This window comes from Sapajus apella, unplaced genomic scaffold (assembly GCF_009761245.1).
Source record: "Sapajus apella isolate SASKATOON/1434 unplaced genomic scaffold, GSC_monkey_1.0 scaffold76, whole genome shotgun sequence".
Taxonomy (NCBI): domain Eukaryota; kingdom Metazoa; phylum Chordata; class Mammalia; order Primates; family Cebidae; genus Sapajus; species Sapajus apella.
The window spans coordinates 6,509,519-6,653,697 of NW_022437016.1; the positions used below are offsets into that span (position 1 = coordinate 6,509,519).

The 144,179-nt window shown below is 44.5% G+C and overlaps 2 protein-coding genes, 1 long non-coding RNA gene and 1 pseudogene across 10 annotated transcripts; 2 read left to right on the forward strand and 2 right to left on the reverse strand.

Annotated features, from left to right (window-relative positions):
* Positions 1-3,779: 3,779 nt before the first annotated feature.
* On the forward strand, positions 3,780-69,330 carry GSN (gelsolin). Of its 8 annotated transcripts, none has more exons than XM_032251487.1 (19): positions 3,858-3,936; positions 17,686-17,778; positions 36,807-36,877; positions 38,715-38,919; positions 39,671-39,825; positions 47,339-47,500; positions 49,016-49,165; positions 50,600-50,689; positions 53,647-53,779; positions 54,979-55,067; positions 55,238-55,453; positions 57,810-57,943; positions 61,494-61,584; positions 63,398-63,568; positions 64,187-64,361; positions 65,411-65,535; positions 65,757-65,834; positions 67,893-67,953; positions 68,909-69,330. In XM_032251487.1, exons 3-19 carry the CDS (start codon positions 36,854-36,856, stop codon positions 69,076-69,078), a joined length of 2,229 nt encoding a protein of 742 aa, XP_032107378.1. In that variant the 5' UTR covers positions 3,858-3,936; positions 17,686-17,778; positions 36,807-36,853; the 3' UTR covers positions 69,079-69,330. The 8 variants fall into 8 exon arrangements, with proteins under 8 accessions (XP_032107382.1, XP_032107383.1, XP_032107378.1 ...); XM_032251488.1 differs by having other exon boundaries at positions 3,865-3,936; positions 36,816-36,877; XM_032251491.1 differs by lacking the exon at positions 36,807-36,877 and having other exon boundaries at positions 3,780-3,936.
* Positions 17,693-18,262, reverse strand: LOC116532466 (annotated as a pseudogene).
* A 7,969-nt stretch (positions 69,331-77,299) lies between the features above and the next one.
* Positions 77,300-106,908, reverse strand: STOM (stomatin). The gene is made up of 7 exons (XM_032251493.1): positions 106,742-106,908; positions 92,492-92,595; positions 91,155-91,227; positions 89,726-89,808; positions 85,459-85,662; positions 84,360-84,494; positions 77,300-77,767 (listed from the first exon to the last, which is right to left on the reverse strand). Exons 1-7 carry the CDS (start codon positions 106,800-106,802, stop codon positions 77,567-77,569), a joined length of 861 nt encoding a protein of 286 aa, XP_032107384.1. The 5' UTR covers positions 106,803-106,908; the 3' UTR covers positions 77,300-77,566.
* Positions 106,909-107,064: 156 nt separating this feature from the next.
* On the forward strand, positions 107,065-124,543 carry LOC116532384. The gene is made up of 4 exons (XR_004260849.1): positions 107,065-107,420; positions 111,786-111,892; positions 118,621-118,771; positions 123,756-124,543. It is a non-coding gene; the product is annotated as an uncharacterized LOC116532384 (long non-coding RNA).
* The last annotated feature ends 19,636 nt before the right edge of the window (positions 124,544-144,179 follow it).

A 144,179-nucleotide genomic window follows, 5' to 3' on the forward strand; every position in this document is an offset into this window, starting at 1 on the left:
TTGAGCAATCAGTTCTTAAGAGCTGCCTCTAGCACAACACTAAAGGGGACCAAGGCTGGAGAAAACAACAGATTCCTTTCCTTCTTCCAGTTATTTCTCTGACCTCCACACCTTTGCTTATTCTGTGCCCTTAGCAGAAGATGCTGTTCCCTTCCTCACCTCCACTCTTATTCTTTCTATCCTTTCAAGGATAACTGAGTCCAAGCTGTTGTCTCTGCTAGGCTTCCCCTCCCCTTTTCTCTGGGAAGTACACCCCCTCCACCCATAGGTTACAGTGTGATCCTGCTACTCTGGCCAGAGTTAATTAAAGGGTATGCATCTGATCCAACTTAGAAATGTGGATCACAAATAAAGATTCCAGCTTGCTGCTGGTAAAAGCCATTTTCCGTAAAGCAGAAATGCTTCAGTTATGTGAGGCAAAGGAATGGGACAGACAGGCAGAGATGAAAGATGGGGGAGAAAGTACCTTCTGGGTTCCCTTTAGTACTCAGGTCCTGCCTGTGGTCTGATCCTGAGGCCCAGCTGCACCCCTGCCCTAGTGTTCCATGGACTATTTCAGGATCTCCTGAGAGCGCTCCCTCAAGGAATCTCTTGCACGAAATCCCCGTCTCATCCTCTGCTTCTAGGGACCTACTACAAGGCATCCCATGCTCAGCAAATGCTTGTGCTGCTAACTTCTCTTTCTGAAGACAGCTCCAGGAGAGGTCTGTAACCAGATGAGCCTCATGAACTCTGAAGTCTTCCCTGGCTGGCCAGCCCAGCCATCTCCTCTGTGAGTTTCTCCACACCTTTCTAGTCTTTTAATGAGTTTCACTGGCTTTCTCTGTGAATACAATGGAAGATGGCCACCTCAAAATGGTGGCCTTGGCCTTCAGAGATCATCAGTCCTCACAGGCCCAGTTAATTCACTATGATTGTCACATCTCAGGTTCCAGCTCCAAATTCTAATAGTCCAGCTTTGTTCTGCCATCAACTCCTAATGCTGTCAGCTGTGTTGTGGGGGAAGGTTACAGTATAAACCTGGGTGCAAGTGAGGGCCATCCCATTGGGTGGGAAGAGGCGTTCTCAGAGGAGGAAGCAGACACCCCCAAATTGTCTAATGCCTGGCCTGTGTGTGGCCTTCATTTCTCCCCAACCTCACTCTGGGAAGGAGGTGGTCTTCTGGCAAAAGAAGATATCAAAGTTCTTCCATTAGAGGAAATCCTTATCAAGAAGACATTCATTCTGAGGTGAGGATCCGGGCCAGAAAGGCCTCATCGGTGCCTAGATCCAATGTGGGGAGAAGGACAAAGAGGAATCTAGAAAGGTGTGAAGACAGGATACCAAGAGGAATTCTAGGTATCCATGAAAGGCAGACTTGATATATCCTGCCAGCTATAAAATACACATGTTGAGCCATAAAGCAAAGCACCAGGAAATTGCTAGAAGTGTCCCTGGAGGGGCACTCCCATGTAAATATTGGTTATCATCATCACTATCATCATCAATCAATCATCATCTTCATTATCTTTTTTTTCTTGAGGCAGAGTCTTGCTCTGTTGCCAGGCACCGGGCTGGAGTGCAGTGGCTCAATCTTGGCTCACTGCAACCTCCACTTCCTGGGTTCAACCAATTCTCCTACCTCAGCCTCCCAAGTAGCTGGGACTACAGGTGCGCACCACCATGCCCAGCTAATTTTTTGTATTTTTTAGTAGATACAGGGTTTCACCATGTTGGCCAGGATGGTCTCGATCTCTTGACCTCGTGATCCGCCTGCCACAGCCTCCTAAAGTGCTGGAATTACAGGCATGAGCCACTGCACCCGGCCCATTATAATTTTTAATTATTCCTGGTGATGCCCTGTTACCACGTTCCTTTCCAGCCACCAAATGGAACAATCACAGGGTTATGGGCGCAAAGCTTTCTGCTCTCTTGGCCTCAGTTTCCCCATCACTAAAGGGAGGAGTTGAACCAGATATTTTCCAAAGTTTCCTCCATCCTGATGTGGTATTCTCCAGTTCTATGGGGAGACAGATTCAGAGTTCCACCTCCCTTTGTCTGAGAGCAGTTGCTCAGGCTGGAAATGATATGTTAGATAATTCCAGGGCATGTGTATGCCAGGGCTTGTAATCAAAGAGTCTAGAGCCAAATAAGCCTGCGTCTTTGTTTTTCTCCCCAGCAGCATTACATTGAATCACAGGCAGCCTCTGGAGAAAGCAGAGAGTGGCAGAGAGGGTGTGAACCTCCCTGGGGGGTGGATACCTTGCTTCCATTCTCAGAGAAAGTGGAACTGGACAGAATTTCCCAAGCCAGGATGGGTGGCAGAATGTGACATAGGACGTTGAGCAAAGCAGTGGGGGGTGGGGGTGGGGCAAGGACTCAGGCATAGAAGAGCAGACTGCTCAGTATCATTGGTATGACCTCCGGAGAGTACTTAACCCTTTCCGTGGGCTTGGCCTGCTCACCTGAAAAATACACACAGCAGTGCCTCCCTTAGGAGGCCAGGTAGGGAGGTGAGATTGAAAGTCGGTAATATGTGGGAAGCCCAGAGCATGGCATGAGGCATTCGAGAAATGGTTCTTGTATTTACTGGTGTTGAACAAAGAGAGAATGACAGGAGGAAGAGCCAGGGTGAGATTCCCCAGGTCCTGTGGCTTCCCTGGCTGCCATTCAATGGAAAAACCAGGGAGTGAGGGCTGTGCTCTTGGCTTCTGTGCTACTTAAACAACGCCTTTTCGGCTCTGATCACCAGCACCCGCAATTACCGACTCTACTACATTTTACCTTGAGTTAGCCAGAGCTTTACCCTGGCTGAACATGGGGCTGCTGCCCGCACCTAGGCTGGGGATGGTATCTCTGTCAGGTGGTGCAGTCTCCTGTCGAGTGTGTGAATCCTTCCAAACTGGAGTCAGGCAGCAACTGCAAGACCCTGGGAACCCACGTGTGCACCAGGACTGTTGGGAGGCTGTCCTATGCCTTGCTGGATAATAAATGGCTCTCTCTCAAATGCGTATGAGATGCCGTTGAGATCAACAAAGTATTACGTTTGTTGAAAAGTGACCTTGCACTCATCTTTCTGCCTAGTATGGATTTTCTCAGTTTCCTAAAACAGTATCTGCCGTGACACTAAGAACATCCGTTTATGCAGAAGCCACAGTCCCTGTCATCGTGCCGAGAGTCTTTTTCTCACTGAGTCTTCCCAACCGCCCCATGAAGAGGCAGGTCAGGATGCCCATTTGACAGACAAGGATACGGAGACTTAGATATGTGAGCTCGCTTGCCGAAAGTTACAGGACTAGTCAACGTCAGGGGTTCCAAACCAGACCTTCTGACTCCAGGGCGCCTGCTTAATGGTCCACTTTAAGGACCAGAGATGTACTTGGCGTTTCTCATTACTTCATTTGGAATGAGACGGGAATTGCTCTTCCTCTTTATTCCCTTCCGTGGGAAGGAAGCTCCCCGGCTTGGCGGGCAGCCTATGTCACCCTCCGCGGGCTTTGCCTTCAGAGGTCCGTCCTCTCCGGGGCTGAAATCTGCCTCCGCTGGTGCTAGCTGAGCATTGCTCGTTGCCCGCCCCATCTGAGCTCTCTGGCCCCAGCCCAGCTCAGGAGCTGCCCTGGGTCTCCTCCACCACCCTAGGCCTCTTCAGATATCCTGTCCGTGCTCCGGGCCTCAGTTTCCTCCAGGGGAAAGCGGGGAGCTTGGCGCCTTCCTGCCGGGGTGAAGCGAGGGGTCGCCCTGGATGATTGCGAGCCTGGAGCCACCCGCCCCGCAGCCGACGGGAGGGCCTTGCGCTCCTCCCCCACCCGCCGGCCCGGCCGCCCCGCCCCGAGGGCGGCTCCCGCCCGCGCCCTGCCCACCCGGGCCCCGCTCACCGCCGCGCCCCCGCCCCGCCGCCCGGAACCAGCTGAGCACAGCTGGACCCAGCAGCCGCCGTCGCCAGCGCCGCAGCAGCAGGTAGGGGAGGCGGGCGGCCCCGGCCCCGGGCATCTGGGGGTCCCGGGCTGATTTGAGTCCTTCCTCTCCCTTCCCTCCCAGTCCGAGCTCGCCCGCGTCTGGAGCTCGGCCTGGCCGCGGGGGCATCGCTGGAAAGGGGCTTCCTCGCTCACTTTGCGGGTCTTCCAGGGGACAAAGGGTGTGGATGGGAGCGGGGTGTGGGGAGACGCCCCAGCAGGAGAGGAAAGGGGCAGGCCTCCACCCCGTGATTCCGCTGTGCTGCTGGCAGCTGAGCTCCTAACCTCGACCCCGCCCCCGGGATGGGGGAACTGGCCCGGGGGTCACCCTGCACCTGGGGTGTCTGGCCCGGGCATGCAGGGGGCCACCAGCCACGGTCTGGGCGGTGACTCCGCTGGGGAGTCCGCTCAGAGGATCCTTGCCTCCTGGGCGATACCTGTGCCTTGCTCTCCTCTCCGGCTCCTTCCTCTTTCTGGGGCAGGGGTTGTTAGAAAGTTCTTCCTTGTACTGTCTGCAATCTGTGGACGCCCGCTACCTGTAGGTGCTGGCTCCTCCCCGGCCCTGCCCGGTGTTCCCTTCCCTGACTCACATGGAAGCTTCTTGCAGAGTTGAAGACAGTGATTGGAACCCTTTTTCCCTGAGACCCCCTGTCTTCTAGGTCCCAGCCCCCCAAAACCTAAATAACAGCAACTTCTTCTTGTCCAGTGCAGGCTGGATGGTCTGGGTAGTGCCCAGGGAAAAGCCCCAGTCCTTGGATGGCTGGGGACTGGGGGTGTGAGTGAGGAGGAGACATTGGCTTTCTGCCCCTCTTCTGCCCAGACAGCTGCAGCTTTGTCCTGTCCTCACGCCCTCCTCAGAGCGTGGAAGAGATCTTTAAAACACCCAGAACTCATTCTGGGCTGTCCTGAGGGTAATTGGACTTTGTGGAAGGCGGGGCCTCTGGGGAGGTGCCTCCCGCTTTTGTTTGGCCTCTGGGGACTTAATCCTGTGTGTCCTGTTCTCCCAGGACCACATTTCTGAGCAGGGCACCAGGACCTCTCATTGCTTTGCATTTCACAGTGACCACAGCTTGCTAGAGTCTTACCCCATCCCCATTTCACGATTGAGAAAAGTCAAGGACCCAGAGAGTTTATGATGGGCTCATTGTCACACAGTGAGGCAGGGTAGGGCTGGGACCCAATTCCAATCTGCCCTTTGCGGACTCCTTTTGGCGGGGGACTTTAGCCTCCTTGGATGTTCCATTCACTAAAGAGCTAAGCACTCCCATCCATGCATACACACTTGAGAGTGCTGGTTGCTGTTTCTTGGGGCTTTTAAGTGGGAGAGGCTTGGAAGCAGAGGAGGAAGGATGGGGGTGGAAACCATCTGCTTTCAGCTCCTTTGAAACTCCATTTTTCTTTCTGGGGCCTTGCTATTTATAAATGCCAGAGAAATCGTAAACAGCTGGGGGAGCTTGGGTTGGCACTCGTTGAGTTACACATCAGCAAAGAAGGTTTCCATGTGAATCAGGGAAAGGAACTTTACTCCAGAATTTTCCATAGTCTTTTTATTAGGGACTAACACGAGCCGGGAAACAGGCTGCTCCCAAGAGGGGTGGCTGCAGGGTTTGCCTGGCATGGGATTTCCTTCCTCTCCCCCTCCCTCAATTTAGCACTCATTCTGTGCCGTGCCCTGTGAGAGGCCCAAGAGCTTCAGAAGAGCACAGAGCGCACTGTCCTCAAGATGCTTCCCATCTATAGTGGTTGGCACATTCGTGTCATATTTTAAGAGGGACTTCAGCCTGCAAGAAGAGTGACTAATTTTGTCTTGATGAGCCAGACTTCAGAAATGAGTAATCATTTACCAAAAGAAACAGGAATTGGGGGTAAAGATTCTAAGAAGCAGGAACCACTTGTGCAAAGGGACTGAGGTTTTCTGAGCCATCCATGTGGCTAGAATGGAGGATGGGAGAAGGGCAGAGTGGTGGGAGTTGAGACTCTAAATGAAGATGGAACTAGATTATAAGCTAAGGGTTTGGACTTCATCCTGAAGGCAATGAAGAGATGAGAAAGGGTTTTGACAGGGCAGTGATTTTTTAAAAAACTCATTATTCTGAGTGGCTGATGTAGGGGATGCATTGGACGGGGCTAATCTGGAGGCGGGAAGACCCTGAGGAGGCTGTTGCATGAGCCAAGTGAAGTAGAATGAAGGTCTGGACTACAGCAGTGGCCACTGGGATGGGTCAGTGCGGCAGATTCTGGAAGCCCAGCTGAAGGTCTCAGAACCTGCTATAAATTTCATTTAAAAGCAGGCAACAGGCTATACCTACCTGGAGAAGGCTGCTAAGATATTCAGCAATGTAATTTTTTTTTTCTTTTTTATGAGTTTTAAAACAAACAAACAAAAAAGTTAAAGATTCAAACATAAATTGAGCCGGGTACAGTGGCGCATGCCTATAATCCCAGCCCTTTGGGAGGCTGAGAGAGGAGATTCGCTTGAACCCGGGAGGCAGAGTTTGCAGTGAGCCGAGATCTTGCCACTGCACTCCAGCCTGGGTGACAGAGCAAGACTCTGCCTCAAAAAAAAAAAAAAAAGATTCAAACATAAATCCCTCCAAGCCCTCCTCTTTCCCCAGAGGTCGCCACTGTTAACAGTGGTGTGTGCACTTCTGCCAAACGCGTTGATTGATTGCCTTCACTCTTAGCCATCCAGTGACAGTGGATCACTTTCCCCTACACCATGTGAATAGTTTGGGTCTTTTGTGATGTGGGTGATAGAGATGATCTCCGCTTGGTCTGTGGCACTTTGCTGAGGCATTAATCTCTGGTTTTCTTTAAGAAAACTTTTAGAGCTTATGTCTACAGCCTCTGAGTGTGTATATTTGCTTATCAGAGACCACAGGTATGAGAGAAATTAGAAGCACTGACTTGGAAGTGGAGCCCCAGTCTTGGTTCTTTTGGTGATCTTGGGAAAATCTTCTCTCTCTCCGAGCCTCAGTTTCCTCATCTGTACAATGGAGAGATGTTGGTTTGCATGATAATAATAAAAAGCTATCTTTTAACTGGGCCTTGTGGCTCACACCTACAATTCCAGCACTTTGGGAGGCCGAGTTGGGGGCTTAAGCCAGGAGTTTGAGAGCAGCCTGGTCAACATGGTGAAACCTCATTTCTACTAAAAATACAAAAATTAGCCAGACGTGGTGGCATGCGCCTGTAATCCCAGCTACTCAGGAGGCTGAGGTATGAGAATTGCTTAAACCCTGGAGGTGGAGGTTAGAGTGAGTCAAGATCATGCCATTGCCCTCCAGCCTGGTGAGAGAGAGAGACTGTCTCAAAACAAAAAAGAAAATTTTAAACAAGCTATCTTTTAATATACAAAGCACTGGAACATTAATCACTTCATTGACTCCTTGCAACCATTCCTCTGAGGCAGATACTCGTATTCTCTTTTACAGTGGAGGAGACTGAGTCTTGGCTAAGTAACGTGCTCTGGGTTGTGTGGCTATTGGGTGATGGTGCCAGGATTCCAGAGGTCTGACGACAGAGTCGTAGCTCTTAACGATGGCACTAAACATTCTCTTGAAAGTTCTTTCTAGTCCTGGCATTAGGAGAACTGGTAAGGGAATTTGTTATGCGGTTATGAGGGGCGGGAGTTGCTTTGTATAGCTTGGAGAGCTCAGCCCTGCAGCAGGGAGGCCTGGAGGGGCCTCCCAGGGTTGTGTGTAAACTCATACTCCCCTGTACCACCCACAGGACCCTCAAGTGTAGGTCAGTCTCCCCTCCATTTCAGGGAATCAAGGCTCCAAGAGGACACAGGACTTGCCCAGCAAGGTCATGTGGTGATGTGAGAGCCCAGCCAGGCCCGGTCCCTGCTTTTCATCAGTCAAGCCCATGCTCTGGAAATCTATCTGGTGAAGCCAGGAAAAGTGGGCACCCTCCTGCTCCTTGGTTATTCCCTGAGAAAATGCCAGCAGAAGCAGAGAAAGGCACGTCCCAGGGGTTATGCTTTCTTGGGAGGACGGGAAAAAAAGAGACCAGTGTTTAAGCAGCAGGGGGATGTTAAGTAAAAATATCTCCTCGCTTTCAACTGAGTGAGCCTGTGTCATATTTCATCTTGATGTGGTTTGTGAAGTTGGAGACCACAGGCAGGCTCAGTTCCTGCTGCTGGCCAGCGTCCCCTCCCTCTCTCTCCCTCCTCTGCCTGCCTGCTCTCTTCTGCCCTGCCTGGGACCACATCAGCAATTTAAGAATACAGCAGAGAAAAGCAGTGGGTGTTGTGGGCAAGGGTGGGCAGCTGAAAGCCTGGGCCTGGATCCTGGCTTTGCCACTGACAAAGTGCTGGGTGACTTGGGCTAATGCTTGCCTTTCTCTGGGCCCCAGTGTCCACCCTAAACTGTTGCGTGGACAGCATGTCAGCTGTCCCAGCTCTGCTGGCCCCTGAGTTGGAGGGCTTTGTGCTCCCCACATGAACTCGGGTCCACCATGTCTGAGACACAAAGTGAACACACAGTGTTGCAGCTGGTGGCTCAGCTACTGTTCTTCAATATAATCTTTCAGACTGAATTGATTGCCCCATTTTGCAGATAAGGAAGTTGAGGCCTAGGAGTCATTTAGCAATAGTAATGGCCACCGTATGTAACACACTTACTATGTATGTTTACCTTTTACTTTCATTGTCTTAATCTTTTAACAGATCTACAGGGGAGAGATATTGACTCCATTTTACAGATGAGGAAACTGAGACTTAGAACAATGAAAGGACTTACGTTCTCTTCTTTGAGTCTCACAATAGTCCTGGGGTTGTCATTATGTGACCTGTTTACCAGTGAGGAAACTCAGGCCTGGAGGCATGAGCTCCCTTGCCCAGGGGTCCCCAGGGGCCACACAAGGTCTGTCAGTTTCCTTCCCAGGCCCTCCTGTTCCCCGCTGGCCCCTTGCTTGCTCTGCCTCACAGAGAACCTCTGTACCTCTTGCATTCAGTGCCTGGGTTAAGGGAGAGAACAATTTTCTTCCTGGGCTATAAAGTATCCCTGAAATTGACTCTTCCCAAGAGTGATCCAGAAAGGCTCTAAGCCATGGAGCCTTGCAGGGAACTCCAGTGAAGGGGTCACACCAGTGGGAGTGGATTCATTTATTCTACTGAGCTGGCTAAACAAATAGTCCTGTTACTTTCCAACCTTAATAAGAATGTCATCTGGGCCAGAGTTATTTGCCATGCAAAGTATATATATTCTATATACGTGAGCCTTCAGGGTGGGGCTTGGCCCTTAATTTCCCTGCTGCAGATGCTGTGGCTGGGCTGGGTTTTTGGTGGGTACTAAGTAAATACTGGTTAAATTTTTGGGTGTGTGTTGATGGTATGGGTGGCATATGTACTTTTTTCTCCTCACCTCCAAGGACCTCCCCCCCCACCTTATTATTTCAATTACATTTGTGATAGAAAATTTGTATAAAAAAAGTATGTATAAAAAAAGGAGTGTTCATAACTAACTAGAGAACATCGCTGCCAACATCTGGGTGCCTTTCCTTCCTGATATTTTCAGTGCATTTTTTTTACCCCCACACAACCGTGGTCATCCTGTGTTTAAAATTTTCTATTCTGCCTCTCTGTTTTTTCCCAACGTTATATCATAAGTATTTTTCTCATGTTATTAAGGATTCTTTTAAAATTTAATTTTTAAAAGTTTTAAAAGCATACTATACCTAAGTAGATAAATGTTTATTCTAATTTAAATCTTTTATTCCAATAGTCCAGGGGCTTAAAAAAATGAAATAATGCTTTTTAATTATTAAAAAAAAAAAAAGGCCCAGAGAGACAGGATTTACCCAAGATCACCCCAAAGAAACAAGGCTGGGCTCCCCAGGGCTGTAGTTTGCATGCATAGATACAGAGAGAATAATATTTATCATCTAACGTAAAAAAACTTCTGGCAAAAGGATTTAGCAAATGCGAGCTGCATTCCTCCCCCTTCCAATGGCTTCCTACTGAGTCACTCTCTCCTAGAGGACCCTACTTTGCTTCACAGTTAAGCAGCAAAGTATTCAAGGGCTGTTCAGATTCTAGAAACTCATAGCTGTGGATAAAATAGACATCTATGAGTTTCTAGAATCTGAACAGGGCTCTAGGCTGGATTCTGTTACTGTCACTGGCTCTTTAGCCCTGAACGAGGGACTTGCCTGCTACTTTTTTTGTTACGGTCGAAATAAATACCCACCCGAGTTTTTGTCACTTTCTATTATTCTGTCTTTGGTATACATATGCCGTGTTTCCTTAACGATCCTCAATTATTATTTTAGTAGTAGCATTATTATTATTTTGAGACAGAGTCTCGCTCTGTCACCAGGCTGGAGTGCGGTGGCACAGTCTCCGCTCATCACAACCTCCACCTCCCGGGTCCAAGAAATTCTCCTGCCTCAGCCTCCCAAGTAGCTGGGACTACAAGCATGTGCCACCATGCCCGGCTAATTTTTGTATTTTTAGTAGAGATGGGGTTTCACCGTGTTGGCCAGGATGGTCTTGATCTCTTGACCTCGTGATCTGCCAGCCTTGGCCTCCGAAAGTGCTGGGATTACAGATGTGAGCCACTGTGCCTGACCAATGATTCTCAATTATTAAACATTTGGGCTGTTTATAAACAAACTGCAATGAACAACCTAGTGCATAATTTTTTTGTCTGTTCTTTTATTATTTCCTAGAAGAGAACCCTAGAAATAGAGTTCCTGGGTCAAAATCACATTTTATAGCTTTTTCTTGTTAAAAAAAAAATTCAGTGATACTTGTTAAAACACAGTGAGGAAGTCTTTATTCAGGACCATCACCTTGGGCATAGGAACCACTGCAACAGGGGCCTACAGTGAGGGAGAGAGTTTAGGCTCAGCTCCTAAGACAGCATGGGCGAGTGGGAATTGACAGCCATGGAGCAGGGTAGCGGGTCAGCAGATGGAAAATTACTAAGAGGAAACTCAGGAATAAGGGATATTTTTGTTCAACTGACCTAACAAAATTATTGATGAAGACAAACCAGGGTGATTCAAACATCACTGGGGGGATGGTGAAGAATGAGGAGCCTGATCAGATATCAAGGATGAGGAGCTCTGGCTAAACGAACTTAGCAGGGTTCTTTTGCTAAAACTGGATTTTACAAGGAAGTGCACAGTTGGGCAGAGGAGAGGGTTCAGAAGCCTGGCTAAAGTTTGGCTAAGCAAAGAATCTGTGTCATGCTGAATTTTGCCAAATTTCTGCTCATAAAGTTTACAGTAGTTCTTATTCCTACCAGCCATCCGTGAGAGTGTCAGCATTCTTTAGCAGCATCTGAAGTTGGTTATAAACAGCTCAGCTGTCCTGTGATACAGTACAGGGATCATTTTCCTGAAACATCGCATTTCATTCATTCATTTGGCAAATACACTTGCACAATTCTCAGCAATAAAGGATAACAAGTTACACGCCCAGGCCAAAGAAGCAGAGAGAACTTGGTTCTCCTTCCAGGTTTTGTTTTGCACTTGCCATAAGACCTTGAGGACATCACCTTACTGAGCTTCTCAGCTGTGGCTTCAACACCCACTTCACAGAATGCTGCAAAGTACCTAACACCGTGCTTGGCCAGTGTAATCATGTGGGTGCTGGGAATTTGTATAAGCTCATCTGACTCCAAAGAGCCCTGGGAAGGAAGCAGGTAGGGACAGATCATTCCCATTTCATGGACTCAGCAAAGAAATGGCCATATTTCTTGGTGTCCTGAGCTTCAGTTCAGGAAGTGGTAGTCCAATGGAACTATGTCGTTCGGAATAGAGGTAAAACAGGCTTTTGTGGGCTAGCCTGTACCCCTTCTTCTCCCACTGCCCCTCCCACCACAGTGCCTGTTTCTCTTGGAAAGCAAGTTCCTAGTTCCAATGGCAGCCAGAATTCTTTCTATGCTCTTTTGGAAGGGTGCTCCCTGCCTAGCTTGTTCAGTGGTATTAAAAAAAAGACCATAAAATTCATGGCTGCATAAAATATAGTTTTCATGGATGTAAATTGCATTTTAAATGCACCAAGGCTTCATCTTTGAGCTATTCAGAAATGTGGAACTTCAGGCTCCACCTTTAGGGTTGCCTTATTTAGCAAATAAAAAACAGAGTGCCAGTTAAGCATGAGTATGTCCCCTGGAATGTTTGGGGCATAATTATACCAAGACATTTTATCGTCTTTCCGACATTTAGATTTAACTGGGCATCTCGTGTTTTATCTGGCAACCCTACCCACTTTGGGCCTACTGAATCCAAATCTGCATTTTCACAAGATCCCCACTGAATTCTTGTGCAAATTCAAGTGTGAGAAGCACTGCACTGGAAGCCTTGCGGTCAAAGCCCAGAATGAATCCTGTTTGTAATGAATCTGTCCTTAAAACAGAACGCACTATTTATAAAGAGCCTGATTATTTCCAATCAACCATTTGCACACATCTGTGTATTCATACGTTAGCTTTTCTGAATACAGGGTACCCTTGCACCGTTGTCAGCTGAAGGGAAGAATTCTTTGCTTTGGTAAGAAGCCCTAGCCCCTCTCAAGGACCTATTTTCCTCATCTATAAAATGGGCTACATTCTTAGCATCTGTGCCACCCTGTGGTGACCCGGGGGTGCATGGCTTGGACTCACTCCAGGCCCCTCCTCAGCCTCCACACAAATGACTGAAGGACTTGCTGTATGGTCCCATCCCCAGAGACTCTGGTGTGACTGTGGTGACCCTTGGCATAGGGCACGCCTCCGGACTGCCTCCTCATCTCAAAACTTCCCAGGCCATGACTTTGATAGCAAGGCTTTAGGAATCACTGGCTCTACCCCTCACTTCATGGCTACAGATAATTGTGCCCTGAGAGAGCAAGTGAATTTCCCAAAGCAAACAGCAAGCCCTCTGATTGCTACTCTACCAAACCAAAATGATTTCAGTTATCATTAAACCTAAGGCCTAAGGAGGATGAAGAAACCTGGTGGTGGTCATACCCCTGGTTTGTCTTGGCTGTGTGGTCTTGGATAAGTTATTTCCCTCTCTAACCTATTTTCCCTCCCCCTATTCCATGATATGGAGAATAGCACCTTCTCCTGTTTCTCAGGTCTACTTTCCACCTCGTTAAGGTTTTATTTTAAGATCCAGTGGTAGAGCTTGGTCTGTCAATTGGTCCTAGAGTAGAACGCTTTATGGGGTCACTGGTACATGGGTTAGGTCAGAGACTTAATATCATGACATCGTGAAAGATGTCTTTAGACCCTTCTCTCCTCATTGCTAACAAAGATTTTGTGAACTGTGTTTCAGCTGGACAAAAAAGATGTTCTAGAGCATTCTAAGATCACCTGGGGCTTTTGTTAAAATGCAGATTCTGGTTCAGCAAGTCTGGGGTAGGGCCTGAGGCTCTGCACTTCTAGTGATGGTGATGTAGCCGGTCCAGGGATCATACTTTCAGCTGTAAGATTTGAAATCAATCTGTTACTAATGTAGAATTAATACTTACGAGATAAGGGAATTAATTAAGAGGCGAGTCCCTTGTTCAGGGCTAAAGAGCCAGTGACAGTAACAGGGTCCAGCCTAGAGATCACAGATCTTTTTTTTTTTTGAGATAGAGTTTCGCTCTTGTTACCCAGGCTGGAGTGCAATGGCGCAGTCTCGACTCACTGCAACCTCTGCCTCCTGGGTTCAAGCAATTCTCCTGCCTCAGCCTCCCAAGCAGCTGGGACTACAGGCACGCGCCACCATGCCCAGCTAATTTTTGTATTTTTAGTAGAGACGGGGTTTCACCATGTGGGCCAGGATGGTCTTGATCTCTTGACCTCGTGATCCACCCGCCTCGGCCTCCCAAAGTGCTGGGATTATAGGCGTGAGCCACCACACCTGGCCAAGAGCACAGATCTTTTAATGTCTTATCTTTGATATATGACTTATCTGTCTATTTTGTCCACAGCTATGAGTTTCTAGACTCTGAACAGTCCTTGAAATAATTTGCTGCTTAATTGTGAAGCAAAGTAGGGTCCTTCTTTAGGAGAGAATGACTCAGTAGAAAGCCATTGGAAGAGGAAGAAACACAGCTAGCATTTGATAAACTTTTTCACCAGAAGTTTTTATACTTGAGATGATAAACATTATTCTCTCTGTATCTATGGATTCAGACTACAGCCCTGGGGAGGCCCTAGTCTGTTTTTATATGCCTCTGAGCTAGGGATGGTTTTATAGTTTTAAAGATTGTTAAAAAACACCATCACCAAACAAACAAGGAAGAATATGCAACAGAGAGTGTGTGTGGCATATAACACCTAAAATATTTATGGTGTGGTCTTTGACAGAAGAAGTTTGCTGACCTGTGGTCTAGACTACCCAAAGCTTTGTGGTTTTTTGTTGTTTTATTTTTCTTTTTCTGGTGAGCAAGAGGCCTAGCCTTATAACTTTGAAAAATATTGAGGTTAAGACATAGGGCAGGCAGCCTGCATTGGTGGAAACTGCCCAGACATCTTAGCTGTGTGACCCTGAGCACATTGCTTCACCTCTCTGAGCTTGTGTCCCTGTTTCGCAAAATGAGGACAAAGATATCTGCCTGGTAGAGTTATTGTGAGGCTGAGATATGATGCCTGTAGAGTTTAACACTTGGAAGGTGCAGAGAAAATAATGACTATTGTTATTAGGGTTGGCCATTTGAACCCTTATGGCATTAATGGACAGATATCACATTACTCCCATCAAGTCTGAAGGCCCTCCCAACAAACTGGGAGCAGTCCTTTAGGAGAGGAAAATACTCTGCTCCAGCCTCCCCCAATCCCACCCCCAGAGCAGAAAGCTCCTTTTTATCCACCTAGACAGATGGGGTTCTGTGGTGCCTTGCACATTTTCACCGGACGAGCTCTCTCCCCAGAGGCTGGCCTTTCCGCAGCTGAGACTATTAGAAGGCGTCTTCTGTTCCTGTGCTCTAAGATATGATTCAGCAGACAGGCACGGAGTGAGAGCCCCGGGCTGGGACTGTGAGTGCTGGAACGAAACCTTTCTCTTTATGGCTCCGTCTGGACTGCGGGGGCGACGGACTAGAGTCAGGGGTTTGCTGACCTTGTTTTTAAGCTGCCACAGCCTTAAGGTTCGAAATGGAAAACAGACCAACTCGGAGTTAGCTGGGGCTGATTCTAAACACGGCTGAGTTTGAAAACTCTGAGGCTCCTGGGGTGTCTGAGTCTTAGGGAGCGTGTAATGCTTTTCTTACCCATAGATGGCAGCATCGGCACTCTTAGCCGGCCCTGTGAATGTGTGTGCGCACGTGTGCCTATGTGTTACACACGTGTGCATACATGGGCGTCATAGTTTCCTACTTTGGTAAATTTTGAGCTGCGGTGGTCCCAGCCCTAGGCCAGGCTCTGGGATACACGAGAGCAAACCTTCGTCTAACTGGGGAGGCTGACTTGCAAAGGGACAGAGTAGAATGTGACTGGGCAGACTGGCGGGTGTGGAGGTCTGTGCAAACACTACAGGGAGGGCTCATCAACAGAGTGCCGTTGCATGTGGCCGGAGCCAGGAAGCCATGAGGGCCGAGGCTCAAGGAGTTTAAGGGGACAGGTCATGAAGAATGTGGAGAGGTTTGTTAACGATCTTGGACTTTATCTGGGGCCATCGTGGAGCCATGGTAGAGACTGGGCAGTGGAGTGGCATGGTCTGGGTGCGCTGTGAGGAGGACGCATTGTAGGAGGGATAGGACGCAGGAGGACCCGTTAGGTAGGTTCTGCCCATGCAGTCGAGAGGTGATGGGGCTATGGACCAAGATGTTGGCATTGGGGTGTAAAGAAGGGGGGACATTCTGGGGACAGTCAGGGGTTGATCTAGCAAGACATGGTGATACACTGGAGGAGAGAGTGACAGATCAGAAGGGGTGGGGTGGCGTGTTGAGGCGGGTGAGGGCCTGGCGCCTGGACTGGTCCACTGGGTGGACGGTGGGTGGTAGGTGGTGCTGTTTGCCAAGATGAGGTGCACTTGGGAGGAGCAGGTTGCATTTGGGAACAAATGCCGCACCGCCATGTGCATTTGTGGATGAGAGTGCAATTTGGGCTGTGTAGACAGAAGGGGGCCTGGATTCGAAAGGCTCACCCTCACACAGAGTTGACAGAGTGCAGGAGGTCGTTAGTCATTGGCAGGAACAACAAAACCCAACGCTGCTTTGACCTATCCCTTGGAACCAGGAAGTTTCTGCCGTTTCTGCCATAGTCTTTGAGAAAGGCCAACAGAAGTGCCCTTCAGCACCAGGTCCTGCAGCCCAGATACGTGTCTGGCCTCTGACCTCTCTGGTTTTGGGCACTGTGACTCCAGTTCCGTGGCTGTGCTCCGTGTCAGTCACAATGCACAAGTCATCAGGACTGTCTGGACCATTTATTGTTGGCCTGAGAACAGGGCTTGTTTGTGCCTTAATCCCAGGAGCCTGCCTGGCCCTGCTTCCTTTGGGATCTTGGACTCTCCCCTTGGCTGGGGGAAGCTGTTTTCGGCAGAGACATTTTCCTGGTTGGCAGGAGCCAGTTTGCTCAGCTGCCCTCTGAATGGAGATGACTGGAATTCTTGGTGATGAGGAAGGGTGAAGATCCAAGTTGTCCCTGAAAGGCGGGAGGACTGAGCTGTGTACTCCCTGGCAGGCTGGTGTGGGATGGTCCTTCACCCACGCATCTAGCATATGTCCATGAGTCCTGCCGTTTGCGAGGCATGTGACATGCCGAAGCTTCAGAGGTCACGCAGGCAGAATCCTTGCCTCCAAGGAGCTTATAGCCTAGAGGGAGAGAAAGTCCCATCACCAAACACTGATCATGCAGCCTTGCTCAGCAATAGTGCAGGAGAACAGTGAAAGAGCAATGCTGAGGCGTAGAGCTGCGAAAGTGACGTATCAACAGTCATGGGTCCCCACACCACTCATGTGCAGGATGAGAAAGATGCAATTTGTAGGCAAAAGACTTAGAAGTTTAATTATTAATAATCAGAGTAATAATCAGAGTAAACGTAGGCCTTGTGCAAAACCCTGAACGTGTTTTATCTCATTGTAGGGTTCTAATATTATCCCTCTTGAACAGAAAAGGCAACTGAGGCTCAGGGAAGTGATGTAGCTTGCTCAAATTACACAGTTAAGTGAGGGGCCAGTTTATAAAACTCCAGAGTCTTAAAGCTCTGAGGCTGTCAACTGAATTCAGCCACGCAGTAGGGCTGCCTTAAATTCGAATGGGATTTTAGGCTTGATTAATAGAAGCATGATATCTCTAATGAAGGAGGTGATAGTCCTGCTCTGAGTAGAGCTTGTCTGATTGTCTAATTCCGGGTCTTGTGCTGTCCGTAGGGACAGGGTTCATCTGGAGCAGATCAAGGAACAGGGTCAGCAAACTGGAAACCCTGGTCTCAGAAGAGCTGGAGGAAAGGGGGTACACAATTTGTAGAAGACTTGAGGGGCCCAGGATCACTGCCTTCAAATCTCCAAAGAGCCATCAGGAAAGAGGGGGACAGACTTGTTCTGGCTGACTCAGGAGGAGGCAGGGCTAGTGCCAGCAGGTGCAAGGCATCAGAAGAGAGAGATTTGAGTGCCTCCTTCGGACAATTCTTTTACTCAGCCAAACTCCCCAACAGCAAGTCTTGCAGCCTCGGCAGGCAGTGAGTGCCCTGTTGCTGGATGTGTGCAAGTGGTGATTGTGTGACCCCTGGTGGAGGGGAGGAAAGGGGTTGGAACATCCAATGCGGATTTGACCAGATGACCTTGAACTGCCCCTGAGGCTGACATTCTTGTGTCCTTTGTTTACAGGTGGTGCTCATAGCTCCCTTTGTCCCGTGCTTCGGCCTTGGTCCCGGTGCCATCCCACAGAGCAGCCCTCTTCACCTTGCACAGCCGTGTTAGGTAGGTAGAGCAATGCAGACACCGTCCTCTTAAACCCAGCCCTGGCTGCCCAGGGAAGCCTGGAGGGGCCGTCAGTGGTGAAAGCAGCTGCTGTAACGGCAGCGGATTCAGTGGGAGTCCCTGAGGTCTTCCTAATAAGGCTCAGAGTGTGTCTCTGCTCCTCGCCTGCCCTTGAGAGGGAGGCTGGGTGAGGGTGATCTTGTGGGGAGGAGGCAGGGACTGGGCGCGGTGCCGGATGACTGGTTCCCACCCTGGCTGTGCTGCTTGCTTGCTGTGTGACTTTAGGAGAATTGCTTTCCCTCTCAAGGCCTTGGTGGCTCTTCTGTAGAAGGGTAGAGTCCCCATGAAGAGGAGGTGCAGGGATTCTCCCCAGAGGCTTTGGAGAGGTGAGAAAAAGGGAAGTCCCTTTGCCAGGTCTCCAGACTTGTTGACCAGAGGAGGAGCACCTGAGATGTGTGAGTCATGGGGAAGGCGGATGAGTCATGCCCGCGGGCGGCTGGCAGGGTGGGGCCCACCTGACTATCAGATTCACAGGTGACCTGCTGAAGTAGGCAGGGAGGTGAGGGTGGAGTGCAGAGTCCTGGGCTGGAAGCCAGGAGACTGGCTCACCTCCCAGCTTCAGCCTTGGTTTCTCCACCTGTGAGACAGGTGCCTTGGCCTCCCCCTACCCACCTAACAAAGCTGCCATGTGGACCCAACGAGTTCGTAGATGGCAAAGGGCATTGTGTGCAGTGAAACAAGAAGGATCACTACTAGGGGGAATCACCCAGCTTCCAGTACCCAAATAGAAGTGAATTTCTAATTAGCAATTGTGCAAGGACCTAGGAAACACCCCTCCAGCCCACGCCATCCCTTTTCTGCCAAAAGGAGAAGGGGATGAATGCATACAAGACTTTCACGTCTGCTGTGGCCCAGCTGGCTTCCAGGCGGTGACACGAGCCGACCACAGCCTGAGGTGTTCCTCTTTCCCAAAGCTCAGGTGAAAGGCCTTTTCGATATCTTTTATAGTCCCCAGGATGTTGTGCCCCAAAAGCCAGGGATTCCTAAAAGGACTGCTGGGCCCCAAAAGGTACTTGCCTCATCAGCCACTACCCAGAGGTTCTGCAGACAAAGGGGTGGCCCCAATGCTGCCCTAATGGGAGGAACTGAGGGCTGGCTCTTGGCTCTGATGCGCCTGCCTTTGAGACTGAGCCCAGACAACTCCCAAAGCCAATGCCTCAAAGTGATCTATCCCCAAAATAATGTTATGCTGCGTTGGTGCTTTTGGTAACTATCACACAGGCCCTGTCTTCCGCAGACCCTGCAGGGCCAGGCTGGTGCAGGCGCAGCTGAGCACCTGTCGCTTGAGGGCTTTGCTTGTTCACCCCTGTTTGCTCCTCTGCCCCCTGCAGGGTATCAGCCCTGTACCCACTGCCGTGGAACTTTGATTCAATCAGGGAGGCCCCAGTGACCACCTCCATGTCCAGTCCAGGGCTCTTTCCTAGGACTCCATGTACTAGTCTCTAGTGCGTTGCTAGAAATTCCCTCCTTTTGCTTCTGGGAAGCTGAACTGTCTGGTTTATTTATTCCTCTCTGACTTTCTTAGTTAGGGTCCTGTTTTTCTTTTTTTTTCTTTTTTTTTTTAGATGGATTCTTGCTGTAGTTCCCAGGCGGAGTGCAGTGGTACGATCTTGCCTCACTACAACCTCCTCCTCCCAAGTATAAGCGATTCTCCTGCCTCAGCCTCTCGAGTAGCTGGGACTACAGGCATGTGCCACCACACCCAGCTAACTTTTGTGTTTTTAGTAGAGATGGGGTTTTACCATGTTGGTCAGGCTGGTCTTGAACTCCTGACCTCAAGTGATCTGCCAGCCTTGGCCTTCCAAAGTGCTGGGATTATAGGTGTGAGCCACTGTGCCCAGCCCAGGGCCCTATTTTTTCTATTTCAGTATTCCCTAGGATTCTGCCCACCTTCTTGTCTTGATTTATGTATATAGGTTCATTCATTCATTCATATATTCATTCATCTGAGAGGTATTTAGGCTCTGACATGGGTGTCAGAGAATCAGCAAAAACAAGACTTTCCCATTCCTCACGGGTCTTCCTGTAGATCATTGTTTACACCGAAGATTAATTCTTGCTGTGAAGGAAATGATGGGGTTATAGGAGTGTGTGGGATTGTGTGGGAGTGGTGAGGTCTTATCTGGACAGATCAGGGAAACCTCCCCTAAAAAGTGAGACCTGAAGGGGGGAAGAAGGTGGCTGAGTGAGCAGGGAACGAAGGAGCCCCCCAGGCAGAGAGGTGGCCAGGGCAAGGCTTTAGTATAGGGAGTCCTTGAGGAACCGAAAGAAGTGAGGAAGGCTGGCCAGGGAAGGGGTGTGGCAAGAGGAGGGCCTGGGACCAGGTGCACCTAGGTTTTGTGGATTTTATGCTAGACCTCTGGGAAAATCTAGGATTTTATGCTAGACCTCTGGGAAAATCTGGAAGTTTTAAAGCAGGAGGGCAACTTGCCCAGATTTCATTATCAGAACCCTTGAAAGAGACAGACACAAGGACCATCCTGATAAGCCGTGAGGGTGCAATTTTTGATTCTTCCACAGCAGGGTGTCCTGATGCTGTGCCTTGGAACGGGGCTTGTCATTGGGCAGTCCTGGGAAATGTGCACTTTCCCAGGGTTCTCTCGGCTCTTTGCATTTTTTAATTTACCCGGCCAGCCCTTGCTGAGCTTCTGCACTGGAGAGGGAGGTGAGTCAGACACCATCCGGCCCTTGCAGATCCACTCTAATCCAAGACAGAGACAGTGGTGGCTGACGCCCAGAGTGCTCTGTGATACGTGCCAAAGGGCTCAGGGAGCCAGGGAGTGTTTTTCCTACTTAAGAGTCAAACAAGGTTGAGAAGGGGGATTTGGGCATTCCAGGCAAGAAGGCCCCATAGGAGGAGCCCGCTGTGCCCGGGGTCTGGTGAGCAGGAGTGTGGGGGTTGAGGTTGGAAGGTGATGGGAAGAGCTGGTCATAGAGCTTTTGAATGCTAGGTTTCTATCCTCTGGGTACCAGGGAGCCACGGATAGGTCTTCAGCTGAGGAGTGACTTGATCCATGGGATTTCAAAACAATCAGTGCATGGCAGGCAGAGGGAGGGTGGATCAGAGGAGGGCAGCGCTGGGAGCTGGTTGGAGTGAATGAATACCATCGCTGAAGCCTCATCGCGCCCCTCACTGCACACACACAGCAACATCCTCTATGCCCCTTTCTGTTCCATACCCCTGTTGGTCAGCCCTGCGTTGGCCGGCTAGCCTGTGGTGTCCAGAGCCCTTTCACAGCAGCCCTCGGGTGTGTTAAACCCGGAGGCAAACAGGTCTGAGCCTGAAACATCACTCTAGCCCTGACTTGTTCTGTGTCCTTGGATAAGTCCCTTATTCCTCTCAGCCTCAGTTTTTATATCTGTGAAATGGGGGTGATAATAGAGTTGGTGATGATTGAACAATGAGGAAATCAAGTCCTTAGCACGTGTGTGGTGTATAACGATGGCTGTGTTAGCTTTGTGTCCTTGTCGATTATGATGGCCCAGTCCATGTTGTAATCTGCCCCTCGGGAAGTCCTTCTCTTTGGACATAAATCTAAATTCTCAACTAGAAACAAGATGTCCCCAGCAGCCCCAAAGGAAGCCTCTGGGCACACAGAGGGCTGGAGTGGGTTCTCTTTGTCCCTTTATCCCCAGCATCAGCACAAGGCTGGCATAGCATGGCCAGCTGGCTGGGTTCTTACAAAGACTGGACCAAAAAATGAAATTAAGGCTGGGCACAGTGGCTCATGCCTGTAATCCCAGCACTTTGGGAGGCCAAGGTGGGTAGATCACAAGGTCAGGAGATTGCGACCATCCTAGCCAACGCGGTGAAACCCTGTCTCTACTAAAAATACAAAAAATTAGCCGGGTGTGTTAGCACAGGCCTGTAGTCCCAGCTACTTGAGAGGCTGAGGCAGGAGAATTGCTTGAATCTGGGAGGCAGAGGTTGCAATGAGCGGAGATCGCCCCAATGCACTCCAGCCTGGGCGACAGAGTAAGACTCTGTCTAAAAAAAAAAAAATTTTTTTTAAATCGTAGATCTTGGATATCATCCCCCAGCACCTTCATTTTACAGCTGAGGAATCTGGGGCCCAGAGAGGAACAGTGGCCATCCAAGGTCACTGAGCCCTTCAGTGGGAGGCCCTGGACCTGTTCATTTCTCCCTGCTCACATGTTTATTACCATTCTAATTTTTAAAATGCTGATAAGTTAAAGATGGCATCATGTCCCACCTCCCTAGTTTACACTTGGGGAAACTCATGCCCAGAGAGTGGTAGTGGCTCCTCCAGGGTCCTCAGAGGGGGAGAAGCAGGAAAGGGGCCTCCTTTCCACAAGGCACACCCCCACTGATCAGCAGTAGGCAGGCAGTTTCTTCCCCCAAAATCGACTGCCTTGTGCTTAAGGAAGCAAAGCAAAGTGTGAACAGTAGTTTCCTGAGGAAGTGTTGAGTTTTAATTGTGTTGAGGAAAGGAACCGTTTCCGGAACTGTGCGTGCCCGTGATGCCTGTGGAGTTGGCTTGGCACAGCTATTTCAGACTAATCCTGAGTCCTATTTATAGGCTGAGATGATTAGCGTCGGGAGAGGCCCACATTAGCTCCCTGAATCTTAGCAATGGCCGAGGAAGAAGCCCTTGGGGGCAATTCTGACCCGTGGGTGAGTAGCAAGGGATCTGAGGGGGGGGTGTCCCCGAAGCCAGCTCAGAGGAGACCTGAGGGGAAGTCCCATCCTGACTCCCAGTTCAGCCACCAGCCAGGCCCTCTGCAGAGATGAAACGAGTTCCAATCCTATTCTCTCTCTGCTTAAAAATCCTCAGTGCCTCAGATCAGGCCAGGACTCGGTAGCAGTCAGACCCGACCCCTTTTCCCCAGCATATCAACCCCAGCCATGCCTCTCCAAACTGTTTATGCTTCCCTGTGCCGGCCACACCTCCGAGCCTTTGCTTCTGTTGTTCCCACCTCCTCAAAGAGGAATCTCCGTTTCTCCTCCAAGACTCTGCCTCAATGCCGTTCTCTGTGGATCTGTCGGACCTTGGGTGCTCCCTCCTTTGTGATCCCAGGGCACACAGCTGCTTGAATGACTATTGGTGTTCCTGTTTTTGTGCCCACTGGGCCGGGCAGTCCCGGAGCAGGGCCTGACACAGAGAAAGAAAGGAGAAAATTTGTGATTGAATTGCCACTGTGGCCATTCTACTTACCTGTCTGATGAGGACTGATCTTCATGCCACTGTGTACAGTAGGTATTTTTTAAAGGCATGTGGAAGTGAGACTCAGACTTTGGACTTCAGAGTCAGAGAGCCCTTGATTCCTAATGGTATAACCTTGGGCTGAACCTCTCTGAGCCGTCCTTCATCCATCTATAAAAGGAGACAATGCCAGCCATGGGTTTGGGGAGGATTGAACAAGACAATGCTTATAAAGTACTTATCATGTGGCCTCATCACAATGGGCTTCTGTGAGCATAGGAGGTGTTATTTGCAGGTGGGGATGTTCACTGTGGGGACGTCCCTATCTAGGGCCCCACACAAGGGAGTGGCTGAGACTCCAAGTCTTGGGAGTCCTGGCCTCGGACTCCACCCTGTGTTCTCCCTCTCCTCCCTCTCTTAGCCCCATGGGCCTATTCTGTTCCCCAGATCAGGGAAAGCTTTGTTTGGCAATTGTTTTTCCTAAGAAGTTTCCTCTGTGGGGACTCTGGATGACTCAGAGCCCTGAGTCACTGGGAGGCAGAGGACAGGGGGAGGAGTGGGAGGGAGGTGGAGGGAATGGAGAGAGAAGAGGAAAGGGCTCAAATTCTAGCTCTGGTTCTCCCACCATTTGACCAGCTAGGTCTGATCAGGTCTCTCTCCTGCCTAGCCTCAGTTTCCCCAAATGTGAAAGGAAGATGTGGGCCCAGTCCTGGCTGAGCGTCAGAATCACAGGTTCCCAGGGCCCCACCCCAGACCTGCAGACTCAGAGGCTGGGGGTGGGGCCTGGAAATCTATTGTTTCCTGAGCTCCCTGGGTGATCCTGCTGCTCACCTGGTCTGCAGAGGTGTCAGGGAACCGCTGGCTCAAACCTGCTCCCAGCTGGGCCTCAGAGCAGCTTGGCCTCTGGTTGAACTTCACTGACCCACAGGAAGCGCCCTTGTCTTGCAGAATGCTTTGGCACAACAGTGCATGGGAATCACATGGGCTTTTTAAAACACACACACACACGCACACACACACACACACACACACACACAACAGCTTTATTGAAATATCATTTACATGATATATTGATGTAAATTCACATATAATTTACATTCACATAATTCACTCATTCCAATTCAATAATACTCAGTAAATTTACAGAGTTAGGCAACCATCATCACAATCCAGTTGAGAAGATGTTCATCATCCCCAAAGAAATTCCTCCCACTTGCTTGACGTCCGCCTCCACACATGCCCCATAGCTGACCACGCATCTGCTTTCTGTCTCTTGGTTGTTTTATTGTTGTTATGTTGTCCACGCTGGAGTGCAGTGGCGCAATCTCTGCCCACTGCGGCCTCAACTTCCTGGGCTCAAGCGATCCTTTCACTTCAGCCTCCCAAGTAGCTGGGACCACAGGCACACACCATTATGACTGGCTAATTTTTGTAGAGATGGCGACTCAAGGTGATGCCCTGGCTGATCTTGAACTCCTGAACTCAAGGAATCCCCCTGCTTCAGCCTCCCAAAGTGCTGGGATTATAGGCGTGAGCCACCTCGCCTGGCCTGCTTTCTGTCTCTTTGAAGATCCAGACCTGTGTTCATTCCAGCTGGCCACATGACCTCATGCAATTTATTGCCCTTTGATTACTCCCCTGTATGAGAGGGAATAATCCTACCCTCCCTGTAGCGGGTTGTTTGAATTTTACTAATATGCACAACGTCTGATGCACCTGAGGAGCTGGGCACATGGGAGGCTGGTACACAGGGCACAGGAAATAATACAGATGCCCAGGCACGGTTGGCACAGGCCTAGCACACATTTTAAAGCACTCAATCCATGGCAGCCTCTTAGACTAAGCATCTTTTTTTTTGAGATGGAGTTTTGCTCTTGTTGCCCACGCTGGAGTGCAATGGTGCGATCTCGGCTCACCACAACCGCCTCCTGGGTTCAGGCAATTCTCCTGCCTCAGCCTCCAAAGTAGCTGGGATTACAGGCACGCGCCACCATGCCCAGCTAATTTTTTGTATTTTTAGTAGAGACGGGGTTTCACCATGTTGACCAGGATGGCTCGATCTCTTGACCTTGTGATCCACCTGCCTCGGCCTCCCAAAGTGCTGGGATTACAGGCGTGAGCCACCGCGCCTGGCCGGCACATACTTCTAAGGGATAGAACCTGGTATGATGAACACAGCATTCAAAAGGTAGTACATGGTACAGAGTCTGTCACAAAACAGACATGACACTGTGCATGAAGCATGAACCGGGGTGTCAGAGGCATGGGGTGCAACTTCAAGGGAGACACACGGGACAAGAGGAATGCAGGGCCTGGTATGTGGCACTGTCACAGGGTGTGTGACACTGGGCGTGACAAACTCTATGATACGGGGACATGGTACTCAGGTTTGAGACTTGAGCTGTGGCAACTGGGCAGGCTCTCGGCCACAGTGGGACCCTTTGTCATCTGGATCCTCCATTATATTGGTGCCTGGGGCCCCAGCAGCAACAGTAGGAACAAGTTTCTCCTCACAAAGGCCTGTCTGTACTTTTTTCTCCCTCCTCCTCCATCTCTTTGGATGCCAAAGAGTGGGCGTGTCCCAGAGGAGTGGTGGCCAGAGTAACCCCCCACCCCCGCCATCCCACCAGCTCAGACAGGGGTCAAGGCCTGGGGCCAAGTCCACTGCTCAGGAAGGGTTTGCCAGGCCCCAGGTCCCCTCTCTCTGAGATAGCTGTGAGCACCAGCGTTGGCTGAAATGAAAGTCGGGTAATTTTCCTCTAAGCTGTCCTCCCTCCGCTCCCCTCCCTGCCTGCTGGTGCTGGCTGTGAGTGTGTCTGCATTCCGGAGCTTAGGAGAGAGAGTGAGGACCGCTGCTGTTAAGGCTGAGGAAGTAGATTGTTAACAGCTGCTGTAGGAGGGGGTGGATGTGCGGGAGAGGAGGCTGTGGATTGCAGGTTAACATTTCTTGAGCCTCTTGGCACCTGGCACTCACTACTTCATCTTGTCTCATTTGCACAAAGCCCCAGAGGCCTGATGAAAAGACAGGCCCAGAGAGGCAAAGAACTTGCCCAAGGTCACACAGGAAGGCAGAGCCAAGAGCAAGCCTAGACCTTGATGCTCCCAGAGGCAGGCAGGTGAGGTTGTCTAGAGGCCATGGCACAGGGGATGTTGTTGGGGGGTGAGTGGGCAATGAGGCTGCAAGGGCTTGCAGGCCCCAGATCACAGAAGGCAGAGCTCAGGAGTCCTGACTTCTTTCTGTCTATACTGAGGACCCTGGAGGGGGCTTGAGCAGGGAATGATGCATTCCGTATGGGTAACAGGCCCGGTGCAGGGAGAGTTTAGGCAGTGAGGGAGCTGATGTCATGATCCCAGGAAAAAGATGGGGATGCTGAACCAGGACAGTGGCTGGAGTGTAGGGTGAGAAGTGGGTATAAAGTGGGGAGGAGGTAAGGTTGTTCTCTGCTCTGGTCTCAGCCTTTATGTACTGTCCTGGTGGGATGACGGTGATTGAGTCCTTCCTCCAAGAGTATTCTAGAGGGTTCTAGAAGCTCCCACATGGACAGGCTCTTGGAGGATAGTGGTGATGATTGGGCAGGTGCCTGGATGGAGGTGAGGCTAAAGCACAGCCGGGGACAGAAGGCAGCACCCACACGGGGGCCCAACTTTGTGCCAGGGACTGTATTTTAGGTGACAGATCGTTTAAATCTTCCAGCTGACTATGATTATCCTCTAAGCTGGGGAATGAAGAAAAGCATTCCAGTACTATACCTCTGTTTGGGTTAAAGGAGGGAAAGTACTTTAAATAAAACCTATTAGAGTTAAAAGGATTAGTAGCAATAAATCTCTGACGGTTCTATTGTAGTCAAAAGTTTTAGATAAATTGTGAAAAATCTCTCATCATGCTATTTGAAGTTTTTCTTTCTTAAAAAATATATATAGTAAAATATATACAGTAAAAAGATTGCTATAGCGAAGCAAATGAACATATTCATCATCGCAGTTAGCACAAAAGTAATTGTGGTTTTTGCCATTACTTCCAATGACAAAACCGCAATTACTTTTGCATTGACCTAGTAAAATCTACAGATTTAACATGAATCCCAAAATATAGTACGTCTTATTCCCTACAGCCCTCATGTTGCACATTAGTGCTCTTTTTATTTTTATTTATTTTTTTGAGATAGAGTCTCGCTCTGTCGCCAGGCTGGAGTGCAGTGGTGCGATCTCCGCTCACTGCAACCTCCACCTCCCGGGTTCAAGCACCTCCTGCCTTAGCCTCCCAAGTAGCTGGGACTACAGGTGGGGGCCATGATGCCTAGCTTATTTTTGTATTTTTAGTAGAGATGGGGTTTCACCATGTTGGCCAGGATGGTCTCAATCTCTTGATCTTGTGATCCGCCCTCCTCGGCCTTCCAAAATGCTGGGATTACAGGTGTGTGCCACTTTATTTTTAAATTCTTATTTATTTTTATTATTTTTAATATATATATAGACAGGGTCTCACTATGTTGCCCAGGTTGGTCTTAAACTGTGTGGCTCAAGCGAGCCTCCCTCCTCAGCCTCCCAAAGTGCTGGGATTACAGGCATGAGCTGTCTAGGCTCGTTCATTCCACGTCTCCTACCGCGTGCCTGCTGTATCCTCATTCGTGGATTCAACCAACCACGCGTCAGAAATATTTTTTTAAAAAACAATAAAAAATAACAAGCAACAGTAAAAATAATACAAATTTTGAAAACAGTACAGTGTAACAACTATTTATATAGTTTATTGTTCCATAGAAATTTACATTTACATTTCTATGTAGCAACTACAGTATAACAACTATGTAAATAGAATTTATATTGTATTAGGTTTTATAAGTAATCTAGAGAGATTTAAAGTATAATACATGGAGGATATATGTAGGTTGTATGCAGATACTGTACTATGTCATTTTATATATAGGTGTACAGCATCTGTAGATTCCGGTATCTGAGGGAGGTCCTGGAATCAATTCCCTATGGATATGGAGGGACAAGTATGCTCTGACATATCTCCCCACTGGACTTTTTTTTTGAGATGGAGTCTTGCTTTGTCATCCAGGCTGGAGTGCAGTGGCGCGATCTCAGCTCACTGCAACTCCCACCTCCCGGGTTCAAATGATTCTCCTGCCTCAGCCTCCTGAGTAGCTGGGACTACAGGCACACACCACCATGCCCGACTAATTTTTTGTATTTTTAGTAGAGACACGGTTTCACCATGTTGGCCATGCTGGTCTCAAACTCCTGACCTCACGTGATCCACTCACCTCGGTTTCCCAAAGTGCTGGAATTACAGGCGTGAGCCACCACTCCTGGGTCCCACTGTACTTTTTGTCTAATTGATTTGTACTTGTATCAAGTTCTGGTGAGCCTGTGGGATAATATGGCCATTCCATCCCTGTGGACACCAAAGCTCAGAGAGGCTGAGTCCCTTGCTCAGCATGACCCAATTGTAAGTAAGTGGTAGGACTGGGATCCAGAGCCCTCTCTTTTTTTGTTTTTGTTTCTTTGCTTTTCTGAGACAGGATCTCACTCCGTTGCCCAGGCTGGAGTACAGTGGTACAGTCATGGCTTACTGTAGCCCCGACCTCCCAGGCTCAAGTGATCCTCCCACCTCAGCCTCCCCAGTAGCTAGGACTACAGGTGTATGCCATCATACTGGCTAATTTTTAAATTTTTTGTAGAGACAGGGTCTCACTCTGTTTCCCAGGCTGGTCTCAAATTACTGGGTTTAAGCCACCCTCCTGCCTTACCCTTCCAAAGTGCTAGGATTACAGGCATGAGCCACCGTGCCCAGTCAAGAACCCTTGTTCTTTTGGGTAGGGCAGAACAGGCAAATTTCAGACAGGAGGGGAGGAGGCGTCATAAGGAGGCTAATGCAGGGGATTGGGTAGCAAAGCTGGCTCTGCAGATGTAGGCTTGAGGCCGACCCTCTCCTGAGGTGCATCCGCGACCCTGGCTCTAGCTTTGTTTGGAATCCTCCCTCTCTCCCTTGCTTTGGATGCAAAGACACAGAGGTAGAGGGGTGGGTATGGGGTAGGTGTAGGGCAGGTACGGGGACCAGTGAGCTGTGTGTGTGTGTGTGTGTAGGGTCCGGACATGTGCTGGGGGTCCTCTTTGGATGTTAGGCTTGTTCAGCACCTGCTGTGTGCCAAGCACAGTGCCAGGGGCTCCTTTCATCCTACAAGACACCCCACCAGGTTGGAATCTTCACCCCATTTACAGAGGAGGAAATTGAAGTGCCGCAGAAAGTGCCACTGGCGTGAATTCCCTGGTGGTGGGGATTTGGGCTCTGTCCAGATTCGTCCCTGCACATTGCCTCGTATTCCTCAGGTTGGAAGGTCACTTGTCCTCACCCTGTTGGTCATTTTTGATATCTCGAGCTCACAGAGACTGCAGGCACTCCTGAATCCTGCTGTCTCTTCCCTCTTCGCCACACCTGTCCCTTTTTGTCTTTCTCAGGGAGTTCTCCCTGCAGGGTGACTTTGCAAGGCATGGTCCTTGGATCCGTCACGTTATGGTCTCATTGAATCTTCTCAACTAGCCTTCAAGAAATGCACTTTGACCCCGATTTTCCACATCCAGACAATGGGCTCACACTTCCTGCCAGAGCCCAGCAAGAAGGAAATCTTGGCTGTAGTTGTGGGAGACTTGGGGACAGAGAAGGGCTTTGTTTGGAGACAGGAGCAGGAGGGATGTAGCACCATCATCTTATGCCCTGCGTCATTCATTGTCCCCATCTGGAGAGTGGTTGGCTTGGGGAAGCTTCCGCCATTCCTGATAGATCCCAGTGAAGGATGAATCTGATTCCTAGACAGGCAGGGGGGACCCTGGCCAGATGCACACACTTGTTTGCTTTTTGCTTGTGTCTTTTAGCACCCTTGAATCCCAGAGCCTGAAGTGTTCTTAGATATGTAGACATGGGCTGGTTTTCTTGTCTCCTGTGTCCTCTCAACCACATCACCGCTGGGCAGCTCATTATCTCTCTGGAAAAGGGGAAGGAAACCAGCATTTGTCTTTCCTTTTTATTTTTTTTTTGAGACAGAGTCTCCCTCTGTCGCCCAGGCTGAAGTGCAGTGGTACGATCTTGGCTCACTGCAACCGCCACCTCCCAGGTTCACGCGATTCTTCTGCCTCAGCCTCTTGAGTAGCTGAGGCTACAGGCGCATGGCACCACCTGGCAACCATTTTTTCTTAATTGTGGTAACATACACACAACATAAAATTTGTTATTTAATAGACCGGGCGCGGTGGCTCACACCTGTAATCCTAGCACTTTGGGAGGCCAAGGCAGGTGGATCACTTGCGGTTAGGAGTTCAAGACCAGCCTGGCTAACATGGCAAAACCCCATCTCTACTAAAAGTACAAAAATTAGCTGGAAATCTCTTGAACACAGGAGTTGGGGGTTGTAGTGAGCCAAGATCACACCACTGCACTCCAGCCTGGGCGACAGGGCGAGACCCCGTCTCAAAAAAAGAGAAAGGCATTATTAACACTATCTTACACATAAGGAAATAGAGGCTCAAAGAGATAGAAATGTATCCAAGTCTCTTTTAACAATAAAAGCAGCCTCCTTTACCTGTGCTTACTCTGTACCAAGCACCGTGCTAAGCCCCAAATATTCTTTACCTTATTAAGTTCACACAACTACCCTAGGAAAAAAGTATTATAATCCCTGTTTTATAGATGAGGAAACTGAGGCTCAGAGAGCCAGAGTGACCTGCTCAAAGCCACACTGCTAGTAAGTGATAGATCAGGAACTTAAACGCCAGCGTTTCTTGTAGGAGCTCTTTCCACAATCGCACACAGAAGGTTGCTGTATTTGTTTTTCTCCCTCTTGGAAAGTTCTTCCTCTGCAGAGCAGGACGCTGCCTCCTGTGGCTCCTCCTGCTCATTCTGGCTGGGGCTGGGGCATCATAGACCCTGCTTTCCCCTGCAGCTTTGCAGTGCCTGTGTCTCTCCAAAGTCTTCTGCGGATTCCACAGTCCCAGTGTCTGCAGCTGGGCTTCCTTGTCTTGCTGCGGACTTGTGTTCGTGCCTGGGCTTCCCAGGGGTGAGTGGGGGGGTGCTGAAGGGGCTAGGACACAGTTGTTTGCAGCCCTGGCTACTGACCCGCTGCGCCTCTCAGGGCCAGTTCCTCCCCTAGAGAAGCGGAGACAGACTGCTGAAGTGGGCCCTACCAAGAAGGGCCCAGGGCTCATACCCATGGCCAGATCTGGCTACTTCCAGGGCATGGGGTCAGGAAGTGGCAGGGCCAGGCCCCTCCAGATATCCAGCCCTGTGTTGGCTCTGGAAGCTGGGAAAGGGACATGGCTTCTGTCCCTGAGACAGTTGGTCTCCTGGAGGTGGCTTGAGCCAAGCCCTGCTGGCCATCTCCTCAACAGCTGTTCACTCCCAGGATGGACTTGGCCAAAGCCGAAGCCCAGCCAGCCTGGAGCCCTGCCGTGTCATGGAGACCCAGGCCTCAGCTCTGGTCTGGTTGTGGAGAGACCTGAGTTCTAGATCTACTCTGCCAGGCACTTATTTTGCTTTGTGACTTGGAAAAGTTACCTTCTTGTTCTTGGTGTGATCATCTACAAAAGAGAAGACAGACTAATGACCACTGCTGCTAATAATCCTGCTCTGAGCAACATACTCCAACAGTCTCACTCCTGTCCCCCCAAAAGTCCTGCGACTGGGCATCACTGTCCCTGTTTACAGATGAGTGACCTGAAGCTCAGAGAGGAAAAGTAACTTGCTCCACGTTACACAGCCGAGACCTGAACTCTGTCTTACTGTGAGATCTACACCATCACATGCTGAACGAAGGCCTCGGTGCAGAAACTAGGCTGCTCAGAAAGAAGAGTGCTTACTTTTGGGGAGCTCCTGTGCTTCACAATCTGGGCTTCCTCACTGCTCCATGCTCTAGGTACCATTCTCCCCCTTTTGTAGATGAGGAAACTGACGCCTCGATTGCAGGAGCTGAGTAGGCCAGATTTGAAAACCTGTGTTCTTTCAAGTCCACAGGGCTTGCCAGGACTTTTCCAGGCCCTGTCCAGTTTCACTGGGTTTCATAACTGGCTTCTCTGTTTACTGACCATTGTCCCAATTAGCAAAATCCCTGGCCAGAAGGGCGGGGGCTCCCAGGAGGACCCAGAGAATAGCAGTGAGCCAAAAAGGAAATAGACTCCAAGAGAGGGCTTTCCATGAGTGGCTGGCTGCCTGGAGAATCAAAACAACAGTGTTTGGAGTAAAGAGAAAAGAACAGGGTTGTGTCTTCCAGGCCTAGCCAAGGCCTTTTTGCACACTGTGGCAGGGGATGGAAGGGGCAGGGAGGCTACCTCCTTTGGTCTCTCGTAGCTGTCCTGGGGGTCCTGCAGACATACAGAGGCCAAGGTTACAGAGGAAAGGAGGGCCCAGAGCTGGTTGTGTTGTGGGGGTCCTGGGTCAACTACAGGGGCGAGAGGGGTCCGCCAGGGGGACATGGACTGTACAGCCCCCATCCTGTGGCAGACACAGAGAATCTGCCTACTGTGTGCCTGGAGTTGGGCAGGACCCAGAAACAGCCGAGATCAGAGGTCAGAGAGGTCTCCGAGGTGCAGAGAAGCGCAGAGCCCAGAACGTGCTCATGTACTAAGTTGGTAGCAGAAGGGCTTCCTCTAAATCAAAGAAATCATGCCAGACCTAAGTGCCAAGTGGCCCAGAGTGCACGTGCCACAGTCAGTGCTGTGCTAAGTGGCCACAGCCTGGGGATCTTCCAGGTCTTGGGCCTGGGCACTCACATCAGGTGTGTGAAAGGCTAGAGGGCCTTCCCAGTGTCACCTCCTGCCCTGGCCTGAGAGGTATAGTGGGGACAGCTGCCCCAGAGACTCCTGGCTGCCAGGCTTGACCTGGGCTTGATTGATTTAGCCTTTTAGCTGGAAAGAGCACTGTTGCTCGCTGCCCAGGCCAGGTGTGCCAGGAGCTCCTGCTTGGTCTCTGAGACAGAGCCTGGGCCCTGAAGCCAGCCAGACTTGTGTTTGAATCTCAGCAACACCTCTTTCCAGTTGAGTGACTTGAGCCTCCCTGAGTCTCAGTTTCCCAGGAGGCGGAGGTGAGGTGGCGTGCTGCTGTCGGTGACTGCAGTGCCTCCTTCCGCAAGTCAGGGGCCCTGGACTGTCTGATCCAGAAGGGCCTGTAGAGGTGACCTGGTCCAATGCTCCCATTTTACAGATGGGAACCCTGAAGCTCAGAGACTTGTGGGTCCTGGATTTGATCGTACAACCAGTATCTGGGAGTGCTGGGGCTAGGAAAGAGGCTTAGAGTCAGAGCATCAGGCCCTACCCTGTATTTTGCATATGGAGACACTGAAGCCTAGAGAGGTACTGTGACTTGCCCAAAGTCACCCAGGAAGTCAGTGGCAGAGCCAGCCCGGGCAATGGGGCCTCTTCCTTTCTACCGAGGGGTCTTTCTCTTGTACCTGAATTCCCCCATTCCCTTGAACTCATACGTCTTCTTCCAGGCAGGAAGCAGAGTAAGACAATGTTGCCCCGTTATGGTCTCCACTCGTCAGTGCCCTGTAGCAAGAGTTTCCAGGGTCTGTAGTGAGGGCTCCCAGATGGCAAGGGCGGGGTCTGTTCACCAGGTCTCCCATGCCAAGAGCCTGGGCTCCAGAGCCATATGGCAGGCAAAGCTGCAAGGCCTTTGTGATCATTAATGTGGTCCCTGGGCTGATGGTCAGTGGCCCCTGGGACCAAGGTCAAGCCACAGCAGCCCTCTATTAATTACCAACCATGCAGGTCAGAGTCACACTGCTCCAGAAGGGGCCGCTCAGCTGGGCAGTTGCTGGCCCAGGTTCTGTCTTGGGGCTGGGTGGCTAAGGAAATTTCTTCCTACTTGTTTGAATTTTCCAAATTGTCTAATGAACAGGCATCACTATAAGCATATGTTAAAAGTGATTGTTTCTGGATTTGTGTTTTATTAAAAAAAAAAAAACATATTGGATATATACTTAAAAAGTTTCAAACTCTACAGCAATGCTTTTTACAATTTTTTTCAGCTAGTATATTGACATAATTTACACAAAATGATTCACTCACCTAATATACATATAGTTCTATGAATTTTAGTAGATTTAATCAGTTGCACAGTCTTCACTGTAATCCAGTGTTAGAATATTTTTATCACTCCGAAAATTTCCCTCATTTCAACTGCAGTGATCTAGGCACTTCCTCCAGCCTCAGGCAGCCACGGCAATGTGTGAGGATGAAATTCTCCTTCTTCCCTTTCGAGCAAACAGCCTTAAAAGTTCAGTGCTGACCCTCTGATTTTTTTAAGGATGTATGCAAAAACAGGCACCGTTGTAAAAAGAAGAGGAGCTATACTATAGCCATTGTTGTGCAGTTGCCTTCTGCACTTGGAGATCTCCCTGTGCTTATTGTGTGCCTACTATGTGCCAGGCACAATCAGATGTAGCTCATTCTTTTTTCACAGCTGCATAGTGTCCATTGTATGGTGGCTCCATAATTTATTTGGACGTTTGGGTCCTTTCCAATTTTCTTCAAACAATGCTTCAGTGAACATCCTTGCACATATATTTTTGTGTTTGTTGGTAAGTAATTCTGTAGAAAGTGAAGCTGTTGTTGCATTGTGTGTTTTGAGTTGGGACAAATTGCTATCTAGAGAGGTGAAACTGGTTTATGCTTCCATCAAGAGCCTATGGGAGCTGTGGGTTTTTTAGAAATAATATCATCCTCCAAATGGCTAGGGTAAAGGGAGGGCTCTCTGAATTTAGGCCAAGCTGGCCCACTGCAGGCTGGGCAGGCCCAGGCCTGGACTTAACCAGGACATGGAGCCCTGAGAACTCAGACTTTCCTCAGGGGCCCCCACAGACACCAAGATAAAGTTCACACTCTTCAGTGTGGCACACAGGCCTCTGTGACCCCTGCTGTCCTCGGCAGCCTCCTCTGCTCATGCTCCCTGTATTTCAGACTGGACCCCTGGTAAGTCACTGGATATGGCTGATGTTTGCCTGCCCTTTGCCTATGTGTCCCCTTCCGTGGAATGCCTTTTCTTCTTAATCTCCATTCTCCCTGCCCTTCAAGGCCTGGGTCACAAGTCCCTTTCTCCACAACGCCTTCTTATAATCCCTCCAGCCTGAATCATCTTGTCTATGTTCCTTTAGCCTTTGATCTGAACCACATCCCCCCTTAGGTGGGAGCAAATTGTGCATGGGAGAGGGCAAACTTCAGCCTGATCAGATAGAGGCTGGACTTCAGGAGGACCTGGGAAGGGGGCACCATAGTTTGTGGGAGGTTGTGGAGAACTCGAATTTACCAACTGCTGGCCAGCCTGTTTTCATACCCAAAGACCAATCTGATCCTCAACTACTGTAGTCATTTAGTAGATGAGAAAGATGAGACACTGAAAACCCGCACAGCGGAGGTGGGAACGAAAGCCAGCTCTCCAACGCCCCAGTCTTCTATGCTGTCACTGCATCAGGCTGCAGGGTGATGGGAGGTCTGGGATACAGAGAACTTAGAGGTGGGGCCATTGGATTCTGCACAGTGCTGGGAGGGGGGAGAGGGTTTTGGAAGCAGGCCTCCTCAGGTTTGGATAGCACTTTCCCTAACCCAATGACTCTAGTGTGAGGGTGGAAGGATGGGAAAGGAGCTTGGGAATGAGGAGGAAATGCAAACTCTGTCTTCCCCCTGCAGAGTCAATGAATAGTACCTAAAAGGGAAACAAAACAAAACAATTTCAAGAAGTAACAAGGGCTTGTTTAGAGACATGAAGGTAAACCCTGAAACATCAGCTAAAAGAGGTAGATAGCAGTGGTTGCCTCTGGGGAGAGGTAAATGGGATGGAGAGGGAACAACTGTGTACAAATATGTGACTTTACGTTTTGATCAAAGTAAGACTTCTAAAAAACAAAAACTTTTTAAAAAGAAGGAAAGAAAGGCCGTCTTGGGGAAAGTAGGAGGGCGCATCCCAGGAGCTGAGCGTTCTGTCCCGCCCCTCTGAGTCCTGCTGGCTTCACCTGCCCAAGGGAACCGGGTCCCCTGCCCTGCTGTGGTGCATGCTACCTCATGGGGGTTCTACCCAGGCCCGCTATTGCCTGAGTTCAAATCCCGGGACATCACTTTTAGTAGCTGTGTGGAGGTTGCTTCACCACTCTGTGCTGTTCCACCCTCTGTAAAATGGGTTGGCTATTGTACCTCTCTGAAAAGGGTGTGCTGATGCCTCAGTGAAAAGCTTTCAAAAATTGTTAGGTCATGCTATTTTTTTTTCCTGGAGGTGTTAGATGCGGAGAGGAGAGGGGGGCTCGCGTGGGTCACAGGAGGCTCAGCGGTGCTCGCCGTGGTTCGTGCGTGCGCCCATTTAGAGTTCACAGAGCCAGTGCCTGCTGTATGCCAGGCCCTGTGCTGGTGCTGAGTCTCCGCCCCAGAGCTGGGGTGCAGGGGCTGCCGCGCCCTGTCGGGTTGATCCCGGTGGGAAACCAGATGTCTTCAAGATCCGGGACAGATCCCCGCCCCGCGCCCTCCCTGTGGGGCGGTCCCCGGCTTGGGCTGGCTGGGCGGACGGCTACTTAAGGTCGGCGACCCAAGGCCACAGCTGCCGACTGGGTCCTCTGCCGCTGTTGCCACCATGGCTCCACACCGCCCCGCGCCCGCGCTGCTCTGCGCGCTGGTCCTGGCGCTGTGCGCGCTGTCGCCGCAGGTCCGTGCGGCCACTCCGTCGCGGGGGGCGTCCCAGGCGCGGGCGCCCCAGGTTCAGGCGCCCAAGGTGCGGGTGAGTGCCCGGGGGGTCCCGGGGCTCCCGGAGTAATTCTCTATTGTAAGTTCTTGCAGATACAGCGCTAGGAAAAGGGGAGTAATTCAGGTCTAGAATGGAAAAACTGTTTTGTTGCTTTGTAAGTATCTCTTGCTGCTTCCGGGGCTCTGGCTCGCAGATGAGGGTGGGAGCCTCGGGGCTCTGGCTGTTCCCTCCCAGTCGGCTAACCTCACCGTGGCCGGATTTCTTTTCCTCTGTCCCCGTCTGACATCTTACCTCCTGCCTCCTGATTTCTCCTTTTCCTTCTCTGATTTCTTCTGTGTGCCCCACTTCTCTCCTTTCTCTTCCGAGGTCTTCTTCCCTTTCCGATTCCTTGTTCGCATTTGCTCTTTCTCCTTTCCCAGTATTTCCTTCTTTCTTGTATGATCCCACGTCTGTCTGCTGTGGTCATTACTATTATTTCTTCTCTCCTTTCTGCTGTCTTCCCTGTCTCGTCTGGTTTCAACTCCTCTACCCTGTTTCCCTTGTGTTTTTTTCACCCTTCTGCCTGAGTTCTCCCCGCCTGGTTTCTCTGACTTTTCCCTTCTGACTTTTACTCCCACCAGATCTCTTCTCCGGCCAGAGGTGACCTGCACTTGCTGATTTTTGTCCTTGACTCCAGCCTAACCCTCCTGCGTCCGCCCCAGCCCCAGCCCTAGCCCCAGTGCATGTCTAACGGCCTCTCCATCCTTAACCACCTCATCTCCAACAGCCTCCTGCAGATCCCGGTGCATCCTCTTCTCCTCTTCCAAGAAATGAAATTTGCGGGTGGGGTGTTGCGGGGCAGGAGGGAGGAGGCAGACAGCGCAGGAGGCCACTTGGGCTCAGCCATTGGACCCTTCTTGAGGGTATGATAGGGATGGGTGCAGAGAGGAGAGGGGGCTCCCGTAGGCTCCAGGAGGATCAGCTGGGCTTGCTGAGGTTTGCAAATGCACCCATTTAGCGTGCACAGAGTTAGTGCCTGCTGTATGCCAGGCCCCATGCTGGGAATCTTTCCACTTCCAAAGAGCAAAAGCAAACAGGCTGTGTGACCTTGGGTCAGTCCCCTCCCCTCTTTGAGCCTCAGTTTTTCTATCTGCAGATTGGGTTTGGATAATGAGCTCTCAGAGAGCCCGTTAGTTGTAGTAGCCATTGAAGATGCTGGAAGGGACCAAGCTGAGACCCTAAGAACCCCTAGATTTACTATTGCCATCTAAGGGGTCTACCCATATTCCCAGAGCTTGTGATCTTGAAGCCTGGGGCAATCCCTACTACGCTGTTTCCTAGCTGGAGGTCCCTGGCAGAGTCCCTTCACCTCTCTGTGCCTCAATTATCACATCCAATTGGCAATAAGAAAAGAAGGGAGGCTGGGTGTGGTGGCTCACGCCTGTAATCCCAGCACTTTGGGAGGCCGAGATGGGTGGATCACCTGAGGAATTCAAGACCAGCCTGACCAACATGGTGAAACACCATCTCTACTAAAACTACAAAATTAGCCAGGCATAGTGGTGCATGCCTGTAATCCCAGCTACTCGGGAGGCGGAGGCACAAAAATGGTTTAAACCCAGGAGGCGGAGGTTGCAGTGAGCCGAAATATAGCCACTGCACTCCAGCCTGGGTGACACAGTGAGACTCTGTCTCAAAAAATAAAAAAAGAAAAGAAGGGAACAGGGAAATTGAGCCCTCTGTGCCCTCCATCACCAGAAAAAGCCAGTGGCAGGTGGAGTAGGAGAGTAGATGCTAGCTGTGGTACAGGATTTGAAGCATAAAACTCTTGCCCTGTTTGCTGACTCATTGAGACAGGGCACTCAGAAGGGGATAGGCTTGCCTGTGGCATTGGGAGAGCAGGAGGCTCAAGTGAGATGCTCTTGGTGCTAGAAACCACCCTCCCTCGTGCCTGGGGTCCCTCCCTGCTAGGACCCATGCCCCCGCTCAGGCTCTGCCCTGTCTCTTCCCAGCCCAGCAGCATGGTGGTGGAACACCCCGAGTTCCTCAAAGCAGGGAAGGAGCCCGGCCTGCAGATTTGGCGTGTGGAGAAGTTCGATCTGGTGCCTGTGCCCACCAACCTTTACGGAGACTTCTTCACAGGCGATGCGTACGTCATCCTGAAGACAGTGCAGCTGAGGAACGGGAATCTGCAGTACGACCTCCACTACTGGCTGGGTAAGGCTGGCCCCGCCCCAGCCCAGCCCCAGCCCCCATTCTGAACAGTGCAGATCTTTGAGGCGTGGTCCCCAGGAAGGGAACTTATTATCGAGCAACTAGTATGCGCCAGGCTCTTGGCTAGTGGTTCATGCCCCTAGACTCTAGAGCCAGCCTGGTGGAGTTCACACTCCTGCTCTGCTCCAACCCGTGGTCTGTCTCTGCCCTTTGGCAAGTCACTTGATGTCCCTGTGGAGTGGACGTGATGATAGCTCTGCACTACCTCACAGGAATGTTGCGAGGGTTAGACACTTTACTATGGCACTTAGAACTGTGGGTGAATTGGAGACCCTGGACCCCTCCAACAACCTCCCTGGCCCAGCTCCGGGCACTCCCCAGTTTGCCCTTCAGAGTCAGTAGCCCGGAGTCCCCGTCACACCTCTGCCGTGTGATGCTATAAGTCCTACCCCCTTGCTGAGCCTCAGTTTCCTAATCTGTGAATTGAGCTGATGCTCCCAGTCCCAACTTCATGCTCAGGAGGGCACAGAATGAGCGTGGAGGAATGTGACAGAGCTGGGAAGACCCTGAGAGAAAAATGAGGTCCATCATCCCATTATACAGATGAATTAACTGAGGCTCACAGAAAGTAAGGTCTTGCTCAGCTTCTATAGCTAGGCCAGGGCAGTGCTGGGGTTCCTCCTCCTCCTGCTCTTCCCCAGGGGTCTGGGATACTTCTGGGAAGCCAGGCTCATGCTGCTCTGATGTCCCCTAGGCAATGAGTGCAGCCAGGATGAGAGTGGAGCGGCCGCCATCTTTACCGTGCAGCTGGATGACTACCTGAATGGCCGGGCCGTGCAACACCGCGAGGTCCAGGGCTTCGAGTCTGCCACCTTCCTAGGCTACTTCAAGTCTGGCCTGAAGTACAAGGTGGGTTAGGCCCCGCCGTGCTCGAGCAGTATGGACAGATGCACCAGTAACAGGGCTCACTCAGGCCCATCTGTCTTTTGACCTTGTGATGCAACAGGCAGAGCCATCAGAGGTCAGGCTTTGGAGTCAACCACCATTGGGTTTACATCTGGTTTCTTGCTAGCTGTGTGAGCTTGGACAAATCACACTGCTTTCCTGAGCCTCTGGTTCCTTATGTTAAAATGGGGAGAAGAAAATTCCACATAACTTCATAATGTTGTCTTCCTGGCCCCAATAGTGAGGAGTGGGCCAGAGGTGGAAATCCAGTCCTTGCAGGCCCTGGGGGGCTTTGGCCTAGTCCTGTTCCTGTACCCCTTAATTCTTAGGTCCTTGCCAACAGAGGACCCCGTGTTAGGTGTCTGATAGAGCACTGTTAGTCTTATCCCTCTTTCTGTTCACTAGAATCCCCTTTGAACTTGAACTCTTAAGAGTCTGTACCAAGACAGAGCTCTTTTCTCAAGCTCCTAGCCAGGTGGGGCTGAGCAAAGCCAAGCCAGGAGCTCCAAGGGACTGTACCCTAATATGCCAGTGACTTCCTACAAGCCACTTGACCTCCTTGAGCCGCCCTTTCCTCTCTGGTTACCTGAGAGCCAGTCGTACCAGCCCTACAGGGCTGGGAGAGGATTCGGTGCGGGGGTGGCTGGGAAATGCCTTGCATGGGGCTTGGCTGTCTGGAAGGGCTCTGGGAACACTGTAGTTTTACAAAGCTGGGATTTTCTTTGGTCAGGAAATAAAGGGGGATCACAGGCCTTCAGAACCAGGTGGGCCTTAATGTCGGAGTCCAAATCTCTCGTTTTACTGGGGGAGAAAGGGAACTGAGACACAGAAAGGCTTAAGCAATTGGCCCAGAGTCACACAGCAAATTGGTGCCAGACCCAGGACTAGAACCCATATGTCCTGACTCTCAGCATTCTTTCCACTAAACTTACATATCCCTAATGACCAGGGTCCTTGGTCAAGCCTAGGACCAAGGCTTGGGTCCTAGGGTAGGGCTCAAGCCTATCTGTGTTGCTGATGTGCTGTGTGACCTTGGAGAAGTCACTGTTCCTCTCTGGACCTCAGGATCATCTGTGTCAATGGAATGGTGACCCTGTCTGCCCTGGTGAGGCACAAGAGATTGAATGATGGGAAAGTGCCAATGAAACTCAGATAGCAACGGCCAACATGTTGGGAACCACAGTCCAGGGCTGGGCGGGGCTGGGCTGGATTCCCTGGAGTCTGCCCAGCCCTCTGTGTGCCAGTTTCCCCTTGCACTGAGCTCCTCCTGCTGAGCCACCCAGCTCTGCCTTCCTGCCACAGCCCTTTCTGGGGCCTTGATGCCTTGCAGAAGGAGAGGGAAGAAGTTTGGGAGCCAGGCCTCTGAGCTGGAGAAGGACCAGGTCTTTGCAATTTCTGGAGCAAGAAGTGGAAAGAACACTTGCCCAGGAATCAGAGACTGGGATTCAGGTTGCAAGGCCACCTCCTGTAATTGCTGTGAGACTTTGGGCAAGTCACGTATCTTTGGGCAGGTGTTCTCACTCATTCCCCATTCATCATTCATTCAACAAATATTTACTGAACCTCAATAACAGCTGCATCTGCTCATTGTTGCTACATTGTGGCAGACACGTGCTGGGAATGTAGGTTATCTCATTTCAGCCTCATAACTGTCCTGGGAAGTAAGTAATTCCAATTCCATTTTATAGATGAGGCTGGAGGCTCAGAGAGGCCGCTGTATTCAAACGCAGGCTTGTGTTCCCTTAACTCTGTCAGGCCCTGTGCTGGGTGCTGGGATGCCCAGGTGAGGAAGGTGGGTCCCTGCCCTTGAGAGTGTCCTGAGGGGTTGGGGAGACTAGCAGGCTCATGAAGAGCCAATCTATTGCCTCCCAGTGATGGGGTGACAGGTGGGATCCCAGGGAGTGCTTGGCTCTGGGAGGGGTTCAGGGATGAGACAGAGGAGCAGGTGTCTGCTAATCTATCTTGTCTTAGTCACCGTTTCTTAGGGCATAACCCAACAGTCTAACATGGTTACAAATATGAGAGCTCTCATGTACACAGGAAGGGTGATTTTCCAGGTCAAAGAATGTTGCAGAGCAGGTCATTGGCTCCCAGATTATTAGGGGTAAATAAGGATAAGAATCCCTACCATATGTTAAGCCTTGGCTACTCATTTAATTCTCCCTATAGCCTTTAGAGTGGGTAATGTTCCCATTTCATTGATGAGGAGGCTGAGGCTCAGAGGAGTAAACTAACTTGCCTAAGTTCACACAGCTGGTAAAAGGTACTTATCATTGAACACTTATCTATTACTGTCTGTGTGTCAGGGACTCTTCTGGGTGCTTTACTCATTTAACTGATTTTACCCTAATAGGTAGTTACTTGTTAGCACCATTTTATAAATGAGGCTACCAAGACACAGAGATGTCAAGCAACTTGTCCAAGGTCACACAGCTAGTGATTGGACTAGGGTGCAAAACCATGTGTGAAGGGCCTAGCACAGACCTGGCTCACAGCAGACATTTGTGTCCCTGATCTTTGATGCTAGCTCGGATGTGCCCTGTGATCTGCTTGGATGGCCTGGCTCCCTCACCCCCAGATGATTTTCCAGGGTGTCCTTGGATCACACCCAAGGGAAGCTCCAGCTGGGCCCAGATTTGGGGCTTCCGTCCTGAAAGACGCTGGCTCCTGGTGCAAATGGGAGGCCCAGGGCTGGCCCTGTTTACCACCTTCTGCAAGTCCTCAGGCTGCCCCCGCACTTGGCAGGTCCAGCCCAAGGTTCTCGCCCTGGCGCCCTCATCAATTATAGATCCCCGAGGAGCAGGGCTTGTTATGCAAGACTTGTTCCTGTGAAAGCCTCTTCCTCTGAGCCAATTCTGTCCTCGGAGTGTGAGAAGGGGCAGGGAGGGGACAGCGAGCCACTAGAAAGGGCTGACTTGTGGCTTGGTCCTCTTGTTCTGTGACCTCCAGATCCTTAGGTCACCGTACTGCAGGAGAGTTCCGAATCCCTAGATTCCCTGCCCTCCTCCTCCCACTCCCCAGGCCCTCATTTTTGGACTGAACCCTGGAGACTCCCTGGGGTTGGGTTATTTGAAACCCATTGTTCAAATGGAATCTGGCCTGGGCAGAGTCCTGGGAGCCCTTGGACCTGAGAAACGCAATTGGGAACCCACAGAATCACTGGAACCTTTCTGTCCCCCCTCCCTCCAATTTCGTAGATAAGAAGCTCTGAGTTTAGAGGGTGGAGGGGACCAACCCTGATCAATTCATTTTTCTTTGTTTTAGAAACTGTTTAACTTTAGTTTTCACATAAATCTTCATTGCTTTCTTCCCCCTTCTTCTGACTACAAGAGTAATATAAGCTTATTGTAAAATGTCAAACATTACAGAAATATAGGTTCTAGAAAATAAAAGGCCCCCCAAACATGATTCTACCATTGAAGATATATATCATATAGTGGCTAATTTCTTTCTCTCTCTCTGAATGTAGGTAGACAGACACAGATATATGTAATCATTTTAATTTGGAAAGTGGCTTTTAAAACAATTTATCTGTAGGGTCCAGCCCTACAGGGTCCCTTGAGTCCCTCTCTGCAGGTGTGGAGACGAGAAGCTGGAAATAAAAGACACAAGACACCGAGAAAGAGAAAACAGAGTTTGGGCCCAGGGGTCCACTGTTACCCAAAGCACGGAGCCCTGTCCAGTGGCCCCTGGACGCTTTGATTTTTATTGAGTACAAGGCAGGGGCAGGGCAGGTGGGATGAGGTGATGGTGGTCAGCGATAGGGTCAGGTAAATCAAGTGTCTTGGAGATAAGGGGCCCAAAACTTTGTAGAAGCCAAGGCGAGGAGAACCTAAGGCGTCAGCACTTTTTTCATACTTGTTAAGAAGTAGCAAGGTCACTAAGATTTATGTTACTATTACTAATTCTTATCTTCCAAGAAAAAGAGGAACCAGGTGCTGAAGCAGAACTTCAAAGTAGCCGTGGCATGTGACCGCTGAAGCACAGCACCACACAGAGACAATTAAGTCCCCGGATGTCTGTGGGTGTCCCTAACAGCCGTCAGGCCGACCACAAGAGCTTGGAGAGCAGTTTTCTCCTCACTCCCCCGAGGAAGGAGATGTCTCAGCATCTTGTATGTCTCCTTCCCTAGATGGCTAAACGGGGGGAGCTTTCACAGCACTGACACTGTCGCACAGCCGACAGGAGAAAACCTGATATTGAGAGAATATTGACACTGCACCTGCCCCTTATGCGGGCGTGACAAAGGACTTAGAGCATCTTGTCCTAGGGTCACCTGTTTTCCAGTGCCACTTCAGTCCCATAGTTCTTGACCTGAAACTTATTAGTAAGATTAAAGATTATAGGATTATATATGTGTATATATTTATGATTACATATGAATATATGTGATTCCTATGTGATTATATATAGGAATATATGTGATTCCTATGTGATTATATATAGGAATAACTGTGTGACTATATCTCTAATTCTTTTCTAATTCTGTATTTACATGAGAACATGCTGAGGCTTCTGACCCTTGCCTTGGCTCTTGCCAGGTTTCCCACCACATTTATCCTACAGAATTTTGTTCAAATAATTTGATGCCAATCTTGTCCACCTAATGATTAGACCCTAGAAAGCAACAGCCAATGCTGAAGATTAGAGTCCAAAGCAGGAAAAACTTCAAAAAGCTTCTTTCCCCTGCCCTCGTGGATCCACTATTGTCTTCTAAGAGCTTGCTTTAATTTATTTTTGTTAATTAATCTTTCCAATAGTAATTTCCTAGACCAGTAAAATTAGAGGAGTTAATTGATCAGGAAACTCACGGCTGCAATAATTTGACATCAAGAATTATTTTATGGCCGGGCGCGGTGGCTCAAGCCTGTAATCCCAGCACTTTGGGAGGCAGAGGCGGGTGGATCACGAGGTCAAAAGATCGAGACCATCCTGGTCAACATAGTGAAACCCCGTCTCTACTAAAAATACAAAAAATTAGCTGGGCATGGTGGTGCGTGCCTGTAATCCCAACTACTCAGGAGGCTGAGGCAGGAGAATTGCCTGAACCCAGGAGGCGGAGGTTGCGGTGAGCCGAGATCGCGCCATTGCACTCCAGCCTGGGTAACATGAGTGAAACTCCGTCTCAAAAAAAAAAAAAAAAAAAGAATTATTTTATAAGGCTGGGTGCGGTGGCTCATGCCTGTAATCCCAGCACCTTGGGAGGCTGAGATGGGTGGATCATTTGAGGTCAGAAGTTTGAGACCAGCCTGGCCAACATGGTGAAACTTTGTCTCGACAAAAAAATACAAAAATTAGCTGGGCATGGTGGTGCACATCTGTAATCACAGCTACTTGGCAGGCTGAGGCACAAGAATCGCTGGAACCCCGGAGGCGGAGGCTGAAGTGAATTGAGATTACATCACTGCACTCCAGCCTGGGTGACAGAGAGAGACTCTGTCTCAAAAGAAAAAAAAAAAAAGAAGAAAACTTGATATTGAAAGAAGAATGTGGATCTTACAGATTCAGACATGCCTCGTTTGAATTCTAGATCTACCACCTACCATCTGTAAGATTTTGGGCAAGTCCCCTCACCTGTGGGCCCCATTGTCCTCATCTGTGTGATGGGGCAATGAAGCCTCCCTTGCAGGCAGTGCGTGAAGAATGCCTGGCACAGTGGGCATCATCATGTCACAATTAAGGATATTGGTCACTACGGGAAGACATAACAGGACCCAGTGTTGAAGGACTCCTTTTGCCGCTTGCCCTCCTCGAGTCTGCGTGGCTAGAATTAGACTTAGCACAGTGGACTGAGGGGCCCTAGATGGGGCGGCTGCCTGCTGGCCTGAGTGGAAGCACTCTGCTTCCACCCCCATGTGTGGAGCAGGGAGATAAGCGCCCAGTTGGGAGGAGGAAACAAGGTTTCCAGCCTTGGCGTGGCCACACGCTTGCTGAGCGCCCTTGAGTAAGTCACTTCACTTCTCTGGGCTTCAGTTTGCCACGGATAAAGTGGGGTGCTCTAGAAGGACCTTTCCAACTCTGGTTTGAGAACTCCGGCATGGAGCTGGGGACTGTTCACAGGGAAGCCCAGCCGACTTTCCTTGGCTTGCTCCTGAGTGAGGGCGTTTGTGACTGCAGCAGGGAAGCTCTCCCGAACGCCCTGCTCTGGGGTGCAGTAATGATGTCAGAGTGTCAGGAAGCAGGAGCTTTTGTCTCTGCTTCAGAAAGGAGAGGCCTGAAGCTCAGAAAAAGTAAGTGACTTCCCCAAAGCCATCCAGCACTGTTGTGGCAGGGTACCTGTCCCTTACCCACAGCTGCTGTGAAGGCACCACTGGGTGGGAGTTGCTGTGGTACCGTAGGGGGAAGGAGAAGTGTGGTGTGTGCTGGAACAATCTAGGAAGACTGCGCAGAGAGCCTTGAAGGATGAGAAAGATTTGGATTAGCACCTCTCAAAGTGGCTTTTGCAGAACACTCAAGCTGGAGGCAGGATATGGTGGAGAAAAGGGATTCTTGGGCTGGGTTCAGTGACTCACTCCTGTAATCCTAGCATCCAAGGATCGCTTGAGGTCAGGAGTTCAAGACCAGCTTAAGAAGCCTAGTGAGACCCATGTCTAAAATAAAATAAAATTAAATTAAATTAAATAAGCTGGGCGCAGTGGCTCATGCCTGTAGTCCTAGCCACTTGAGAGGCTGAGATGGGAGGATCATGCAAGTCCAGGAGTTTGAGGTTACAGTGAGCTGTGATCATACCCAGACTGGGACAGAGTGAGGCTCTGTTGAAAGAAAGAAAGAGAGTGGAATGAAGGAGAGAAACAAAAAGAGAAAGAGAGAAAATAAGGAAGAAAAGGAAAGAAAGGAGAAGGAAAGAAGGAAAACAAGGAAAGAAAGGGAAAGAAATAAAGACAAGTAGTTCTTGATTCAATAAGGCAGGGAAGTGCTGTGTAAAACAAAAGGCAAGCAGGTGTGTTCACCACAGGATTTGGCAGAGCCTTTGTTATGTACATGTGCATTGTGTAACAGTCAGGGAGGGTGAGTGAGGAGCATTCCCTATGCTTATTTTACCATGGAATTTTTTCCTTGCAGAATGTCTTAGGGAACTAGTGTGTCTTTGGAAAATTCTGGTTTTGAGAAAGGAATTGTTACAGTTTTTTGATCTGGGGAAGTGGCTACAGGTGTCCTTGTTAGTGGAGTATGGGATTCAAAGGGGTGACAGAAAGATGCAGTGGGTAGGGAATCTCTCACTTCTTAGCTGTGTGGCCTTGGGCAAATGTTATTCCTTTCTTGAACCTTAGTTTCCTTCTCTGCAATAGACATAAGAATGTTGCAGTCTCAAACAAGATAATGGATATGAAAGTTCTGAGTTAACTGAGATCACTGTTGCTGGAAAGTCACTGGTCCACAGGCCAGAATTTCCTTCACCTCAATTCTATCCCCTTCTCCCATATTGGCTTCCCCGGGCCCTCTCCGCTGGGCTAATGCTGTCTCTTTGGCCCCACAGAAAGGAGGTGTGGCATCGGGATTCAAGCACGTGGTACCCAACGAGGTGGTAGTGCAGAGACTCTTCCAGGTCAAAGGGCGGCGTGTGGTCCGTGCCACTGAGGTGCCTGTGTCCTGGGACAGCTTCAACAATGGTGACTGCTTCATCCTGGACCTGGGCAACGTGAGTCCTGTTTTCCCCTTTCCCAGGAGCCACTGAGGTGCTCTTGGCCTGGCCAGGCCTGACTCTAGGGATTTGGGTATATCACGTGAACAAATGCATAGACACAGATGTGCAAACCACAGGGACCAGCATTGTGCAAGAATCGGAGAGACCCATGTACAGATACGTGTGTATGCAAAGACTTCCACAAATGTGGACTCAAGCCCAGAACTCTGGTACACACCATGGATGTAGTCTGTACTTGGGCTTTGATTGACATATACACTTCCTGACATCTCCTTATATGGACATCTTGTGTCCTTTTTTACATGCTTATAAATGCATAACGGTCATGAACAAACACTATAGGCTCCTGCCCAGCAGGTGTACACAGATGCACCGTAATGAATGCCCACACATGGGTACTTGGGTATGTTAAGGTCCCGCATGTGTGTGCCATGCATGTAGTTGCACATGCACATGATCTATGACAAGGTGTGTGGGACGCCCTTACCCAGGCCCACCTTACAGATGTGTGATGCTTTGTACACACTCGCCTCACAAATCCCTGTGAGCACAGACCTGCAAAGACATGGCCAGTCTACCCCAAAGCTCATACGCATATACACCTGTGGCTAATGTCTGTGCAAACATGAGCACGCCCTGATTTAGTGTAAGCTTTTTCTTAAAGCATCATAGGCTCACAGAAGAGTGTGTGAATCCTGAGTGTACAGCTTGATGGATTACACAAGTCAAACACACCACATAACACAAATCATGAAGCAGAATCTCCCCAGCCCCCAGAAGGCCCCTGTTGCCCCCTTTCATTGCCCTCACCCCCCAGGGCAGCCATCATCCTGAACTTTCTCGACAGCACAGATGAGCTTTGCTGATTCTGAACTTTGCAGACACGGAACCTTGCTCTTTTATGTCTGACTTCTTTTGCTCCACATTGCATCTCTGAGATGCATCTGTATTGTTGCATTTAGTTGTAGATTGTTCATTCTCCTTGCTGTGGAAGATTCAGTTGTGTGGGTGTACCACAATTTGTGTATCCTTTATGTTGAAGGCGGGTACTTGGGGTGGCTTCCGGTTTGGGCTATTCCAGGCAGTGCTACTCTGAACATTCTTGCACAAGTCTTGGTGGACGTAGAAATGCACTTCTGTCAGGTATATTCCTAGAGGTAGGATTGCGGGGTCGTAGGAGATAGGTATACTCAGCTTTACTGGCTGTGGCCAAATGGTTTTCCAAAATGGGTGTACCAATTTATATTCCTTTCAGCAGGCAAACATCTTTGTACACATTCTGGATGTAGTTGTACCTGTGAAAAAATTCATATCCTCAGACATGCACTCTCATCCCGTGGTGTATGCGGATCACGCCTAATTGCACGTGAATACTGCACGTGTGCAGACTCTGCCAGCCTTCACCTGGGCAAGCACAGAACAAGGTGCACCTGCACAGCACATGCACCTGTCACTGGGCGGGGCTTGTAGGAAGGCGGGGCACTGACTTCCTGGGTCTGTGTCTTCCAGGACATCCACCAGTGGTGCGGTTCCAACAGCAACCGGTATGAAAGACTGAAGGCCACACAGGTGTCCAAGGGCATCCGAGACAACGAGCGGAGTGGCCGGGCCCGAGTGCACGTGTCTGAAGAGGGCACCGAGCCCGAGGCGATGCTCCAGGTGCCTGTGGGGTGCGCGTGGGGTGGGCATGGGGACAGGCTACTCATGACCTTCTTCTGCAGTAGGCAATTTGAGGAAAAAATAACTTCTGTTCTACCCTGCCTTTTTATTTTTAAACTAGTTTATTATTTTTGTTTTTTGGTTTTTGAGATAGCGTCTCACTCACTGTTGCCTGGAGCACAGGGGTGCCATCATAGGTCACTACAGCCTTAACCTCCTGGGCTCAAGTGATCCTCCTGCCTCAGCCTCCCGAGCAGCTAGGACCACAAGCGAGGGACCACGCAAGGCTAATTTTTGAATTTTTTTGAAGGGATGAGGTCTTGCCATGTTGCCCAGGCTGGTCTCCAACTTCTGGGCTCAAGCTATCCACCTGCCTCAGCCTCCCAAAATGCTGGGATTAGAGGCCTCAGTCACCATGCTGGCCCCGACTTGCTTTTGAGGCTGTTTTTCCATCAAACCTGATCACTTTAGGGAGCGAGGGAGATCAGTTCCCTGTGTAACTCCAAGACTCCCCTGAGGGGTGGGACTGGAACTCAAGCCTGTGCTGGGAGTATGAGCCACATTCTCCAGCAGGGAGGGCCAGGTCCTCTGCCGGAGCTAAGGAGGATGGTTTCCTAGCATCCCCTGAGGGCCAGCTTGGTGCTAGAACAAGGTCAGAAAGATACCCCTGAGCCCCAATCCCCTCTTTCCTCTTCTGACTATTCCTGGTAGTTTTTGGCCCATTTAGTCACATGATGGGATTGCCAGCCACTGTGTTTTGAGGATATATCAATAGAGGCAAGATTCACCAGGAAAAGGAGGAAACCATGAGCTCTGCTTCATGCCACTTGGTTCCTGCTTCCCTGGGGGCATCCAATTCCAGTTTTTGGAGTGAGCAGCAGGGTGATTATTATTAAGGGAAGGGACCTGGATACCAACCATAGCTTGGAGGGGTACAGTGGAAGTGAAAATAGGCTCTGAAGCCACAGGGATGGAGGTTCAGATTCTGGCTTAGTCACCTAATAGCTGTGTGGGTAGGTGAATTCATCTCTCTGGATCTCAGATTCCTCTTCTGTAAGGTAAGAGTGATAATCTGTGCCTCTGGGCCTGGATGCGAAGATGCAGTGAGATCTTTTAAAGGCACGTGGCAGAAGGTGCTCAACAGCTGTAGTTATCACAATTAGCCGGTAGACGGAATATCTGAAGGGCTGTCTCGAGGCAGAGGAGCAGGGGTGTTCTCCTGGAGTGTCTGACTCTGGGAGACAAGGTGGAAGGGACCTCTGATGAACGGATCTGTACATGTGAGCAGACGCAGGATGTCTCTGGAGGAGATCAGACCCCACGGAGAGGGTCACGGTGAATGCCTGTGTGGTCCCTGCCTGCCTGCGAGCTATCTCAGGAGCCCAGCCCCTTCCTCACAGCCACCCTTCCTCTCCATCTCTCCATCTCCTACAGGTGCTGGGCCCCAAGCCGAATCTGCCCGCAGGTACCGAGGACACAGCCAAGGAGGATGCCGCCAACCGCAAGCTGGCCAAACTCTACAAGGTGAGCACCAGACGCACTGTCTGCCTGGGCATGGGGTCAGGACAGGGAGGTGGAAGAGCTGGTCTTCCCCACTCCACTGCTGTGGGATCTTGAGCAAAGCGCCCCTTTGGAGGGGGCCTCGGCTTTCTCATGTCTCCAGTGGATGCTCGTGTACTTCCTTCACTTTCCTGCACTAAGAATAAGAGCATACGATCAACTCTGGACACATCTGTGTCATGCTTGTACACAGGGTCTCTCTGAGTCTCCGTTTCCTAGTCTGTAAAGTGGGAAGAAGAGCAGAATGGTCGACTTTGCAGAATTTCTGGGAGTCCACAGAGAAAAAGGACAGGAAAATAGCTTATAAAATACTTGGGGAAACACTACAGAAATGGTGTGTATGTAGGAAGGTTGGGGGTGTGGGTTATGGTTAATGACTTCATTTATAATTTCTTCCTTGTGATTTTCACAACTGAATGGAGGCTTAGCTCCAGCTAAGGAACTCTCTTGGCTGAGCTCTGGGAGGAAGCTCAATCATCTCACGTTGTTCCCCAAGCATTTTCAGTAAAACAGCAACGAAATCGGGATGTCGATTACCACCACTGCCAAGAAACACTACTGTGTTATTGTTTTCTGATTATGAAGTAATATGTGTTTATTGTTTAAAAAAGTACTCAAAAATATAAAAAGAAAATAAAATTCCATGTAATTTTACTAGTTTAAAAAAAAGCATTACTTTTAAAATGTGTTTTAATTTCAAAAATGACAATATCCAGTTAAAAAATCAGCCTCTCTTCCTCACCAGAGAGCACATCTTTGTCCAACCACAGCTTTCTGTGCCTAATTAATTTTCCATATTTTATTGTTTTATTGTGAGACAGTCTTGCTCTGTCACCCAGGCTGCAGTGAAGTGGGGCACAATCACAGCTCACTGCCCACCGGGCTCAAGCGATCTCTCGCCTCAGCCTCCTGAGTGGCTGGGACTGCAGATGTGTGCCACCACGCCCAGCTAACTTTTGTGTTTTTTTGTAAAGACAAGATTTTGCCATATTGCCCAGGCTGGTCTCAATCTCCTGGTCTCACATGATCTGCCTGCCTCAGCTTCCCAAAATGCTGGGATTACAGGCGTGAGCCACTGTGCCCAGCCATTTCTATTTTATATAACTGGATCCCAACTATTCATGCTGTTCTGTTGTCTTTTTTTTGCAGTCAACATGATCAGGAATATCTTTCGATAATAAATCTCAACTTGACCCTTTATAACAGCTGTATAGTATTCAATTTTATGAATGTAAGCATTTACGCAAATCCTAACTGATAAACATTAGGATGTTCTCACCTTCTCCAATTGCAGACAGTCCCTCTTGGTGTGCTAAATACAGCATAGCACTAGGGCAAGTTCCTGGACAAGGCGCTGCTGGTCATAGGCTGAAGAATGAGTCAGCGGTTGAAAATACTGGTCCTGGGCTGGGCATGGTGGCTCACGCCTGTAATCGTAGTACTTTGAGAGGCTGAGGTGGGCAGATTACCTGAGGTTAGGAGTTCGAGACCAGCCTGGCCAACATGATGAAACCCTGTCTCTACTAAAAATACAACATATTAGCCAGACATGGTGGCGGGCACCTGTAATCTCAGGTACTTAGGAGGCCAAGGCAGGAGAATCGCTTGAAATGGGAGGCGGAGGTTAAAGTGAGCCAAGAGTGTGCCACTGCACTCCAGCCTGAGTGACAAGAGTGAGACTCCATCTCAAAAAAAAAAAAAAAAGAAAAAGAAAATACCGGTTCTGGAGTCAGACTGCCTGTGTTTGAATTCCAGGTCTGTTACTTTCTAGCTGTGCAAGCTACTTAACCACTCTGTGCCTCGGTTTCCTTGTGAATGAGATGGGGATAGTAACAGAACTATCATATGCAAGGATTAAATGGGTTCTATAATTATGTGAGTTGTAGAAATTGCTTAGATCAGTGACTGGCACAGAGTAGTAAGTACTCAGTTAATGTGGAACAACTCTCACCGGGGATCTTGAGTCTGTTTACCCAGAGCCTTGCCAACTGGATATTTTAATCTTTGGATTTTATCTTGTAAGACATACTTTTTTTTGAACTTGAATGAACTTTTTATTTTAGAATAATTTTTAAGTTTACAGAAAAATTGTAAAGATAGTCCAAAGAGTTCCCACATACCATTCACTCAGCTCCTCCTTAGCATCTTAGCATAACCAGGTACATCTGTTAAAACTAGGAAATTAACATTGCTTCAATACTATGAACTAAACTATAGGCTTTATCGGATTTCCTAAGTTTTTCATTCCAGGTTCCAATCCAGGATACAAGATTGCATTTAGCTCTTTTTACTTTTATTTTTCTTTTCTTCTATTTACTTATTTATTTTCGAGACAGAGCATGGCTCTGTTACCCAGGTTGGAGTGCAGTGGCTCAGTCACAGTTCACTGCAGCCTCGGCCTCCCAAGCTCAGGCGACCCTCCCACTTCAGCCTCCCAAGTAGCTAGGACTACAGGCAAGCGCCACCATGCCTGGCTGCTTCTTGTATTTTTTGTAGAGATGGGATCTTGCCATATTGCCCAGAATGGTCTCGAACTCCTGGGCTCAAGCCATGCCCCCACCTTAGCCTCCCAAAGTGCTGGGATCAAAGGTGTGCACCGCTGCCCCCGGCCTCTTCTCTTTTTTTAAATGATGAAGTAGAATACATTTTCAGCAAACTGTGCACCCAGTTCCCTAAATGTTCCTGCATTTTATCCAGCCCTCCCTTCCCATGTGCAGTCTGTGTTACCCTTGAAGGTAGGTCAGCAGATGTGGTTCTGGCAAAGGGGAAAAGGAAAGAGAAAGTCTAAATGTGTGTGAGAGAAAGCCCGGGTGTTACTCTGCAGTGCCATTTGGGGCGGGGGGTGGGGCAAGACGGTGGAAGTCCCAGGGCTGGGCAGCCACAGCCACTCACATGCTGCTTCCCTCTGCTTCATCCCTCAGGTCTCCAATGGTGCAGGCACCATGTCCGTCTCCCTTGTAGCTGATGAGAACCCCTTCGCCCAGGGGGCCCTGAGGTCAGAGGACTGCTTCATCTTGGACCATGGGAAGGACGGGAAAATCTTTGTCTGGAAAGGTACTAGGGATAGTGGAAGGGTCCCAACTGGCCTGTAGGACCTCGGGTGGGATATCCTGCAGCTCCCAGGATCTCAGCTCTCGGGGAGCATGGAGTGTGGTAGAGGCGCCAGGTGCAATGGAAATCAGAAGTCTTGGGCTGATGCCTTGGTTTTGCAGTTGACCTACTGTGTGATCTTAGGCACTTTACTTACCCTCTCTGGGCCTCAGATTCCTGATCTGGGCTCAAATGGGTGTTTCCCAAGTGGATTATAATATCAGTTCTCGGAGAGGTTAATTGGCATGTTGTAGAAATTATGTAGAAAACGTCTAACTGTATGGTCCAATAAGTTTATGGGCAACAATGGATTTTAAAATGTTCAACAAGTTTGTTTACCATAGGACTTTTAACTTGCTCATTTATAGGGCAGGGGGACTTTTCATGAAGATGATCTGGGTTGAGAAATGCTATGCTAGAAGTTCACAAACTCTTCGGATATCTTGTGGGAATTCTCTTGGAAACTGTCAGCCCAGATGTTTCTTAGAGGCCCTGAGATGTTCTGAGAGGACACATCAATATCTTCCCCTGATTCACTAAGGCTCATCCTGGGGAAGAGGACAGAGGAGAGGGAGGTGGTAGGAGGACAGAGAGAGGGAGAGAGTGGGGAGAAAGAGAGAGAGACTATTATAATGATTACTCTCTAGGCCCCTTGGGCCCTGGGCCAGCTGATCTGCACCGTGGCCTTGGCAGTGGGAAGGCTGGGGACTGAGAGCCAGCACTGCCTGGCCAGGAGCTGGCTTGACATGGGAATGTCCTCAGGGTGGCAGCTTCTCACCCACTGAGTGACCTAGGTCAAGTAATTTAATCTCTCTAAGACCCTAGTTTCCTTATAGATACTCAAACAAGATAACTTTTTTTTAATCACTTGAGACTGTTTTGTAGATTAATCTATGTATAGTTCTAAATACAAAATACATGCTCAGTAAATGGACCACAATAGTGTTGTGATTGGTGTCATCAGCCAGCCCCCAGGCTGGACTCCAGGAGCTCTAGTGAGTGGTTAGCTCCGGGGGGGGGGGGGGTCTCTGATCTTGGCTGTCCACAGTCTAAGAAGAGTAGGGAGGGAAGTTTGGCTGCTCCTTCCCCTGGACCATTGGAGGTCAGGATGCAGCAGGATCCTGGGCCCCTAACCCTCCATCACTCCCTCTGGCTGCTGACAGGCAAGCAGGCAAACTCAGAGGAGAGGAAGGCTGCCCTCAAAACAGCCTCCGACTTCATCACCAAGATGGACTACCCCAAGCAGACTCAGGTGAGTCTTGGAGGCCAGGTAGGATGGGAAGGGGTGGGTCCTGTTTGGAGGGGATGGGCCAAAGTAGGGTGGGTGTCCCACCCTCAGTGTGGATGGGGTATCTGAGGCTCCCCTGGGAACCCCTGCTGGGCGGCCCAGCCACATCCTGCTCCTCCACCTCTCCTCCCCAGGTCTCGGTCCTTCCTGAGGGCGGTGAGACCCCACTGTTCAAGCAGTTCTTCAAGAACTGGCGGGACCCAGACCAGACAGACGGCCTGGGCTTGTCCTACCTTTCCAGCCACATCGCCAACGTGGAGCGGGTGCCCTTTGACGCTGCCACCCTGCACACCTCCACTGCTATGGCCGCCCAGCATGGCATGGATGACGATGGCACTGGCCAGAAACAGGTACCTTTAGGGGGTGGGTGGGTGTGTCCAGGCCCCTCCCTCGCTTTCCCCATGCACTGCCTCTCGCTTCCCCGAGGACATTTGTCTCTGAGGCTTGCACAATTTTGGTAGTTGAGATTCTTTGATGTTACTTAGTTTTTACAGCCAATGCACCCTGAGCACCTACTGTGTATCAGACCCTGGGCCAAGTGTCTTGGCCCTACCCTGCCCTGAGGAATGCCTGATCTGAGGGGAGCTGACCACAGCCACAGACCTGTGTGATCAGTGGAAGATGGGAGGGAGCACAGGGGATTGTGGGGACACAGGAAGGGCAGCAGGGGTGGTTGGTCAGAGCAGCCTGCACGGAGATGGGGACCCTTGGGTGGGGTCTCAGAGTAGGAGTAGGGCTTTGCTGCCAGAAGGGAAGAGTGGAGAGTGGTGGGCATTCCAGGCGGGACTCACTATGTTTGGGGAGGAGGGAGCTGTCCCAGGGGACTAGTGCTGATGGCATCCTCAGGGAGGGGCCTTGAATGTCAATTTCAAGGGCATGGACTTGATTCTCTAACCAGTGGGTGCTAGTGAGGAGTTTTTCTTTTTATTAAATCAGAAATGCAACAGACTCAGATCTATGCTTTATCTTTTTTTTTTTTTTTTTTTTTATTTTTTTTTCATTAGAGACAGTGTCTTGCTATGTTGCCCAGGATAGTTTCAAACTCTTGGGCTCAAGCAATCCTTCTGCCTCGGTCCCCCAAAATGTTGGAATTAAAAGTGTGAGCCACTGCACCTGGCCATGTGCTTTAGAAACTCACTGTGAAAATGGGTTGGAATATGATTCCCAGATATCATTAGAAGAAAAAAATAAATTACAAAAAAAGAAAAATGAAAAGAAAACTAAGAAAATGGGCTGGAGGCAGGAAGACGAAGTTAGAGAGCTTATGAGGAGCTTGTTCTAATAGTTTAGGGGGGAGAAGATGATGAGCTTGCGACTAGGGGTTACAGTGGAGATCAGGGGAAGTGGGGTATGGGGTTGAGAGGTGTTTAGGAGGTAGAATCCGCTTCAGGCAAACTTGATTCCATTCTTAATGATAGGAATAGTAAAAGTGCTCATTTGTATGTGTTATTGTTTTTGGTTTGGTGTTATTAGCATTCATTCATTGCTTCAGTAGATGGGGAGAATGCAGTGAAAATACTCCGGGTAGGGCGGTGTGTTAAGAGCCCTGGAAGCCTGCCTGTGAGACTTTGGGCGAGTTACATAACCTCTTTGAGCTTCACTTTCTCACTTGTAAAATGGGGTTTCATCCCACTCCATCACCTTAAAGAATGTTTAAAATCCAGAGATTCTGGGATTCTGTTTCCCGGGACTTGGACGACTCTGTCTCCATAGCTCCACCAGGTGGCGCTGCCGGGCCTCATGACCAGTTGGGAAAAGCGGTGTCACCGGAGCACTGCAGAGACCTGCCAGCAGGGGTCACGCTGAGGTCGCCTCGTGATGGTCCTGCCTCTGCAGGTGACCTATATAATCCTGGCAGGACAAGCCGGTGGCTCAGGCCTGTAATCCCAGCACTTTGGGAGGCTGAAGTGGGCGGATCACGTGAGGTTGTGAGTTCAAGACCAGTCTAGCCAACATGGTGAAACCCGTCTCTACTAAAAATAACAAAAATTAGCTGGAAGTGATGGCAGGCGCCTATAATGCCAGCTACTCGGGAGGCTGAGATAGGAGAATGGCTTGAACCCAGGAGGCAGAGGTTGCAGTGAACAGAGAGAGCGCCATTGCACTCCAGCCTGGGCCACAAGAGTGAAACCTCTTTTAAAAAAAAAAAAAAAGAATCCAGGCATATCAATAATGATAGAGATAATGGTAATATTAGTAAGACAATAATAATAATTAATGTAATAAGAGCAGCTGCCAGGCCCTGTGCTGGACTTTCATGAGTAAACCCATTTGAGCCTCACAATATTTTGAGGTAGGTACTATGATTATCCCCGTTTTACAGATGGGAAAACTGAGGCCAAGAGCGGTTAAGCCAGTTGTCCGAAATCTCATGGCCCGGAAGGGGGTGGGGTCTGATCTGGGGTCTGTGTCTGACTCCTCCTCTCACTGTGCTACGTTCCTTTGGAGCTGCCTTGATGATCCTCAGTGAGGGACAGATGCGCTGGGGTAGGGCATGGTATGAGGGTCCTGGACAGGAACCCCGACGAAGAGTCCCAGCCCTGCCTCCTAGTGGCTCTGTGAGTTGGGCAAACTATCTAACTCCAGTCCGAGCCCAAGGTTCATCCCATGGTCTAACCACAACCTACCACGCTGCGGTTTCCTGGCTGGCCTGAGCTGGCGGGTAGGGGTGCTGCACAGCATCTGACCCCAGCTTTGCTCCTACAGATCTGGAGAATTGAAGGCTCCAACAAAGTGCCTGTGGACCCTACCACATATGGACAGTTCTATGGAGGCGACAGCTACATCATTCTGTACAACTACCGCCACGGTGGCCGCCAGGGGCAGATAATCTACAACTGGTGAGGTTCTGGGGCCCTCGGTGTGTGTTGTGGGGGGCACTGGCTGGACTCTGAACAGGGCCTGAGGTGGGACTGCCACTCTCTGCTGGGAGAGGCTCTCATCCATAGGGTAACACCATTTGCTTATTTCTCCAAACAACTTTTAAACTCCTCTTACCAAATGATTATACATCTATTGTAGGAGATATAGTACATGTGAAGAAACAAACAGAACATTTCCCACAAGTCCATGCCAAGTACTGGGCACACTAGGGATTATCCTCCCACACATATTTTTCAAACCAAAATTATTTTTAAATTATTTTATTACTATGTATTTATTTATTTTGAGATGGAGTTTCACTCTTTTTTTTTTTTTAAAGATGGGGTTTCACCATGATGTCCAGGCTGGTCTCGAACTCCTGACCTCAGGCGATCCACCCACCTTGGCCTCCCAAAGTGCTAGGATTACAGGCGTGAGCCACCGCGCCTGGCCTGGAGTTTCGCTCGTATTGCCCAGGCTGGAGTGCAATGGCATGATCTCAGCTCACTGCAACCTCTGCCTCCTGAGTTCAAGTGATTCTCCTGCCTCAGCCTTCCTAGTAGCTGGCATTACAAGCGCGAGCCACCACGCCTGGCTAATTTTTTGTATTTTTAGGAAAGACCGGGTTTCACCATGTTGGTCAGGCTGGCCTCGAACTCCTGACCTCAGATCCACCCGCCTCAGCCTCTCAAAGTGCTGGGATTACAGGCATGAGCTGCCACACCCAGCCCAACAATTACTTTAAAACAGAGACTACATTTACATGGTTCAGAAATCAAAACAGAATATAAAGGTATTTATTGAGAAATCTTATTCCCACCCCTGTCCCTCTCTACCCCATTCTCCAGACCCCATTCCTTCTTGGGTAACTGCTTTAATCTCTTGCTCTAATCCTTCCAGTAACTCTTTATGAAAAAAATATACAAATAATTTATAGCCTGGTCTCTCCCTTCCTTACACAAAAGATAGCATACTTTGTATATTGCCCTGCACCTTACTTTTCTGACTCCATTCTTCCTGGAGATCAATCATGTCAGTACATAGAGAGCTTCCTCATTCTTGGCCAGACGTAGTGGCTCATGCCTATAATCCCAGCACTTTGGGAGGCCAAGGTGGACAGATCACCTGAGGTCAGGAGTTTGAGACCAGCCAGCCTGGCCAATATGGTGAAACCCCGTCTCTACTAAAAATACAAAAATTAGCCGAGCGTGTTGGTGGGTGCCTGTAATCCCAGCTACTCAGGAGGCCGAGGCAGGAGAATTGCTTGAACCCAGGAGGCGGAGGCTGCAGTGAGCCGAGATCACGCCATTGCACTCCAACCTGGGGGACAAGAGGGAGACTTTGTCTTAAAAAAAAAAGAGAGAGAGGCCTTCTCATTCTTTTTTATAGTTGCATAATAGTCTTTGGGTGGTTGTACTATATTTAACAGATTCCTTGATGATGCATACTTGGGTTGATTCCAGTCTTTTTCTATTACAAGCATTGCTGTGATTAGTAACCTTAAACAAACATCATTTTGAACGTGCAGAGAAAGGTCTCTAGAGTAAGTTCCCAGAAGTGGGATTGCTGGGTGAAAGAGTAACTGCACTTGTCATTTTGATTGATAGCTCCAATTTCCCTTGATAGTGTTTGTAGCATTTTTTACATTCCCACCAAGCAACCTGTGAGAGTCCCTGGTTCCCAACAGTCACACCCGTGGATTGTGTGGTCAGACTTTTGGGTGTTTGCCAATCTTACGGTTTATAAAATGGTGTCTCAGTGTATTATTAATTTGTATTTCTCATACTATACAGTCTGAAATTTTTGTCTGATTATTGACTGTTGGATCTCTTCTTCTTTTTTTTTTTTTTGAGACGGGGTCTCACTCTGTTGCCCAGGCTGGACTGCAGTGGTACAATCTCTGCTCACTGCAACCTCCACCTCTGGGGCTTAAGCGATTCTCATCCCTCAGCCTCCCAAGTTGCTGGGACTACTTGCTACTACTCACTACCATGCCTGGCTACTTTTTGTACTTTAATATGGATGGGGTTTTGCCATGTTGCTCAGGCTGGTCTCAAACTCCTCAAGTGATCTGCCTGCCTCAGCCTCCCAAAGTGTTGGGATTACAGACATGAATCACTGCGCCCAGCCAGATTTCTTTTTTCTTTAAACTTCTTATTTTGAAATAATTTTAGACTTGCTGAAAACTTGCAAAAGTAGTACAGACAGTTCTTGTATATCCATTACCCAACAGAGTAGTCCCCCATGTTCACATCTTACATAACCATTGCACAATTAACAAAGCCAGAAAACGAACGTTAACACATACTGGTTACTAAATCTATAGGCTTTACTTAAATTTCCCCAGTTTTCCCATCACTGTTCTTTTTTTTTTTTTTTTTTTTTTTGGAGACAGAGTCTTACTCTGTCACCTAGGCTGGAGTGCAATGGCGTGACTTGGCTCACTGCAACCCCTACCTCCCAGGTTCAAGCAATTCTCCTGCCTCAGCCTCCCAAGTAGCTGGGATTACAGGTGCCGGCCACCATGCCCAGCTAATTTTTGTATTTTTAGTAGGGATGGGGTTTCACCATGTTGGCCAGGCTGGTCTCAAACTCCTGACTTCAAATGATCTGCCTGCCTTAGCCTCCCAAAGTGCTGGGATTACAGGCGTGAGCCATCACACCCGGCCCCCACTACTGTTCTTTTTCTGATCTAGGATCTAACCCAGGATCCCACATGGCATTTACTCATCATGTCTCCGAAGTCTCTGAATCTATGGCAGTTTCCATGTCTTTCCTTTTTTTTCATAACCTTGACCTTGACACTTTTGAAGAGTACTGGTCAGTTATTTTGTAGAATGCCTCTCAATTTGACAACCCCAGACCTTTAAAAATACCTGGTACAAAATTTGTGTGAAGACTTTTAAAAAAATTAGCTGCATCAGCACATTGATATGTCAGATTTTGTTTGCTTATGTGATGACATATGTTGGTTATGGAAAACGTAGACAATATGCAAAGAGGTGGGATAGAAAGGCAAAATCCCCCTAAATCTTCCCTCTAAGGGCAATCACCATGGACCTTTTGGTGAACATCTGTGCAGACCTCTCTGCACGTGTTCACGGGAGGCTTAATCGTTGACGTCTTTTACCACAAACGGGCTCACATGACACTTGCTGTTCTGTGACCTGCTTTTCCACCCAGGGAAATGTCCTGGCCACTTTCCTGCATCTCAGATTTGAGTCTCAGAGCATCTTCTCTATGGCTGTTCAGCGTGGGGTGACCCAGCCAGTCTCCTGTGGGGCACATTTAGGATAAGGAAATTCATGCGTTGCACTCAGATCTCTGTAAGCCGGCAAGGTGCTTGGCTGAAAGTGGAAGTGTTATTAGTGTGGTTCTTGGCTCTCGCTGCTCTGAGAGAGTCCCCTTCTCTCTCTGTCTGTTTCATTACCGGCAACAGGGAGATTTGTAGGTTTCTCAGACTCAGGGCAAGGGAGAGGCTCAGGGCTCTGTGTGCACCTTTGTGCTGAATCTCACTTCCCCTTCCAGGCAGGGCGCCCAGTCTACACAGGATGAAGTCGCTGCATCTGCCATTCTGACTGCTCAGCTGGATGAGGAGCTGGGAGGTACCCCTGTCCAGGTGAGCCCAGCCCACCAGCTCTCTGGGCTGTAGCCTGAGCCTTGTCTATCTGTTACTCATCTGTCTGACTCTCAACCATCTGTTTGTTTGTCCGTCCCATCCATCCATCCATCCATTCATGGTACAGATATTTATTCAGGGCTTGGGTGTGTTCCACACTGCATCTGTAGCCATGGACACGCGGACACCGCCCTACCCTAATGGGCTTTGCTGTCTTGGGTGGTAGTAGACATTCAACACACGTGTATTCTAATGGCTATGACAGATGCAGCAAGTGAAAATGATAAGACCTTGAGGAGACAGATGTGGGAGAGGCAACATGGCTGAGCACGGATGTGGAGCCAGCACGCTTGGGTTTGAATCCTGTCCTTACCTCTGGGCAACTTTGGGCAAGTCACTTAGCCCCTCTGTGCCTCTGTGTCCTCAAAATAGGGGTAATAACAGTACCATCCCACAGGATTGCTGTGAGGATTAAGAGTTAACATTTGTAAAATATTTAGAGCCATGCCTGGCGTATAATAAGTTCCTCCCTTATACACATGTGTTAAGTATAAGGACATAAATCCCAGGTAGGATCCTATTGGATTAGAAAAGCCCACTCCTGTCCCAAGAGGGAACTGTTCAGTGGGGGCCTAATGCATGTGTAGGAGTTGGCCAGGCAGAGTGAAGGAAAGCACATTCCAGCTAAAGGGTGGTGCGTAGGCGAAGGCCCTGGAGTGGGCGGGGCATTGGGTGTTAAAGTGAAAGGAAAGCGCCATGATTTGAGGCTGGACAGGTGCTCAGAGGGCCCAGACCACCAGAGGCCACGGTGACCATGTTGACCTTGATGCTCAGAATAACAGGAAGTTGCTGAATAAGTCTGCGGTGTGGAGATTTCTGGTTTAAAAAGTCTCTCTGGCTAGTGGAGGGCGCTGGAGGGCAGCAGAGCTGGTTCGCAGAGATGTGGGGGAAGCAGACAACAATTGCGCTTCCTCCATCCTACCCGTGGGGTACGCAGGGCTCTAGACTGGGATCGGGGCTTCATGCCCTGACCTTTGGCTATGATAGTCTGGGTGCTGAGCACTAAATGAGATGGTAACTACCGTAGCTCAGTGCGTCCTCACGATGGCCTTGGGTAGCATCCTTGGCTGCATTTTACAGAGGAGGAACCCAAGAGGTTGAGATATGTGCCCAAGTTCTCACCATCAGGGTGGAGTTGGGTCATGGTGGGAAGCAACTGCCATATATTCGACACACATGTGTGGTTTTCTTCTGGACATAGTTAGTCGGGGCTGTGGTAAGGTGGCACACATGGCGGGGGTGGGTAGCACTTGTGAGGATGTACATCTTCCCCGCCTCACTCCCACCTCCCAGCCCCTGACTACTGGCTGCATCTGGGGTGCACTGGCTGTGCAGGAGGGCGTTTTCCAGATCTGGAATGCTCTGCTCTTACCATTCCACTGGTGGTCACTGCCCAGGCCTGACATCACCATTCTGGAAGAATGTCCACCAGCAATCCCTGTGCTTCTATTTAAGGGAATATTTGCAAACATGGGCTCTCCTGGTTCTTGGACCAGACTGAGGGTCAGCAAGGCATGTCCTCATGGAGAAAAAGAGCAGCCACAGCAGCAGTGCCCTGGGGACCACAGGCAATAGTGTTGTCTCCACCCTTCCTGGAATTTTGTGTCCGGGCCTGTGTGTTGTAGAGTCACACTCCCTACCACACACAAACACAAGCATGATGGCTTCGTCTGGAGGGGTGGGCCCAGTGCGACATAGAAGGACTGAGGCCTGCCCCCAAGGTCCCTGACTCATTCTCCTGTCTCCCTGCCAGAGCCGTGTGGTCCAAGGCAAGGAGCCTGCCCACCTCATGAGCCTGTTTGGTGGGAAGCCCATGATCATCTACAAGGGCGGCACCTCCCGGGAGGGCGGGCAGACAGCCCCTGCCAGCACCCGCCTCTTCCAAGTCCGCGCCAACAGCGCTGGAGCCACCCGGGCTGTCGAGGTAATTCCCAGGTCCTGGACCGCAGCAGGGATTGGCCTTCCTGAAACCTCCCAGGCTCAATGGGTAGTTGTCCAGGCACAGGATGGGGTGGGGTGGGAGAGGGGGTAAGAAGCAGCTTTTTGTACCTTCCTGCCCTGGCCGCAGGGTGATTTGTCTTAGACTTCCTCCTGTTTCAAGGATGTCCAGTGTCCCTTGCACACTTTGCATAGTGGACAGCTCACTACCTACCATTCTGTACAATCAGAACGCCATTCCTGATTACATTCCAGTTGGCTACTATCCCTTTCAGGAGGAAGGCACAGATCTGGACGTGATTCCCAGGATGGTCTGGGCAGCCTAGAGGGGAATGGGACTCTCACCTTCTTTGTTCTGGGTGGTCAACTTCTGTTAATGCAGCCCTGAATTCTAGAATCATCTTGGCTAGTCACAGTGCATTAGTGACTCATGGGAGTCAACCAAGGCCATCAGGGTCCAAAGTCTGTGCCCTTAGCTCTGATGGGCTGTGTTCCTCCAAGTCCCCACGTGAGAGCTCGTCCTGCTGCAGGGTCGGCTGGGCTGTGAGGAGGGGGCTGAGGGCTTTGTGTCTGGTTCCTGATTAACCAAGCTCTACCCTCCCAGGTAATGCCTAAGGCTGGGGCACTGAACTCCAACGATGCCTTTGTCCTGAAAACCCCCTCAGCCGCATACCTGTGGGTGGGTACAGGAGCCAGCGAGGCGGAGAAGACAGGGGCCCAGGAGCTGCTCAGGGTGCTGCGGGCTCAACCTGTGCAGGTGACAGAAGGCAGCGAGCCAGGTAGGAGCCGGGATGCAGCTGTCACATTTCCCTCCTTTCCTTCTGTGTGGGGGCACTAAATCCTCCCCCTCCCCAGGGCCTGTCCCCTAAGGTATGTTAAATAAAAGCAGTTGGATTAAAATGAGGGCTATGGCCAGAAAGAAAGAGGTCTCCAGGAGTTAAAGGAAGGAAAGCCCAGTATGGGAAGGAGCAGTCGGGCTGTGGAAGGAGGCAGTCCCTTGCTAGGAAGCCTTGAAAGGCGGTAGGCAGGGCTGGTAGCGTCGGAGGGGCAGTGGTCTCTGCATCTCTAGAATCTCCATGGACGGAAATGCCACCAGCCTGCTCTGTGTCCAGATCGTGGGCCGGGAAGCTCTTCCTTCTGCCAGCAGGCAGTCTTTCTACTGTTATTTCGAGTCCATTCCCAGCTGCTTGATACTTAACAGAAGTGGAGAAGAATGACTTGGTCTAAAGCAGCTCTCTCCAGCAGAATTGTCTATGCACATGGACATGTTTTGTATCTGTTGGGTTCAATTTGGCAGCCACTAGTCATATGTGGCCGTTGAGCACTTGAAATGCAATTAGTGGGAATGAAGAACTGAGCTTGTAGCTGAATTTAATTTTAATGATTTAAAATTTACATGGCTACACATGGACAGAGCAGGTATAGTGGAAAGAATACAGGCATTAAAGTCAGACAAGATTTGCATCCTGGTCTTAACACTTACTATCCGTGTGACCTTGAGTGAGTTGCTTAACCTCTCTGAGCCACAATCGTCTCATTAGCTGAGTAGAGCTAATGATCCCCATCCTGCAATGCTGTCGTCAGCCTCAAGCCAATAGTAGTCCTGGCTGTGTGACAACTGCCAAGTCTGCCCTCTCTGAGCCTCTATTTCATCACCTTCCAATTCTCTCAGGCCTCTTCCCTCCGGGCCCCTTGGGATTTAGGATGGAGGGAGGAAAGGGAGGGAGAGCAGTTGGTTGGGCTTGGGCAGGGCTGGGCCCAGGGTCTGATGAGATGGGAGAGAGGAGTGATGGCATCGCTTGGCAACTGGTGTGGCCTCCCCTGACAGACAGCTTCTGGGAGGCCCTGGGCGGGAAGGCTGCCTACCGTACGTCCCCACGGCTGAAGGACAAGAAGATGGACGCCCATCCTCCTCGTCTCTTTGCCTGCTCCAACAAGATTGGACGTTTTGTGGTGAGCCTTGTGGAGGTTACACCTCTGCTTTCCCCTCGGGAGGCGGGTTCCAGGGGACTGGCCAGCAGCAAGGGCAGGAGAAACAGTTCTGATGGCATGGCACAGAGGAAGGGGCCCTCTGCCAGCTGCAGCCAGCTGTGCCATTCCCTCAGGGAGCAGATAGAGGAAGCCCACCCAGGGGAGGGAAGACCTCTCACTGATGCTCTTTCGTTCCTTCCCAGATCGAAGAAGTTCCTGGTGAGCTCATGCAGGAAGACCTGGCCACGGATGACGTCATGCTTCTGGACACCTGGGACCAGGTGGGTGAAGGACAGGTGAAGGCTCTCTGTGCCAAAGGGAGTGAGAGGAACTAGACTTCCGGTTCTATGATCAATTGCTAAAAGGACTTAAAAGAGGCAGTGCCAGATGTTGCCGGACAAGTCTCTAGGCTCCTGGAGGTCCCTTTCTCTTTCTGAGCCTGTTTCCTCATCTGTAAACTGGGAGTGACGGTGCCTCCCATGTGGGTACACTCGCCTTGAAAGCTGCAGAATGCCATATAAAGGCAACATCATTCTCTCCCAGGCCTTACAGGAGCATGAACTCTTCCTTTAAATCTGTTGGTGAAGGAAGTTGAACTTAGCAGCATCTCGTTTGCAGGCATATACTGTCCAGTATCACCTGGAGGCTCTAGAGGGCTCCTGCTTCTATTTTGAGGCCTCTGGGCTCAGTCTCCATTTAATCTCCTGGAGAAGGCCATTATGTAGGACTTGGCAGGGGACAGTGCCATCCACTCACTCAACCAATATGAATCGGGCACTGCTTTGTGCCAGGTGCTTTGTGTTTGAGATGCTAGGGATGGAGTAATGAATAAAGTAGATATTTCCCTGCCCTCAGAGGGCTTACATTCTCACAGGGGTGTCAGGTCAGTCACTCTTCCCATCAAGGTGGCTTCTCCCAGAGTCCTCAGAGTTATGGAATGGCTGGCCCTGAAGGCATAGACTCTCTACTACCTACAGTGCTGCTTCTTGGAATCCCCAGTTGGAAGATCAGGACCAAAAATGGTTGCAGCTTGAGCCATTCAGCAGTTGTCATTGACTGAGCCATTGGCTACTTAATCTGTTTGTTCATCTGTTAGGCATTCAGTCAGCCAACATTTATTCAGCACCACTGTCTTCCAGGCGAAATGCTGAGTGCTGAGAATCCTGTGATGAGCAAAATAGAATGTCTGCCTTCGAGGGGCCTCCATTTTAGTTGGAAACACATTTATAAATAAGAGAGAGCCAGGCACAATGGCTCAAGCTTGTAAACTCAGCACTTTGGGAGGCCAAGGTGGGCAGATCACTTGAGGTCAGGAGTTCAAGACCAGCCTGGTCATCATGGTGAAACCCTGTCTCTACTAAAAATACTCACAAAAAATTAGCCAGCCTTGGTAATGGATACCTGTAAGCCCAGCTATTTGGGAGGTTGAGGCAGAAGAATTGCTTGAAACCAGGAGGCGGAGGTTGCAGTGAGTTGAGATTGCGCCACTGCACTCCAGCCTGGGTGACAGAGTGAGACACCATCTTAAAAAAAAAAAAGAGAAACCAAGTCTGATATTTTATTGCCTAATGCTATTTTATCAATGATAGGTGCTCTCTGAAGTAATATTTTAGATATGCATAGAAATAGATGATACCTAAAAATCAGCTCAGTAACATGTAATAGAACTTGTAACAAGGCTCAAAATGATGGCCAGTAGTGGCGAGTTATTTTTATTCCAAGCCTTGGGCCCACTTTGGCTGAGATGCACATAGAATGGCACATCGCAGACTCTCAGTGCATGTTTGTTGGATGAATAAATGAGTGAGAATGTGTTTGGCCACTCATTTGTCGAATGAGTGAATGCTGTTGAAGAGCTAACTTATGGACCTTTAGAGAAGAATCTCAAACTCAATGGCTGACGGCACCTGGTTGGCAATGTTAGTGAGTGAAGCCGACTGGGCTGGGGAGATGTGAAGGAGCAGTGGGGTCTGAGGCAAACTACAACTGCCCATCTCAAAGGGGCGGCTCCTGCACAGCTTGACTCAAGTGAGGCTGGAAGGCTCAGGCTGCTAGATCCTTCCATTTTTTAAGAGAAGTTGGAAATACAGATTTTTATGTCATCGATGGTTTAAAAAGACATTGTTGGCCAGCACAAGGTGGCGCGTGAGCAAACAAAACGTGTTTGTAGGTTGCCAGTTTTCAACCTCTGTTCCAGATCCTCCAGTGTTAGTTCATGGGCTCTGTTAGTGAGGAGAGGGCTTTGTCTGGTCTGACATGTGGCCCCTCCCCAGTCTTCCTCTAGTCGTAAATTTGGTCAGCACCCCTCATGTACCTTTCATGTCTCATCTTGCCTCCAGGTCTTTGTCTGGGTTGGAAAGGATTCCCAAGAAGAAGAAAAGACGGAAGCCTTGACTTCTGGTGAGGACCCGAGTCCCTGGGGATCTGTTACTCATGGGGCAGTGGGAGTGACTTCTGTACAGGTCCAGGACTGAGCATCAGTAGGGTGGGGACTTCCTCCTCTATGGCTAGCACCCCCATAAATTCTGCCGGGGGTAGTGAAGAACAGATCAGTTCCTTCAGAAACTCGGAGGCTTCTGAAGGAACCTCAGGATTTCTGAAAGAACTGATCTGTTCCAGGGGAAGGAAGGAACAGATGAGAAGTAACTTCAAGTTCCCAGAAAACTTAAGAGCTGAACTTTTCAAGGTTTCGATGTGGCAATGCAGGCCAGGAGTGTAATCCCAGCATTTTGGGAGACCAAGGTAGAGGAGGATCACTTGAGCCCAGGAGTTTGAGACCAGCCTGGGTAACACAGTGAAACCCCATCTCTTGAAAAAATACAAAAAAAAATTAGCGAGGTGTGTTGGTGTATACCTGTGGTCCCAGCTACTCAGAAGATTGAGTTCAAAGGATTGCTTGAGCCCAGAAGGTCACAGCTGCTGTGAGCTATGATCACACCACTCTACTGCAGCCTGGGTGACAGAACGAGATGGTGTTTCAAAAAAAAAAAAAAAAAAAATTTTGTTGCAAAGCAGATTCCTGGTAGTTGACTAGATCTGATTTAGGAGCTGGGAACCCAAAAGTTGGTTCCCATATCTTCAGTAGGGGACTGCAAGGGAAAAGTAATAAGCTTTATGAAGAAGGCGGCTAAGCTGTAGCCCCTGTTCCTTCCTGTGTTCCTGAGCAGGGTGGTGGAGAACACACGTGGGTATCATGCCTGTGAGGGAAGATGGTGGCCAGGGCAGGGGGTGGGCAGTAGGGACAGTAGGACCATAGACACTCTTCTTTGTCAACTCCTGTCCTGAGTCACCCTCTCCCTGGTGAGGGAGGTACTAAGGATTCTGGGGTTTCCTTTTCTTGCACGTGTGTCTGCAGCTAAGCGGTACATCGAGACGGACCCAGCCAATCGGGATAGGCGGACGCCCATCACCGTGGTGAAGCAAGGCTTTGAGCCTCCCTCCTTTGTGGGCTGGTTCCTTGGCTGGGATGACGATTACTGGTCTGTGGACCCCTTGGACAGGGCCATGGCTGAGCTGGCTGCCTGAGGAGGGGCAGGACCCACCCGTGTCACCGATCAGTGCCTTTTGGAACTGTCCTTCCCTCAAAGAGGCCTTACAGCAAGCAGAGCAACTCTGCTGTGTGTGTGTGTGTTGTTTTTTTCTTTCTTTCTTTCTTTTTTTTTTTTTTTTTTTACAGTATCCAAAAAGAGCCCTGAAAAAATTCAGGGTCCCTGCAAAATTGTCCAAAATGTCTGTGTTTGGGAAATTGAATTCAATAAAAACATTTTGAAGTGTGTACTGTAGTGTGGCTCAGCTCTTTCCTTGTGCCCACCTGACAGTGAGAGCCAGCGTCTGCCCTGCCTGAGTATGTCCCTGGTGATTCTGAGAATCCCCAGAGAGGTGCTTAGCATTTGCCCCTGAACTGGTAGGTAAGCTACATCCACCCTGTGTGTGAATCTTGGTGCCCTGAGAAGCGATGCCACAGTGAGAAGCGATGTGTGTAGATTGTCCTAGGGGGATACCTATGTAAAAGGAAATAGGGAGGGGCCGGGCATGGTAGCTCATGCCTATAATCCCAGCACTTTGGGAGGCCAAGACAGGTGGATCACCTGAGGTCAGGAGTTCGAGACCAGCCTGACCAACATGGTGAAAGCCTGTCTCTACTAAAAAAAAAAAAAAAAAATAGGCGTGATGGCACATGCCTATAATCCAAGCTACTCGGGAGACTGAGACGGGAGAATCTCTTGAACCCAGGAGGTGGACATTACAGTTAGCCAAGATTGTGCCATTGCACTCCAGCCTGGGCAACAGAGCAAGATTCTGTCTCAAAAGAAAGGAAATAGGGAGGAAACCACGGAAGACTGGGAGGGTCGTCGGACCCTAGACTCTACCCTAGGTGGAGAAGAAAGGGAAAGAAGGTTGTGTGGAAGTGTCTTATATGGTCACGTAGTCCAGGAAGATTTGGCAAGGCTTGTAGGCAGTCCTAAAGCCAAATTCAGTGTTCTTTTAAAATTTAATGGTATAGTCCCATTTTTGTTGTTTTTTATTGTGGCAAACTGTGCATAAGAATGAAGTTAATTTATCATTTTAACCATTTGTGAGTGTGTATTTCAGAAACACTGCATATGCACTGTCGTGTAGTCATCAACACTCTCTGTACCCAAACCTTTTTGATACCCCCCAATATAAACGCTCTGCCCATTAAATAATAATGCCCCATTCCTCCCTATTTGCCAGCCCCTGGTAACCTGTATTTTACTTTCAGTCTCAGAATTTGACTACGCCAGGGACTTCACGTAAGTGGAATCATACGACATTTGTCCTGTGTGTGTGCTTATTTCCCTTAGCAGAATGTTTTCAAGACTTATCCGTGTTGTAGCATATATCAACTTTTCACTTCTTTTTGTGGCTGAGTAATATTCTGCTGCATGTGTATACCACATCTGGTTTACCTATTCAGCCATCAATGGACCTTTGGCTATTTGTGCCTTTTGGCTATTGTGCATAAGGCTGCTATGAACACAAGTGTCTGTTTGATTCAAGTGTTCTTGAGCCAGAGTCAAAGTCCACCGGCAAAGGATTCATGTGTCTTCAGTAAGCAGGCATGCCTTATCTGCCGCCTGCAGTGAGTCACTGGAAGGCCTGGCCTTGGGGCACATGGCACATGTGGGATGAAGTTCAAAGCCAGCAGCCGGAGCCCTTATCAATCATCTGCCCTGCAGTAGAAAGCAGGCAGTGTGCATCCTCATAGCTGCCACACCCTGTAGCAGCTGTCTGTACCTTCCTTGCTACCTCTGGTTCCCACAAATTCATTCTGCTGCCCCAAAGTGATGTGGAGAAATTATTGCAGCAGCTGCCATCGTCAGAGCTGCCCCAGGATGCTCTCAAAGTTTGCAGTCTTCAGGGTATGGAAGAGGGACTCCTCTGTGCCTTCTTCGTGCCCTGGGCCCTGACTCTACTCATGCTCAGCATGTCACATAGTCCCTCTTGGGGGCTATGTGGATATTTCCATGTTGTTTCATAATCTTTTCTCCTGGGAGGCTCGAAACCAGTCCAAGGAACCTGCTGGAGGACATTCCCCAGTCCTCCCCCTCTATCCTTTTGGTCTCTTCTCACTTGTTTTCCCACCTCTTGTCTCGTGTGTGTGTGTGTGTGTGTGTGTGTTTACACTGTTGTTTCCAAAGCTGGCTGATCACGCAAATTGCCCAGGGAACTTTTTAAAAGCATGGATTCCCCAAGGACCCTTCCTCCAGAGATTCTGATTCATCGCAGAAGTGTTGAGGGTAGAGAAAGAATTTTCTGGGTGAAGCATGGAGGGAAGATCGTCATTTTCAGGCAGAGGGTGTGGCAAGTACAGGCAGAGGGCTATGAGTGGAACAGCGTGCTCAGGAACAGACGGCAGCCAGGAATGGCAGGCCTTAGAGCTGAGAAGTGGGCAGGGGCTTTGACTGCTATTCTAAGGGTTTGGACTTGATTCCATAATGCCTGCCTTGCCTACCCCCAAAGGGTTGCTTTCATGGTCAAAGCAATCAACTTGACAAAGTCCTGGTACAAAAGTGGCATTTACCACCCAGAGCTGCTAGGGCTTTCATGAGACGCAGGTAGAGGCCTGTTTAGACAGAACTAGCTAGCTTACTAGAAATTTGTGGGAGGTAAAATTTCAGGTAGGCCTGCCCATTAATTCTTTATTTCAGTTTATACCGGCGTTCAAGAGTACGGCCTCAAGAGAGAGTTGTGCAATGCTCTGAGAAAGAAAATAGCCTGAAGTCACTGAGATGCTGACTTCATATTTTTCTCTCAAAGGCAAAAAAGCCAATCAGGAACACTATCACTTCAACCACATATTTTATCTTTCTGACAGTTATAGACATCATCATCTCCTACAATAGAAAAATCATTGTGAAATAATGAGACAGATGCAAAGGGACAACACTAGGATTAGATCCTGCGTCCAATTTTGGGCAATTCAGTTGAACAGATATTTATTTTGTACTTACTTTGTGCAAGGTATTATAGATATAATACTTAAAAAAAACTTTTGGGCTGGGCTCAGTGGCTCATGCCTGTAATCTTAGCACTTTGGGAGGCTGAGGTGAGCAGATCCAAGGTCAGGTGTTTGAGACCAGCCTGATCAACATGGTGCAACCCTGTCTCAACTAAAAATACAAAAATTAGCCAGGTGTGGTAGCATGCACCTGTAATCCCAGCTACTCAGGAGGCTGAGGCAGGAGAATCGCTTGAACCTGGGAAGCGGAGGTTGCAGTGAGCTGACATTGGGCAACAGAGTGAGATTCCATCTCAAAAAAAAAAAATGCTTTTGGAGCCTCAGTTTACCCACCTGCAAAATGGTAATATTGTATTAATTTAATACCTAGCTGGAGGTAGTATAATATAGTGGCTAATAGTTGGCCTTTGGAGCCAGATCTGGGTTCAAATTCTAGCTCTACCACTCATTAGCAGTGTGATCTTATTTAAGTTCTTTGCAGTTTCCTTAGCTGAAAAATGGGAATAAAACCAGTGTCACCCCACTTAGAATTCTCATGAGGATTAAAGGAGGTAATGCTTAGCACAATGTCTGGTCCATAATAAGTGCTCAAAAATGGTTAAATATAATGAAAGCACCTAGACCATAGCAGAACCTAGTATTCATCCATGGAGGTAAAGACCCAATGTACTGTGGATCAGAAAGAATGCTTTTGGCTGTAAGGAACTTCGGAAAGCCAACTCAAACCAAATTAAACCATAAACACACTTATGTGCTCTGATACATAATCAGTTCAAGAGTTGAGGAGGCCTTCATGGTTGACTAAATCCAGTAGGCCTGGGTTTCCTGCTCTTTCTTCTTGGCCTGGCCCTCCCTAGTCTGGCAGTGAAATATCTGTAGGTGTTCTGGCTGCTCCACACCCATGAACAGCAATGCCCAGAGGAAAAGAGGACTGTTTCTAGAAATGTTTGCAGAAAAGGGAGGAGGAACTGCTCCCAAGTCCACAGAAAACCTTTCCTCAGGTCTCAAGAGCCCATATTGGGTCACATAATCATTCCTGATGGAATCATGGGCTAGAAGGGTGGAATTATTCATAGGCCACTTAGGTTCATCCCAGCTGCTGGGGGTGAATTCTTTTGAGGTCAGAGCTCTAACGGGGAGGTATCTGAACCAAGTCATGGTTCCTAGGAAGGAGGGAGGAGATAAATGGATGCTAGGTAGACTGCCACTTTGCTGGAGACTTAGGGGCCAGAAGCTGAAAATAAAAATTGAAAGTAATGGCTCCTTACAGTTCTGTGGCATCCAGCAATTTTTGGAGTGCTCAACTTCCAGTCATTTTTTTCTCCTAGAATCTTTCGGGGAAGATTTGCAGCCTATATTATGATTACTAAGTTTCTAGAGTTTATTCTAAAACCTCAGTTTTAATAAGCCTTCAATTTCGTTTCTCACTAAACACTTCTGGCTATAAGATAGATTGAAAGGGGCCGTATCCTATTAGCAAGTATGTCTGGTTTAGGCAAATCCTAGCTTGATCTGAGTCTGGATCTGCTGTAGACCTGATGTTAACAACATCACAGGAAGAGATCACCACTAATATCCCTGTGGATTTTCCTGTGGCCTGGCCAACACAGCCAAATGAGATTATAAATGAAAATGAAAAAAGATGTATAAAGTATCTTGCACAGTGCTGGCATTGAACCCTGGTTCCTTTTGCCTTGGTTCCTATAAAGTAAAAACTCTTTAGGTAACTACATAGCTTTGAAGTTAGGATCTTAGACATGATCTAGCCCAGGATTTCTTAAGTCTTTGGATAGGTTTGGTACGGGCCAGTGTACCCCTAAAGGATGCAACTTTGTGTTGTGCACACTATGTGCAGTTTTCAGACAAAGCACTCTGTAGCTTCCAACACATTCTCAAAAGGTCTGAGACCCAAACAGGTGGACTATAATCTTGTTTTACAGGTGAGAAAAAATGAGGCTGAGAGAACATATGATTTATCTAAGGTCACATTATAAGGTGGATGGTATAGCAAGAAAAGCATTCCAGAGCAGTGATTTGCAAACAGAAAATCTATGAGGTGCTTATGTGATTTCATAAACATTAGCTTCAGATTCCATGTTCAAAGTGGTAATAAAAACAGACACTTCAGCAAAATGGAGAAATTGAATGTAGACTCCGAATATAAGATTGGAACTGTTTCATAACTGATTAATATTAATTTTTGTTTTTCAAAACAGCCTCATTGTTATCATTGAGTTACTTTATATTCAGTAAATGTTATAAATGTGAACTCAAGAATTTATCCTGGCAAAAGACATTGTAAACCTTTTAGCAATGCAGTTACCTTTGAAAAAAGGGGTTTGTTGCTGAAAGGAGGAGGAGGGGCACTGGATTCACTATTTACCAGCCAAGTAACTGTGAGACTAGGTTTGTATCAAAAGAGATGATATCCTTTAAAAAGCGACGTAAGCTCAAAGTCTATGGAACACTGGTTTCCTCTTGGTCAGGCCAGTGTCTTACACATTTGTGGTTACAAATGTATAATCAACTCTCCTCGTTTTGCAATGAACTTTGGCTGAATCAGATGGCCCAAAACTAAAGTTCAAGTTTAGGGCCTGTCTAGGTGTGAATATAAAGACAAATAAACTTTGATAGTCTTGGGGAAAGTTGTGATCTATCTATCTATCTATAAAATGGTAGTGGTGGTGTGTGAATGGGGGCACTAGAGGCAGGCAGTGTCACACGAAGATACACTGATATACCTTACAAATCTTTGGCATTAGACAGACCTCGGTTTAAATCCCAGCTCTGTTCCTTTTTAAACATGTGACTTTGGCTGGCTGTCTTAACCTTTGAACCCCAGTGTTCTCATCTACAAAATGATGACAATAAAGTGTGTAGCAAGCTATTTGGAGATAAAATGATGGAATGTATGTACAAGTATTTGTGCACAGAGCTGAGTGACTGGTGCTCCCAAATGGTAGCCATTAATTCAAGACAGTTCTTCAAAGGTCAGATGTTGCAGGTAAAATCCATTGGTTTTATATCATTTTTTCACTCTTTTTAAGTAAAGCATATGTCTATGTGATTAACTGGGTGACAGCAAGAAGTGGGTTCCTGTCCCGTTTGGAGGAAGGCAAAGGAAAATGAAGCCAGTTAAAACTTTGTGGTGGGGGTGTGTGTGTGTGCGCATGGATCTCTAACTCCCCAGGGAAAATGTGTGGGTCAGTGCACCAGAGGGGGCCTGGACCTGGGAGACAGCAGATGGTCCACAGCAGCCTGCCCCTTCCCCTGGCCCACAAAGCACAAGAAGAACTCAGGCAGCCAGCTCAGAACTGAAGGATCTAATGTATTACTTCTGAAAACTGAAATCCACATATACCCAATGCAGGCTGAAACAGACTCTCACTCCAAAAATATTAGTGGAAGTGCATACACTTTATTATGTACATTGTTGGAAAGGGAGGTCACCTGGAAAAAGCTTGCACTGGCACTGTGTTCCTAGAGCTCCTTCTATGCGTCCCTCCCAAGTGATTTAATTTCAACCTATGGGCTTATGAATTCACAAGGCAGAAAAGTGAAGATCATCTGGTATCTGGAGACAGGAGAACTCAACGAACCAAAAGTACTGTTACCCTAAGTCTCAGAAAAGATTTTCAGTCAGGATATGGAGACTCCTGGTCCTCAAGGGTGAGCCACTTCACACAACAGATAAAACTTATCATTTTAAAATTCAAAATATGAGTGCAACTTGAGTTTCAGTTTCAGTTACACCTATCCATATCTCTAGTACACTCACCTAGGAGCCAGGATACATGGTTGTTCAAGGTTTCCTAAAATAAGCTTGAAACTGGGGGACAGGGGAAAGAACATCCATTGGCTGGAGGGACAGAGTCGTTCATCTAAGGACAGCTATAAAGGTTAGTGCTGGGAAGGAAAGCTGTTATTCTTAGACTTCCCGAGGTGAACTCAGAGTCTCAAAGAAGTGTTACAAATGTCACCTGCCAGCTTTCTGGACCAGTAAGTAGAATGCCAGGTTGCTCAGATTCACAGACGTTTGCAAAGAAATTGTGGTCCAGAGGAGCTGACCACTTCCTCTTTCAGCATCAATATACATGATAGAAGAATGACTAGGCAAATTAGAAAGATCTACATCTATATAGATATCATCAGTTTGACAGTATCTGCCCAAGGTCATTAGACATTACGTATCCAATATATTGTGAATTCCTTATACTATGTAATGAATGGGTTTGTAATCAAGATATTTCACAGTGTACCACAGTTAACAGCATGCAGAAAGTAAAATATAATGGCTTCCTGAAGTTATCTCTTAAAAAGGTATTTTAGTCCTTAGGCTATTCAAATCGATATATAACAATTGCATATAGAATGTAGAGAAAATTTTATTGTAAAATTAAAACTATTTAAAACCTGATATATGAAAATAGGCAACAGTGAGAAAAAAGCACTTTTGTGACAAATATTTAGCTGGTTTGAAAGAACACAGAGGAATCATTTACTCATAAAGAAGGCTCAAAGAAGTTAAAAAATGGACATATTTTAAAAAGGGCCACTATACTAGTGAATTTAAAAGTCTTTGAAGGGTTAGGGTGATCTTTTTCATTAGTCTTGACTATTTCCCCTAGTTCTGACAAGTACAGGCAAGAAAATGGCTACTCTCAAGTAAGGATTATTCTGAAATATGGTTTGGATTTGGAACATAAATGAACATTAGGGAAATTTCCTTAATTAAGACTCTCTGGCATGGGCTTACACCTGTAATTCCAGCACTTTGGAAGACCGAGGTGGGCGGATTACATGAGGTCAGAAGTTCTTGATTAACCTGGCCAACATGGTGAAAATCTGTCTCTACTTTAAAAAAAAAAATACTAAAATTAGCTGGGTATGGTGGCACATGCCTATAATCCCAGCTACTGGGGAGACTGAGGCAGAAGAATTGCTGGAACCTGGGAGGTAGAGGTGGCAGTGAGCCAAGATCATGCCATTGCTCTCCGGCCTGGGCAACAAGAGCAAAACTCTGTCTCAAAAAAAAAAAAAAAAAAAAAAAAGAAGAAGAAAAAATGAAAAAAAGAAAAAGACTCTTTGGATCTCTGGAGATAAGGCACATATGACCTAGAAAAGCTGGTTGTGGTGTAAGGTCGTCACTTTCTGCAATCCAGCCAGCGGTGTCAGGTGGCAGTTACAGCCTAGGTTCTTGCCTCTGGCCTGGGTGCTTAGAGGGTTCAGAATGACTCAGTGGAAGTCAAAACAAGGGGGATCTAACCTATTACATAATAATCTAAAAATACAAACTTTTAACTATTTAAAGACTAACAGATTACCTTACATAAATCACCAATCTCTCAGTATCTACAAGCTAACAATTCTTTCACCTATTTTTATAACTGCTATACATTCTGGGAACACCACAATTGACATATGGAAAAGGAAAGGGGGGGAGAATATTCAAGCCCTATTCTATGAGTTAAAGGCTAATTTGGTCCCTCACTTCATCCTTGGAAGGGTAGCACTCACCTCTATGCTAGGCTAGTGGCTGTGCTTTGTCCCTATGATTCCTTGCAGCATATCTATGGGCAGAGGGAAGATAATTGTTGAGTTTTTCTCAGCGGCAATGGTGGTCAGTGTCTGCAGGTACCGGAGCTGAAGGGCTGCAGGAGATTCAGTGATGACCATGGAGGCTTCTTTCAGAGCCCTGGATGCATTCATTTCTCCTTCGGCTGCAATAACCTATGGACAGGTGAAAGGAGAGGCTGAACAGGAGAAAAATCGCATGGGGTATGTATACCGCAGGTGGTCCACAAAACTTTCCAGGGTGTATGTCAGAATAAAAGAAATCAATTTCTACATACTCAGTTTCCATATGCTTCTTTTCCTAAAACTGACTTGCCTGAGTAGTGCCTGGATCATGACATTCTCTTTTACTATAGCCTTTCCCCTATTTTCCAGGGTACCAAACGAAGGGATAATTCAAAATACTGTGCAGGATTGAGAAAGAAAATAACTTTAATGACTTCATGCAAATCTTTTCGCAAGTCAAGAGGATTTCCAATTCTCTGATGAGTATCTTACTAAACTGAAAGCTGACAGATCATTATAAATACTTTTTGTTGAAAGACTGTGATATAATTTTTTAGCACATAAATTCAAAGGGAGTGCTAAGAATTATATGATACTATTTTAAATAAAACTTCCATTTCTATCCATTTATGTAAATAAGGTTTCAAAGTCCTTATATCTATAAAAATGAAAAATAGGAATAAAATTGATGCTGAATCCTGTCTCATTCTACCTTTAATAGCCATCTATATATGTACTATTTAATTCTCATTCATCTTTTGAAGACAAGCATTTCTAGTAAAAATTGACTTCTTGTGCCAGGTGCAGTAGCTCACGCCTATAATCCCAAAACTGGGAGGCTGAGGCAAGCAGATCAATTGAGGTCAGGAGTTCGAGGCCAGCCTGGCCAACATGGCAAAACCCTGTCTCTACTAAAAGAACAAAAGCTAGCTGGGCATTGCGGCAGGTGCCTGTAATCCCAGCTACTCAGGAGGCTGAGATAGGAGAACTGCTTGAACTCGGGAGGCTGCAGTGAGCCACGATCATGCCACTGTACTCAAGCTTGAGCAACAGAAGGAGGCTCCATCTAAAAAAAAAAAAAAAAAAAAAATTGGCTTCTTATTTAGGAGAAATTCTGAAATGTTTGTAGAACCTTGTTTTTAGTTATGGGAAAGTTTTAAAAAATAATTTTAACTTAGGGACTAAATGTGTTACAGTAGGTTAATAAAATAATTCATGACAAAATATATGTTAGGGAAAGAATATGGGGGAGTGAAGGCAGAATAAAAACTTAAATTTAAGAAGAAGAAGAAGAAGAAGAAGAAGAACAAGAACAAGAAGAACAAGAAGAAGAAGAAAAAACATTTAAAAAAGCTCCTGACTGTTAAGAAAGAGTTTACTCACATACTTTTAATACATAACTAAACCATTATTATGTAAGTCTCACTGGGTACATTTAAAAGAATGATGTTAACAGTTTTATTTTAAAATGTCAATATTTACAACATGCCAGGAATTATATACTTGGCAAGTACATAAATTCAAGATGAAAATTTTTACGTGCCAATTTAAAATGTTTAATGGGCTTTATAGTTTTTCTAAATTCTATAAAGGGTTTCACAGGCAAAAAAGTTTGAAGCTCACTTGAGTAGTGGAGAGAACAGGAGCTCTGGAGTCAAATGGACTTGAGTTCAAATCCCAAATCTAACATTTAACAGCTAAAGGTCCTCAGAGAGGTTACTGAACATGCTGAACCTCAGTTTCCCATTCTTAAAGCAGACTAACATGTACTTTAGAGGACCACTTGTGAGGAAGACAGAGAAGGTATATAAAGTGTTAAATGAATAAAGGAATGCCAAGTGACAAGACCTGATTTTCAGGTCCAACTATGCTTTAATGCATAAAAGATTCAAGGCAGTTACTTTAACTCATAATCCTAGGAGAAGGAAAGGTATTAAAGTACCATAATTACCAAGATTAAAAGTAGAGTTTCTCCAGGTTATTATCCTCACTTGAATCTCAAAAAATTAATGGCCCATAATACTCCATGAATATCAGAATTGGAGGCAATAGTCTTATGCCCAGTAAATTTCATTTACTTACACAACAAAATTTGTGGGGCTTCTAGGGGTTAATAAGCCCAGCGTAGGAGAAGCTAGGGATAGAGATAGAGTGGAATCCCTAGCCTTCTTCAGCTCCTGGTCAGGTAGGGAAGGCAGACATGGAAGTAGATCATTTCATTCTAGTGTGATATGCTGACAGACATACGTACAAGACACAGTGCTAGCACACAGACGCAGGCCACTTTTGCAGAGGGTGATATGGTGAGGTTATAAAAGTTGAACATTAAAGGATAAAATGTTTGCTGTTTAGAAAAAGAGGAGGAAAAATATTTTAGGCAGAACACATAAAATGGTACTGAGGTATACAAATGTTGGTATATTCCAGAAAACTGTCAATGGCTGAACACTATGCCAGGAAGAGGCGAAATGTGGGGAATGAATGGGGCCAGGTTCTGAAGGGCAGTGAGGGCCAGGGTTTTTGATCTTCATTCTCTAGGTAATGGGAAGCTGTAGAATGATATTAAGCAGGTAAGTAACCTCCATCAGATCTAGTTTGAAAAACCTCTCTGATGGATGTCTGAGGTTAGAAGAGAGACAGGGAAAGCTGCTAGTGGAACTGCTTTAGAGTGGTTGTTGTGATTCACAGGTTGTGGGGACAGAGAACAAAATGGCTTGGGGAGCTATTCTCCCTATCAACAGAATTTGGAGACTAGGTATAAGGAGGAAAGGAGAACAGAGGCTGAGACCCAGGTTTCTAGGTTTGGGTTGCATAAGTTAGTGCCATTAATGAAGACAGGATGCAGAATATGGTACTCACTGAGAGAAAGACTCTAGTTTACAGAATAAAAACCTTAATTTATCAAAGCTACCCATCATGTCCTGCCTAGGGACAAGTGCCATGTCTGTGAGAAGGGACAAGTGCCAGTTCTGCTCAAAGAAAACCACAGAACTGTATTCCAAGGTAGGTATTACAGAGAATACATCAGAAGTCCCCTGCTATGAGAGCAGCAGGCTCCGATTTTTTTCCATGTCTTCTCGGATGTCCAATTAAGCACTTTTTTCTTTGGACATGGACCAGCTGAAAAGAGATCTCATTTCCCACCACCAATCAATACACAACCTCTTGGCTGGGAAGCCAGACCCACCAGGCTGGGCACACATTTTGTTCATAGAAAAGCCGCTCTGAGCAAGCTGCCAAAGATGTGAACACAACACCACCGGATTTGTCTAAACACAGGCCAAGTATACTCTGTTGATAGGATCTTAGAGAGCAAGGCAAGCTATTTTTGGGTTTGCAAGGGTTTTGTCAAATGTGCAGCCATCTCATGGCAAATGACATTTTATATTTATAGAACATCATTTTAAAGTCTGGCATTTTCATGTATGTGAAATTTGTATTACCCGTCCCCTTCTGTAGACCAGGTGGTCTGGGCAGAGGAAAGGCCAGAGAAAGGTGATCTGTATTTCTGCACTCCACCCTCTCAATTAATAGACTTCTATACCCAGGAACATGAGCCCGAAAGCACGTGCCAGGCATTTTTCTGAGAGTTATGAAAAGGAAATAAAAGATGATGCAAACACAAAAGATATTACATTTCAAGCCACTAAACACTTTAAAAACCAAACCTAACATACAGAGAAACACACGGGAGAATCTGTCCTCTTCTGTGACTGGCTTCTTTCACTCCAATTATGTGTGTGAGCACTTACATTCAGTCTCTTTGCTATGCAGCATGCCTTCACGTGAATAAACCAGACTTTATCCATTCAGCTAGGTATGGACATTTGGGTATTCTATAGTCTGGGACAATGTAATGCTGTGAACATTCTAGTACATGCCTTTTGGTAAACATGAGTGCATTTCTATAAGATTCATACTTAGGATTGGAGCTGCTGGCACATAGGGTATACAAATGTTCAGTTTGGGCAGACGTTGCCAGACTGTTTTCCAAAATGGTTGTATTAAGTTACACTGCCACCAGCAGAATATGAGAGTTCTAGTTCCTCTCTCACCCAAACTTGGTTCTTTTCCTTTCTTTTCTTTTTTTTCAGGCCATTCTGATAGCTGTCTAGCGTGACGTGTACTTATAATGTGAATTTGCATTTCCCTGATGGCTAATTAGCCTAAGGAATTTTTCTGTAAAGTTTCTTAATCTTTAGATTCTCCCATTCTATCCCACCTTTCCTGTGTAATTTATTTGTTGAAGAAACTGTGGCCTCTTATTTTCCATGAGAATTTCAATATAATAAGCCTATGGTTGTTCCGGGGTTACTGTATTTTGCAGAAGGGCTAGGCTCATTGTGATTCTATGCATGAACTCCAAGACAGCGCTGCCCAAGTTCATGAGACTGCTTCTAGACTAACCATACAGCCCCGTCTAAGTGGGAGCATGGCAATTCAGAATTCTAAGTGGTTTCTTCTATCTTTTCTTATTGCCATAAAGGGAAGATAGAAACTTTCTTTCCAAACTCTTAAGAATGCTATGGAAGAGGCTCACAGCCCATCCTGGAAAGTCAGTGAGGAGCAGAGGGGAATTCTAATTTCCACTGCCACTAATCAACTGTGCAACCTTGTGGATGTCACTTAATTTTTCTGGGCTTCAACTTTTCCTTTGAATAGTGGGATGGCAAGCAAGTTTCATTTTTTAAAAAGTTTTTACTATTTATTTAATTTTAAAATTTAATTTAATTTAATTTTTTTGAGAAGGAGTCTTGCTCTGTCATCCAGGCTGAAGTACGGTGGTGCTATCTCCGCTCACTGCAACCTCCACCTCCTGGGTTCAAGCAAATCTTCTGTCTCAGCCTCCCAAGTAGCTGGAATTACAGGTGCACACCACCACGCCCAGCTACTTTTTTGTATTTTTAGGAGTTTCACCATGTTGGCCAGGCTGGTCTTAAACTCCTCATCTCAGGTGATCCACCCACCTCAGCGTTCCAAAGTGCTGGGATTACAGGTGTGAGGCACTGTGCTTGGCCTGAAGTTTTGTTTTTTAAGCTAACTCTAAGCAGTTCAAGGTTGTTACCTGGAGTTCTGTAGAAGGGTTCTGAGGCCAAGTCTAAACTCAGTGGAAAACAGTGCTGTGGTTAATTACTAGCATGGGAATAGCAGAATGGAGTGGTAGCATCTGGGCTAGGTATTTGCCACCTAGGAAAGATAATCTCTGAGGATCCTTTGGGCTTTGACCTTCTACATAGTATATGTATAGTAAATTCTATTATTCAATCTGGTTTGGAAATGAGGCTTTTGGTTAATAACATATTCTAGGTAAAAGCAATTCCTAATTTTCAAAATAATTAGATGATAGGACACATTTAATAACAACATAAACATAATTTAATCATCTAAATGGAACGGTTTTGAAAGTAGGCACTTGAGGGTTCTGCAGTATTATCAGGTTATCATCACAAAGCAACAATGATCACAGTAGGCAAATCTAAAAAATTCTGGTTAACAGAAAATTCTGAAGTCACATGTCAAATGAGCTATTATCCTATTCGATGCTGGCTAAGAAATTATAGTGACTGGTTTATGGCTTAAAGAGCATCCTAAGAAAAGAACAGGGTTCTGTGGTCAGCCAATTGCCACCAGCTACTACTATTTTCTAACGACAACAAATTGGTTTGCTCCTTGTGTCTTGGGAGATTTGTCAAGTCCACAGCAACTCCTCCTATGAAGACTGCTCCTCTTCTTCAACCCATTCACAGGCATAGGGCTGTGGAACCATATTATTATGGTATCTTTGCACTTTGACCAAAGTTGGGCCAAAAAGAATCTCACTTCTGTGAATGTGGAATTAGGGCTGGTCTGTGTTCTAGTGTTTATCTGGCAGACATGTAAACCTGGGGGCCAGACATTCTCCACCACAAACTATCTATAGTGAGATGGGTCACAGGAAAGGAATGACTACTAGTTCCCTGAACTGCCTTCCGGTTCCTGTTTTGGTGAGACTTGCCCCTACTTCCTAACCTTGGGTTTGGTGAGATATCCTCGAACTTGTACATATTATCATCTTTAATGATACTCGTCTCTAGGTTAGGTTAACAAACATTTCCTCAGAGCCTCCCAGAGGGGCCATGCCACCCATGCAGGGTTAAGACATAGGCAGATGGTGATGAAAAGAAGGGAGAAAAAAGGAAGACGTCAAAGTTAGAGAATATAAACAAGAGGAAAAGAGAGAATGAGGAATAGGTAACAGTAAAAAGGAAAAAGATCCTGAGAAGAGAAACAGAACAAAAAAGAAGCCCAAAATAGGTAAGAGATGGGTGATATGGATGGAATGATGACCTACTTGCTCTGAAGTTGGAACTGTCAATTTGTCCTTACTAATGAACTGGAAGAATAAAGCATGGTACACACAGTCATAAAAGAATGAGGTTAACTCTGTATGTACTGACATGCCCATAGATATTAATATTAAATGAAGAAAGCAAAACACAGGACAACATGTGCAGTATAACCCTACTTTTGTAAAACAAGCCAGTGATCCAAAAACCTAGTCAAATAAAATCCAAATACACTCAACCGTTTAGACTGGTGACCTCTGGGGAAATATGATTTGAAGTTATGGGGAGGGCTTTCACTTCTACTAACTTTACCACTTTAAGATTATTTCAAGTTTTTACAGCAAGCATGTTTTACTTTTATGTAATTATTAATAAAAAAGAAAACAAGAAAAACAAGCTAAAAAAAAAAATGTTACCTTGGCGCGGGCCTCGCGGGACGCTTCTGCTTCTGCAGCCATAGCTCTCTGGAGCTGCACGGGTAGTTTCACATCCTTAATTTCCACACGCTCCACCTTTATTCCCCAGGCATCAGTGGCATCATCTAGAGTAGTCTGTTAGGAGGAGAGAAGGCAAGCTGAATCTGCTCAGCCCAGCCTAAATGCCGACAGAGGCTATATTCACTGGGATTTAGAGGAGACAAGGTGCTGGGTAGGGTTATGGAGAGACAGTTACTCTTCAGAAGGAATGGTGACGCCGGGGCTGGCTCACTGATCCTGATTCTGTTGCTAACAAGCTAATGCAGGGGTTAGCAAGCTTCTTCTAAAAGGGCTATATAGTGATTATTTATTTGTAGTCTCCATCTCAACTATTTAAGTCAGCTGTTGTAGTCAAAAGCAGCCCTGGATACTATATAAATAAATGGCTGTGAATATACGCCAATCAAATTTTACTTACAAAAACTACAGCCTGCAGGCTACAGTTTGCCAACTCCTGAGCTAATATGACTTTGTGTAAGCCATATTTCTTCTTTGTGCTTCAATTTCCTCCCTTTAGAATGGCAGGAATGAAGCCACACATCTATTTCATAGGTTGTTGTGGATATCAAATACCACCATAGATTTTACCCACAATGAAGTCTATACAAAAATAAGAATCCAGAGTTATAGCATGGTATCTTTTTTGAATAAGCTATGCTTAACTGAATATCTGTTAAGAAAGACTGGAAAGCACAACAGTTATAATTCATGGGACTCACACACAGAATAAAGCTTTAGGAATGCCTACATTACCTTGTGGAATAGCCTCTGTTCTAAACAAAAAGGTTATTACTGCTTCTGGAAAAAAAATACTAAAGAAAAAATTTTAAAAATGTAGGCATGAGTGTTACTAACTCATGATCTGCTAATGTGAAAAATGTCCCCTCCCACCAAATTTGAAAAACTTTACTATGAAGCAAAAAAAACCACAGACCCCCCCCCAACTTGAATTAATAAAAGCTTCTCAAACAACTATTGACTCTTTGCTTTGCTTCATTTTTCAATTTCTGGGGGGTAACAGCATCAACACACTCCCTACCTGCATGTTGTGTGCAATTTCTTCTCTGTCAGAGAGGATCTGAGAAAGGTTCTTGGTGCCCAGAACATTCCTCAGAGTAGTTTGTGCCAAAAGGCGGGTCGCTGAGTCAGCATTGGTGATATTTGCCACAGCCAGGGTTGCATTCTGAACACGGTAATAGACCACACCATCCACGCTAATTGTCACTGAATCCTTAGTGAGGATCTACAAGATGAAGGAAGACATTTTACACCTGTCAACCATTTTTTAAACATAACTGTAAGCAATATTATTCTACAGAATACCTTATAATACTAGCTGATTTTCTTTAGGAAGGCATCAGAAAGCTAACTATACCTTTTAACATTTAATAAAATAAATGTATTTATTCAAGTCCATTAATTCGTTCAGTCATTCAAATATCGAGATACCACTCAACAGCAGGCAATGTACCAGGTACCAGGGATTAAAGTAGGAAAAAACTTGGTTCCTACTTTGAAGGAGGTTAGGGAACCAAAGGAAGCTTTTAAGGGCATCTGTGGGCAGCAGGGGTGATATCTGAATTGAATCTTGAAGAAAGGAATACAATTTTTCTGAGGGTGTTGGGTGGAGTGGAAGAATATTCAAGAGAGAGACACTAGAGAGTCAAGGTTTGATAAATCACAAGTTGCACAATATTACTGGAATGAAAAGTACAGGTGAATGTTTTTAAAGGGCAAGGAGGGGCAGAAAAACATATTTTACAGCATGCTACATAAAAATGTTAAACATGACATAATCTTGTTTTAAACTAAAATGTTATCTGAGTGAGAGGCTCCAGGAAAACAGTTACATAAGTCACTTAAACTCACTGGGACTCAGTTTTCTCATTTGTAAAGGAGAGATCAATTATAGTACCCTTTGCATTGTTGCTAGAATTAATGCATTAAATACATTCAAGTGCTCAGAGAAGTACCTGGCACATAAGAGCTGTATTATCATTTCATCTTGGATAACTGTGGTAACTTTTCTGAATAAAACATTGACTTAACTGTAATAAGTTAATTTAGACAATAAGAAAAAAGCCAGCTGGGCATGGTGGCACACACCTGTAGTTCCAGCTACTGAGGAGACTGAGGCAGGAAGATTGCTCCAGCCTGGGAGTTCCAGCCTCTCTCACTCACAATATCAGGTTGGCAGCTTTCTATTGATCATTTAAATGTCCTTCTCTCTGTGAAACTTCCTTGACTTACTTGGCAGAGTTAAGCACTCTTTCCTTGTACATCCACTGCACCTCACTGTAGTGACATTATTTATTTGCATTTCTACTTGTCTGTATTTATTTATTTATTTTTTGTACAGACGTGGTTTCACCATTTTGGCCAGGCTGGTCTTGAACTCCTGACCTCGTGATCTACCCACTTTGGCCTCCCAGATGCTGGGATTACAGGCGTGAGCCACCTTGCCCAGCCTCTACTTGTCTTTAGACTATAAATTTCTTAAGGGCAATTATTTGTAACCCTAGCACTGGCAGAGAGCTTGAAATATGGCGGGTAGTCAATAAATGACAGATGAACTGAACTGAAATGTGGTCCTAAGAACATTGACTGGTGAGGAGCACAGGAGTGAGAGTTAGGAGACCTGAACTATAGTCCCAGCTGTGCCTCCAGGTCCCTGGATGGCCTCTAGCAAGGCTTTTAACCCACTTGACGCACAGATTCCTCATTTGTGAGATGGGGCTAATAATACTGCCTAATTCTATCCCATTTCTGTGAAGATCAAATAAGTACAGGCTTGTGAACGAAGCCCTTTTGAAAGTGTAAGCAGCTATGTAAATGGAAGGTAATAACAAAACAATGTAATTACATGGCTGTTTAGCCCTGCCAGACACCAAAGCAGTGATCCTTTTTTAATAATCTCAAAATACTTCTAACATGGAAGAGAAGTGGAGGATTTATAAATAAATGTACAGTGTATTACCATCTTGTATGAAAACTAATTATTTTCCATGACATGATGGGAAAATGTGTGTCACTCCCAAATTTCTTGCCACTTTGACTTTGCCACAGCTGCTTTCTAAAGCTACAGCTTCTCTGCCTACTGTTTATCACAGGCAAGTGTTTATTTATCACAGGGGATCAGAAAAAGGATTGCTTGCCAAGTTACAATCTGCTTTGCATTCAGCAGCTTACAGGAGAGGAGGGAGCCACTGGAAAGCAGAAGCTTAAACAGCAACTCTGCCAGATGTCTGTAATGTTTATAGTGAAAAATGCCAGAATGCACAGCTAACTGGAAAGGGGCTCCTTGTGAGACTCAATCTTCCCTAGACGATGGAAAAACATACAGAGAATGCAGTGATACTCTCAGTCTTGTTCTTATGAGTAAAATGTGGGCAAAATGATTTCCGGCATCACTAGCTTTGTGTGGATTATAAAGTCTGACCTCACCCACTACTTGGATCAGTATTAACAAGGAAGTTCCTAAGCTGGTTTCTGGAATTTGTGACAAGAGAAGGCAACATGGTCAGGCTCCATCACCATGCTGAGTAACTGGCCTTTGGCCAGAAAACACAGACAGCATTCTTCTGTCCTTTCTTCTTCATGATGTTTTTAGGTTTTCTGTATCCAACAGTTACTATGCCTCCTCAGGACACGGTTCCCAGGATGGCCATCACTTTTTCGGGGGCCATAAGGGAGTTCATGTACAATTCATTTAGTATGGAGCTGTGGAAAAAGTACTAGACAGGGAATCCAGAGAGCTCAATTTTAGTCTTGGCTCTACCACTGTAATTTGGAGGAATTCCTTTGTTTCACTGAAACTATATACTTTCTAGGGATTCTGCTGTGAGTTTCATCTACGGTAATATTTGTGAAGTAGTTTGAAAAGGCACAAAATAATCACTAGTATAAAATATTATATGTTTTATATAAAATGCCCAACAAGCAGTTTCTAATTTTTTTGGTTTCTAACCAATTTATTTAGAATAAAACCTTAAGAAGAAAAAATAATGTACTAAATAGGGTTTTCTATCAGAAACCCAGAGAAGAAAAACATGGCAGTAAAAATGGCGATAGTAACAACAATGATTATATTATTATACTTACATTAACATTACACTATGTTTTATAATAATCATCCCTTAGTATCTGTGGGAGATTGATTCCAGGACCCCCAGAGGACACCAAAATTCAAGGATGCTCAAGTCCCTTATATACAGTGGCGTAATATTTGCATATAATTTATGCACATCCTCCTTTATAAAGCCTTTCTAGAGTATTTATTATACTTAACATAATGTAAATGTTACGTAAATAGTTGCTATACTATAGTGTTTTTAATAATTTGTATTATTATATCACTGTCTATTGCTTTTTCCACCAAACATTTTTGATCCATGGTGGGTTGTAACCATGTATGCGGAACTCATGGATTAGGAGAGCCAACCGTACAATCTATGTACATTTTCCTGTATACTTTAAATCATCTCTAGATTACTTGTATTATCCAATACAATGCCTACATATCACTTCATTCATGTAGATTCAATGCCATACTTATGCATGGCAAATTGAAGTTTTGCTCTTTGAAACTTTGTGGAGTTTTTTTCCTAATATTCTCCATCTGTGGTTGGTTGAATCCCTATATGCAAAACCCATGCAAGCAAAGGGCCAACTGTAATAATAATAGTAAAAACTTCTATAGCACTTACTATTTATCAGCCATTGCTCTAAGCATTTTGCACATATATCTCACTTACTTCTCAGAACCACCCTGTACAGTAGTTCTTACTATTACAACCTCTATTTTCTGGATGAGGAAACTGAGGCACAGAAAAGTTAAAGAACTTGCTTAAGGTCACTGAGCTAGAAATGCTGAAGGCAGTCAGGATTTAAAGTCTATGCTCTGGCGGGGCACACGGCTCATGCCTGTAATCCCAGAACTTTGGGAGGTCAAAATGGGAGGATCACCTGAGGTCAGGAGTTCCAAGACCAGCCTGGCCAACATGGCAAAACCCTGTCTCTACTAAAAATACAAAAAAATTAGTCGGGTGTGGTGGCACACATCTGTAGTTCCAGCTACTCAGGAGGCTGAGGCAGGAGAATCACTTGAACCTGGGTGGCAGAGGTTGCAGTGAGCTGAGATCACACTACTGCATTCCAGCCTGGGTGACAGAACGAGACTCCGTCTCAATTAAAAATAAATAAATAAAAATTTAAATAAATAAATAAAGCCTATGCTCTAACTATGTTGTCTCTCATTGTAAAGCACTTTCACATATTATATCTCAGTTATTCAAAGAAAACCTTACCTCCTGAGGAGGAATATCGAATGAAATAGTTCTCATGTCCACTTTGATGAAGCTGTCAGTGCACGGCAGAATAAAAAACAAACCTGCAACAAAGATACACAGATTATAGAGACACCAGCAACCTAATCAATTCACTTCTCCGTTTAGTTTTAAGAAAATCAACCTAATGAACTGAAAAGTCATTAGTTTATCTTCATGAATGAGCCAGAAGCCAGGAACGATAACTTTGATTCCTCTTGCTTACTTCCCACATTTGACTGCCCCCACTAACGCCTGTGGAGTTCATTTCCTTAATCCATTGTTACTGTCACTCTTCCCCTCCCCGCTAAAACTGGGACCAATGCAATAGTTTCCTGGGCCATCTTTCTATTGTTTGTAGTTTCTCTCCTATAATCTATTTCCTAAGCTGCAAGCAGAGCAATCCCCTCTAAAATACAAACCCTCCACCATGCAGGGTCCTGCATGACTGCATTTGTTGTCCTCTTCAGCCACTTCCCCTCTCTTCCCACCCTACAGTCTTGCTGGACTGATCTACTTCCAGTTTCTTCAATCTGCAATACTCCCTTCTATGTTTGCTATTTTTGTTGCAAACACCTCCTGTTGGTTAATACCTTTTCAGACCTCAAGACTCAGTCAAGATGTAACTTCCAGAAAGCCTTACCTCAGCCTACTACTAGTTAATACCTTTTCAGACCTCAAGACTCAATCAAAATGTAACTTCCAGAAAACCTGACTTCGGCCTACTACTAGTTCGGATCAGTTATACTTCTCTGGTTTTGTCTTTTCTCACAGCTCTCTGTGAGTACTTGATCATATCACTTATCACATAGGGTTGTAGCTATCTGTGTCCTTGTTGGTGTCCTACCACTAGATGGGAAGATCCTTGAGGGTAGGGACTGTGTTTTAGTCTCCCTTGAATTCCCAGAGCCTGGAACACAGTAGGAGCTTAACTGAAGTTTGCCAAATGAATGAAAGTCTGTTCGGTAGAGATTCTCATGCTCAAACTTGTATAGATGTAGCTATTCTTGGCTTAAGAGGTAATCTTATCAGCTCAAATGGGAAGGGGAGGGGAAAGGTAGGAAGGAAAGGGTAACAAAAGATTGGCTAGAGCAACTGCTATTGTTGTACAACTTCTGCTACATGAACTATTTTCTAAGACAGAGTAGAAGAAGCCCTCATAAGGGAAATCACATCAATAAAAAAATTTCAGGCTGGGCACGGTGGCTCACGTCTGTAATCCTACTGCTTTGGACGGCTGGAGTGGGATGATTACTTGAGGTCAGGAGTTCAAAGCTGCAGTGAGCCATAAGCATGCCACTGCCCTCTAGCCTGGGTGACAGAATGAGACCCTGTCTTAAAAAAAGTAAAAATAAAAAAGTAAAAAAGAACTTTAGTTTTCAGATAAACAATCCAGAATCCCAGTACTGACCAGGTCCTTTGGCTCCTCCTTGTAAAATACGACCCAATCTAAAGATGATGGCTCTTTCATATTCTTTTATAATCTAGAATAAAAACACAAATGATAATTTAACATAAACAGTACAAATATATACATGCATGGCTTCTTAAATATATGTTTTTGCTCGAAACAGATTAGATGCCTCATCTATTTTCTTTAGATCCAAATCATATCTATAACATGTCCAATGTTTACCTTCTCAAAGCATGATATTTTTTATTTTTGTACTGATTACAAAAGCAATAGATATTCACTGTATAAATTTAGGAAGGACAGAATAGGATACAGAAACAAATCCATAACCTCACTTCTCAGCTGTTAACACTGTTATTCAGTTACTCATGCAGGCCTGGCATGGTGGCTCACACCTGTAATCTCAGCATTTTGGGAGGTTGAGGCAGGTGGATCATTGGAGGTTAGGAGTTCAAGACCAGCCTGGCCAACATGGTGAAACCCCTGTCTCTACTAAAAATACAAAAATTAGCTGGGCCTGGTGGCGGGCACCTGTAATCCTAGCTACTCAGGAGGTTGAGGCAGGAGAATTGCTTGAACCTGAAAGGTGGAGGTTGCAGTGAGCTGAGATAGCACCACTGCACTCCAGCCTGGGAGACAGAGTGAGACTCCATCTCAAAATAAATAAATAAATAAATAAATAAATAAATAAATAACTCATGCATTGTTAATTCAAAAAAACAAAAAGCTGAAGTCCTCACAATTTTTCTTCTGATTCCCTTATGAATAAATTAATCTGAAAATGCTTGGAGCATATTTTATCTTCTTAGAAATATGTAAATGATAGTCATATATCAAAGTATTAACAACTTAGTAGAAAACAATAACCAGCACTGAGGGTACTTACAATGTGCCAGGCATTGTGATACTTAGACACACTAATTCACTTAATCCTCGCAATAGTCCTGTGAAGTAGGTATTGTTACTTTCTCCCATTTTACAGGTGAGGAAACAGCAAAGGTCACACGGTAAACAGTAAAGCCAGCAGTCAGACCCCACAATTCTAACTCTAAAGAACTTGTTCTCTCAGAACCATCTCACATCCCTGACCCCAGGACATTTTTGATGGTGATCCTTACTTTAGCCTACATGTAAGAGCACTGGCTGAAAAGAAGTTTTAAGGTTCCACTTTAATAGGTGAGTAGTATAAATTTTCCAAGAGAAACATAAAGAAATAAGAATTACAAGAGAGAGGCTGTATCTCTCTGTCTCTTTCTCACACACACGCATACGTGAAGTAGGTTTATGGAGGTAGGAGTTGACCCCTTCCCAGAAGTCAATGAAACGTTCTTTACCTTTATGCACATCCATATTGAGAGCGGGAAAGTTACAACTGTGAATAAGAATGAGACAGCCACCAAAATCCATCCACAAGGTCCAAGGCCTGTACTGGGGCTGTCTGTTGAAAACAAAAAATATACAACTCTCACGACTGTTACTAGCATAATCACCACCATCTTTATCCTTACCATACGCTGAACACCTACATGCTTGGCATTAGGCCAGCTGTTTTGCATGAATTTTCCCATCTAATCCTCATACAGCCCTGAAGTGTAGGTACTACCTTCCCTTATCTACGTAACATCATAACACAAGTATATTTCCACATTACTCATTACTTTATCCAGCAAACATTTATTAAGCATCTACTATTTGGTAGGCCCTGTGCTTTGTACTGAAGTGACAACAATGAGTAAGACCCAATCCCAGCTTTCAGGGTTAAAGCTTAGTGGGGAAGTCAAACACATAATTATAATATAAGGTGGTAAGTACAGATATAGAGTATCTGTTCCGAATATTTTCAAGACACAGAATGAGTTAACTCGTGCAGTTAGGATGGAGGTGAAAATGGAATGGGGTGGGGAGGTGATGGTGCCTGTCAGAGTTTTTTGAAGGATATAATGGTAAGAAAATATCAATGAGGCAAGTACTAGAGCCAAAAATATATCAATGAAAAGAAAGGGCAGGGGAGGCTAGGCACAGTGGTTTATGCCTGTAATCCCAGCAGTTTGGGAGGCCAAGGCAGGTGGATCACTTGAGGTCAGGAGTCCGAGATCAGCCTGACCAACATGGTGAAACCCCATCTCTACTAAAAATACAAAAATTAGCTAGGTGTGGTGCCAGGTGCCTGTAATCCCAGCTACTTGGGAGGCTGAGGCAGGAGAACTGCATGAATCCAGGAGGTAGAGGTTACAGTGAGCTGAGATTACACCACTGTACTGCAGCCTGGGCAATATGGAAGACTCTGTCTCTAAATACGTACATACATACAAGAAGGAAAAAGAAAGAAAGAAAGAAAGAAAGAGAAAAGAAAAGAAAAGGGAAGGAGAGAAAAGGGCATTAGGGCATTTTAGCTCGGGGTACAATATGATTAAAGGTGAAAATCATATGATATGAGTGTAAAGTTGTTTAGAGCTTCTTTTTAAAAATTATACCTGTAAAATATTTCACTAGATTTACGCAACATCATTTATTGCCCACTTCCTGATTACACAGGTTATTTGATTTCTTAGTACTATAAACAATGTTGAAATGAACATCTTTGTACATAGTTTTCCTCTCACATTTCTAATTGTTTCCTGTTCCTGTAATATGAAAAGGCTTTTCTGTCTGATTACAAAAGTAATACATGTAAAAAATTCACAGAAGTATAACAAAGGAGGGAAAAATTAAATTCAGAGCTATTTTAGTACATTCTTTCAAAAATTTTCCTTGTGTACACAACCACATTTTAAAATGATACTTTATTTTTCTTTTTGAGACAGAGTCTTCCTCTGTTGCCCAGGCTGGCATGCAGTGGCACAATCTCACCTCACTGCAACCTCCACCTCCTGGGTTCAAGCGATTCTCCTGTCTCAGTCTCCCAAGTAGCTGGGATTACAGGCACCCACCACCACACCTGGCTACTTTTTGTATTTAGTAAAGATGAGGTTTCATCATGTTGGCCAGGCTGGTCTTGAGCTCCTGACCTCAAGTGATCCACCCACCTTGGCCTTCCAAAGTGCTGGGATTTCAGGCATGAGCTACCACACCCAGCCTTAAATGATATTTTTAAAAATAAATAAATAAATAAAATGTGTAACCTATTTTTTTCCCTCTAGCTATTTTTCTTTCACTTTCTTTTGTGGCCTTTGTGGCTGTGCATTTGTGTGCTTGAAGTTACACTTGCATAAAGTTTAAAAAGTTAAACGATTACATAAGATTAGTACCAAAAAAGGGCATTCCCATGCTCACCTCTTCCAATTTTTTCCTCCTAAACAACATTTACTATTTTGACCATTTTAATATTTACCTCCATGTTTCTAAGTAATATGCTTCATGGCTGGGTGTAGTGGCTCATGCCTGTAATGCCAGTACTTTGGGAGGCTGAGGAGGGAGGATCCCTTGAGCCCAGGAGTTTGAGACTAGCCTGGGCAACATGGAGAGAATCCGTTTCTACTTTTAAAATAATAATAATAATAATATGCTTCTGCCAGGCACGGTGGCTCATACCTGTAATCCCAACACTTTGGGAGGCTGAGCTGGGAGGACTGCTTGAGCTCAGGAGTTTGAGACCAGCATGGAGAATATAGTGAGACCCCCATCTTTACAAGAAACTTTTTAAAAAAATTAGCTGGGTGTTGTGGCACACACTCATAGTCCCAGCTACTAAGAAGACTGAGATAGGAGGATTGCTTGAGCCTGGGAGTTCGAGGCTAAAGTGAGCTATGATGCACCCCAGCTTGGGCAACAAAGTTCTATCTCAAAAAAAAACTAATAAATAAAATGCTTGTTTTGTTACTTCCTGTTTTTTCAGTTTTGAGCACTATTAACTTTCTACTATGGAAAAGGCTTGAGTTCTCTTTCTTCTCCCCACTCCCACCACCACATACATATACCCATCTTCCCAATATAATTACATCATAACTTCATTTAGATCAACATCAGATTTTATGTTATGAATCTGTAAATACAATTCAAAGCTAAGCCATGTAGTGAGATATCACTGGTTTTCTCTTCTCGTAACATTTTTTTCTGGAGTTACTGTCTTATTTTTTCCCTTTGCTCAGTTTTCAATATACTTATTGATCCAACCTTAAATCGATTGCCTAAATTTCCTCTCAAAAGGATCAGGTATACTATCAATTTTATCTTCTGAAAGAATTCTCTCTCAGAGCCTTGTGCAGACTTCCCTCATCTGGTGTGCACAGCTATCATTCCGCAATTGCTTTCACTATCATCCTGGAAACTCCCATCACCTCATATGTTGTGTTCCTACTTTCCATATCCAGTGTCATTCTCATTTTTAGTTTGCTTTTCCTTTCTGTAGAGGACATAGGGACTGAGAAGGCCAAGGGATATAATAGGTTTTCTTTTAAAGGGCAAAATGGCAGTGAGATGGGGCTTGGAATAAATAGGAGGCCAAGAAATAAGCAGAGTGTTCAGGCTGGGAATATGGGAGAAAAGAGACACACATGGTCAAGTGCTTTAAAACAGGATGAAAAATCAGAAATACAGCGAGTACTTGGGTTGTATGTGACTTTGTAATTTTCTGATCCTGTATCATAATGTGAGGTAAACATCTTCATGCATACTTAAATAATCTAAAGCAATCCTGGAGGTTTCTAAGTTATAATTTTGGGGGTACAACATAATCATTGAGAGAATATTCAAAGCAGGGCCATAGCACTGTTTGTGGAGAAAGCTTTAACTAGTATTACCATAACTGATCATAACAACGGTGGTTGTTTTGAGGGGTTTTCTATACTCCAGGCATTTTCTAAAATTACTTTAGAGATGTATCTCATTTAACGAAATTTTTTTCTCATTTAAATCTTACAACAGCCCTACGAGGGTATTTTTAGCTCCCTTTTACAAATGAGTTAACTAAAGCAACATTTAACTTTGCCAAAGTCACACAATGGAGGACCTGGGACTCAAATATGGGTCATCTTACTCCAAAGCCCGTGTTCTAAATCAATTCACCCCTGAATAAAAAAATCCTCATTAAAGATGTTTTCATGGTTGAAGCAGTTTCTCAAGACAGTATCCAAACTGGAAAAGCATGGCTGGAGTTCTGAGAATGAAATCCAATATTTTTACAGAGGAAGTCCTCTTAATTCCAGCCATGCCTATTTATAGCAAAAGACAGTTTCAAGGCTCTGTGCCAGACATAGGTCTAGCTTTCCAGGGTGAAATGGATTCCAAACAAGGACAGATTGACCACACACTCTTATTTATCTGAGAGCATTTGGTGCTTTTTCAAATACTGTCCAAGTCTCCCATAACATACTAGAGTAAAAATTCCCTGAGGGCAGGGGTGTTGCTTATTCGCTTTTATATTCTCAATGTCTAGCACAGTATCTGCATAGAGTAGATATAAAATAAAATGCTTCTCAGCAAGTTTTCTAGCTAGATATGTTTTTTTTTTTCCCCTGAACCTCAAGAGCATTTTTTTGAAAATTATCTTATGGCACTTATATCTTGTCTCATCTTTTAAAAATTGATCTTCCAAAGAAGGATTTTAATCTTTTATTATTTTAATCTAATATTTAAATTTCTTGTGTATTTATATCCCTTATTACACTAAGATTTCCTGAGAATGGAGAGTAACTATGTTTGAATTTCAGCTTTGATACTTCTTAGTTGTATGATCTTTACCTCTTTGAACTTTAGTTTCCTTGCTGGTAAAAAGTAAAGATTATTAGACTGGCCTTGTAGAATACAGATAATGATCAGTAAATTTAGATGATAGTTTTCTGTAATCCTATTTTACTTAAGTGTTTGTACCTTCATGAAGAAAAATGGGAAAACAGCACTTACCCTTTTAGATCAAAACCTTCCTAAACAATTTCATTTGCCCTTTGCTTCACACCTGCCCCCTAGTCTGGCTGGTTGGGACATTCGAAGGCTCAGGAAGTTCATTTATGAGGAGATCTACATGAGGACAAGCCAAAAAGTTCAGCCCAGTTTTTCTGTGTCAGTTCCCATTGTCACATTGTGTTTTTTAAAACCCCAGATGTGTATATGGGATTGCAAATCACCAGGAACAAGGAATTAAGTATACATTTTGAAGACTGGATTTGGTCTTTCACATATCAAATGCTTGGCTAGAAATAATCAGTGTATACACTGGGGAAATGGCACTTCCATATTTTTCTAATGCCTTTAAAATGAAAGTATTCTATTTTAAACTCTCAAAATTCTTCCCCACCTGGGTACAGCTCCAAAAGGTACATAGTATCTAAGCTGGGAATGTACCACTAGAGTTCTGAGAGTGAAATCTGATGTTTTTACAGAGGAAGTCCTCTTAATTCCAGCTATGCCTATTTATAGCATGTTGTTATAAATTTATAGCTCAAAGAGGTGAGGCTTAAACTTTAGCTGGCTTATAAATGAACCCTTAGTCATCTACCACTTTGGGAATAAGAGGAAAGAAATTCTCACTACAATCTCATGAAATTCATTTCTGTCAAGTTTCCCATTTATTACTTTAGGACTCAATCCTTCCTACCAGTTTTATGGGGAAAGGGACAAGTGGTCAGTGTTCCTGAGATGTTTTGGTTAATACATTTGTTGATATTTTGCTGGGTGAGAACATTCCTAATTAGGGAACCTATGATATCTGGTTGTAAATACTACTATGCCATGGTTTAGAGCAATGGTCCCCAACCTTTTCGGCACCAGGGACCAGTTTTGTGGAAGACAATTTTTCCACAAGAAAGGATGGGGGAGCATGGTTTGGGGATGAAACTGTTCCACCACCGATCATTAGGCATTAGATTCTCATAAGAACCATGCAACATAGATCCCTCACATGTGCAGTTCACAACACGGTTCATGCTCCTATGAGAATCTAATGTTGCTGATCTGATCGGTCTGTGGTCTGGGGGTTGGAGACCCCTGGTTTAGAGTATTTTTTTTTCTTTTATTACCAAAATGGCAGTAGAATAAGATTTTAAATAATCAAAGAAGGGTCTCAATATGGACATAAGCCTATATATACATTTGAATTTTTGTATTGAACATTCAAATTGGGCTTACTTCCAGAAAACTGACATAAATTTTCTAAAATTGCTATTTTACTTTAAAAGCAAAAGTTACTAGATAAATTAGAAATCATAGCTCAACAAACAGAAAAAAAAATTATCTATACTTTATCTCTGGATGTTTTTTGCCTTGATATATATCTTTTAAATCTTTTCTATCCTGTTATTTTTTCAGTAATGAAAGAATGGTATACACAGTGATTTAAAATATTCTCCCTCCCACCCATGTTATAAACATGTTTTCACATCAGTACATATTCTTTATCATTATTAAAGATTAATTCCATTGTTTCATATGATGAAATTTGTTGTGTCCAAAGTTCTCTCTTAGAAACTCTGCTTCATTGAATACAGTTTTAGCAATGTTTCTGTACATGCTTATTTCCTATATAAATTAATTTTTCTGAAAAGATGAAATTATACAACTCTTAAAATTCTCTCATTCTGAAGGTATCTTTTATTACTACTCCTAATAACTACCATTTATTGAATTCCTATGACATATTAGCCACATGTATTACATACCTGAGTATTTATAACATTTACAAAAATCTGTGAAGTAGGTATAAAATATACCTCCTGAAGTTCCAAAGAAATAAGGCTAAAGATCTTGTAGAAAGAAGCAAAAGAAAACCAACCAAATCATGAAACAAATGAAAAATGACAAGCTGTGTAGTAATTTTTGTTGGGTAAGTTTCTGGAAAGGCAGTAAAATGTTCTTTCCAAGATGACAACACAGGCTGATTAGTTCAGAGGGTTCTAGTTATTTCCGTTCCCCAGCAGTTGATTTACTTTCAGATGTATTAACCTTAGCACTACTGGAAATCATGTGGAGGAATAAATCCACTAATCGTTGATATAAAGTTCAAAAGATAACTGGATTTCCTTTGCCGAGAATCTGGCTGTGAGTGAGTCATAAACATTATTGTACACAAAAAGGAAAGGACGAAATACCTAAACTGCAACAGCTAATGGACACTCTTTTCCTTCTGCCTTCACACAGTGCAAATAAAACACTTCATGTTGTAAACTGAACAGCACTGCCTGGGTGGGGCAAGACAGAATGGCTGGAAATTTAGTCTCAAAAATACATGCTATTCAGTTGTAGCAGCACTTTTTAGGTGTAAAAGTAGGTAAAAATGAAAAGTCTTGGCAATTTTTGAACTTTCTTTTTAAAAACATATGTATTCAGAATGTAAGTGTTACTTTTGGCCACTATTATTCTTCATCAGAGATTCTTTATCAGGATTGGCAAACTTTTCCTGTAAAGAACCAGGAAGCAAACATTTTAGGCTTTGCAATCTGTTGCAATTACTCAACTTTACTTTTGTAGTATGAAAGCAGCCATAGGTAGTACTAATGTAAATGGCACAGCTGTTCCAATAAAATAATTTATGGAAACAAATCTGAATTTCACATAATTTTCATGTGTAATTAAAAAGCATTCTTTTGTTTTTTTAAACCATTAAAAAATATAAGAGCTATTTTATAACTTGTGGGACATATAGAAACAGAGCCAGCTAGATTTGGACCATGGACTGTTATGACTGCTGTTCCTGTTTTATGTCAGCCAACTATTTATTCGAGGAGGAAGACTTGCATAAATTAAATAATGCATTTGATCTTTCTTCCAGCTATTCAAATAAAGGTACATTTCCCAGCTTCCCAGTTTCTTTCCTTTGCTTGTTTTGAAACAAGGCCTTTATAAAGCCTGATAAACAAAAACTTACGGTGAAAATAAGCAAAAGGGTAGGTAAAATAAGTGAATATAAAGACCTCTTCAATTAATCAAACTTTTACTATAACTAAGTTTTTCAAATGACTGGGATTTTAGGAGAAAAAGACAAAGAAGGGAAGAACATTACAGAAGCGAAGGAAAATAAGAGAAATAGAGTAAAGATGGGAGAAACAAAAATGAAGACAACATCCTACAAAGAGAAATAGAATAAATAAAGCTAGAGGTGGTCGGGTGCAGTGGCTCACACCTGTAATCCCAGCACTTTGGGAGGTCAAGGCAGGCAGATCAGGAGGTCATGAGATTGAGACCATCATGGCCAACATGGTGAAACCCCGTCTCTACCAAAATACAAAAAATTAGCCAGTGTGGTGGTGCGTGCCTGTAATCCCAGCTACTTGGGAGGCTGAGGCAGGGGAATGGCTTGAATCCAGGAGGTAGAGATTGCAGTGAGCAGAGATCATGCCACTATATTCCAGCCTGGGGACACAGCAAGACTCCATCTCAAAAAAAAAAGCTAGAGGTGAAAAAGAAGAGTTTATCACACAGTAGGGTCTTGATAAACATATGTTAAAAAAAAAAATGGTGTTTAATTAGAGATCACAACTTGCAATTCATTTAAGACAGGATTTCAAAGCAAACAAGTATACATTGTAGCCTGCCTTTCAAATTATTATTTTAATTAGGCACAACTTAGTTGTTCAAATGCCGTTATCCTTAAATCTCTAGAGAAGAAATTATTCTCTGGGCTAGAGTAGCTGCAGGCCAGATGGTATCAAGTTAAAAACCATGACCAAAGACTGTAACTTTTCCTCCCTATTAAAATCCCTCTATAACTATAAGTGCTAGACCAAAAGAAATGATACCGATGAAACATTATGTGATTACAAAGCTTAATATGTGTTTACTATGAAATCCTAAGGAAAAGAAATAGACTAATACTTCTAAGATAGATTTTTAAGAAGTTGTTCTTTGCTTAGCTCAAAAAGAATAAGGAAAGTAAATAAGCAGAAATATCTCATTTCCCAAATATTTTAAGGATTTTCTGTAGTTTCCCTTCATTCAAATGTTTCAGGCCATAAAACAGGGGAAAAAAAGGTGAGAGTAACATCAATAATTTTAAATTAGGACTTCTCAGTCTTAAATAATGCTGCAAAAGCACTTTACCCTCTTAAAACAACATTTATCACACTTATTATCGTATTCAGTTGTCTGTCTTCATGAGATTTTGGTTTTATGAAAACAGCATAGCATAATGGGTTCACAGACGGCTCTGCCACTTACTAGCTGCATGACCCTGAGAAAGTACCTTATTACTCATCTATGCCTCAGTCTACTCATCTAAACACAGGGCTAAATCAGAGTACCTTCTCAGAACTGATATGGAAGATACTTATGTGTAAAAGGTACTCAAAAGACATTTGTTAAATATTGTACTTGCTGGAGTTGTTGTTTCTTTGGGGGATAAGAAAAAACAAAGACTGCCTATTACATAAGACAAACTGAAATAGCAGACAGGATCCAAGAAAATAGTACAGAATCATCTCCTGTCCCAAGTAGTTGTCAGCTGCTTTCCTCAAGTGTTTTCTTTTTTAAAAAATCAGACCTTTTCTAACCGTGAGGTTAGAGAATTCAGCAAAGTAGAAAGATGGGCTGAACATGGCCCATGTCTGAAGTACCAAAACATTTATGTTCAGGAATACTGGAGAGAAAAACAATTTCATAATGGGTATTAAGTTAATTAAATTTCATCTAGGCCTGAAATACACGAAAACAGAACAAAAACCCTCCCACTTTTTATGGTTTTTTTTTTTTTTTTTCAGCTCTTTTACTTGGACATCTTCAAATTATCCACAATTAAGTTTTTCTCATATAAGTCTTTGGAGGGTAACATCATTTTCATTTAAAAATGGTTAATGGAAGCAAAAGGAAACTAGATCATAAAGTTCTCAGTTCTTCACTGTGGTTAACAGCTAAGCAGTGGCTAGAAGCTTGCATTTTGGGTATTAGATTCAAAATCTACCACTAAATCTTCTCATCAGTAAAATGAGGGAAAAGAACACTACTTATTTCACACTGCTGTTGTGAAGATAAAATGAGAAAATATGTAAAGGGCTTGATACTTAGGAAGTAGTCAACAAACAGTAGGCATTATTATTACTACAACTTTAAGATCATTATTGACAAGTTTACAGGAAGAAACTTTTTATTAAGTGAATTACCTTTTGGGATCTGGGCACCATGGAGAAAATGTCAACTAACAATCTGCTTAGGGACTCTATCTCTGGAGGAGAAACAGACTATACTTGGGGCAGTAAGTCAGAGTTCTAAACTTTCTTGGACCATCCTTCATACAAATCTCTTAATTGATGGTAAAGTGATCTCAACCCAAATCTTTTAATTATAAATTCTACTTTCATTTCACTATGTTCTACTACCTTACCATAAGTGCTCACTTTACTGGACCACAAATTTGGTATAGTTTTCATTGTCTGAGACTTTAGGACTTTATTGGTTGCATCTTCAAGGATAATCTTCTAAAATGTGAGGCCAAATGCTTGGAGTTCAAGTTTCTTTACTAGTCCCAGCAAACAGAGAAAGGTTAAAAAAGAATATAGCAACAACTGTGTGTCAACAGAAAATTATCTATTTAAATTAAAATTATCTATTTTAATTATTAGCAAGTGTGTCAATAGAAAATTATCTGTTGACACACACTTCCTTCTTTCTACTAACCGTGAACTCTAACTTCTCTTTCCATGCTTTAAAAAATAAAAGGAGATTTCTTACTAGGAACAATATATTATATTGGCAACTATAACCCTTTTATTGATAATATACACCAAACAAATAGTCTATCTGTAATAACAGATAATAAACATGATGGCCATGCCCTAAAATCACAGTATGGGTTATAACAAGCTTAATAAAATAAACAGTAAACAGAAAAACTGTGCCACCAATATAAGGCTAAGGCAAACACTTAACAATGTTACTTATGCCATGGGGATTTTTATCTCCCTGCCTGCCTCCTTTTTCTTTCAACAAACGTTTTTGTATGCCTACTATGTACTTGATACTGGGCTATTACAATGAAGAAGGACACAATCTCTGCTTTCAAAAGTGTGGTCTAAAGGCCAGACGTGGTAGCTCATGCCTGTTGTCCCAGCACTTTGGGAGGCTAAAGTGGGATTGCTTGAGTCCAGGAGTTCAAGACCAGCCTGGGCAACATAGTAAGACCCCACTTTTACAAAAAATAAAAAAATTATCTGTGTGTGGTGGCGCATACCTGTAGTCCCAGCTACTCAAGGGGCTGAGGTGGGAGAATCATTTGAGGCTCCAGTAAGCTATGACTGCACCACTGCACTCTAGCCTGGGTGATAGAGTGAGACCCTGTCTCAAAAAGAAAGAGGGTAGTCTAATTATGGGAGGGGAGGGGACTGATAAATATAATATTATGTAATAAACATTATGATAGGGATATGCACAGGATACCAGGCAGATGCAGAAAAAGGGTATTTACTTTTTTGTAGTTACAAGAGTTTTCAGGAAATTGCTTTTCCATGCCTTTTTAAAAAACTGATTTTTGAATCCCATCTATATCACTTTATCAACATCTTTAACTTTTTTTTCCTCAAAGCTGACTAGGAATCAGTGACTATTTTACTATGTAAAATTTATACCATCAGGTAGCACCAAAAACCTATTTAATAATAAATAAATATGCCAGTTTTTGTAGGCCTAGTCTTCCATAAATTAATTTATGACCAGTGATGGAGTAACTCAGATTAATTATTGAAGAAGTTACAAAGTTCTCCCCAGTCTGACTGGCTATAACAACTGATTAAAACAATCAGTCTTGTGATTTTCCTTATTTTCAGACATTCTCCCAAAGGGATTTATTTTGTTGACACGGCTCTTAATTACAATGATACATTCTTTGCAATTCACTTGCATTATTTCAGTACAAAGTGAGCACACTGCCTTTAAGAAAAACTAGTCTTGCCCTCGGTCTGGTCCTATTTACCTACCTAGGATTAATTCTCAGCAAAGACATAAAGAGGCAGAGTTTAGGCTTTTATAATTCCACTGCTTCCCTCACAAGCAGCCTTCTGAAAGTTACCACTGAAGCTGTTCCTCCAAGCTTTTTTTATTTTTTGTCTCTCAACTTCAGTAAAGTACTGAGGTTAGACAAGGTTCTACATTCATGGTATGCATCTCTGGGACAGGGAAAACGGTTCAGAAAATCAGATAGCTGGGGTTTGAAACCGGGCTGAAAATTTTAGAAACTGTGTGATTTGATCACTCTGAGCCTCAGTTTCCTTATTGTGAAATGGTGAATAATGGCTTTTTCCTTGTAGAGCTGTTACAGAATGCAATTAGATAATGTTTGTAAAGCACCTAAACTGTGTTTTGGTGCAGGGAAAGCATTCAATAAACTCTAATAAATTCCAGCAATGGTTTTCCTAGCAGTGCCAAATTTCTAAGGTTTATATTAAAAAAGAAAAAAGACTATGCAAAATTTTATTTGTATGTTTAATTTTTGAGAAGAAGCAGTGGTTTTCATTAGATCTTGAAAGATTTCTGTCTAAAAGTAGTTAAGGGTAGAAACAAGAAAAACCTGGAAGATAACTTGTCTGCTGCCAGGTGCGGTGGCTCATGCCTGTAATCCCAACACTTTGGGAGGCCGAGGCGGGTGGATCACGAAGTCAGGCATTCAAGGCTAGCCTGGCCAAGACAGTGAAACTCTGTCGCTACTAAAACTATACAAATTAGCTGGGCGCAGTGGCAGATGCCTGTAATCCCAGCTACTTGGGAGGCTGAGGCAGGAGAATTGCTTGAACCTGGGAGGCAGAGGTTGTAGTGAGCCAAGATTGCACCACTGCACTCTGGCCTGGGTGACAGAACGACAGAGTTAGACTCTGTCTCAAATAAATAAATAAATAAACGAACTTCATCTGTAAATAAACATTAAGTACAAAGATCATGTTTATTCCCAAAGAACTTCCTTAAGCAGATTTCCCACTGCAGTTTCCCACCAGGAGGTCAGGGTACTGAGGAATGCATGCTACACCCACGTTCTTATCTAGGAAAAGGCAACTAACTATCGAAGAGGCAGTTACCGCACAAGTTTTTCCTATTCAAGTTTTAGAATCAGTCAAATCTAGATTTAAATACAAACTATGTGACTTTAAGTAATTTAACTTCTTTGACTATCAGTTTCATCAAGTATAATATGAGGATAAGGAAACCTAGCACATCATCTATTGTGAAGATTCAATACAATAATATATACATAAAATATGTGGAACTGGCCGGGTGCAGTGGCTCACAACTGTAATCTCAGCACTTGGGGAGGACAAGGTGTGTGAATCACTTGAGGTCAGGAGTTTGAGACCAGCCTGGCCAACATGGTGAAACCCCGTCTCCACTAAAAATACAAAATTAGCGGGGTGTGGTGGCGCATGCCTGCAATCCCAGCTATTTGGGAGGCTGAGGCAGGAGAATCACTTGAACCCAGGAGGCGGAGGTTGCAGTGAGCCAATATCACATTCCAGCCTGGGCAACAAGAGCTAAATTGTCTCAAAAAAAAAAAAAAAAAAATGTTGCACAGAGCCTGGCCTATTTAGTTTTTTGTTGTGGTTGCTGTTATTCTCATCAACTCCTCCATGTTACACTTTCCATTTGGTTAGATAATCCTTCAATGTTCTTAGCAGAGAAATAAAGATTTCTATAATTCCTTTGATGCTCCTGGGAAGGAAATGAAGACAGGGATCCCTGGGCAAGGGAAATGGAACTTACAGGTAAGATATGTGGATAAACCTCGCTTTACAAATAATCAGAATAGATGACTTCAATGCTGTGTTCTTTGCAGGGTGCTGGAAAAACCCACCCAGCCCCCTAAATTGCTTTCACTGCCACCCTGCCTGAAATTCCATCGTTAGAAACACTGTAATTCGTCTGGATCACTAAGAGCTCCTGAGTGGATACCAGGACTCCTGGGAGGTCCACCACCTCTCTTTATTGGGACCCCCTCCCCAGAGTACCAGCTTCTCCACGGGGGAAGGAGACTGCGCCACTCGCAGCTGCTGCCTTGAAGACTAGGAAGGCAGGTTGGGGGTGCGGGTGAGGGAACTCAGGGTTCCTGGAGAGGAACAAAAGTTGGAAAGGAGAGTTCTTCAAAATGTAGAGGAAGGCTTAGGGGGGAAAATGGGGCAGAAAGTGGAGCCAGAAAGAAAGGTGAGAAGAAAACCAGAGAAACTTTTTCCTTCTGTAAATCGGTCTAAGTTTCGGGAGGTGGGGTTGGGAAAGGTGGGGTGGGGAAGGTGGGGTTGGGGAAGGAAGGGCCGGGCCAGGGCTGAGTGGAGGAGGTGGCCTCCGAGAGGGTGAGTCGGGAAACAAGGGGAGTGGGCAAAGGGTGAGACGCGGGGTACCGGTGCCCCCCCCCGCTGGCTGCCAGTTCCCTCTGCGTTTCCTCGTGTGCGTGCGTGACAGGAGACAGTGTAGCGCTGGCGAGGTGCCTGGCATCTGGCAGCTGCAAGATAACCCGAGCCCACGCGACGGGAAACGTGCCGTTGGCACCCCGCCGCCCTCCATCATGACCCCAGTCTGCGAAACAGGGTTCGTGATGCTGAGTTTACGAGGGACGAGCCGCGGCTTTGAGATCTCGTCCAGCCCGACGCAGCGGAGACCGGCCTGGAGCTCGGCTGTCAGACCGCGGAGCGCACGCCGCGGGCGGGGGGCTCGGTCCAAGGGGCAGGGTAAGGGGACGCGGGGCTCACCCTTGAAGGAGACGGGGAGCCGCTGGGCTTCGGAGTCCACTGTGTGCCGCTTCTCGGCCATGCTGCCCGAGACACAGTCGCACTCCCCAGTCCTCGTCGGCGAAGCCAGAGCCGCGGGGAATGCCCTGAAGAGCAGAGGGCACCAGACCGGGGTTGCCGCCCCGCCGCGCCCTAGGTACCGGCCTCCTGGAGAGTCGGCCAATCAACGCCCAGGACAGAGGAGAACACACCTCCCACTCCCCGCCCTCCGGTCCCTCCAGCGCAGCTGCTTCGCAGTCACTTCCCGCTCAGGCTGAAGGGCGTGGCCTGAGGGGCGAGATCCCCCAAGGCTTTGGGGACTAGGCCGGGCCCCTGCACCGGAAGGGAGGGCGGAAGCCAAGGGGCGTGGAGCGGGGCGTGAGAGTGGTGGGTAGGCGGCCGCGGGGGATGGCCTGAAGAAAAACTGCGAGTGAGTCGCCCCGCGGGGTAGAAGTACCTGGATCCAGGCGCCTCGTCTGGGAAGAACGAGGTTAGAAAGAACGAGTTAGAGGGAAGAAAATAGCGCCCTCTTATGACGGAGGGAGATCTGAATTGAGGGGAGAAGGCTGAGGTGCACCGAAGTGGCGGCGGCGCTGAGGTCAGCCTGAGCTGAGAGGGCAGGCAGATCAACCCTCAACCGAAGTGAACGAACTCGAGTGAGGTGTGTTAAGAAAAAAACAAATCAAAATGTAGACATTTGGAAAAGGAGAGGAGGTCGGGCGCGATGGCTCACGCCTGTAAACCCAACACTTTGGCAGGCCGAGGCAAGTGGGTCATCTGAGGTCAGAGGTTCGAGACCAGCCTGGCTCAACTAAGAATACAAAAATTAGCCGGGCGTGGTGGCGCCCACCTGTAGTCCTAGCTACTAGGGAGGCTGAGGAAGGAGAATCACTTGAACCCGGAGGCGAAGGTTTCAGTGAGTCAAGATTGCCCCACTGCACTCCAGCCTGGGTGATGGAGACAACGTTTCAAAAAAAAAAAAAAAAAAGGTCCAGGAGCAGTGGCTTATGCCTGTAATCCTAGCACTTTGAGAGGCCAAGACACCTGAGATCGGGAGTTTGAGAGCAGCCTGATCAACATGGAAAAACCCGGTTTCTACTAAAAATACAAAATTAGCCAGGTGCGGTGGTGCATGCCTGTAATCCCAGCTACGCGGGAAGCTGAGGCAGGAGAATCACTTGAACCCGGGAGGCAGAGGTTGCCGTGAGCCGAGATCAGGGCATTGCACTCCAGCCTGGGCAACAAGACAGAAACTCTGTCTCAAAAAATAATAATAAGGAGAAGAGACTTTTATGTCTTGTAAGGGGTTACACCCTACGAGGTGGCCATTCTGCAGGCTGGGAAATGGTCAGGACCAGAGACAGACACTTGGTAAGAGGAGGGGTTGGGGTTTACCCGAGCTGTTCAGCAGCTTCAGGCTGAACAGCTTGGGTAAATATGCATATTCAGCACTGACAGGAGTAGCTATGAATATTCATACAGGTGGTCCTGACACATGCCTACTGAGCAAACGTGCATGTAACCATACAACCCATGTTCACTTTGAAGAGTTACCATTTAAATGTTAAATGCCTGGGCTACATGGTGATGTCCCCATCTATACAAAAAGTAAAAGCAATAGCCAGGTGTGGTGGTGTGCATTTGTGATCCCAGCTAGTCAGGAGGCTGGGGTGGGAGGATTGCTTGAGCCCAAGAGACGGAGGCTGCAGTGGTTTATGATCAGATCTCTGTACTCCAACCTGATAGAGACCTCATTTCTAAAACATAATAATCATACATGTATTACAGTCAGGCCCTATGTGTCAAAAGGTCTTTTCAGGACAGGAAGGTGTGCAAGTATGCAGTCTGTGTAAACTAGCCAGAGCCAGTCCATGGTTGGTGGTCTTCCTATCAGGGGAAGGTTACTGAAATCAAGTCTCTTGTCCAAGTAAAGCTGTAGTGATGGCTGGTGGAATAAGGGTTCAGTTAATCTGCATCTGTTGGATCAGCAAATTGTTTTAATATTGCTTGTCTTAAGGCCAGTGCTTGTTTTGCTGCTAGAGAAAGAGAAAAACCTTGTGGCAGTTAGAACATAGTTTATTCTCTAAGTGAATGGATGTGTGACTTAACTTTTGATTGGCATGACCTTAGGTATAATTTGTTTATAATTTGGTATGTTATTGCCACAGAGTCTCTTCTGTTGGTCTTATGACCTGTATTTTAATGTTAATGCTGGTCAGCTGTCTGTCTAAACTCCAATAGGGAGAAGGTATGATAGGTGTGTCTGACCTGTCCTGTCATTGGCTGGGAATTCAGTTTTAAAGTTTTCTAGAGTCCTCTTGGCCGCAAGGAAGTTCATACAGTCGGTGAGGTCAATTATTCAAACAAAATCCATTTGGAGCGTCTTCCATGTGGCAGGGGGTGTGCTCCTTGTTGGGGATGCATTGGGCAAGCGCCTCGTGGAGTTTACCTTATGTTCTAGTGAGGAGATGGGCAACAAACAAGTAAGTGAATCATTACACATGGTGAAGGGAGCTGTGGAAGGAATGGAATATTCAGAGAACAGCAAAGGTTAGGACAGGGGAACACCTCTGTAAGGAAGTGGCTTTGAGATGTCACCTGAGAAATGGGAAGGAGCCAGCCTGGGAAAGGGGAATAAGCAGTGCAGGCAGTGGGAAAGGCTATCCCAGGCAGAGGGAAAAGCATGATGCAGAGACATTCCCAACCTTAAGCCTCTTGGGTTGTGGCTGAAGACCTCACATCTGGAAACCAGGCTGTGTTTGAATTAGACTTGTTCTATTACACAATGTTCAAAGTATGTTAATGTACACAAGGTGCACTTTTAGAAACATTCAATTTTGAAAAAAGTACAGATTCACAGGTAGTTGCAAAGACAGTATAGAGAGGTCACATGTCCCCTCTACCCAGTTTCCCCCAATAGTTACATCTTACTTAACTAGAGTACCAAACCAAGAAACTGACAGTGGCACAAAATGTGTTTATAGTTCTGTGCCATTTTGACACATGTAGATTGATATAACCACAGCAACTGTTACAGAACTATTCTATCACCACAAAGATCTCGAGTCTCAAGAGGAGCACTTTTTTCTTCTTTTTTAATGTGCTCAGTAGTTGGCTGTGTTCTACCCAACACCATGTAGTACTTAGGTCATATCAAATGGCAGACTTTCTCTCTGCTTTTATAGTTCTAGAGCTTTGTGACTATTGGGACGGAAACTGGAGGAGACACAACAGGTGTTAAGAGAGGCATTAAGATGATCTTTGCTCCTGGAACAGGCTACAATGTGTGATCAAAACCTGACTCAGAGCTCACAAGTATTCTGGTCAAATACTGGCCAAGAACTGTTTGTATTCCTGCGGCAGAGTGCAGCTTGTGCAGTCACTTTCTTTATTAGCCTTCTGGAGAAGATAAGGAGGGGAGTACTGTATTTAATGATCCCTTCTTTCTAAATCATCCCTGAGAAAGTCCATAGCTTCATTTTTTCCATTCTGTAATGAATAAGCCCTCAAGGCATGAACTTCCCGTTTATCCTGTCGTTCCCAGGAAAGAGGAGCAAATGCACAAGAAGCTAATTAAACCCTTCACTAGAGGAGGCCTTGATTACAAATAGCATATTGTGAAAAAGAATTTAGATTTCACTTTTGTTGGAAAGGAAAATGGTATTTCAAAATGAATTTAATGTCTGTACCCCTATCAGTTACCTAAGCCCAAGTCTGAAGACAATGCTGTGTCCCTTTTGGAGAATTACAAGTGTCTCCCTTTGGGACAGAGACTTCGGTCAATACTTGTTGGCTCTGGTTTGAGATTGCATCAGTTCTAAAACTAATTCCTGGCCCTAAACTAAGACGCAGCTTTGACTTGATTTGTAAACTGCTTTTAGAATAGAGTTTCCAATTTTTGATTAAAATATGCTTACTTTCACTTGCCCATGAAATTGGTGTATTCTGGCTTTCTCATGCATATTCTGTATAAAGGCATTGATTAAATGTACTTTAAAAAATTTCTCACTGTTAAGATTAGAAAAAAAATAAATAGCGCATCACTTTCTCCTTTTGGAGGATTTTTAATCTTAAAATTTCTCCCAGTAATGATTAGAAGTTAGAATGATTATTTTTAAAGAACATTATGGCAGGGCTCAGTGGCTCACGCTTGTAATCCCGGAACTTTGAGAGGCTAAGGTAGGCAGATCACTTGAAGTCAGGAGTTTGAGACCAGCCTGAGTAACATGGTGAAACCCCATCTCTACTAAAAATAAAAAAAATTAGCCAGGCATGGTGGCACATACTTGTAATCCCTGCTACTTGGGAGGTTGAGGCAGGAGAATTCTTGAACCTGGGAAGTGGAGGTTGCAGTGAGCGCAGATTGCGCCACTGCACTCCAGCTTAGGCGACAGAATGAGACGCATCTCAAAAAATAAAATAAATAAATAACATTGTACTTCTAAAATGGAGACATAAAATTGTGAGTACTTTGAAGAGAGAATTACGTATTACCTCTAACAAAATTGCTATTACAGTTTTGGTGAATTTTTCCCCAATTGTTATTTAAAGGATACTTATATATAGTTTGAAAATCAGAGTAGATGTTCCATATTTCTTTATGTTTCATTTTGCTGTTATTTGCCAAGCATATTCAGGGTACCAAATTAAGTATTGATTGATGGTAACAGTGATAACATTAAGACGTGGAGATCAGGTTAAAGACAGATATGCACCATGAATCCATAATTGAGTAAGTCAGAAGGAAATTTAATTAGCCTTTTTCCTGTGTCCATTGCAGTGCTTTAATAAGAACAACAGAGAAGTCTTTTTTTTTTTTTCTTTTAATTTGCTAATCCGGGATGTTCTCAATGCTTTTATGGATGTCAGCTAGCTAAATACCTTGAGAGAATAGCAATACCATCAAGTTACATCTGTCTGTGACATTTTCTCTATGATGGGACTAACAAATTTGATCTGTATTAACTGATTTTAATATGTATTAACTCACACTTTTTGCACTACAACAAGATTTTTGTCTTCTTAGCTCTTCTCTTCTTCAGGAAATTACTCCAGGATTTGAATCGTCACAAGAGATTCACCAGAGGATTTTATACACATGGGCTGTGGCAGCAGATTATACCACAACACCAGGTAAGACACCAGGAGTTCAGATCCTCAGGACTTATGAAAATAAAAAGCATTACTGTAATATTGGTGTTATTTATTAGAGTTATCTATGAAAATAATCTTATTAATCTGCTTTTTTATTAGTTCACTCAGCAAATATTTACTGCATACTAACTACATACCAGGCATTGTTCTAGGTGTTTGGGCCACATCAGTGACCAAAAAAGACCAAAATTCTTATCCTCATAGATCTTACATTCTAGTATTCCTTTCCACGTGCATTAGTTGCTAGGGTTTCCACCACAGACTGGGTAGCTTAAGCAGCAGGAATTAATTTGTTTTACAGTTCTGGAGGCTAGAAGAAGTACAAGATCAAGGTGTTAGCAGGGTTGGCTTCTCCTCAGCACCATGAAGGAAGGGTCTGTTCCAGGCCTGTGGCTGTGACTTGTAGATAAATGTCTTCTTCCTGTGTCTTGACGCTGTTTTTCCTTTGTATGTCTGTGTCCAAATTTCCTCTCCTTAGAAGGACACCAGTCATATTCAATTAGGGTCCATCCTAATGACTTCATTTTAACTTAATTACCTCTTTAAAGATCCTGTATCCCAAGATACTCACATGCTGAGATATATGGGGTTAGGACTTCAATGTGTGAATTTTGGGGAAACACAGCCCATAATATCACACATGACTACTGTGTATCCACATCTTTGTATTGCCTATTTTCTCCTATCCACATCCCTGAGATATCCAAAGCCATTTATGTTTACTTGCAAAATGTGTCCCGTGACCTGTGATTATGAGTGATTATTTTTCTAGGTATGACTTATTATTTTAAAATTTTTACTTTTTTTTTTTTTTTTTTTTTTGAGACGGAGTCTTGCTCTGTCGCCAGGCTGGAGTGCAGTGGCGCAATCTCGGCTCACTGCAACCTCCGCCTCCTGGGTTCAAGTGATTCTTCCGCCTCAGCCTCCCGAGTAGCTGGGACTACAGGCACGTACCACCACACCTGGCTAATTTTTGTATTTTTAGTAGAGACGGGGTTTCATCATGGCGAGAGTGGTCTCGATTTCTTGACCTAGTGATCCGCCCGCCTCGGCCTCCCAAAGTGCTGGGATTATAGGCGTGAGCCACCGCGCCCGGCTAAAATTTTACTTTTTAATTGACAGATAATAGAAGTATCCAGCCTGGCCAACATGGCAAAACCCCAACTCTAATGAAAATACAAAAATTAGCCAGGCGTGGTGGCAGTCCCCTGTAATCCCAGCTATTTGGGAGGCTCAGGCAGGAGAATCTCTTGAATCCAGGAGGCAGAGGTTGCCGTGAGCCAAGATTGCACCACTGTGCTCTAGCCTGGGCGACAGAGAGAGACCATCTTAAAAAAAAATAGAGGTATACATTTGGGTGCACACGTGATAATTGAGTATATTTGTATAATTTGTAAAGGTCAAATAAGTGTAATTGGGATATCTATCACCTTGTTTATCTTTTATTTATGTTAGAAACATTTGAATTATTCTCTTCTAGCTATTTTGAAATATATAAGACATAATTTTTAAGCTATACTAGAAAGTTCTTGGTTAGGAAGGATTATTCTACTTGGAATGATGCTTCATCTAGTGTTCACCATATTCTACTACTTTTCTTAAAGTTTTAAAAATGAATAAAGGGGAACTATGTTGAAGAAGGGTCCTTTATTTAACAGTTAGGTTGTTACAGAGCACTATGGATTCGTAGTAAAAAAAAAAAATTGTGTCAAATATCATATGTGAGAGGAAAGAGTGGTCTATATAAGACATTACTTTTAGTAATTCAATAAATAACATTACCTTCATTTACTGTCACCACCAGTTATGATGTACTTTTATCCCATGAGGAGACTGAGAGTGAGTTTAGTCATTTACCCAAAATTTCACAGATCTTGGTGAAGCACAGGTCAGTGGTGTAGATATTGTTTGCCCTACATAACTGTGTAACTCCTGAATTTGAGCTCTTAATCGTTCATAGCAAAAATTGACAAAAAGACGCAAACTTGTCCTGATGCACTTTTCAGATATGAACACAAGTAAGCGTATACCTAATTGGGTACTGAAGTTTCCCTTCAATTTTGGTGCATTTTAATCTTTATTTTATATTAAAATGTTACCAACAGAGATAATTCAGTATTTGTATCATTGTTAATATGTTGTGTCAAAATGTGTCTGTCCATCTCGGATAGTAAATTTATAAATGACAGGACTTAATCCACAACCAAATCAGAATATTATAGTTTATTTCATGTGTATCTTGAATTAAATAGGAACAATTAAATAACTGTTAAAAAGTTTGGACTTTCCTCTTTGTAGTTTTAAAACATAATTTTTGTTTTTCTCTTGTACAACCTGAATGGGGCAGTTCGACTGCTTGGAGACATCAGGAAAGGCTTCCAGGGAAGGCTGAATTTTGTAGGATAAATATGGGTTAGAACAGGGTACTTCAGGAATACAGAAAAGTCCTTGAAAATGCATAGGGGTATGCCAGAGCTTGATATTTTTGGTTAAATGTAAGTAGTAACATATGCAGGCTGTGGTGTTGAGAAATGACAGTGGATTAAAAGGCTAGCCCAGATTTAAAAGGTAACTGAAGCTGCTCAAAGAGCTTAACCATGGGAGTGGAATGAACATATTGGATTTATCAAAATATTATGTAATAGACAATCTAAATGGGCTTGTATCTATTAAATAATTGAATTAATAATAAGTATAATTTCTAGAACAGAGAGCACCAAGCCCAGATTTGCTCACGGGCAAATCCTACCAAATGTTTAAGAAAAATATTATACCAATGCTCTACAATCTTTTGGAAGATAGAAGCAGAGGAAACACTTCCTAACTCATTTTATGAGGCCATAATTATTTTAATACCTAATACCAAAATCAGACAAAGATATTAGAAAAAAAGAAAACTACAGACCAATATGTCTCATGAACATAGATGCAAAAGTCCTCAACAAAATATTAGCAAATTTAATCCAATGATATATAAAGGAAATTATGCATTATGACCAAGTGCAATTTATTCTAATAATGCAACGCTGGTTCAACATTTGAAAATCAATTAATGTAATCTGTCATATCAACAGGCTAAAGAAGAAAAATCACGTGATCATATCAATAGATGCAGAAAAAACATCTGACAAAAACCAGCTCTTATTTACTGTCAGAACTCTCAGCAAACTACTAATAGAAGGGAGCTTACTCAACTTGATAAAGAACATGTGCAAACATCTTTCAGCTAACATGGTACTTAATGGTAAGAAATTGAAGCTTTCCCGCTAAAATCAGGAACAAGGCAAGATGTCTCTTTATACCAACCCGTTTCAACATCATATTTATTGGAAGGCCTAGCTAATGCAATATGACAAGAAAAGGAAGTAAAAAGTATACAGATTAGGAAGAAAAAAATAGAATTGCCTTTGTTTGCAGATGACATGATTGTCTATGTAGAAAATCTGAAAGAATTGACCAAGAAAAAAAAGCCCTCCTGGAGCTAATAAGCAATTATAACAAGGTGGCAAAACTTAATTGCTTTCCTATATGCCAGCAACAAACAAATGGGATTTGAAATGAAAACAACATCCCATTTACAATAGTGCCCCCAAATTAAATTCTTAGGCATAAAACTAACAAAAATAGACAAGACCTTTATGAGGGAAGTTATAAAATTCTGATGAAGAAATAAAAATCCAAGTAAATGGAGAGAGATTCCATGTATATAGATAGGAAGACTCAGCATTATCAAGACGTCACTTCTTCCCAACTTGATGTATAGATCCAAGGCAAACCCAATCAAAATCCCAGAAAATAATTTCCTGGATATCAACAAACTGATTAAGTTTATAAGGACTGCAAATGGTTTGGGTTCTTTACTTGCAGGATGACTGTATCAGTCAGGATACAGTCAGAACAACAGAAACCACACTTGGTATTTCTTTTTTTTTTTCTGCGGTAGAGTCTTGCTCTGTCGTCAGGCTGGAGTGCAGCGGTAAGATCTCGGCTCACTGCAACATCCGCCTCCTGGGTTCAAGCGATTCCCCTGCCTCAGCCTCCCCAGTAGCTGGGACTACAGGTGTGTGCCACTACACCTGGCTGGTTTTTTGTATTTTAGTAGAGAAGGGGTTTCACCACGTTGGCTAGGATGGTCTCGATCTCCTGACCTTGTGGTCCACCCGCCTTGGCCTCCCAAAGTGTTGGGATTACAGGCGTGAGCCACTGCGCCCGGCCTATACTTGGTATTTCCACAGAGATAATTCAATATAAGAAATTGGCTAAGGAGTTTTGGGGAACCAAAAAAGCAAAGCAAAAAAAAAAAAAGTTGAGGGGGCAGATATTGAACTAATATAGATACAGTAACTATAGGAGGAAGCTACCACTCCTAGGGTTGAGGACACCAAAGGAAGTTTGCACAAAAGGAAACTTAAAAGAGAGGCATTTCAGACTTCTGAGGAGGGGCCACTGCCTAACTCTTGCTGGCATCATTGGATGAGGCATGTTGAGGCTGGTTTTAGGAATTCCAAAAAAGTTGAATATTATAAATGATAGCCACTTGTCAGGAAGGAAGCATGTCCTATCTCACTCTTTCTGCCTTGAAGAACTAATAGGAAACCAACTGGCAAAGTGGAAATATAGTTCTCATAGTCCCAGCCTTGTTGTCATAAAGAAGAGTTACATTCGTGAGTTTGGACTGAGAGACAATGGCATAACAACTGGGACAGCTCATTACTTTGCTTATTCAATATTCATACACAACTTTCTCTGTATATTTGAGCTTCCCATACAGCAATTTAAAAATGGCAGCTTTTTCTTTAACAAGATACAGCTATCCTTTGTACAAATTGACACTCTCAGCCAGGCGCAGAGACTCATGCCTGTAATCCCAGCACTTTGGGAGGCTGAGGCAGGTGGATCACTTGAGCACAGAAGTTCGAGACCAGTCTGGGCAACGTGACGAAATCCCATCTCTACTAAAAATAAAAAAAGTTAGCTGGGTGTAGGGGCGCATGCCTGTAATCCCAGCTATTCAGTAGGCTGAGGCACAAGAATAGCTTGAACCTGGGAGGTGGAGATTGCAGTGAGCTGAAATCGTGCCACTGCACTCCAGCCTGGGTGACAGAATGAAACTCAAAAAAATAAATAAATAAAAATAAATAAATTGACATTCTTACCCTTTCTCCATAAAGAGATGATCCCAAATGTCATTACGTTAATCTCTGGATTGTGTGTTAAGTACTCCTCAATTCAATAAAGTCCCTTATGAACCTTCTATAACCTAAAGATGAAATTAACAATTACCATTAATTTTTAAAATTACAGTGGGAAAGGAAAAGACAAATTTGTTAATATATACAGAAATACATAAACACATATATACATTAAGCAAGTAAGAGATAATGCTTAGTTATTAGTCCTTATTTCTGTCTAGTCATGAGCCTGTGGTTAGTGTCCCTTCCTCCCCAGCTCATTGCATGCTTCCTGTACTCTGAGCTAGCATATACCAAGTGGTGTGATCCACACTGTCATTCCTGAAGGGTCTGAATCTTCAGTGGTCCTGTCTTTCTTGGTTATTATAGTTTTTTAAATTAACTTTTACTATCAGCAGCGGGAACACAGGGGTGCCATGTTGTCATGAATGGCAGCATCCCCATATATAGTCCTTTTTGGTTTCACTTTGTAGCAGCAACCCAGTGTTTCTTTAGTTGTCAGGATCTATCACTCCAGCCAGTAATTCCGTTTTTGTCCATTGGTTCAGTTGCATATGGAATCTAAAACGGCCATTTAACTGTTAGAAACTCAATGGAAGCATTCTCTCTTGGGAATTAAACAGAATTCAAGTTATGAGAAGCAGAATTCTGTGAAGAAGTGTAATAATGAGAGAAGCCACTTTCCCTTCTACTTCTTGACTATGGACCTGTGTATTGTGGCTTTGGGAGAAATAGTGCTATACATTAGTCAATGACTAAAAGCATATATTGTTCTTTGAAAACAGAGTTCCAACCTTACAAAATGTTTCTCAGCTCATGTTGTAACTGAGCCTTTAGTAGGCCATCCCATTGTTTTATCGGGCCAGATACCTTTAGATGGTGGGATATGCAGTAAGACTACTTATTTCCATAATTTGCAAACTCTAATTACACTTCTAAGATGTGTTCCTTAGAAGATGTGTTGAGTAGGATACCATGATATTGAGTAAGAAATTATGTGGTGGTGCTGGCAGAAACGCAATAGGCAGAAAAGGCAAATCAATACACAGAATAAGTGTCTATTCTAGCACAAACAAATGGCTTTGATTTCCATGATGGAAGGGGTGCCTTATAATCAACCTATCAACACACAGTTGCCTGATCCCTTTGGGAAATTGTGCCATATTGGGGACTTACAGTTTAGATTCTGCTCTTGATAATATGGGCACTCAACTATGCTAACAGTCATATTAGCATGGTGAGCACTTTGTTGGGTCTGTGCTTCATCTCTGCCACTATGGCCATTTTGTATACCAGCCCATTAACACAGAAGATGAGGAAGGATGCTGACTGATAGTTCCAGAACCAGTCACTTTGTTCACCTCTATTACTGAGGCCTCCTCTACAGTGGCTGTATCTTGGTAAGCACTCACACAAATTCCTTCACATTTAGTGCTCATTCTGAAAGATCTGTGCATGTGTCTCTTCTTTAGTCTTCCTTGCTATCAGTCTTGTTCTTTTCCATTTCGTGACCAGGTGACCAAAGCATTATTCACTGTCCACAGATGAGTGTACACCTGTACCACAAGCTACTCCTCCTTCCTGGCTGAGAGGACCTCAAGGTGTACTGCTAAAAATTCTGCCCTCTGGGAGTTTCTTCACCGTTTCCCTTCAGCAGCATCTTTGAGTGAGTATACTGGTACTAGTGTCATGTGGACACCCTTCTGTAAACCAGGCCCAAGTTGGTTTAAATTTTTTTTTAATTTTTCATTTAGAAAATTTTAAATTGACACATAATAATTGTTCATATTTATGAGGTACATAGCTATGTTGTGATACATACAATGGATAGTGATCAAATCAGGGTAATTAGCATATCCATCACCTCAAACATTTATCATTTCTTTGTGTTGGGAACATTCAATATCCTTTTTCTAGCTATTTGAAACTATAAGATACTGTTAATTATAGTTATTCCATAGTAGTATAGAACACTGTAACTTATTTCTCCTATCCATTTGTATCCTTTAACAAATCTCTATCTCCCTCTTCCCCCTACTCTTCTCAGCCTTTAGTATCCTTTATTCTACTTTTTACTTCTATGAGATCAGCTTTTTTTAGCTTCCACATATGAGTGAGAACATGCAGTATTTGACTTTCTGTTCCTGGCTTATTTTGCTTAATATAATGTCCTCCATTTCCATCCACGTTGCCCTGAATTACAGGATTTTATTCTTTATTATGGCTGAATAGTACTCCATTGTATATTTATATACCACATTTTTCTTATTCATCCATCTGTTGTTGGACACATAGGTTGATTCCATATCTTGGCTCTCATGATAATGCTGAAGTAAACATAGGGATGCAGGTTTCTCTTCAATATGTTGATTTCCTTTCCTTTGGATTAAATACCCAGTAGAGGAATTTCTGCATCATATTGTGGCTCTACTTGTAGTCTTTTGAGGAACCTCCAGACCGTTCTCCCTACTGGCTGTACTAGATTACATTCCCACCAAGTGTATGAGAGTTCCCTTCTCTCTGCATCCTTGCCAGCATTTTTTTTTCTTTTATAATAGCCATCCTAACTGGAGTGAGATGTTATATCATTGTAGTTGTGATTTACATTTCCCTGATAATTAATGATATTGAGCATTTTTCATATACCTGTTGGTCATTTGTATGTCTTCTTTTGAAAAATGTCTGTTCAGATCGCTTGCCCATTTTTTAATCATAGTGTTTATTTATTTATTTATTTTTTTATTTTTTGCTGTTGAGATATGTAAGTTCCTGTGTATTCTGGATGTCAATATCTGGTCAGATGAGTAGTTTGCAGATATTTTCTCCCATTCTGTAAGCTGTCTTTTCACTGTGTTGATTGTTTTCTTCGCTGTGCAGAAGCTTTTTAGTTTGATATAATCCCATTTATTTTTGCATTTGTTGTCTGTGCTTTTGAGGTCTTATTCATAAAATATTTTCCCAGAGCAATCTCCTAAAGCATTTCCCCTCTGCTTTTTTCTAGTACTTTTTTTTTCCAGTACCTAATCATGTAGTCCTCAATAATCTAGTACTTTTATAGTTTTGGGTTTTACACTTAGGTCTTTGATCCATTTTGAGTTGATTTTTGTGTATGGTGAGAGATAGGAGTCTAGTTTCATTCTTCTGTGTATAGATATTCTGTTTTCCCAGCACTAATTATTTATTTATTTGAGACAGGGTCTTGCTTTATTACCCAGACTGGAGTGTAATGGTACAATCATGGCTTTCTGCACCTCAACTTCCCAGGCTCAAGTGATTCTCCCACTTCAGCCTCCGAAGTCACTGGGACTATAGGTGCATGCCACCAGGCCTGGCTGTTTTTAAAAAATATATTTTGTGTGTTTGTAGAGAGGGGTCTCCCTTTGTTGCCCAGGCTGGTCTTGAACTGGGCTCAAGCAATCCTCCCTACTTATCCTCTCAAAGTGTGATTACAGGTGTGAGCCATCGTGCTTGGCCCACCACTATTTATTGAGGAGACTATCCTTTCCCTAATGTATGTTCTTTGTCCCTTTGCCAAAAATCAGTTGGCTGTAGATACACAGATTAATTTCTGGGTTCTCTATTCTGTCTCATTGGTCTATGTGTCTGTTTTTATATCAGTGACGTGCTGTTTTGGTTACTATGACTTTGTAGTATGGTTTGAAGTCAGATAGGATGATGCCTCCAGTTTTGTTTTTTTGCTTGGGTTTGCCTTGGATAGTCAAAATCGTTTGTGGTCCTATATAAATTTTAGGCGTTTTTTCTGTTTCTATGAAGAATATCATTGGCATTTTGACAGGGATAAAGCCCAAGTGTATTTCCCCCTCTCTTTCAACAGGTCATAAGAAACTCCCTATAAAACCACAAATGCTGGTTGAGGGAGAGGCCATAAGGCAGCAGAAGTAGGTACTGTGGGGGTCTGGGCCACTTGCTCATGTAACTTACTTGTTCTCTGAGCTTGCTTGAGAATCTGATCTTGCACATACTATGTCTATTTGCTAATGGATTGCTGCTGCACAACATTATAGCTAGGTCTTGTTCATAATGGGCAAGTTAGATCATGTAGCAATTAGGTCATGTAATAGGAATTCCAAGGTTAAAAGTTTATACCAGGGCATAACAGTGAGCTATGAGCTGCTTCTTTAAGGGAGCAGAGGAGAGTATGGTTCTGTTTGCTAGCTATGTGTTGTGTCATTTTCCTGCAGAGGCTTGCCAGAGGAGCTATGTGGCACTCTTACCACAGACACTTGGAGCACCACTGGGTAGACAGACTGGAGTGGCACTGCCTTGACCCACTGTAGAGCCTTCTCTTGCTTCAGGCACCATTCAGAAGTAGCAGCCTTACAAATTACTTGGTGTAACTGGATCAGAGCAGAGCATTGAATTGTGGTTTTTGTTGCCTACAAAATCTAAAGAGGCCCAGTACTGGCACAATGACCCTGAACTTGGAGAACAAGGACTGCCTAACATTACCTATTGATATAGCGGCCAGATGTGACTTTGATTGTTTTCCCTTCATATATGGTTGTATATAAAATAGTACATTTTGTTAACTAAGACTTTTTTGGGCTTGTATTATCATAAGAGAGGTATATGTGTGTCCTGTAAACTGTCTGAATATTTCTTTCTTTTCTTTTTGGTCTACATAGCATCTCTTGGTCTGGGCAAACTTCCCTTCTCGATTTTGGTGGTTCTGATGAGTAAAGGTAAATTACCAGATAGCAAAGCAAGAGGGCATTCTAGAAAATAAGATCAGTGGAAGCAAAGGCCTATGGGCATGGTGGGTTCTGGGAGCAGTAATTAGTTCAGTTGAGTAGTAAGTAGCACTGGGGGTAAAGAATATAAAGAATAGAGTGATGGAAGATAAAGTTGAAAATATTAGGTAGGGCTACACTGGGAGGAGCTATTTTTTGTTTGTTTGAGGTGGAGTTTCGCTCTTGTTGCCCACGCCGGAGTGCAATGGCGTGATCTCGGCTCACCACAAATTCCGCCTCCTGGGTTCAAGCAATTCTCCTGCCTCAGCCTCCTGAGTAGGTGGGATTATAGGCATGTGCCACCACGCCCGGCTATTTTTGTATTTTTAGTAAAGACAGGGTTTCTCCATGTTGGTCAGGCTGGTCTCAAACTCCCAACCTCAAGTGATCCACCCACTTCGGCCTCCCAAAGTCCTGAGATTACAGGTGTGAACCACCACACCCAGCAGGAAGAGCTTTATGTACCATATGAAGAAGGTGGACAAAATCCTAGGCTGAGGGGAAGTAGTGATGATTTTTTTTTTTTTTTTTTGGCAGGGCTATGATGTGATCCCATCACATTGGTGTGAAAGATATTTCATGAGGGAGAACTGGAGATGAGCAATACTAGGGGTAGAAAAAACAAAAAACAAAACCCATATTATTTAAGATTACCTAGTAATTCTGAATAAAATGATGAGACATGAGCTAAGTAAGGTAAGGTGAATTAGAGGAGGAAATGAATTTAAATGATACATAGGAAGTGGAATTGACAGATTCGATGGCTGACTGTATGCAGAGTGGGAGGAGAGAACAAGAATTTATATATGTGGTTAAAAATTTTACACTTGTATAACACAATCCAGTTTGAGCTTGAGTGGGGTTCAGAGAGATCTGGGCCTAGTGTAGAGTGACCAGCTGTTCTGGTTTATCCAAGATTGAGGGATTTCATGGGACGTGAGACTTCCAGTACTAAAACTGTGAAAGTCCCCAGCAAACCAGGATAAGTTAGTCACACTAGCCTAATATGAACGGGTGGACAGATTAGTGATGGAAGCTTATCAGCATAAGCACTGAGACAACTTTCTGGGATAACCATGACCTGGCAAGTGATCCTTTAGAGGTGCAAAGAAATGGTGGTCCTTGATAATGCACGGTAGCTGCCATTCAAATCTACCCCACAGTGGATCCAATCTGGGATTCCACGGAGAAAGGATGTTGGAAGTAAAATATGAAAGAACTGTTTCACTAACTTGTGACCTGCTTTAACAGAGTATAACTCAGAGGGGACAGATTCTTTTTCACCATGGACCACCTCACAGCTCTGGAAACCTGAGGGCTTTAGTACATTGGGAAATTCAGTTAAATACAGGTTGGGGAGTTGCAAGGGATGGAGAGGGTGGGGAAGAGGGAAGAGGAACTGGTAACCTGTACTGGTACACAGAAGAACTAAAATACTTAGCAGAGCAGAATAACATCTGTGCATTGGGGCATAAATCAGTGAAATATGAGTTATTACAGCAAAGGTGACAGCAGGCTTTTCTTGAAGCAATTCCTTTCAGAATGAAAGACTGTGTTGATTACTTTGTTACGTTTCTCCATCTAGTGGTAACTCTCATGTACTTTTTTCCTAGTTAGATGTTTAAAAGAAGGCAGATTAAAAACTTGAGAAATATTTCTAAAGCCATCATTTATTTACTCATTCATTCATTCACTTAACAAATACTGAATGAGTATGCGTACCTTCTATATGCCAGTTACATTTCTAGCCATTGGGATTACGCTGTGAACGAAACTGAAAAAACTCTGAACTCATGGAAGCTTACACTGATGAAAGAGTACATTTAATTTTTTTTTCCCCTATATGAATGTTCTGTTTTCAAAGCACCATTTACTGAAAAGATTATCTTTTTTCTTTAGGACTCTGCAGTGCCATTACTGTTATATATGAAGTGTCCATTTATGTGTGAGTCATTGCATATCTTGGTTATACTCCATTGATTTATTTGTCAATTTCTGTGACAATGTCATATGTCTTTATCATTTTACTTTATAATCATTATTAATATTTAGTACAGCAAGAATTCCCATCTTATTTTTTAAAAGAGTGTTTTGGATATTCTTGGCCTTTAAATTTTCCATAAAGTTTAAAGTTAGTCTGTCAGATTCTATCAAAATACCCTATTGGGAATATTTACTGGGATTGAACTGAATCATTAAGTCATTTTAGAGTGAACTGACATTTTTATACTATTGGACCTTCCAATTCACCATTTACATCAGTCTTTAGTGTCTTTGAATAGACATAAAAGTCTTATATATCTTTTGATATATTTGTTTGTAGATACTTGAGTTTTTTAGGCTAAAAAGTCATCTTTAAAAAATTATTTGCCAACAATTTATGGCTGGTGTTTGGAAATGTAGCTACTTTTGTCATATTGATTCTTCATCTAGGGATTTTGCTAAATGCTCTTATAATTCTAATAAATCTCTTTTCCCTACATATATAATTTACCATCTGCAGATAATTATACCATTCACTTATTTTTCTTATCCTTCATGTACTAGTTAGAAATTGTAATACAACATAGAATAGAAATGGGGATATTGGGCACCCTTTAATTGTTCCTGACTTTAGAGGAAAAGCTTTTGACATAAACCATTAATTTTCTTTGGTTTTCTATAGATACTTTTTATTAGATTAGGAACTTTCATTCTATGTCTTTTTTCTTAAGTGTTTAAAAATAATGAGTGGATATTAAGTTTTATCAAATGCTTTAAAATTTTTGCATCTATGTAGAAATACTAGAACTTCTTTTCTGCCTGAATCTCTTAATGTGACGAAGAACTGGTACCAATTCTGAAACTATTCAAAAAATTCGAGGAGGAAGGACTCCTCCCTCACTCATTTGATAAAGCCAGCATCACCCCGATACCCAAATATGGCAAAGACACAATAATAAAAGAAAACTATAGGCTAATATCCCTGATGAATGTATATACAAAAATCCTCAACAAAATACTAGCAAATTGAATACAGAAGCATGTTAAAAAGTTAATTCATCATGATCAATTTGGTTTCATACCTGGGATGCAAGGTTGGCTCAATATACACAAATCAATAAATATGATTCACCACATACACAGAATTAAAAACAAAAACCATATGATCTTCTCATTAGACACAGAAAAAGCTTTTTATAAAATTTAACATCCCTTCATGATAAAAGCCCTCAAAAAAACTAGTCACCAAGGGAAGACTAGATGGATCAAAATAAGAGCCATCTATGACAAATCAGCCAACATCGTAGTGAAGGGGCAAAAACTGGACGCATTCTTCTGGGGAACTGGAACAAGCCAAAAATCCTCATTCTCACTATTACTATTCAACATAGTAATGAAAGTCCTTGCCAGAGCAATCAGGCAAGAGAAAGAAATAAAAGACATCCAAATAGGAAAAGAAGAAGTCAAACTATCTCTCTTTGTTGATGATAGGAATCTATACATAGCATGGTACTGGTATCAAAACAGAGATATAGACCAACGGAACAAAACAGAGGCCTTGGAAGTAACACCACACATCTACAACCATCTGATCTTTGACAAACTGGACAAAAGCAATGGGGAAAGATTCCCTGTTTAATAAATAGTGTTGGGAAAACTGGCTAGCCATGTGCACAAAGCTGAACCCGGACCCTTCCTTATGCCATATACAAAAATTAACTCCAGATGGATTAAAGATTTAAACATAAGACCTAACACCATAAAAACCCTAGAAGAAAACCTAGGCAATACCATTAAGGACATAGGCATAGGCAAGGGCTTCATGACTAAAATACCAAAAACAATGCTAATAAAAGCCAAAATAGACAAGTGGGATCTAATTAAACTTAAGAGTTTCTGCACAGCAAAAGAAACAATCATTAGAGTGAACCGGCAACCAACAGAATGAGAAAAAATGTTTGTAATCTACCCATCTGACAAAGGGCTAATATCCAGAATCTACAAAGAACTAAAACAAATGTACAATAAAAAACCCCATCAAAAAGTGGGCTAAAGATAGGAACAGACACTTTTCAAAAGACATTTATGTGGCCAACAAACATATAAAAAAAAGTTCATCATCACTGGTCATTAGAGAAATGCAAATCAAAACCACATTGAGATACCATCTCATGCCAGTTAGAATGGGGATCATTAAAAAATCTGGAGACAACATATGCTGGAGAGGATGTGGAGAAATAGGAATGCTTTTACACTTTTGGTGGGATTGTAAATTAGTTCAACCATTGTGGAAGACAGTGTGGCAATTGCTCAAGGATCTAGAAATACAAATACCATTTGACCCAGCAATCCCATTACTGGGTATATACCCAAAGGATTATAAATTGGTCTATTATAAAGACAAATGCACACACTGCTTACAATAGCAAAAACTTGGAACCAACCCAAATGCCCATCAATGATAGACTGGATAAAGAAAATGTAGCACATATACGTCATGGAATACTATGCTGCCATAAAAAGGATGAGTTCATGTCCTTTCCAGGGACATGGGTGAATCTGGAAACCATCATTCTCAGCAAACTGACACAAGAACAGAAAACCAAACACTGCATGTTCTCACTCATAAGTGAATGTTGAACAATGAGAACACATGGGCACAGGGAGAAGAACATCACACACTGGGGTCTATTGGGGGGTGGGGGGCTAGGGAAGGGATAGCAGGGGGTGGGGAGATTGGGGAAGGATAACATTAGGAGAAATACCTAATGTAGGTGATGGGGGGATGGAGGCAGCAAACCTCCATGGCATGTGTATAACTGTGTAACAATCCTGCAAGATCTGCACATGTACCCCAGAACTTAAAGTAAAATTTTAAAAAAAAGAAAAGAAAACCTTAAAGATTGCCCAAAGTCTCCTAGGACTGACAAACAACTTCAGCAAAATTTTCAGATACAAAATCAATGTACGAAAACCAGTAGCATTTTTATACACCAATAACATTCAAGCTGAGAGCCAAACCAAGAATGCAATGCCATTTACAATAGCTGAAAAAAAAATCCCTAAGAATACAAGTAACTTTGGAGGTGAAAGATCTCACAAGAACTGCAAAACACTATTGAAAAAAAAAATACATGACACAAACAAATGGAAAAACAGTTCATGCTCATGGATTAGAAGAAACGGTATAGTTAAAATGGCCAAAAGCAATCTCCAAATTCAATGCTATTCTTATCAAGCTACCAACATCGTTTTTCACAGAACTGGAAAAAAAGTATTCTAAAATTCATACGGAACCAAAAAAGAGTCCGGATAGCCAAAGCAATCATAAGCAAAAAGAACAAAGCTGGAGGCATTGCATTACCAACTTCAAACTATACCACAAGTCTACAGTACCAAAACAACATGATACTAGGACAAAAACAGATGCATAGACCAATGGAACAGAATAGAGAACCCAGAAATAAAGTCACACACCTACAACCACCTGATCTTCAACAAAGTCAGCAAAAATAAACAACAGGGAAAGGACTCTTTATTCAATAAATGGTGCTGGGATAACTGACTAGCCATATGCAGAAGACTGAAACTGGACCCCTACCTTTCATCAAATACAAAAATTAACTCAAGATGAATTAAATATTTTAAATGTAAGACCTCAAACTATAAGAATCCTAAAAGAAAACCTAAGAAACCCATTCTAGATGTCTGCCTTGAGAAATAATTCATAACTGAGTCCTCAAAAGCAATTGCAACAAAAACAAATTGACCAGTGACACCTAATTAAACTAACAAGCTTCCAATTAAAGTAACTATCAACAGAGTAAACAACCTACAGAATGGGAGAAAATGTTTGCAAACTATGCATCTGACAAAAGTCTAGTATCTGGAGCTATAAGGAACCTAAACAAATCAACAAGCAAAAAAAAAAAAAAAAAAAAAAAAAGCCATTTTAAAAAAATGAGCAAAAGATGTGAATAGACACTTCTCAAAAGAAGACCTACAAGTGGCCAACAAATATATGAAAAAATGCTCCACATAACTAATGATCAGAGAACTGCAAATCAGAACTGTAATGAGATACCATCTTACACCAGTTAGAATGACTATTATTATTTTATTTATCTTTATATTTTTATTTTTGAGATGGAGTCTTGGTCTGTCACCAGGCTGGAGTGCAGTGGCACGATCTCGGCTCACTGCAACCTCTGCCTCCCGAGTTCAAGTTATTCTTCTGCCTCAGCCTCCTGAGTAGCTGGGACTACAGGTGTGCGCCGCCACGCCCAGCTAATTTTTGTCTTTTTAGTAGAGATGAGGTTTCACCAAGTTGGCCAGGATGGTCTCCATCTCTTGACCTCGTGATCCACCCACCTTGGCCTCCCAAAGTGCTGGATTACAGGCATGAGCCACTGTGCCCAGCCAGCTACTATTAAAAATTAAAAAAAAAATAGATGCTGGTGAGCCTGCCGAGAAAAGGGAACACTTACACACTGTTGGTGAGTTTAGCTACTGTAGAAAGCGGTTTGTTGAGTTGTGTGAGTTCTTTATATATTGTATGTACCAAACTCATCAGATAAATTATTTGCAAATATTTTCTCTCATTTTATGGGTTGTCTTTCCACTTTGTTGATAGTATTTTTTGATACACTAAAGTTTGTTATTTTGATGAATTCTGATTTATTTTTTCTTTAGATTGTGCTTTTGGTGTCATAACTTAAAAATCAGTGCCAGCTGTGCATGGTGGTGCATGCCTGTTGTCCCAGCTACTTGGGAGGCTGAGGCAGGAGGATCCCTTGAGCCCAGGAGTTTGAGATTTTTATGCTGTACTATAGTGAAACAGTATATTGTAGTGAAACAGCATAGTGAAACTTTGTCCCCCCAAAAAATATTCTTTTTAAAGAAATAAATCTTTGCTAAATCCAAGATAATGATTTATTCCTATATTCTAAGACTTTCATAGTTTTAGCTCTTATATTTAGATTTTTGATCCATTTTGAGTTAACTTTTGTAAATGGTCTGAGGTAAGGGTCTAGGGTTATTTTCCAGGACATTTTCTTCTTGTGTCATTTGTAATTTTATATTTTTCTAAAAGAATTTTGATTTCATCCATATATTCAAATTTATTGGAGTAAAGTTGCTTATAATATGCTTTTGTTAGCTTTTAAATATCTGTATTATTGATAACAGCATCTCCCCTTTTATTTATGATACTGTTACTTATACTTTCTTTTTTTCTTGTCTAATTTTGCCAGTGGTTTGTCAATTTTTAGTCTTTTTAAATAGAAACCACCACTAGCAAAGAGATAGAACATTGTCAGTCTTTCTTCTTTTCTGGGTATTGATGATGCCCTAGACCTTGGCCCAGATAACTAGTTGGGTTTTGTTTGTTTCTTTGAGACAGGATCTCACTCCATCACCCAGGCTAGAGTGCAGTAAGTGCACAATAGCACCTCACTGCACTCTTGACCTCCTGGGCTCAGATGATTCTCCCACCTCAGCCTCCTGAGTAGCTGGGGCTACAGATGTGCACCACCGCTCTGAGCTAATTGTTACATTTTTTTGTAGAAACAAGGTCCCGCTATGTTGCCCAGGCTGGTCTCAAACTTCCGGAACTCAAATGATCCTCCTGCCTCAGCCTCCCAAAGTGGTGGAATTACAGATTTGAGCCACTATGCCCAGCCGTAACTAGTTGTTTTTGCTAAACATTACTCATTAAATCAATACATATTTTGAGCACCTACCATGTATTGAGGATACATCAATGAACAGACGGGAAATCCTGCTCTTATGAAGCTTATATTCTGGTCAGGGAGATAGATGATAAATAAATAAAACGGATAAATTACATAACATTTTCGTACCTTAGAAGATATTAAGGGCTATGAAGAAGAATAGGGAAAAGGATAGGGAGCGAACAGACTACAGCAATTAAAAAAAATGGTAGACATCTCTTGAGACTCCTCTTGGCTTTGGTAGTTTCTCAGACTTTTCTTGTTTATGATGAATTTGACAGTTTTGAGGAGTATTAATAACTGCAAACTTTTGAGGGCCTACAGAATGTCTCTTAATTGGGATTTGTCTGATGGGCTTATCATGAACACACAAAAGTTAGGGGTTTTGGGAGGAAGACCACAAAGGTAAATTGCCTGTCATAACAAAGTACCACAAATTATGTGACTTTAAAATAGCAGAAATGTATTGTTTCTCACACTTCTGGAGGCCAGAAGTCCCAAAATGTTAACCGGGTTGGTTTCTTCTGGTGGCTATGAGGAATAATCTATTTTACACCTCTCCCCTAGTTTCTGGTGATGACTGTCAATATTTGGTCTTCCTTGGCTTATAAATACATCATTCTGATTTCTGCCTCTGTCTTCACCTGGCTATCCTCTCTGTGTGTCTGTCAGAATTTCCCTCTTCTTATAAAGACGCCAGTCATATTGGATTAAGGCCCACCTTAATGACCTCACCTTAACTAACTTTAACTGCAAAGACTATTTCCAAATAAGGTTACATTTGCAAGGACTGGTAAATAAAACCTGAAACCAATGACTCATTTTCTTCTAAAACACTTTCTCTCAAAGATTTTAAAAATAAAAGAATGGAAATTTGAAAGAAAAATAAGTCTTGGGACCCCAAAATCAGTAAGCCAAAGGGAAAAGTCAAGCTGGGCACTGTGTTAGGCAAACTTGCTTTCCATTTTATTTCTAAATAAGATAGCTACAAAAGTTAAAAAAAAAAAAAAAAAAAAAAAGCTACATATCTTCCTCACAATTTATCCACAAGGAAATTTCTTGTGGGCCTCAAGATCTTTTCCCTAAAACAGTTTTGTTGAATTTCACCCTGACAAAGTAAATTGGTAGCTTATCTTCACAGGTACAGGACAAACACAGAACTCAGTGATCCCTCTGCTCACCTGAGACAAATGCGTATGTGATTGCTTCCTCTGCCCTATTGTTTATGTAAAAATGTAGATTCACTAAGCCAGACTAAAGCATAAGAGATTATTCATTTACGTTCCTCTCACATATAAAGGCTAATCAGACTCAAAAGAATAGAGCCTTTTCTCTCTTATCTACCTATTACCTGAAAGCTGCCCTCCTCCATGCCCCTTTGAGTTGTCCTACCTTTTTGAACTGAACCAATATACATCTTGCGCATTTTGATTAATGTCTCATGTCTCCCTAAATTATATAAAAGTAAGCTGTGCCCAACTACCTTGGACACATATTGGCAGGACCTCCTGAGGTGGTGTCACAGGTGCATCCTTAACCTTGGAAAAATAAACTTTCTAAATTGATTGGGGGAAAAAAAGAACTTCAGCACATCTTTTTTTGGGGGAGACACAAGTGAACCCATAACAGTGCCATTCTCATCACATCACTTGAAGGACACAGCTATCAACATGGGCTATCACGGTTGTTGTTAACCGTAATCATTTGGCTAAGGTAGTTTTTGTCAAGTTTCTCCACAGTAAAGTTACTCTCTTTCTCCCTGCTTCTATATTATTCTCTTTGGACAGAAGTCGTTATGTTCAGCCTGCACTTACTAAGCCAGAAGGATGGGAAGTTGTTCTCTACCTCCTTGAGGGAGAGTATTTACATCAATTATTTGGAATTCTTTTGCAATCATTCATTTATTCATATCTGTGTGGACCCATGGATATTTGTTTTATATTTTGGGTTAGAATTCAGTTCTATATTATTTGTTTTGTTGCTCAGATTGTTCCAGTGGAAGTTTTTTTAGTTGGCTTCTTTTTGCCTTTGACATACCCTTATCACTGTGTTCTTTTTGAGCACTTCCTTACTTTCTGGCACTAAAATATACTCCAAAATCATTTTGGGATGATTGGCATGAGTTGGGAAAATGTACAGAAATGGTTAAGAATATGTCCCCCTTTCTGTATGTATTCCATACCCATGCTCTGGAATCAGCCATTTCTCCAAGGATCTCTGGTTCCTTTTATTGGAGAATGGTATTAGAAACCAAAATTTTGGTTCTAGGTCTGTTTGTTGCTACTGGAGTGTCATCCTTTCTAAGCCCCTCTCAGCTGACAGAACAAGAAATATATGTTTCTACTAACCTGTGTATATATACATGGTTTTTTTTTTTTTTTTTTTTGAGACGGAGTTTCGCTCTTGTTACCCAGGCTGGAGTGCAATGGCGCGATCTCGGCTCACCGCAACCTCCGCCTCCTGGGTTCAGGCAATTCTCCTGCCTCAGCCTCCTGAGTAGCTGGGATTACAGGCACACGCCACCATGCCCAGCTAATTTTTTGTATTTTTAGTAGAGACAGGGTTTCACCATGTTGACCAGGATGGTCTCGATCTCTTGACCTCGTGATCCACCCGCCTCTGCCTCCCAAAGTGCTGGGATTACAGGCTTGAGCCACCGCGCCCGGCCTATATACATGTTTATAAACATTTCTACATGTACCCATTTGTATCAATATTAAGTGAAACAGCAGTTCAAAATGATGTCTCCAACTCTTATCCATTACCACATGGATCATTCTGGCCTCCTCCTCTGGCTTGCCTGTAACCTCACGTTCCAACAATAAGTATGGCTCCCACCATCCATCACCCATTTACTAAACTGTTCAATTCCAGTATGTCCATGTATGGTGGTTTCAGAAGTATTAACCTATACCCCCATGGTAACAACAGTTTGACCAACTAGAGTCCAATTTTTATGTAGAGTTTCTTTTCAGTCTTACAGTCTCCACTTATTTCCAAAGTTAGGTCAGGATGTTTTCTTCACAGCCTCTTCAGTGAGGTCATTTCATGCATTTGTAATACATTTAGATTATTTTTGTCACAACCTATATTCCATTCTGTGATCTCCTGACCCCCTATGTGATTTTTCAAAACTTTACATACATTAAGATCTGGTCAGTGCTGTACAGTTCTGCGGGCTTTGACATAATGACAAAGTATCAACCATTACAGAATCATACAGAATAGTTTCACTATCCTGAAAAATCCCCTGGCTTCAGTTATTTAGCCCTCCCTTCCACAAGATCCTGGCAATCACTGATCTGTTTACCATCTCTACAGTTTGCCTTTTCCAAAGTGTCATGTAAATGGAAACATATATAATCTGTGTTAGTCAATTTTATATATAAACTTGAATGAGTTAAGGGATGCCCAGATAACTGATAAAACATTGTTTCTGGGTGTGTATGTGAAGGTGTTTCTGGACGAGATTAGCATTTGGATCAGTGAGACTGAGTAAAGAAGATCTGCTCTCACCAACGTGAGTGGGTAATCATCCAATTCATTGTGCGTCTTAGTAGATCAAAAAGGTAGAGAGATGGTGAATTTGCTCCCCTTTCAGCTGGGGCATCCGTCTTCTCCTGCCCTCAGACATTGGCACTCCAGGTTCTCAGGACCTAGTGTTTGAACTGAATTACACCATCAGCTTGCAGATGGCAGAGTGTGGGACTTCTCAGTCTCAATAGTGTGAGCCAATTCCTATAATAAATTTTCCCTTTCTTTCTGTGTTATCACTACATACACACACCCCACAGTCATTCTCAGTATCCATGAGGGATTTGTTCCATGACCCCTGTAGATACCAAAATCTGTGGATGTTCAAGTTCCTTACATAAAATGGCATAGTGTTTACATGTAACCTACACATACCCTGCTGTATACTTTAAATCATCTCTAGGTTACTTATAATACCTAATAGAATGTAAACACTATGTGAATAGTTGTTATGTTGTATGCTTTAGGGAATAATGGCCAGAAAAAAAAAAGTCTACTTATTCAGGATAATTTTTTTTTTCTGAGAATTCTTGACCCTTGGTGGGTTGAATCTTCAGATTTGGAACCTGTGGCTATGGAAGACTGACAGTATATATGTGTCTCCATCCTTTTGGCTTTGTTTCAGTGGGGCCCCCTACTAATACAGTGCATAGTTCCTGACCTACTTTTGAGGCTGTGGTTGCAATGGCAATATACATTTCAGAGCCTATACAGAGCTATTCTGGTCTTCTTTGTTCACTTGATACAACTGAAACTCCTGCTTGATTCTGCTGATGCTTCCTGCAGGGGTGAGTGTGCTTTTGCAGGCCTGGTTCCACAGGTGAAGTGTGGGAGATGCCGGGCCATGGGTCAGTGAGTGCTTCCCTGAAGCTGACCTTTGGGCTGGCCAGTGCCAGTGGGGCTCTTGCTTGATCCCTACTGGTGTTACCTGACGGCATGGAAGGTGCTTTACTGCCCTCCCCAGTACCAGCTTGTGGGTGGAGGATGCTGGGCCTATGGGTGGAGGATATTTCTTGGGGTTTGCTCATCAAGTCACTTGGGGCTGATGAGCTTCTTACTGCATCTCTGCTACTTCTGGTGAGGTGGAAAGCATCTACCTGGGTGCCTTCTGCCACTGATGTTGGAGGGGGAGTGAAAGGAAACAGGGGGCATGGGTTACTCTAGGTCAGGAATCAGCATAGCTTGGCTAGATCTTCTGCTTCTGGGTTTCTCAAGAGGCTGTAATCAAGATGTTGGCTGCCAGTGGGGTCTCATCTGAAGACCCAACTGGAGGATGGTCTGCTTTCAAGTGCCCTGATGTGGTTGTTAGATGTATTCAGTTCCTTAAGGGTTGTTGGACTAAGAGCCTCAGTTTCTTTCTGGCTGTTGGCTAGAGGCTGTCCCTCAGTTCCTTGCTGAGGGCCTCCAACATGGCAACTTGCTACATCCAAAGCAGAAAGCAAGCAAGCCAGTAGCAAGACAGAAGTCACAATCTTATGTAACCTAACTGTGAAAGTGACATCTCATCACCTCTGTCATGTTATCTTGGTTGGAAGCAAGTCACTACATTCAATTCACACTCAAGGTTAGGGAGTTGGGGAGGTGAATTACACAAGGACATGAATACCAGAATTAAATCATTCAGGACTGTAGTAGAATCTGTCTACCACAGTCATCATCAATATCCCTTATAATTTTAGTGTTTTAATGGTCAATAATACTTATCATTTGTAGAATACTTATTAAACTTCAGTTTTTTCAGTATTTTCTCTCATTAAAGGGGATTAAAATAATAACTAATTGTGACTTTAGAATCTCCAGTTCTTACAAAGTTTCTCTCCTTCCTTCCTCCCTCCCTCCCTCCCTTCTTCCCTCCCCTCCCTTCCCCTCCCCTTCTTTATGACAGAGTCTTGCTCTGTCACCCAGGCTGGAATGCATTGGCATGATCTTGGCTCACTGCAACCTCTGCCTCCCAGTTTTGAGCAATACTCCTGCCTCAGCCTCCCAAGTATCTGGAATTACAGTCACAGGCTGTATTTTTGTGTTTTTAGTAGAGACAGGGTTTCACCATGTTGGTCAGATTGGTCTTGAAATTCTGACTTCAAGCGATCTGCCCACCTCGGCCTCCCAAAGTGCTGGGATTACAGGCACGACCCTTTTTTCTTTTTTTGAAGCAGGGTCTTGCTTTGTCACCCAGGCTGGAGTGCAATGGCATGATCATGATTCACTGCAGCCTCAGTCGCCTGGGCTTAAGAAATCCTATCACTTTAGCCTCCTGGGTAGCTGGGACTACAGATGCATGCCACCACACTCAGCTTTTTTTTGGCTTTTGTAGAGATGGAGATCTCACCATGTTGCCTCAACTTGTCTCCAACTCCTAGGCTCAAGTGATCCTCCCATCTCAGCCTCCCAAAGTGCTGGGATTACAGGCATGGGCCACCATGCCTAGCCTTCTTATAACTATGCTATGATGCCTCACTACATTTATGAAAACATAGTTAGTATGATTACATATTCTTAGAGAGGCAGGTACTTCCTTTACTGAACCATCATAGCATTTTGGTGATGTCTTCCTTGTGACTTTGAGCACTTCTAAACTTTCAGAAGAAATATTTGTGAATAGTCTTCTCTCCCTTGCTAGGCTGTAGGCTCTTTGAGGACAAATTATTATTATTATTATTAATTATTATTATTATTATTATTACTTGAGACAAGGTCTCACTCTGTCACTCAGGCTGGAGTACAGTGGCTTGAGTAAGACTTACTGCAGCCTTGGCCTCCTGGGCTTAAGCAATCATCTTACCTCAGCCTCCTGAGTAGCTGGGACCACAAGTGCCTGCCACCATGACCAGCTAATTGTTATATTTTTGTAGAGATGGGGTATCACCATGTTGACCAGGCTGGTCTCCAACTCCTGGGTTCAATTGATCTGCCCACCTCCCAAAGAAATAAGATTACAGGCATGAGCCACCACACTCGGCCCGACAAATTATGGCTTTTTTTTATACCTGACTGTACTCAAAAGACTACATTTTCCTTGGAGTTCAGTAAATATCTATTTTAAAAAAACAGTCCTATAGCATTTTTGAAAATATGAACTCAACATCTCTTTGTATCAATAAAAGTAAGATATATGATTAAGGTATCTCTAGTTCACCTTAGTTCAATCAGGTACTAGACAGATTGAATACTAATTGAGAAGATTAATCACAAGCAATTTATATCCAGACACTGAAAAATGTAGTAAATAGCTGATGAATGAGTTGATGAATATTCATTTTTCTTCTTATATAGATCCCTTTGATGTAGTCTGTATGCATGTTTTTGTCTGTGCATGAAAGTATGTGTGTGTGTCTATATGTAGACACACACATGTATATATATACTCATGTGTACACATGTATATATACATATATAAATATATATACATTTTATATCTGTATATAAACATATACATATAAACATGTATATATATATACACATTTATACTCATATATATACACACACAGATGTATATATGTTTCTGAGCTAGAGTCTGGGTGTGTTTCTTCATAAAAAGATTTTATACCTCCAAAGTATTTCCACATTATTTATAATAATATATAATAATATCACATTGCATAAGTAATAACATTAAATTATCCATTTATTCTTCATTCAGCATAGGTAGAATTAGTTCAAAATTGCAAAGAGAATTTATTTTGGAAGATTGTACATTTTTATAAGTTTCTAAAAAGCTAAAACTTTCATGAATTTTAACTTGAGAAATTGTTGTGATTCTCTTGTTAATCCATAAACCTAATAGTATAACCGTCACCTTTCTGACTGCCATGCTATCTTAACCTTTTTAATTTGTGGAGGGGTTCTAAACTTTGGATCCCAATTATATTCTGGTGATAACAGCTTGGTAGGTTTCTTAACAAAAAAATATTTGTTTAGGTAGCTTTCAAATAGGCTATTAAGTTTATTTGTGGTATCCTGAACAATTCCTTGCTGATATTCTTTAATGAAGGTTACAACCTCATGGGGTGTGCCACCAAAAATTGCACTATGGTAATAGAAATCTCCTTGTCCAAAGGGGATGAAAGCTGCTGAGTTAGATCTTCTCTCATAAGGGAAATCTTTAGCATTTTTAAAATACCACCATGCATGGAGCTGAGCTACAGATGTGCCCAGGGTTTCTACTCCAAAGTCATTCTTGAAGATCTGGTTTACAGACATAGTGAAGAGAAAGTTGACTTCATACTGGATGTAATCTGTGATATACCAATTTAAGTTCTTCATGTATATGACATTAAAGTCTTGCCATGCACGGTCTTTTACTACAGTAAATATTTTGCATGTTCGAAGTGGACCTAACTCTATTCGAGGTAGCTTGTTGATGCCATCCACCAAGATGTAAAAGATAACCTTGTAGCCAGTCATAAAGTACTTATTAGCAGATTGTATGAACTCTTTCAGGTACTGATTTCTAAATCTGTGAAACATAAAAAAAACAAAAAAAAATTATTTTGCTAGAAACTAACAGGAGAATATATGCCATTTAAACATGCTGTCTCACATATGTGTCAATGACAGTAAGCAAGGTAAATATAGGGAAGTTGGTCTATAGCTTCAATTGCATTGGTTTGTGAAAGAGAATGTAGTATGTTTGGGGACCTGAAAAACTTAAAGTTTGTTGTGGGAAAAAGGATAAAGGAGTTAAATGAATATTAATGAAAAGACTCTCAAGTGGTGTTAAGGACTCAGCCAAGGCTGGAGAAAATAACCACTGTAAATAATTATACAGGACAGCCAGAAATAATGATTAGGATTAATTATAAGTATATCTTTAGATGTAGAAAATCCATGGGTACTCATCCATATTTTTCCAAAATAAAAGAGAATAAATATTAGTAGCACCTACTTCCCAGCAGCAAATACAGTCAATCCTATGGTAATGTTCAGCCTCTTGTAATATTTTTCCAACACTTGTCTGTTGTAAGTTCCTTCCCATATGACCGGAGCAAGCCAGTCAGTTCTTGTTACAACATCCGGTCGTTTTCTGTTGAAAAATAAGAAACAAATTAAGCAGATAGCACTTTATTATGACTGCACAAGTTGTTGTCCAAATGATAATGGCTAATGATTATAGAGTACATACTATGAGTTTAAATGTTTACATAACTCATTTAATCCCTGCAATGCCCTATAAGGTAAATACTATTTATTATCCTTAGTTTTCTTGAGGAAACTTGGGCACAAATTGGCAGACTAAATTGCTTAGTATCACAGCTAATAAATGGCAGAGTCAGGATTCAAGATCCAGCTAGCCTGGCTTCAGAGTGAACACACGATATTGCCTTTTGAGCCCAGGGTTCATTTTCTTTGAGTTCTGACTGTGGTTTAAACTTAAGTAACCCAGTGTCCGAACAGCTGTATGATTTTTGCCTAAACCCAGCAGTATCACTGTGTCCTTATGTGTTCTTGGTTTTTTCCTCCTTCTTCTTTTCCTTTCTTCCTGGAAGTTCTATAACGCTACTCCATTTTTACATTTTCCCTAGTGCTTTAAGCCTATTGATGCAACCTGGAAGCAAATTGCATTAGACTCAAAAGGGAGAAAAAAAATTAGAATTGTTTCTAATAATAACAAAATGACAGCAAAAGTAACAGCATTAATAATACTAAATAGTTTGGCTGGAGGCAAGGCATTAAAGGATTAAAGCAAATTAAGATCTTCATTTTGAAAGGAGTTAGATACAAAGCGAGATGCCATTTTACTTTTGATGGGTGCAAATTTTTATTATAAATCCAGACCCAAAGTAGCGTTTGTCAACCTTTAACAGTATATTAATAGTAGTAATGACATAGTAAATAATAAATCCTTCAAAACTGTTCCCTCTTACTGTTTTAGTAGTTGTTTAACATACAATTTTATTTGTTTTTTAAATTCAGTTATTTAAAACCCCTCTCTATTTTTTTCTTTCTTTTTTTTTTTTTTTTTTTTTGAGATGGAGTTTCATTCTCGTTGCCCAGGCTGGAGTGCAATGGCACAGTCTTGGCTCACTGCAACCTCTGCCTCCCAGGTTCAAACGATTCTCCTGCCTCAGCCTCCCAAGTAGCTGGGATTACAGGCACTCACCACCATGTCTGGCTAATTATTTTGCATAGCAGAGACAGGGTTTCACCATGTTGGCCAGGCTGATCTCAAACTCCTGACCTCAGGTGATCTGCCTGCGTAGGGTCCAAAGTGCTGGGATTACAGGCATGAGCCACTGTGCCCAGCCAAAACCTTTCTCTATTTTTAGAATTTCTAGTCATATACTTCTGTTTGACTCACAGATCTCAAAATTTGTCTTACAACTAGCCCGATTTAGCCTCGTGATAGTGATGATACTTATAAATTAGTCATGCTACAGATGCAAATTGATACCTACTTGAGAAGATAGGGTTTGAGGATTATCCCTCTTCTTCATGAGATCAGATTAAAGGTTTGCTGCCAGAATAAAAGAAAAAGAGCCTCTGAAAGTGGAAGGCAATTAAAAACCCCTGTTAATAAATCATGTAGAAGCTCGATCCAAGATAGCCGTTTAGGAACAGCTCAGGATTGCAGCTCCCAGTGAAAGCACAGAGGGTGAGTGGACGCCGCGTTTTTATTGCCCACAGACTAGGAAATTCCCAGGTGGAGGAACTCCACAGGTCACCAGCGTGGCTATTTCGGCCAGCGCGGCTGTGCCGGCCAGTGCCGCTGCTTTCCCCGCGCGGTTGCTTTGTCAGCGCCCTGGAGCAGCGGTTCTCCGTACAAAATACACCGGTCCGGGTGCCCTTTTGGCTGGCGATTGGAGCCACAGGAAGTCGCCCATTCGTCTGTTTAAAAAGGGGACTGAGCAGGGAACCAGGACAGTAGATTCCAGGGCAAAAAAAAAAAAAAAAAAAAAAAAATGCGCCACAAACCTCAGTGCCGCTGTTTAAGCCAGCGCAGTGAGTCGCCGCAGGGGAAAACAAACAGACCCCGGCGCCTCTTCAACAGGCGACTAGAACACAAACTTTAAAAAGGCTCTGAGGCAGGGAGCCAGGCGATTAGGCTCGGCTGGTCCCACCCCCACAAAAGAACAGCAATCAGAAACTCTGGATTGAGAGTTTCACAGCAAGCGCAGCTGAACCCAGGACGGTCCAGCTCTGTGGGGGAGGGGCGTCCGCCATTACCGAGGCGGCCTGCCACGACAGCCCGCCGCGACAGAGGTAGTCAGCCAATGCTGAGGCAGCCCGCCATTGCCAAGGCAACCCGCCACAGCAGAGAGACTCCACCCCAACAGAGGCGGGCCACCATCACCAAAGCAGTTCTAACTACACCCATATAAACAGGACTGCAAGGAAGTTCACTCGGCAGCTGGGCAGAGCCCACAGCAGCTCAGCAAAGCCTCTACAGGCAGACAGTGACTAGGCTGCCTCCTTGCTGGGCAGGGCAGGTCTGAAGGAAAAAAAAAGAAGGCAGCAGCATAATGGAAACTCATAAATAAAGCCCTAAATCCCTGGGACAGAGCACCTGGGAACAAAAAGCAGTTTATGAGTTCTGCTGCAGCAGACCTAAACATACCTGCTGAGCAGCTCTGAATGAACAACAACAGAGCTCGCAGCTCACCATTTGAGCTCCTATAAAGAAGAGACCATCTCCTCAAGCAGCTCCCTGACCCCTATATATCCAAAGAGACACCTTATAAAGGAGAGATCAGATTGACACTAGGCGGGTATCCTTCTGGGACAAAGATAGCAGAAGAAGAAAACTGGTAACAACCCTTACTGTTCAGCAGCTGCTGCAGGTGAACCCCAGGCAAGCAGGGCCTGGAGTGAACCTCAGCAGACCTACAGCAGAGGGGCCAGACTGTCAGAGGGAAAACCAAGAAACAGAAATAACCTCATCATCAACAAACAGAACGTCAATCTGAAAGACTTGAGACCCAATCTGAAAGCCAGCAACTACAAAATCAACAGGTGGATAAATCCTTAAAGATGGGAAGAAACCAGCACAAAAAGGATGAAAACACCCGAAACCAGAACACCTCTCCTCCTACAAGGGATCACAACTCCTCACCAGCAAGGGAACAAGGTTGGAGGGAGAACGAGTGTGATGAAATGACAGAATCAGACTTCAGAAGGTGGGTAGTAAGAAACTTCTGTGAACTTAAAGAACATGTTCTAACCAAATGCAAAGAAACTAAGAACCTTGAAAAAAGATTTGATGAAATGCTAACGAGAATGGACAAAATAGAAAGGAATATAAGTGAATTGATGGAGCTGAAAAACGCAACACGAGAACTTCGCGAAGCATGCATAAGTATCAACAGCCGAATTGACCAAGCAGAAGAAAGGATATCAGAGGTCGAAGATCAACTCAATGAAATAAAACGGGAAGGCAAGACTGGAGAAAAAAGGGTAAAAAGGAACGAACAAAATCTCCAAGAAATGTGGGACTATGTGAAAAGACCTAATCTACGTTTGATAGGCATACCTGAATGCGACGAAGAGAATGAATCCAAGCTGGAAAATACTCTTCAGGATATTATCCAGGAAAACTTCCCCAACCTAGCAAGGCAGGCAAACATTCAAGTCCAGGAAATACAGAGAACGCCACAAAGATATTCGTCAAGAAGAGCAACCCCAAGGCACATAATCATCAGATTCACCAGGGTTGAAATGAAGGAGAAAATACTAAGGGCAGCCAGAGAGAAAGGTCAGGTTACCCACAAAGGGAAGACCATCAGACTCACAGCAGATCTCTCAGCAGAAACCCTGCAAGCCAGAAGAGAGTGGGGGCCAATATTCAACATCCTTAAAGAAAAGAACTTTCAACCCAGAATCTCCTATCCAGCCAAACTAAGCTGCATAAATGAAGGAAAAATAAAATCCTTTGGGAACATGCAAGTACTCAGAGATTTCGTCACCACCAGGCCAGCTCTACAAGAGCTCCTGAAAGAGGCTCTACACATATAAAGGAACAACAAGTACCAGCTCAACTAAAGGGCAAAACACCCAGCTAGCACCAAAATGGCAGTATCAAATTCGCACATAACAATATTCACTCTAAATGTAAATGGACTAAATGCCCCAATCAAAAGACACAGACTGGCAAATTGGATAAAAAGCCAAAACCCGTCTGTGTGCTGTATCCAGGAAACCCATCTCACATGCAAGGATACACAAAGGCTCAAAATAAAGGGATGGAGGAAGATTTACCAAGCAAATGGAGAGCAAAAAAAAGCAGGAGTTGCAATTCTCATCTCTGATAAATTAGACTTTAAAGCAACAAAGATCATAAGAGACAAAGAGGGACATTACATAATGGTAAAAGGATCAATGCAACAAGAAGAGCTAACGATCCTAAATATATATGCACCCAATACAGGAGCACCCAGATACATAAGGCAAGTTCTTAATGACTTACAAAGAGACTTAGACTCCCACACAATAATAGTGGGAGACTTTAACACCCCATTGTCAATATTAGACAGATTAACCAGACAGAAAATTAACAAGGATATCCAGGACTTGAACTCAGACCTGGACCAAGCAAACCTAATAGACATTTACAGAACTCTCCACCCCAAATCCACAGAATATACATTCTTCTCAGCACCACATCACACCTACTCTAAAATTGACCACATAAGTGGGAGTAAATCACTCCTCAGCAAATGCAAAAGAACAGAAATCATAACAAACAGTCTCTCAGACCACAGTGCAATCAAGTTAGAACTCAGAATTCAAAAACTAACCCAGAACCGCACAGCTTCATGGAAACTGAACAACTTGCTCTTGAATGTTGACTGGATAAACAATGAAATGAAGGCAGAAATAAAGATGTTCTTCAAAACCAACGAGAATGAAGACACAACATACCAGAATCTCTGGGACACATTTAAAGCAGTCTCTAGAGGAAAATATATAGCAATAAGTGCCCACATGAGAAGCAAGGAGAGATCAAAAATTGACACCCTATCGTCAAAACTGAAAGAGCTAGAGGAACAAGATCAAAAAACCTCAAAGTCTAGCAGAAGACAAGAAATAGCTAAGATCAGAGCAGAACTGAAGGAGATAGAGACACAAAAAACCCTTCAAAAAATCAATAAATCCAGGAGCTGGTTTTTTGAAAAGATCAACAAAATAGACAGACCATTAGCCAGATTAATAAAAAAGAAAAGAGAGAATAACCAAATTGATGCAATAAAAAACAATAAAGGGGATATCACCACAGATTTCACAGAAATTCAAACCATCATTAGAGATTATTACAAACAACTCTATGCACATAAACTAATAAACCTGGAAGAAATGGATAAATTCCTGGACACTTGCCTCCTCCCAAGCCTAAACCAGGAAGAAGCCGAAACCCTGAACAGACCCATAACAAGGTCTGAAGTTGAGGCAGCAATTAAGAGCTTACCACCCAAAAAAAGCCCAGGTCCAGACGGGTTCACAGCCGAATTCTACCAGACATACAAAGAGGAGCTGGTACCATTCCTTCTGAAACTATTCCAAACAATACAAAAAGAGGGAATTCTTCCCAAATCATTTTATGAGACCAACATCATCCTGATTCCAAAACCCGGCAGAGACTCAACAAGAAAAGAAAACTTCAGGCCAATATCCATGATGAACATAGATGCAAAAATCTTCAATAAAATACTGACAAGCCGATTGCAACAGCACATCAAAAAGCTTATCCACCATGATCAAGTAGGCTTCATCCTGGGGATGCAAGGCTGGTTCAACATACGCAAGTCTATAAACGTAATTCAACACATAAAAAGAACCAAAGACAAAAACCACATGATTATCTCAATTGATGCAGAGAAGTCCTTTGACAAAATTCAACAGCCCTTTATGCTAAAAACCCTCAATAAGCTAGGTATTGATGGAACATATCTCAAAATAATAAAAGCTATTTATGACAAACCAACAGCCAATATCATACTGAATGGGCAAAAACTGGAAGCATTCCCCTTGAAACGTGGCACCAGACAAGGATGCCCTCTCTCACCACTGCTATTCAATATAGTATTAGAAGTTCTAGCCAGAGCAATCAGGCAAGAAAAAGAAATAAAGAGCATTCAAATAG

Coding starts and splice junctions, on each gene's coding strand:
- STOM (XM_032251493.1), bottom strand. CDS start 106,802: ATGGCCGAGAAGCGGCACACAGTGGACTCCGAAGCCCAGCGGCTCCCC. Junction 89,809..91,154: donor AGGAGGAGCCAAAGGACCTG/GTCAGTACTGGG, acceptor TCTTTGTTGCAG/GTTTGTTTTTTATTCTGCCG. Junction 85,663..89,725: donor TCGATATTCCTCCTCAGGAG/GTAAGGTTTTCT, acceptor TTCATCTTGTAG/ATCCTCACTAAGGATTCAGT.
- GSN (XM_032251485.1), top strand. CDS start 36,613: ATGGCTCCACACCGCCCCGCGCCCGCGCTGCTCTGCGCGCTGGTCCTG. Junction 55,068..55,237: donor ACTACCCCAAGCAGACTCAG/GTGAGTCTTGGA, acceptor TCTCCTCCCCAG/GTCTCGGTCCTTCCTGAGGG. Junction 65,536..65,756: donor ACAAGATTGGACGTTTTGTG/GTGAGCCTTGTG, acceptor GTTCCTTCCCAG/ATCGAAGAAGTTCCTGGTGA.